This window comes from Peromyscus maniculatus, chromosome 4 (genome assembly GCF_049852395.1).
Source record: "Peromyscus maniculatus bairdii isolate BWxNUB_F1_BW_parent chromosome 4, HU_Pman_BW_mat_3.1, whole genome shotgun sequence".
NCBI lineage: Eukaryota > Metazoa > Chordata > Mammalia > Rodentia > Cricetidae > Peromyscus > Peromyscus maniculatus.
Window position 1 is genome coordinate 154,441,530 of NC_134855.1, and position 143,323 is coordinate 154,584,852.

Consider the following 143,323-nt stretch of genomic DNA (forward strand, 5'->3'; position numbering starts at 1 on the left):
ATGGATTAGTACATGTAAATATTGATTGTGACTTTGAAATGCCTCAGAAGACCTAGAGGACAAGATCCCTGACTGTTTCTGTAAAGGCATTTCCAGACCCACCCTGAATGTGGACAGATCCCATGAGCTGGAGTTGTGAATTGAATGAAAATGAAAAAAAGAAAAAAAAAGATCTAAGTGCCAGCATTCATCTCTCTTTGCTTCCTTGCTGTGGACACAATTTGACCAGCTGCCTCAAGCTCTTCTGTCACGGATTTTCCACTGTGGCAGACTGTACGCTCAGACATGAGCCATCATAAATACTTCTTCTTAATTACTTCCATCTGGCAGTGGAGAAGGTGTCTCTTCTATGCTGATGTGGCAAAACATGAGTGGGCAGGTGAGTCTTAGTGGATTGTTCTAGGTTCCTGGGAAAAAGGGGGGCTAGCTGCCCATTGATGATCCACACCCTTTTCATTCAGTCTCCATTTCACTATGATTTCTGTTGCAATCAGAGAAGACATTGTACCTTAAAATACAGAAGAAGAAGCTTAGAAGAAATATGTGTATTCATACTCCTTGCTCAGCCATCAGTGGTCTAAGACATGTCAGTGGGGCGGCACATCAGGAAACAGAGATGTGCCTGTGATGGCTGTTCTTGGTTATCAACTTGACTACATCTGGAACTAAAACCCCAAAACCGAGGGCACATTTTTATGAGGGATTTTTACTTAATTTGAAGTAGGAAGATTCACTTCTAATCTGAATCTTTGAGGTAGGAAGACACCTCTTTAATCTAGATCTTGAGTGGGAAGATACACATTTAATCCAGATCTTGAATACACCTCTAATCAGGACCTTACCTTCTCTGGAAGCCTATGTAAGGAGATGATAGAAGGAAGCTTTTGCTCTGTCTGCTTGCCCTTGACTCACTAGCCAGTCCATCCCTTCGCTGCCAGTACAGCCTTCTTCTTTGGCATTTCAGTGTGTACTGAAGACCAGCTGAGACATCCAGCCTCATGGACTGAGTAACTACTGGATTCTTGGACTTTCTGTTCACAGCCAACCATTGTTGGATTAGCTGGGCCACAGCCTGAAAGTCATTCTAATAAATCACATAAGTATACAGAGAGATTCATCCTATATGTTCTCTAGAGAACCCTGACTAATACAGATCAGGTAGATTCTCAGTCCAGGAGGGAGTTCAGTTAATGACCAAAAGCAGAACCATGAGAAGGGAACACTTAGGGATCTAGCCCTTTGTACCATTCTAATCAGATGGTAGAGTGTAAGCTGTCTAGTGATGCTGGATCTTCAAATAGATGACAGATCTTTAATGTCTTATATTTGCAGGTGTCTGTTCTGATTCCTGTATTGAGGGAAAATATGGAAAGACCCTAAACCTACCAATGTCACAAAATCTCTTAATGTCCATCCAGGACTCATTAGACTTTCTCTAAGGCCTTGCCAGCAAATATTTTACATACAGCTCTACAGATGGTAGAGAGAGAAAGAGAGAGAGAAAGAGAGGGAGGGGCTGATTCCCATGTATCAAGAAAAAAATATTCTCCTTTTAATTTTTTCTTTACAACCATTGAAAAAATATAAAAATCATTCTTTGCCAAAAGATGGGATGTGGCCCATGGGCCACAGTGTGCAGACCCTGGAACCTAACATTCTCGCCACCAGATTCTCCATCGCTCTCAGCACCACCCACCATATGCTACTATATCCCAGGAGCCTCCCGTGAGACACCTTTTCATGAATGCCATCTCTCTTCAGGAAGCTAGAGGAAGAAAGAGGTCTGCTGTGCCCTGTCAGGGCAAGCACAAGGCTGGGACCCAATTCTCCCCAAGATGAGGGCAGACAGATGCTGTGGAATAATCCTTTTGTACACTGTGAAGATTTGTCACTGTGATTGGTTTAATAAAGAAGCTGACTGGCCAATAGCTGAACAGGTAATTTGGGTGGGAGAGCCAAACTGAAAATGATGGGAAGAAGAAGGGCAGAGTTAGAGAGTCTCGAGCAGAATCAGGGAGATGCAAGATGGACATGCTGTACTGAGAAAAGGTACCAAGTCATATGGCAAAGTATAGATAAGAAATATGGGTGAATTTAAATATCAGAGTTAGCTAGTAACAAGCTGGAGCTATCAGCCAAGCATGTATCATTAATAATAAGACTCTCTTGTGGTTATTTGGGAAATGGCTGCCGGGATGGGAAAACTCCACCTACAGATTCTTGCCTATGAGTAATTCACAAGTCAACTCGCAATCTCTTGTTCTTGCTGCGGCTGTTTTTGAAACATGGTCTTGTTCTGCACCTCAAGTTGATATAAAACTTCCTATCTACCTAGGCTAGTGTCTTAGTCAGTGTTCTGTTGCTGTAAAGAAACGTCATGACCACAACAACTCTTATAAAGGAAAACGTTTAGTTGGGGCTTGCTTACAGGTTCAGTGGTTTAGTGGATTGTCCTCATGGCAGGAAGCACAGCAGCATGCAGGCAGACATGGTGCTGGAGGAGCCAAGAGTTCTACATCTGGACTGGCAGGCAGCAGGAACAGAGAGCGACACTGGGCCTGGCTTGAACCTCTGAAACCTCAAAGCCTATCCCTAGTGACACACTTCCTTCAACAAGGCCACACCTCCTAATAGTGCCACTCCCTATGGGTTTATGGGGGCCATTTTAATTCAAACCACCACAGGTGTCCTTGAGCTTGAAGATCCTCTTTCTCCTGCCTCCCGAGTGCTGGAAATTACAGATGGGTACTTTCTTAGTGTCGTCCTTGGCAGTCTTCAGCTTCTTGGTCATACCACCTATCCTGTTGTCCACACTGGCTGAAAACCTCCATGTAGCAGAAGGGCATAGCCTGGGCTTCATTCTGGTGGGCACAAAGGACTGGCAACTGATGAACTGAAGCCAAGTCCCACTGACACCAGCAGACAACTGGAGTCTGGGGTTCCCGGAAGGTATGGGTATGAGCAAGGTCCTCCTCCAGTCACAGCTTTTGGATATGAAATAGGTCGGCCTTTTTTGTCCTCCATGGATTCACCCCTGAGCCATTTACTGACTTGCTCCTGGTTTCCTGCTCAAATGGGTCACTTCAGTCTTCATGGTGGAAGCCACACTGGATGTGTAGTATGGTCCCAGCAGGTCTAAATGATATGTGGTGATTTCCCCTTTGCTGACAAAGCACTATTAGCATCATATGACACCCCATCACTCCAGGTTGAGTACGCATTGGCCCTGATAGTCCTGGTCCTAGATACCCATGAAAAGGATGCAAGAAAAGACAAAGAGCCAGCCTTTCACAGATTGACGGACCCCGAGTCAAGGCTGTGACTAGAGGAGACAGCCTTTAACAGGTTGACAGACCCAGAGTCAAGGCTGTGACTGGAGGAGGACCTTGCTCATACCCATCTGTCCTAGTTTGCTTCTGTTGCTGTGTGACAAAACATGAACCAAAAACAACTTGGGAGAGGAGAGGGTTAGCTTAGTTTACAGGTTACAGTCCATCATCGAGGGAAGCCAAGGGAATATCCTGGAGATAGGAACTGGAGCAGAGGCCATGGAGAAACAATATTTACTGGTTTGCCCCAGGCTCATGTTCAACTACCTTTTTTATACAATGCAGAATCAATCTGCCTAGGGATGGTACCACCCACAGTAGGCTGGGCCCTCCTGTAGCAATTAGTAGTCAAGAAAATGTCCCCACCAATAGGTCCACAGGACAATCTGATGAGGTTATCTTTTTCCTAGGTGTGTCAAATTGACAACCAAGATTAGCCATTGTACCACCCAAGTCTTAAGATGCTGCTGGACTAGAAAGGGTGCACACTGTCACTCCAGCAGTACTGAAATTTGGTCATTGTTGCCACATTGCTCTTGGGGAATTCAAATGATCATCATTTATGAGATTTAATCTGAGAAGGTAGTTTCTTATTGATGTTTTAAAATTAACAAGTAGCATCATTCCCTATTCGTTATTTTTATTTTGTGTGTCATTCTCAATAATTCCAAATCTAGCAAGCTGTTCCTTTAACATCATCAGAATAAGATTATAGTGTGTTATTTTAATGGAGAAGAATGCCCCCAAGCAACACTCCCAAATAGTTCACGGTGACCCCTCACTCCTTTTAACTGCAAGCTCCTCCATGAGATCCATAAAACAAGGCATGACAGAGTGTGTAATGCTGATCCCATGAAGACTGTGAGCACACTCTTAGGTCTAGCCAATAGGCCACAAAAATGCTCTTTTATGATAAGGCTAGATCCACAAGTTGGTGGAAGGCTTTACTAAAACCTGTAGAAGTCTTCTATGGGGTACCAGCTGCCTCTGAGAGAGCTAACTAAAGGTTTAGGATAGCTGCTCTCAGAAAGCTAGCCCGGGGTTTGGAGACTAGAGAAACCAAGGCAGAAAAGCCATGGACAACATACAATATGTCAACATAGAACATTCGGGGGGGGGAGGGGGCCCGGAAGGAAGGAAGACAGACCTAGGATCCACTACGTAGTTCCTGCCAGGGATGAGTGAGGGACAGACAGGATGAGACTTCATTAGAGGGTCTTGAAAAATCAACCTGTCAGGATTAGACTCTTGTTCTTTTCAAGTGGGTTTTGAATTCTTAGGATTAGGTGGGGTTTCTTTTTTAGGGGGACATAAATAATTCTATAGATGCTTTTCTCCCAATCAGATGTCCATCTTTGAAATTAACCATTTCCCCAGCTTGCCTTCTGATTAGGATCAAGCCCCACCTGGTCCTTCTGAAGTGCTATTGTGCAGGGTGTGACTCCTTAGCCACACAGAATGTAACTTTGAAATGTGATGGAGGAAAAAAATTAGCATTTCCAGTGAACTGGAAAGAATGCATCTGATTTCAAAATGCGTACTTAGAGAAAGAAAAGGGGCACCCAGATTGATTCTACCAATGCCAGGGCCATTCTGCCCAGCCAGATTGGAAATGCGTTTTTGCAAAAGGACAAGTTTATTTATGATTTTTTTTTTTAAGGAAAGAAATATGAAGATCTAGGCAGAGGGAGGGGGAAAAAAGCGCTGTGGAATTAATATGGCTTGGATTAATCAAAGTGCCTGCTTTTAAGCCGTGTGCCCCCCCAGAGGAGAGAATTAATGAGCACTCTGTGCAATGAACGTATTTTTTTCTTTCATTATCTAGGTATTTCAGAGGAACGTGCTTCTTCTGACTTGAAGTCTCCAGGTACTCCTCTTTCACTTTGCATGTATAATTACAGCCTCAAGTTGTTTGGAGAGCAAGTCTCAGGGTGGAGGAAAACTTCGGGCCCCTACCCTCATGCAAATCAAGCCCGGTCCTCACCATCCGCTGCAATTCTCATCTGACTCCTGAGTGAAGATTCCATTTTGGAATTATCCTCAGGCCAGTCTCTGTAGGCTGGTTTGGGGAAGGGGTGCTTTAATAAGAACACAGATGCCCAGCCCCCCCTCTAGGAGACTTAACTCTAGCAGGTCTGGGGTAAGGCCTGGGAACCTGTATTTTCAAAATCCATCTAGCTGATATGTTAAACCACCGTAGTTAATACATGAACAGTTACAGTGGTGATTCGTAGATTCAAGGCTGAATCCAATGTCTGGAAGGAAGCGAGCCACAGATTGTGGACTTTTCTCTCCCATATCTCAGGCTCTGCTGCAATGTAGACTTCAGCCTGTGCGTGGGCTCTGCAGAGAGGTCCTGGGTTTACCATCTTGTTCTGGGAGTCCCTAGGTATATGGCTGTGTACCCTGGGCAGAGGCCTTCTTTTCCACAGTTGTTCCAGCTTCCAGAAAATGGAGAGAAAGCCAAGGACTAGATGAATAGAATTCCCCAGACTCCAGGCTCATGGCTTTATCCCCTCTGCAGCTTACCACAATGGAAAAAGCAGGTGGACAGAAGCAGAAGGTGAACACATCCAAGAAGGCTGAAGTCATTGAAAGCTCTGGGCACAGATGTCTAGTTGGTGGAATGTCCCTGCCCAACAGCAGGCTTTGGAAGAAGAGCCTGGACATGCCCTCCACAGCAATGGCTTCAGCCATCTTTTGCCTGTCCCCTCCTGGGCTACCTCCTTCACCAAGCTCCCTTTTAAGCTGAGAGAGTAGTACTTGAGTGGAGAAAAGAGGTGCTCTGGACCTGCCTACCTTTATCCATATCCCCTGGTTTCAGGAGGCTCCAGCATTTAGGACTGGGTTCACATCTTCACTCTATAAAGAAGAAAAGAGCTGATTTGTGAAACAGGCTGAGATGGCTCCTCAGCTAATCTCTGCCCCACCCCCACTCTTTCTGAGCCCAGAAACTTTAAATTCAGGCAAATAGAAGCAGCCCTCCTTCTGGCCACCCTCCCTCCGGCTCATTTCCATTAGCACAAACAGTGCAGCTTCCAAGGCCCGGGCTTGGGTAATTATGTTCTCATCAGTTCCATTCACATTCACCTGCAACCTTCATTAGACACTGGTGTATAAAATGGTCATCTCTCTGCATACACAGCCAACTGGGCTGAACCCTCCTCCCAGCCCTCCACCCACGCCTGCTTCCTCCATGGGGACAGCTGACAACAGTTCCTTGTCCCCACTGAGTGCTGAAGGGAAGTGACTTGGAGTGGGGGAATGGCTTTGTACCCTCTGCAGACCACTCCCCCTTAGTGTCGTGTCCCTGTCTCCCCCCACCCCAACCCCACCCCACCCACCACCCACCCACCCCCCGCCCCAAGCAGGCCAGTGATCTGAGTTGACAATTGTTCTCTTATGCGGGGAGGGCAGCTGGGTAACAGCATCTTCAGGCCTGATGTCTTCCCTCAGTCACCCAGAGCTGGTCCTGATGGTAACCCTGGTCTCTGGCACTGATGGCCCAGGGAATCAGCATGCCCTCCCCAAAGCTGCTTTTGTCCGCTCACTCAATACCCTGTATTGAATGCCTACTTGGTGGCAGGCACTGGTGTAGTTAGCAGAAGTTCAGCGGGGACTCAGAGAAAAACTCCATCCTGGTAGAGTCCATCATGTAGCAAACAGGACATGGGTAATATGTAACTGTCTTTAACCAACAAGAGCTGAACTATCTCTTGGTTCAACTTGATGCATTGTAGGTAATGATAGACAATAAACCACAGCTACTCATGGAGATGGAGAAGTGGAATTTGTCAACACCTTCTTGGGGTGGAGGGGTACCCATCTAAACCCAGGAGACAGGGTCTATGATGTCCCTGAAAGTAGAGACAAAGCCACTCCCTACATGTAAGTTTGGGCCAAAAGTAAGTGCCTGGACCACAAAGACAAAGATTCACTACCATGGGCCTCTTCTAAGCTTCTTTTGCAGGTCTGTCCTCTCTAACTGGGAGCTGAGGTGCTAAAATGTGCTGCAGTTTGGATATGCCCTGGCCTTTCTCTAAGGAACATGCATTCAGAACTAGAATTTGTACAATGTGTTTTGAACTCTCCGTGGCTTCCAGCTTGCTGCATCTGCAGCCAGAGGCAGCTGAAGTTGTTTTACCTTTCCCATCATGCCTTGAAGGTGATCCTACTTGTAGAATCAGATCTGGATTGGAGACCTGTCCCCAGTGGTCCATGTCTTTGTGACCATGACTCTAAGGAGAGCCTTCTAAAAATGGTAGGGGCAACACCAGCACACCCTCTAAATCCCAGTTAGGTGGCTACATCCTTCATACAGACAATAGCAAATGGTTTGGGGTCCCATTGTTACCCAATGGGCAGGTGTAGAAGGCTCTCTGGACTCAAGTCTACTTGCATCTATCAGCACAATTGTCAAGATTATCTTCAAATCTCAAAAGGATGTACCGTTTCTGTCCTAGAAGGATCATGGAAGGATCAAGAACTGTGGCTCTCCAGAGCTGGCTTTCCTAATTTATGGTCCACAACTAAGATTCTTATTGGAGAGAAGAATCAGTAGAGGAAAATGAACAAGCAGATAGATGCCCACCAAAAAGGTCTCACAAGGAGACCATACCATAAGGATCACTTAAGAGGATGAGTTAGGTAAAAGGTGTGACTGGAGGATGCTGTCCTGGGTGACAGTGACTCTGCAAATACTCAGCTGGAGTTCTCTTTGCCCCAGTTAGGAGAAGCCATTGTGCCTGCTCTGTGGGAAACCTCTTATGTACAGAAGTGCAGGGGGTTTGGAGTCCATTTGCAGTGAGGGACTCACAAAGCGACCCACAAAGCCACCCTCTCATGTGTTAACTGGTTCTTAGACCACAGCTCTTTGGGTAGAGGACTTTGTCCCCTAACCTATCTCTGATGGTCTCTCTGACATCCCTGAGAAAGGATTTCAGACAAGTGTGGATCTAGCCCAGCCCCAGAGCTCATCAAGGCCTCCCCTCTCAGTTTCGGATACACAGCACTTAAGGCGTAATTGGCATGACAGAATGGACAATACATTCTAGAACAGAACACAAAATACACTTTAAAATGGAATAGCAAGTGAAGGTCAGTCTCGCTGTTCAGAGGTGGACATCTCGTACTTTGGGGAGGCTGTTTCCCCACATCTGATCTGTTGCTCTCGAGTCACTGAAAGCTTACCGAAAATACACATTATTTTTCTCTTTTCCGTTGATCAGTTGATTCCGAGAGTCTGAAATGATGGGACATTGAAAGCAATGTACATTTACTGGGAAAAATGGGGTGGTGAGTACAGAATTTCAGCCATTGCAGACCTAGTTAATATTTCCTTCCTCTTCTTTTGTTCTCTCTTTATTTAAATACATGATTTGAAAAGGAAATTTGACACCACCATTGTGAGTGGAAAAATCTGAGTCACTTGCTACAAATAGGGAATTCTCCATAGTAATAGTCCATAATGTGCTTATTAGCATAATAACCCTCCAGTCACCCAAGCCTCCTTTGTTTCTCATTAGAAAGCAGAGGGTTGAGGGAACAGGAGCTTTGGAATATGTTTTGGTCCCTAACTAGAGGGTATTGACACCTCAGTCTCTGGAAGACCCCCAAGGCATCACAGAGCATTAGCAAAACAAGAGCAGAAACTGATGAGCTGGGAGCTGACGCCAGGCCCAGGTTTCCCAGGAGACAAGGATGCTTGAGTTTGTGTCTCAGGAATCCATCACGCCTCTGCTATGACGTAGTTTTCATAACAAATTAGCACTGGGTGGTTTCAGCTATCTTGTTTTGTTTGGTAAGAAATTAAATTTTATAATTTTGATTTTTTTTTTTTTGAGGATTTTATTTCTGGTTCCAAACAACACATGAGGGACAGGGGAGAAGATTCAGTCAGTTCAGGGCTTGCTATGTAAGCATGAGGATCTGACTTCAGGACCACCCCCACTCAACAGCTACATTAGGAAAAAAAATCTAGATACAAGGAGGGATGTGCTGTGTAAACTCTGAAGGGGGGACAGGTGGACCTCTTGAAGCTTACTAGCTGGTCATTCTGTCTGAAATCAGTGAGCTTTGGGTAAAATGAAAGGCCCTTTCTCAAAAACTAAGATGGAGAACAATTGAGGAAGACACAGACATTGATCACCAGCCTCTACGTACATGCACACACGTGCACATGTACACCACACCCCTACACACGCACACACACAAATCAACACACCAAAGGGCAGCCATGGAGGTGCCCTTGCAGTGTCTTTCACTGGCCCTCTGCTTGGAGCCATACAAAGCACAGATAGCCACTGCATATGTGTGACTTCCTCCTCTCTTGTCACATGCCAGGAACCATGAACTCTGTTCTGTTCCTTGCTTCCACAATGCAGTAACAGGGCTGCTGTCATTATCCGATGAGTTTTAAAGTTCTATTTTTTTTTCAGGCCTGCATTGTGACTCCATTGCATGGGGGAGGAGTAGAGAGGGTTATTGAGCCCTCGGTGATGGGCACCCTCCTTGTTTCAAGGCTGTTGCTCTTACCAGCGACTCTGTGATGAATAAACCTGGGTATTCATCACCCGAGCTTCTGTGGACAGCAGCAGGGTGAATCCCAGCACTGTAATTAGCATATGCTTTAGAGGGTCGTTTAGTACCGGTTTATAATGCCCCAATCCCTACGGCTGGGGGAGCTGTGGTGAGGACGGTGAGACAGGGAAATAAAGGCTCAGAAAATTTGCTTTTTATTTTCTCCACGTCAAGAAAATGTTTCTCCTGGTCTCAGTCTGTAGAAGGGGGGAAAGATAATTCAATCTGGGCTGCACACCCCCTGACTGGGTTCTGTATGAATTATGGATTTTTAAAAAGACAGGAAGGGAGGTGAGATATTGAATTTCCCAAACTGGTTTTATCTTACTCGATTTAAAGTTCATCTTCTTGTTCTGATTTAGGCTCTGGCGTGAAAAGTGGCCGAACAGCATCTCCCCTGCTCTTCTCTCAATTAGTCGGTGTGGTAGGTGTTTGCAATCCCAGGAAACAAGGGATTTATTTTGCTGTGTTCAGGGGCCCCTTTCTGTGGTTCCTGTTGGTCCTGGCATTGTTTGTAGGGAAAAAAACAGAGACCCAGACCCAGAAATTCCAGGACCACCGAGGGGCTCCCATTTAGGTTCAGGGCTGTCTCAGAGGGCGCAGGCACAAATGGAAGATTTTTTAAAGACAGAAAAACATGGGCAGTGACTCAGAAATGCAGTGAGCAGGATCCTGAGGTGGGGGACTGTCAGCGTTATGAAGCCTTTTTTTCTAAAACACCAGGCAGGCTGGAGCCGAGGGGTCTGTACCAGCTGTGACCTTGGGCGCCCCCACAGGACATTTGCCCTTATCTGGAGACATTTTAGGTTTGTCACGACTTGCTGGAGTGGGGGTTGGAGAGTGCTATTAGCATCTAATGGGAAGAGGCCATGGATGCTGCTAAGCATCTTACAGGGCCCAGGAATGGTCTGTACAGCTAAGAATGATCTCACCCAAATGGTCAAAGGCTCTCTGGTATAGAAATCTGGCCCTAGCTCAGCTCTGAGATAAAAATCAAAATTATGCAGGAACTGATAGCTGCCTTGGTACGATGGGAATATCTACTCCACACATCCCGAGGGTAGGAGGGTGTTGTGTCTGTCCTGGGGCTGTCGCTGGCCAGATAGCTGGTACAGATGGGCCCTTACTTGGTCTCCTTGATTTCTATGCTACAAAAAGCATACGCACAACCTCAGAGGGGAAATGAGAGAGAGGGAGAGAGAGGGAGAGTGAGGGAGAGAGAGGACAATATTTCAGGATTTTTAACAATTTTCCTCTCTGAGCTCTGAGAGCTTCCCCAGGACAATGTTACTTTATATCCCTATAATATAACCTGAGAAGGACTGATCCTTTTGCCTTCCAGATGCCCATATTTTCTAGACAGCTGTTCCCAAAAGCTAGTTAGTGAGGGGGCTGGGTCAGAATCGATACGTCCTGAAGCCCCCTTTTTTTTTATTTTTACAAAATGAAAACAGCTCTTTCTTCCTGATTATAAAAATGATACATGCACATTCTCTCTTAAAAAATTCTAACTGTACAGGAAAACATGAGAATGAGACATAAAAAATCACCTCAGCTCTGATAGCAGGAGAAACAAATGTAGACATCTTGGTGCTTATCTTTCTAGGTCTTTCTGTGGCGTAGGTCTGTATATTCTCCTGAAATACAGGGTTGGCTGGGGTGGGGGGGACTTCATTCTCAGCATTGATGTTTCAGGCTGGTTGGTTCTTTGGGGTCTTGCCCATTGTAAGCTATTGAACAGTTTCCTTAACCTCTGCTCAGGAAACCAGAAATATACCTAGCCTCAACTGTGACAGCTAAAAATTGTCTCTAGATATTGCCAATTACCCCAGAGCCACAAGATTCTAAATTCCAAGGGTTTTTGTTGTTGTTGTTTTGTTGTTTTGTTTTGTTTTTTGTTTGTTTTGTTTTGTTTTAAATTCTTTTAGACAGATCTCACTAAATAGACTAGGCTGGCCTGGAACCCATAGAATGCTGTCTGCCTCTGTCTCCCAAGAATTGGGTTTAAGGATGTGTGTGCACAGGCCACCATGCCCCAGCTACCCTTTGGGTTTCAATATGGGAGATTAGGAGGCCAAGAGCTTTATGTAAATTGTCTTCCCTGAGCCTCAGTTTTAAGCCCTACAAAATGGAAAGGTGATAGGCCAATGCCTGTCCAATAGATGGCTGAGCAGTGTCCCAGGATGCTGGGAATGGGATGAGGGGTGGGGGTGGGGGTGGGGGTCCTTTGGGAAAATTTTGCATCTGGTAGATCCCTTGGATACCTAGCTTCGTGGGGCAGTGGGGGTGGGAAGGGAGGGAGCAGAAACCTCAGGGAATCTGTTGCAGCCCCTTATCCCAGGCAGGTGGGTGAGGAGTCTTGAGGTTGAGGTTTGGCTTTAATTGAATTCTTTTGAAAACAGAATGAAATCTGCCTCAACCCAGGAGGCTAAGATTCAGTGTGGGGGTGAGAGTAGAGTGGGTGGGGGTGGGGGGTTGAGTTTTCTCTTTTCTTTTCCTTTTTTTTCCATGTAAACTTTGTTGTCTTTTGAGCTTCAGGTATTTTAAAACAGGAAGGGGGGGGGGACAGATTTTCGGGACCTGTTGAGATCTGAGCAGAGCTGTTGAGATCTGAGCAGAGCCGGGGGGATGGGGAGGTGAGCAGAGCTGTTGAGATCTGAGCAGAGCCGAGCCGGGGGATAGGGGAGGGTGAATGAGTCATAGCCTGTCTTTGTTGGTTTTCACAAAGTAACCAGTGGTTTCAGCTACTGCGGGGAGGGGGAGGGGAGAAGGGGCTCTGGAAGCTGTCTTTCTAGACCCTGTCCCAGCCTGCCTCTATTCCCACACAGACTCCATTGCACCCTTGGGTGGCTCTGGGAGGCCTTCTGACCCAATACCGTTTTTTTGTATCAGGTTCCCATGGAAAGAAACCATTCCTTCCCTGGTCCCCGAGGGCAAACCTGGAGAATGACCTCAGCAGGCCACTGCTCTCACTGACCTCTGTTTCCTTGGCCATAGCATAATGATGTCAGCATCCCCCTGGTACCATGCTCCCCAGGGGCCATGAAAGGCCTGAAAGGCCTGTCTCCTACCCCTACCCCTCACTGTCCCTCTCTCCTCAGGTGCCTGGGACTCTTCAGTGTCTTCACTATGGTCAGGTCTCCTTTGTTGACTCTACCCTTCTGGGACTCTCTGACAGTACCCTGCGGACTGGGTCCCTAAATTTGCTCACAGTTGTATTGAGGCCATCTTACATGAGTACCCAGAATCCTCAGTCGATTTTTTGAAGGGAGGGGCATGTTTTCAATGCTAAAGATGTGATTTATTTTTTAGATTTTCAGCATCATGGTCTTTCATACTCACCTGGAGCACACATAACTCCACACTCATCTGGAACATGCACAACTTCACACTCACTTGGAGCATGCACAACTCTTCCTTAATTTAGGGACTGAGAGGAACATGTTCCATTAGTGGGTTTGGGAGATTCATTCGTTAAACCACCTGCCTGGTGGCCCAGTGGCTCCTCCGCTGCCAGCCAGCCAGTGTGGGAGAGAAGCCATGATTCAGCACCCCGCTCCAGTGGCTATGGCACCCGCTCCAGCCCTTCGCAGGGAACATCCTCAGCCATAATGGAGAAATTATGTGAGATGCAATTTATAGTAAAAATCAAAAGAGCATTCGTTCTAGTGAGCCACCCATGCAGAAAGGGCATTAGGCTGCTGTGAGTGGGGGACAGCTGAGCATGGCAGAATTCCAGGGTAGGGGTGATACAAGAGAGGCTACGGGGAGAGTCTGGGGACCTGACCCCTTCTTGGTGGCGTTAGGACATCAGGACATCATTCGTGTTACCTTGGAGGGCTTTCTATCTTGGAGACCACTTAGCAAGTGGACCGCACATCACATGGAACACAATGCCTGCTCTCCCTCTGAGCCTTCTACAGCTCTCAGCCACCAGGGCTCAGCCTCCTCAGCTGTGGGGCTCATTCTACTCTCTGTCACCTCCTCCGTGGTTGAAGTATTGACACCTTTCCAGGACAATTCCACCAGCCCCTGCTGAGTCTCCTGGCTTCTACTTTGGCTTCAATTAGCAGTCTACAAAGAAATTTCCAGATTGCAGACTGAGTCATGCCCCCTGACACTTGAGAAGCATGCCATGATCTCACCCCCATCCCTGGTAAAAATTCAAGCTCAGGACAAAGATGGCTCTGTGGGGAGGTCAGGGTCTTTCACAGTCTACTTCTCGCCCCTATGGCACTTGCTTTAAGAAGTTCCTTCTACTCACTCTGCAGGACTCTCAGGATACAAACGCCACAACAGGCCACGTCTACCAGTCCTTGCTGTACCTTTGGAGGCCCAGAATAGGACCAGCAATGGCTGACACATGTCTTGTGGGCTGTTTGCCCCCAGCGGAGTAGGGAATAAAGGACTCCTCACATGGGAATAGGGATGGCACTGTGGCCCCGACTTCTCTCTGCTTCCTCCAGCCTTCCTAGGACCCTGTCCTGAGGGAGCTTGCCCTTGCGAAGCCGAGGAGGGAGAAGTTACCTCACTCTATCCTCTGCCTTCCTTGAACCCTCTGGGCCTTGCTGACAGGCTGAAGGCCTCCTCCCTTTTGGCTGACCTGTGGGCACAGATGCACCCTAGGTGTGAAGGCACAGGGCACAGATGGCTCCATTCACAGGCGGGTGCCAATGTCTGCTACTCGGGCACATTTGCTCTCTCAGAGGGTGGCATCAGCCCAGAATCACCTCAAATTACAAGAACATCCTGCCTTTCAAGAAAGTGAAGAATTTCGGGGGAGTGTAGGGAGGTATTTTGGGCAAACAGGGCCTCCTCTGAGTTCCTTCTGCCAAGCGCTCTAGGTTTTCCTCAACTCGTGGAAAACACTGCCAAGGGTCAAACTCAGACCATAGCCGTCAGATGGGATGGGCTCTGCTGGGTGGGCCCAGATGACCAAGGGCGCTTCTGAACTTATAGGTCCTCCTGTTAGAGGCAACCCAAGCCTTTCCCTCAAACATCCCATAGGTAAGCAGGGAGCCTCCTGGTCCCCGTCTACCAGCCTGGTTGAGCCCAGAGCCCAGATGCAGCATGTAGCCTTCTGACTTGTCCACTGGACCTCATGGTTCCTGCACGCTGACATGTCTCCTTTATGACCCATCAGAGCCCCCATACTGCCATCTCCCCCATGGCACCACAGCCAGGCATTAGATTCTTCCTTCTTACTTGAACCACAGTTGCTTAGTAAGAGACTCTCCGGGACTCCATCGTAGGTGTGTGCACATGACGAGGCCACCAGCGATGCAGGCAGGTGCCGCACATACAAATGCCGTACGCATGCATGTGCTGCCGCGCAGCTGCTCACCCTGCTTCACCCTAAATGCTCCTGTGCTCAGTGGAGCTTTCATCTCTGCATCTCTCACTGTGGCCCGTGGGGGTTCTCACTCCTGGGGGGCCAGGCAACAGGCCTCATGGGGCCAATTTATTATTATTCTCTGTGGTGCCCATCTCATTTGGAGAGTGACACCCATTTGACTGGCCTGTCTATTCAGCTCTGGAGAGCTGGGCTGTAATTTTGCATTTGTGGAGACATATATTGTAAAGGATTCTGATGTAAAACTTTTAGATTTACAGGCACATTGGAACGATGGCCCAGAGCTCCCATGACCTTGCGGTTTCACCCCATTTTGCTAGGTGTTCAGTGGAGGACTGTGCTTCAGTACACCGTTGGCTCACTTCATTTGACTCCCCACCCTGTCCCATCCAGACCCTAAAGGACACTTGGTCCTCTCCAGACTCTGCTTTCTGGGGCTTGACTGTTTGAGGTCTTTGTAGGATGTCCCTCAAGTTGGGTTAACTGTGGAGTCCTTTGTAGGATGCTCTTCAATTTTGGTAGTCTGATGTTTGGTTTTTGGTCCTATTGGGGGTGGTGCAGTGTCTTTTCATGTTGAATCGACCCAGGGTACATGTTGTACACAAGGGATCCCCAGGAATGCCAGTCTGCTCTGCCACACTGAGGTGGATCCTTCCGGGCTCCTCCTCCACGAGGTTCAGTGCCCTTAAGTCTTTCATCAGAGACAGTCACAAGTGTCACCACCCATATTTAGCTGCTATCTGGATGGAACGGCACCACCACAAATTACTCAGTTACCTCTCTCTCTCCCTATTTACCTATTCAATGATTCGTGTGCCTTAACAGCTCATGGACAGTTTAACATAATTTTTTAAAAAACTATTATTATTACGTGTATGTGGAGGTCAAAGCACAACTTTGTGGAGTTGGTTCTCTTTCTACATGGGTTCTAGGGATGGAAGCTATGCAGGTTTGCCCCACAGTCATGTTTACCAGTGGAACCATCTCAGCAACTTTCAGACATTTGAATGTAATTGGCCCCCATAAGCCATAGGAAGAGGCACTATTAGGTGTGGCCTTGTTGCAATGGGTATTTGTTTGGAGGAAGTGTGTCACTATGGGGGCGGGCCTTGAGGTCTCATATATGCTGAAGCCACACCAGGTGTCAGTTCACTTCCTGTTGCCTGTGGGTCAAGATGTAGCTCCTTCTCCAACACCATGTCTGCCTGTGTGCCACCATGCTGATAATGGGCTAAACCTCTGGACTGTAAGCCACCCCAATTAAATGTTTTCTGTCATAAGAGTTGCTATGGTCATGATGTCTCTTCACAGCAATAGAAACCCTAAGACAGCTATAATCTTGGACTACTGAGGCCCAGCTGTGAGGTCAGTCCTAGGTCACGTTGAATCTACATACATACATACATACATACTCAAGGCTCATCTAGTCTGTCTTACCAAGAACCACCCATTTTCTCCACTGGGAGGTTGGTGTCTTTAGTTGGTAAATGGCATTTTTACCAAAATCTAGGTACTCTCATTGTTTCCAGGAGTGAATGTACACCCAGTAAGTTATTCTCTCTTCATCTGTCTCTCAAAGAAGGTAAGCATCCTCACACTCCCAGGACTCTTGCTAGGTCACAGGTCCTTAGACTCTAACTCCCAGGCAGCAGGACAGTTAGATGGAGTTGAAGAACAGTGACAGCCAGATGCGTGATGTATTTCAATTTGTTTCCTTTGAATTAATTTGCAAATAAGGTAAAAATCAGTGCAGCTAATAGATCCCATGTTCTCCCTCTGGAGTCATTTTTCCTCAATAGGATGAGGTCTAGAAAACTTCTGGTTGCCAAGACCGGGTGGTAGTGGCTACTGTTATCTAGTGAATAGAAGCCAAGAGGGCCCCCAGGACTCCAACCCAGCCTTATATGAGCAGTGGCCAGAGGAGCGGCCTAGACTACACATGACTAGGGGTAAGGACCCCAGGGGGTCTTTGAGTAGAGGGCAGCTGCCCCATGTCTTCTTTCTCCCAGAGCATCTCTCGATACATAGGGAGATTTTCACAGTTCCTGAACTGCCCTCGCCCCACTAGAGACACACCCAGGAGAGCCTCAGCTCTTTGTGAGGACAATGGTTACAGATGAGGAAGAGGGTGGGAAGACGAGGAGCAGGTGACAATGGGAAGGAAGGGGCCAGCTGCACAGGAGTGTGGGAAGGAGCAACAGCAGACAAGAGGCCTGTGGCTGCCGAGGGCCAGGTCCTCCTTCCCCTAGATGCTGGCTTCCCAAAGGGAAGAGAATCAGATTTTACACAATTCATGTGCTCTAAGTGCTAAGGGTCTGACTCTGGCTTCTGCTCACAAGACAGTTGATAAATAATCCCCCAGCTGAACTTCATAGCCATTCCACTTTTTAACACTTAACCTGCCCTATTTGTGTTTGAATCTTTAATTTCTCATCATCCACCCACCCACTCACCCATCCTCCCATCCACCTACCCACCCACCCACCCACCCATCATCCATCCATCCATCCATCCATCCATCCATCCACCCATCATCCATTCAGTTAGGTACTCATGTATTCATCCATCCATATACCCATCCATTCTGTCAGCTGCCACACACTCATCCCATCCATCCACCCATCCTTCCCTTCAAGGTTTACTCTATTTTAATGAAAGATGCTCCTGTCCTGTTGCAGTTGAGTACAATCTAATTAATGGGAACAGACATTAAGAACTAAAATCTTGCAGTCTGTGCTAGAAGCACACTGATGAAATGACCACACTCTTGCTTTTTAGCCCAGGAAGCAGAACTGGGCAGTGCGCAGAGAACAGAGGAAAACGACATCCATCAATTCTTTTACACAACTTTATTAGGCAGATACTGTGCCATATATGGGAGAGGCAGGGTATTAATTCATAATGCTGGGGGTTTGCCACCTCCCCCCCCCCCCCCCCGCCCTGAGCTCATTCTTACAGAGGTGGTTAACCAAGAAACCCTCCAGACAGGGCATGGTAGTTCATGCCTATAATACTGGTTACTTGGGAGTCTAAGGCATGAGTGTTCCAAGTTTGAGAGTCCAGTATGGGCAACTCAGTGAGACCTTGTCTCAAAATAAAATAAAAAGGGAGTTCAATGTAGATCGGTGGTAGAACATTCATGTGGACCTGGGTTCAATCATAGTCCTGTGGAAAAGGGAAAAAAAAAAGGACATAAAAGAAAAATAAATAAATCATCCATATCATGAAAGGATTAGTGTTAGGAAGCAAGAGGGGCGAGTGGTGGGAGGTTTCTCTGAAAAGGATGCAGGAGGAGGAAGAAGACTCTACACACGGTGGTACAAGCCCAGGGCAAGAAGACAGTCAGCCTAGAGCAGACAGGGAAGGGCCAGGTCTCTGGTGCCTTGGCCTCGCCATAGCATGGGCACCCACTGGGGCAGGAATAGCCTAGCAGAGGCTGCCAGAGGCCAAGCACAGCAGCAATGCCCAGAAAAACGACAAGAGTCTACTTACGGCGTGATGCTCTGCAGACACCTTCAGGAGAGCCTCCACCCAACCCTCTGAAGCGAGCACAACAGGATTGAGGGGGGGCCCTCCAGAAAGCTCCTTCCTCGTTGTCTTCTGCAGGAGACTGTGCTGTTTGTATAGGATGAAGGTCCCCTCTGGGACCCTCCCAGCTCTGCCTCTCTAACCCCACGACCCTAGGGAGTCTCTTTCTGGACAAGGTTTCAAAATGATCACTAACCCAGCAGGATCTTGGCTCTAACACAGCAGAACCTTTGGATAATCTGCTCAGCTGGCCGAGCCCCCTCCCTGCTATCTGGACTCAAAAGCCATGACTTTGACATGGGAGGATGGTGGCCTGAGCAGCAGGCTCCAGGCACTGTGACAAGACCCTCCCCATTCTCCGTGGCCTCCAGACACAGTTGTCTCTGGCACTTTCTACCTCTCCCAGCTACCTTGACAGGGAAGGGGAACTTTGAGGATGAGTTCTGTGCATCAACCAGGAACATTTTGCCGGAGTCCAGGCTGACTGTGGACAAAGGAAGCTGGTGGCCCACTCCTAAGCAGAGAGAAGGCTAGTTCCTCCCAGTCACAGAACCCAAGGGAAGAACAGCCCTCCTCTGCCAAAGGCCTGGGCCTTTTCTGCGGTGTCCCAGTGTGTCGGTGTCTCCTTCAAGCACAGCAGGAACTTCCCCGCCTATCTCAGCTGGCTGTGGTGCACAGGGAGCAGCCTGGAGACAGTGAACTGGGAATGAGCTAGCTGGTGCTCTGAAGGCCACTCTCTAAGTGCTGCTGGGAAAGGGGCAGGAGAGATCACTTGTCCTGTGGCCAGATGAGCCTATGGCCACTGTATCCAATGGGCTCGCTTACATGCAGCAGCACAAAGTGGGCCACGGTGTGGCAAGTATCTGGTACAATAAACCCTCTTGTTCTAGGTGGACTTTTAGTGGTAGCATTGCTATTATGAATTAATCAAACCATTTCCAAGAAGCCCTGTAGATTCCATGGCTCTAAGAAGGAGCCACCTGGCTGGGTCTATGTTCCAGCAAGACTCGTCTCTCTACTCAACGTATTGGGTCTGTGTAAGGTGAAAACCAGTTCCTACCTTAGGAGACAGAGCTCCCCCAGCTCTCCTGCTTAGCAAACCTTACCCTTCAGGACTGGAGGTTGTGCTCCACGTAGGGGGCTGAAGCAGAGCAGGTTTCCAGTCAGGACAGGACATGTGTGAGGTTCCATGTCACACACAGCAATGGCAAGGGTCCAAAGGCAGCACTGTGCTGCTGAAGGCTCCAGCGATGCTTAGGAGGAAAGCTTGGCATGGAGAAAAAAATGGGGTGGGAATGTCCACAACATAAACAAACAGATACACATAACCTCCTAAGGAACTTAATGTCTCTGACCTAATGGCCAAACAGCCATCAGAAGACATATTTATGGGCAATCTTTGGGCTACTGTCTGACCATGTGAGACATAAGAGCCATGATTTTGAAAATACGGGTCCTTTTCTAATGAGGGAATGCAGGTCATTAATGAAATAGGCTTGGAAGTCATCTTCCAAGACCTTTGTTCACGACCCTAAACAAGTCACCTCTCCAGAGCCCACTTCTTCTGGGCCCTCACCCAGGCAAGCACAGAGGACAGGAACTCAAGTCTAGAGATTGGATTTCTCAAGTCAGAAAAGATCAAGCCTTCCTTTTCTGCAACCCTTGGAGAAAGAGGACAGAGCCATGGTGCTCCAGCTGATCCAGCAGAGCAAGGACAAGGGACTGAAACAGAGGAACCAATGAGGTCCATCCTTGATCTCAACTACCATTATGGGTAACAAACCCACTCTAAATATCACCTTAGTCCAAGTATCATCTTGGACCTTCCTCAAAGGCCCCTCAGTTTCCAACTAGTGCCAGATGGCAGTGTTTGGAAAATTGGCTCTGGAAGTCAACCGACTTCCTAAGTTAGAAGCTAGGCTGTCCCACTTCCCAGCTGTGTGGCCCTGGGCAAATCAGAACCTCTCTTGTAGTTAAGCTTTCTCTTTAAGGTGCCATGAAAATTAAGTGAATTAAATGAATATATAGTCCCCTGAGGCCTAGGACTCCACACTGCAGACACTATAAACAGGTCAATAAGAATGAGGAGCCTCTGAATCACCAAGACTGAGCACAGAGCAGTAAGCAGGTGACACCGTGCCACACACTTCAGGAGATAGGGACCATCCGCGCTATATTCTGCCAAGAATCAAGAGTGAGCTGGGGAGAAATCTGTACAGCCAAGGAAATGGAGGAAGCCCAGGAGAGATGAGAATAGATGAACTTAGGGGCTGCTTGATCCCCACCCAAGAGTCTTCCCCAGTCTCAATCCCTTCTTCTTGTCTGCTTATGTGCTTAGAGGCAATCCCCAGAGTCCAGGACCTTCCTGAGGACTTCTGTGCTTTCTGTGCCTGGCCAGGCCCTACCCAGCTGGGGTGGAGGGAAGCCCAGGGGCAGACAGCACAGATGTTATGTTGCCATGGTAACTACCTAACTCTGGTACAGGCCAGGTTACTAAGGAGCCACAAAGAGGGAATTGGGCGGCCCTGTTGGATTATTAAGCCTATCCCAGGCCCCCATGGACGCTCACTCTCCATTTCCCTGGCCTTCCCTCTTGCAGACCCAGCCTGTGTTAATGAACAAGCCTATGCCTTCTAGACCAATGTCATAGCAAAGTCAAGGAGGGCCCGGCCAACAAGTCAGCTGCTTGGTCCCTGCCAACAAGTCAGCTGCTGGGCCCCCCGCCTAGCCCTGAGGGCCCCCTATTCCTGGGACAAGAACAGCTGCACTGCACTTCAGAAAAGGCAAAGGCTCCCTCTTCAAAATGAGTGACAGGGTTGGGTGACAGCAGGCATCTGAGAAGACCAACAGGGGGCAGTCGCCCCTCACCCATGGCCCCCCGTGGACAGGCGGATGGCAGATCCAGAAGACTAGCAGTTCTTCTATATCTTAAGTTAAATATCTGAGGATTTTGGTAAAACCTAGTATCTAAACACTAGTGAATGAGCTATTGTTATTCAGACAAAGAAAGAAAGGAAGAAAATAACGTGTGGCTAAGTATCATGTATCTAGATGAGACTAGTATTGGGAGGCAGTCTCTAACTCTACCTTACAATGGTGGGTGTTCATATTTACTACTTATCACCAGGGGTATTGTTTCATAGTCCTTTCAGAGGGCCAGGACTTGGTCTCTCTCCCTCTGAACCCACTCAGATTCTCCTTGACACCAGAACAGGGCCCGATCCATAGGCTTTTCACCCCACACTATCCCCATGAGCTCTACATGCTCCACTTCAGCCTGCTCTGTTTGCCTCCGGCCCCAGCACTGCCTCAACAGTCCTCACCTGTCCCTGGCACCTCCGGCTTACTCATTACTCACATGGCCCCTCTTCATGGTCTAGGCATTGCCCAGTCCCTAATCCTGCCCGCTCTTCTGACCATATCTAGGCATAGCAAAAGTGTCCTCCAAATCCCATCTCTCCACCCTGCTGCCAACCAAGCTGCCATTTGCCTATGACATTTAAAACCACCTGCCTGCCCTTGCCACGCAGGACCGCATACTCCCAGTTGTCGGGATACTGCTGCCTTACTTGGCCTCACATGCCTGGCTCCCAGCACACTTGCTTGCTGACCTACAGCTCAGGCCATTCAACCCTCTTCCAGTCAGGCTGCCTTAATTTGGCTCCTTCCTCCCATGGATGGTCCACACAAGCCCATTCCTGCCCCTATAAGGAGAAGTCAGGCAGGGGACTGGGGTTGTTTTGAGCGGCAGGACAAGGTGCGGGCCATCTGTGTGCCTGTGACATAGGAGCACATGCCTAGAGCATGGTGTGATGTCCGCCACAGCTGTCCCCTTCTCCTTGGCTTCCAACCCCAGTGGGCCCCATGGCCCTGCTATTAATATAATACAAAGAGGCCTAGCAGCTGGCTGGGACAAAATCTTTCCACAGGCAGTGACAACTGTCATAATATGGACTCCAAATGTCCCCGCCATACATTCTTCCAAAAAAGGCACAGCTGAATCTGTCTGATGTGTTGACCTGGTCCCGACAAAAACAGACATTGCCGAAGACTAATTTGGAGGTCTTTCAAGGGGCTCCAAATGCAAGAGGTAGCTGTAGGGAACTCCTGGGGCTTACAACTGCCTGAGGATCCAAGGTCATGTCCATCCAAGTTGAATGGCACATGCCACCAAGAGCTGGGGAAGCTGCTTGAATGCTCCCTATCAGCTCCCTGCAAGGCAGAGAAGGTGGCTTCAACTTACACAGAGAATCGAGGGGCAACAACTACAAGCTGAGAACAGGGAAAGCCACTGTTGTCCAAGACTGCCAAGAGAGCTGTGTGTTCTCCGGACCCACCCTAGAGGAAGGGCTGGCGCCAGGGAGAAAAGGGTGCCAGGCAGCAGGGAGCAGAAAGGCAGACAACAGGTGGCTACCACAGCCATACTCGGAGCTTGTTGGCCTCACCTCTACTTGGGTGTACTTAAAAACTTCCTTAACAAGCTTAAGAATGTGCACATGAAAGCAGGATTCTAGAAATACTAAGAGAGACCTGTGTACAGAGTCCTTTCCTGGGAACCTCCTGACTTATGGAAAGAAGAAAAGAGTGAAGCCCCTACCTACCCACCTGGAGCATGGGGGTGGTGTTATTCCCCAGAGAACCCAAGATGGCTCTAACTATTCCAGACCTGTGGGGACAGGCTGAATGCATGTTTTTAAACTTTAGCATTGGGGGCTCAGAGTGCTGGCTCAATAGCAGAGCATTTGCCTTGTAGGCTTGAGTCCCTGGACTCTCGCTCTGGCACCAGAGGCAAACAAGAAAAAGAAATACAATCTAATATTTAAAATACTATCCCGAGCCCCTGCCACCTGGGGACTAGGTCCAGTCAGGTGTATGTCACGCTTGCTGTGACTAGTTCCGGTCCATCATGCATGCATGATCAGCTCTCTCTCTATGAAAGGAAGCCTAGACCACAAGACCAATCAGTATTTTTAGGCAAAGATCTTCTTGGCACCTCAGACAGATGACATAAAGCGAAAGACTACCTTCTTCCACCTAAATCCCTGAGAACCCAAAGGTCCTTGAGGACAGATGTCATCCTATGTGGCTGACTAGACTGACCAGCAGCAGAGCTGGCCCTGGCACACGGCACTCTGGGAAGCAGCTCACTAGAGACCGAGGGCAAGGGCAAGCTCTTTATGATAAGGCTGCTTTGTCTGCAATGTAAACATGCACAGTGACAGCAAATGTCACATCCAAGTCCCGCAAGACGATGACTTCTGTCTGTGTATTATTGGGAGGCAAATGTCAAGGAAGGAAAATAGGTCCAAGTCATTTATCCTGGTTGCAATTCAACTTATTGGAACTGGACCCCTCCCCACTCCCCCCCCCCCCCCACTCCCCAGGGCAGACTACCTGATCACACACTCGAGTCCAGTCTGAAACCTAGAAGAAGGCTGGTGAGATGGTTCAGCCAGTATGGGTGATTACTGCTAAGCTTCACGACCTGAGCTCCATTCCCAGAATCCACAAACTGTCTGTCCTCCGACCTCTGTACATGTGCGCACCAGCATACACAAAGGAATGCTAAAAAAGGAAGTCAAAGGCTAAAAGTAAAGGAGCTGTGGGCGAGGGAAGTTACTCTCTGTTCAGTGCATCAAAAGTAACAAGACAGCATTATTTGCGATAATTACCACCACACACTCTACACTCATGTGTGTCTTAGAGTCACATGGCATTTATAAGGTAGCCCTACTTATACTGTGACTAACTCAAAAATGTCTGGGGAGAGGCAGCGGGTGGGGCTGGGGACAAGCACCTTGTTGTCTAAACTGGAAAGCATTCTTTCAATTGTGGCCATCCCCAGCTTCAAATGTCTAGATCCAGGATTAGCAGGGGAGGTCTCCTCTGGGCTTCAGTGGTGTCACAGGATGAGGCGTGCATGCTTGTTCTGAGTGCTATTAAGGGTACTCCAGGGGTCACCACCAAGGCTTGCAAACAGCCACCAAGACTAGAGGAGAGAAAATGACCACTCACCCCTCCTTCCCCAGAACACAGCCACCACTCCCCCTCCCCCTCCCTTATGTCTTCTCTCCCTTTTCCTTCACAGCGAAGCTTTGAAACACAGGTTGGTACTTTCAACGGTTCTCTATGGCTAAAGACTGATTAAACCAAGGTCACACCCCAGCCCCACAGGCAAAGAAAACAATCCCAGCCCTCTCCCACGCACAGACACTGGGCACAAAGTGACTTAAGCCTCAGCTCTGCATGGTATTGTGGAGTTATTAGATAGTACATATCATTTAGACAGCTGCATGTGTCTGGTGGAGCTTCCGGCCTGCCATGGGTTCACAGGGCAGACATCTTGAGAAAAAGCAGGTGCTCACCTTTCTTGCACCTCAACTCCACGGTTTGGGGCCCAGTTTAAGTAATAACTGGTGCTTTTAGAGCTAGATAGAGATTTTGAACAGCCAGCAGAAAAAATGTCACTAAACTACATTGGCTTTCACCTTGGCCATGTCCTTCCGGCTATCGCGTGGACTTGGCTAGGCCTGACTATCCGGGGCACAGTATGGTTCTATTTCTAGCCTCCAAGGCACTTCTAGCTCCTGCTTTCTTCAGTAAGGAGCCAATGGAATGTCAGTTCTAAAGTGATCAAGAGAGGAATGTGAAACTCTGAACTGTCCATTTGGTTGTGGACAAAAAATAGATCTGCTATCAAGAGGGTTGGCATCTGAGCCCTGGGCTCACCTTCTGTCTCCACTCCAAGACTCTTCATTTGATGCATGAAAACTTGAGACAGAGCTCAGACTAGGAAGAGAGCCTACGAGCTGGTTCTACCAGACTTGCAGCCCCGTTCTCCCCTCCCAGCTTGTGCCCTTACTTGCAAACTGAGGGGGACTAAGACGTGATCTCTGGTCCCGTCCAGCTCTAGAACTTCTGTGCAAGTCCAACAAGCTGGATGTAATGTGAAGTATCCCTTGAGGTGGCCTCCTTGACAATACATTTCTTCTACTTCCATCCAAGTGTCTTCATTGAGGGCCAGGTTCAGACATCTTTGCATCATCTGATACCTTTTCCTGTGGGGCCCAAGAGTACTTCTAAACCCACAGGCTAATGCAGAAGGATGCTCAGCATGGGGGACTTGGGGTACTACTATCACATACCAGCTGTATTCCCCATTTCTCTTGCTTAATACAGGGTTCACACAGTCAAGAGACTGTCTTTGTTACTGCAGCAGTATCACTACTTGCTATGGATTTGTTTAAATTATTTATCTTATCTGGGTTTAACATTAGTCAGCCACATGAACTAGAAATCAAAATTTCTTTTTGAATTAAAAAAAAATTCAAAATCCATTTCTTTAGATTGTCTAGTTTAGTGGAGTATGTACTGAAGGTAGTGTGCACATGTGACCTGCTAGTTCCTCACTTCTGCTGTCATGTCTCCAATTTCAGGTTTAATTTTATTAATTGGGACTTCTGTCCCTTTCTTTTGGTTAGTTTGGTTAAAGGCTTGTCAATCTTACTCATCTTTTCAAAAATCCAGCTTTGTTTCATTGATTCTTTGTATTTTCAACATTTCTGTTTAGCTGGCTTCTGCTCCAATGTAACTGTCTCTTGGCTACTCATTCTGGTTTTTACTGTTCATGTTTGTCTAAGGCCCTGATATGCATCACAGAGCTGCTCATTTAGTATTTCAAGGGTTCTTTTTAAACATTCATTCATGTATGTATGTATTTATTTATTTATTTATTTATTTATTTATTTATTTATGGGGGGGGGTGCATGCATGCACCCACGCACACATATCTATTCTATATACAGAGGTCAGAGGACAACTTGACCACGTGGGTCCTGGGATTGAAAAGCCCCTTTCTGGCCCTGCTCTTTCTTAAGGAAATGCCGAGCTGCAAATTCTCTCTTAAAACTGCTTCACTGCATGCCAGTGGTTGGGTTTGCTGTGTCTGCATTTCCACTTGCTTCTAGGAGTTTCTGGATTTCCTCTTTAGTCCTTCGTTCGCCTGTCTCGTCACCCAGAAGTGTGCTATTTGGTCTCCTGAGTTTGTGAATGTTCTATTGTTTCTCCTGCTAATCAGTAGCTTGACAACATCAGCAGACACAATGCAAGGAATTCGACTAAGTTCCTAGATTTGTTGAGGCTCTCTGTGTGTCCTCTATTTTAAATTATTTGGGGAGTGGTAAAATTCAGTTTAATTTAAAAAAAAACATTTCTTACTTATTTTTAAACTACCTTAAAACTTAAAGCAAAACAAACAAGCCCTTTCAAACTTCTAATAATCATCTTCTATTCTTCTAAAAGGGAAAAAACAAAAAACCCCCCAAAAAAACAAAATCCCAAAAGGTGGGAGGCTTGCGGAGCCCCAGTCAGGGTGAGTGCCTTCCCCAACTCAGTTTCGGTGGTGAAAGCTCCGAGTACCATCCCCACCCCCCTCCAACCGCGCTGGGCGGGCGATCTGTGGTGGAGCCGAGCCCTCCACCGCTGCCTCCAAAAGTCGGCTGAGCACACACTTGGGAGCGACCAGGGACCTCATCAACCCGACACTTGAAGTAGCAGAATATGAGGAAAATGTACAGAAATCAATATCATCCCATAAACACATTATAAACAGCCGGAAAACCTAATGAAAAACAGACAGCCCATTCACAAAGCAACATAAGTATCAAATGCCTGAGAAATCTACGTATGCCGTCTCTTCAAGCATCAAATGCCACATTTTATATTCAAATTGTATACAGAAATAAAAGCCTTAATGTGGGAAAGACTTGAATAGATGAAGAGACCAGACTCCAGGCTTAATACTAAACGCAAAGGAGAGCACAGAGCTTCCTCATCTAATTTATAGACTGAATGCAGTTCCAGGCAAAACATCACCAAGGTCATTACAGAACTTAATAAAAATGGTTTTTAAATCTGTATAGGAAAATAAACGAGTAAAACTATCAAAGAGCTAGGAAACAGTATCCGGGAAGACGGCACGGGCTCTGGCAGGTCTTAAAACTCAGCATAAAACATCGATGGTTGGGCTGTAAACCAAGTGAGGGAAGCATTGGGAAGACATACAATTTAACAAACTCAATAGGAATAAACCAGATCACAATAAAAAAAACTTCAGATCACTGATGCATCAACACTCAGAGGCAGAACTGTTTTTCCAAACCTTCCGAGCCCTGGCAAGGCTCTTTCTCCTTTCCATGCTTTCTTTTTAATAACAGATCAGAACATTTCCAAGGGACAAGATGGAGACTTCCTGGCTCTGGAGAAAAACAGTCTTTCTTAATTTTCAATTTCCCAAGGTCCATCTCAAGCTCTCCATTCCTAGAGCACTTACAGTTAAAATCACGCCGAGGCAGCTAATTAAACCCACAATGTTCTCTAATTATGCATATAGTGTGAGGGAGGGAGGCTGTGCAGGAGCGTCTACCGCCTGCTATCTGTCAGGTGGGCACCCAGTAGGTACTGTGGGGCCTTCCCATGGGACAGTGGCTCTCAGAGAACCCATGGGAGATGTTTTCATCTGGCTCCTCCTACCCATCCAGGACCCCTGGCTCTTCCTCCTTTCATCACAGATGATGGAGGGGCCAGGAGGGAAGCCATGGGCAACTCGAGGAAAGGCCTACAACTAATGAACACTTTTTTATCACGACAGTGAGGGCTGGGACCTACAATCTACACTTTAATCCCCTCGGCTGCATTGTGTGCCATGCCAAGTCTTCATGGGTCCCATTAGGAATGATGTCACCTTAACATGGAGGATCAGTAACCTGGCTCAAGATCTCAGTGTGCTGTACAGGGAAAGGTGTCCACTGGAAGGACAAAGGCAAATTAAAGGGAACCCAGAACTTCTGAGTAGTATACTGAGCCCACAGGGGCACAGAGTATAGCCCAACCACTGCATAGGGCAGGATGGGATGTCTACTGGACTACCTTTGAAAAACAAAGCCAAGTGAAAAATAATAAACAAATATCTCAGACTCCTCTTTAACTCAAAGCAAAGCTCTGTGCACGAGGCCGATTTTGCCCAGTTATCAGGACAGGCTGATTACGAGCACAGACTCATTTGCCTGAGATAATTGCCTCAATTCTCCACTTCACTCTGCACATATAGAAAGAGTCCCAATCTACTGCAGCCTCAGTGACTAGACATGTAAAATTGGTCTAATCATAGTTTGAAGAGCTTCAGCTGAAAGGATTCTACGAGCGTGAGCCTGAACCATGACACCACTAAGGGCTTTCTTTCTCCCCTCTAAGATGGAGGCTCCCTCACTCCCTCCCCCAGGTCTGAAGGGTGAGTCACTACCTCAGGCAAGAAGAAAACAACTCCCAGGCTCTGTCCGCGCTGGTGGCTGAAGCTGGGGTGGGGGCGGGGCACTCAGGACAGTCAGACAAAGGCATAGCTGGGGGCCACGGGCCTTCTGGACGGCTGTGTCCCTAGCAACCAGCAGTGTTTCCACCCCAGAGACGCGAGGCGTCGGGGGCGTCGGGGCGGCACTGGGATAGTGACTTCTCACACACTGGAGAGGAGTGGGCTAGCTAACTCTAACTCCAGGCTGGGAAGCCCGAGGGTTTGCAGCATTGAAACAGGACTCAGGAGCTCCAGGGCCAAAATCCAAACAAGGAGGCTCCTTTTCAGAAGGGCTTGTACGTGAGAGAAGGAGCTACTGGGCACCTTTCTGGCTTCTGAGTTTAGAAATCACTCATTCCACGGAAGATGGAAAGACAGAAGGAACTCTGTATGTGTGTGTGTGTGTGTGTGTGTGTGTGTGTGTGTGTGTGTGTGTGTATCTGTATAGAGTAGAGGGCAAGAAGGGGAAACTTTAAGCCTCCTCGGGGCTGGTGTGTTCAGCTGACCCCACCTTCTTCCCCACAAGAGTAGTACAGATGAGCCCAACGATGGTCAGGACAGAACCCTAAAGATGGCTATTTGCCCTGTTGTTTGCTTTTAGCTCTAGCTGGCCTTTCCCCATAAATCACAAAACCAGGATCTCGGAGTTTTCACCATTTCTACTGGTGAGAGCCAGTGAAGATCAGTGCAGGCAGAGTAATAGCAAAATAACGCCCTGGAGAGATGAACCAAATGTTCCCGAATTGTGCCTAGTCCCCTTAGAGAACAGGAGGGAGGGGCCATGTCGAATTCCCAGTGGGGGTGAGCCTTCCTGGCTGATTGCCACAGTGAGGGATGGGGAGCACTTCAAAGTCCCTCAATTCATTTCTCTCCAAATGAAAGTTTGAAAAGCTCTCCATCTCCAAAAATAGTCCTTTCCAATGATTGTCCAAAAAACATGTTCAAGAGCGATTGTACCCGCTTGCTAGGCAGAACAGAACCCAGCCTCTATCTTAAGTCTCATGTTGGAAAATGTGCTGGTGTCTGTAGGACCTCTGACAATAGCCTGTAAGCCTTTGCAGACTCATGCGACTCATCTGTTGCCCAGAGCAACAAGCACATTGCTTTGGACACGGGAGCAGGTAGAATGGAAACAATCTTCTTATGAATTTGGGGAAAAAAAAAAACCCACCCCCCAAATCTCCAAGTTGGATTAGGTTTTAAAAGACAAATGGTCAACAACAAGCAGCACTGGCCCCAGAAACTGGAAGACCTCTACCTGCGACTTCAAGGCTGGCTCTCAGCCTCCCTCCCCTGCTCATTTGCCAGGGGAGAAGTTGTTGCTCTGTGCCCACTGGTATTCTCTTGTTACTAATGGGGGCATCTCAATTGATCTGCGTGTTGCTGGGTAGCAGGGATTGTTCATCTGCATTTACTTCGATCTCCCCACAATGCCAGGAATAGCGTCTTGGTCATAGAAGTGACTCAATTCGTGATTGCTAAATAGCCAATTTCATTTGTAATTTCCGAGACAGCTCCAGGAGGGGAGGCAAAGAAGGCCAAAGCAATTAATAGATGGACCTGACTAATGTGAATGTTGTAGAGCAAAGAACCTCGGAGCCCTGCCAACGTACAGGAGCTCCAAGACAGGCCACTGGGTCCATTTGTGGTTACCTGGGTTGTCTCAAAGCTGCCACTCAAACACTCCTTTCTGTCACTGAGCTGCAGGCACCTTCAGAGTCTTCTGAAACAGAAGCAGAGTAAAAGGCTTGAGCACCCAAGCCCTCTCCTAGAGCCGCTCCCCTCCCCCAGGGGACAACATCTAAAGAAGGTTGCTGTCGACCTTCAGTTTTAGCTCTAGCAGGTTCATGAGCACCATGGAAACATCTCCAGTATGTGGTCATTTGTCCTTTGACCTAGCACAGCTTCTTAGGAAGAGCACATTCCACTTCAGAGCCCTGATTGCTAGAATATTCCTCCATGGGCTGAAGCCTGTCTGTAACACCACCCATAGGTTCTCATTCTGCCCTCTGGAGCTGTGTGAAGTGATTCTAAACGTCTTCCACAGTACAACTCTGCTCACAATACATCCAAATAAAGCCCCTGTATTATACTGTAATGAACTGGAAACGGCTTTCCTGTCCAGCTGGTCTAGGAGCCCCCTCTGGCAGAGCCCGAAGGTGATGTACGACCATACTTTATGTACCAGCAGACAGACAGAGCCCCTTGTTCCTTAGCCTGGTAACAACCGAGGTCGTTCATCACCCACTTGGTTCCTTTTGAAATTCACTCTGCAGCAAGCACTTTTTAAAGTCATGCACATAATGCATTTTAAAGAGCATTTTCTGTGCAGATCCATTTGCTCGACCTCGGCACTAAGTGCAAGATGGAACTGTCTTTCAGTGCCGTCCCGCTCCTCCTGGAGCCCGTGCTGAACACACGCTGAAAGGAATTTGTAACTATACATATGACTGGGGCTTGAAAATGCAGCATTTTGTTAAATGTCCACTGGCTGATTAAAATGCATCTTGCAAAGAAAGAGCATTGCTAATGCAGAATCCTAGTCCAAAAAATATGTATTATGTAATGCATATTTTTTAATAATGCAGGCAATCTCAGTGTATTCGTATTAGTGAATCGGCTCTGGGCTGCCATCTCCGTTACAGGCATAAAGCATCCACCTGAAAAATGAAGCACTTTCCTCCATCTACTGAAGAACTATAACCTACCTTACTGCTGACATCTGGCATCAGTTTCCATCAAATGGGCATTTACCAGCACCCACACAACCCTGATTTCTCCCTCAATGTGCCCTAAACTCAGCTTGACCAATGTCTCTGTGCACCATATGCTGCTGGCAGAGCTGTGCTAATTGAAAAAAATGAGGTAGGTACGTGGAAGTGGTCAGATCCCTCAGACACCCCCCCATCAAGCAGGGTAGAAAGGGGATCTGAGATCTCAAAACTAAGCATCTCTGAGCAGGGTCTCCCAAGCAGCATCCCAAGAGTCAACAGGGCACAGCTGGAATGGAGCCCCTTTTTGTTTATGAGCTTTGCTAAATCAAACCTGCTCTAGCAGAGCAGCCAGCCTCTTAGGGCTACACATGAACTGCTGGACCACAAGATGCAGTGTAGACACAGCCAAGAGACAGAACAAAATCCTCAACCCATCCAGAGCAGTGGCTGGGCTCTTGCTAAGCCCTTAACTGTGCATCTGGAATGCAGCCTGGTGCTGAGGGTAAGTGATCTATGGACAGCACCCGTTTAGGACACCACTGAGAAGCCCATCTCTAGAAAGGAACCCCAGGGGAGTAGGAGAGTCTGGAGAAGTGGAAGCACCTCTTCTTCCAGTTTCTTCCCATGGACTCAAAAAAAAAAAAAAAAGCCCAACCTGTGACATGTGCGTTCTGTGTAAAATAACCCTGCTGGGACTTCCTGCATCCCACGAACACAGCTCTGCTTGTCTCTGTGGGGTGGTGGTGGTGGAAGGCACTCTGCATTTAACAAACAAGGCAAGATAACCCCCCCCAACTGCCTTGCATACCCCCACCCCCAAGAGCAGCGGTCACACACAAGTGGGATCTGAGAACTTCCCACTACAGGGATCCGTGATCTATCCCCTCCCGGACCTACCGTGTTCATCAGGTTTTCCAGGGCTCAGGAGCAGGACTAGTTACCTCCGATTCCTTAGCTTTCTGAGTCCAATACCACGATCTAGTGGTCTCTGGCCGCCCCCTACCATGATGTTCTGGTTGATGCATCTGCTTTCCTCATGTAGAATTTGAGCTGCATGAAGTAACGATGATGGAAGAATGAGTTGAAGCTCTGGTTAAGGTACATTGACCCCTCAATACTCTTTCTCTAAGCCAAGACCTGCTCGGGCTCACTGCTGTCTTCAGCACCTAGAACAGAGCTCCGCCTGTGTTCGGACTCAAGTGTGTTGGTTGAACCCTCCCTCTCAGCTGAAATCCATCTATCTGTGCTCAGTGACTACCCCAAAAACCCACCCGGAGTATCGGCTCTAGGGCCTTTTCCTAGACGCCCTCAGCTTCCCATGGTCTTCCAACACACCTCACTGGAACAGAGTTCAGCATTTGTCAACCATCGCCTCGCAAACTCCGACCTCTACAGCTCCGGGGGGCCTTTCCTGAGGGAAGGCTTGTTTGTCGACCCCGTGCACTTTTTCCGGAAGCTGTTCTAATTAGTTACCCTAACAAACCCTGACAAAATGAACCACCTTTGCCGCGGCTAACCGCTATTTGAGGTTCCGATCCCTCAAACCATCAAGCCCTTAGAGAATGCCTAGTGCTGGGTCATTAATACTCATATACGGGCCCTCATTCCACTAAGTATTTGCAATTTTGCATTCTAGTTTTCAATTGTTCAAGGGCTATGTTCATGGAGAAGTTGAGGAATGGGACAAACCCCGGGAGAAATCCGCTTACCTTCCTTCTCGATCGAGTCCGCTAACCTGTAGATATCTTGCTCCGCTTCGCTCGCTGGAACTCGCTAGCATCCTCCCACCCCCCCACCCCCCCACCTCAACGCTTTGGCCAAACTGTCTCAAACAAGGTTCCCGCCTGCCACCTGCCGGCCCACTAGGGTCTGCACCATGGGCTATGCGCCACCGCGCAGCTAGCGGGGAGGCACCCCCACCTCCCTACTGCACATGCCCGGCAGAAGTCCGCGCAACTTTATAGAGCCTCACTGCCCCATCTCTCCTCAGTCTCCTCTGTCCTCTCCCAGACGAGAGGACCAGTGGAGGCACCTCTCGGAGTCTTAGACTTCAGAGTCTGAGACTTAGCGAGAGGAGCCCCAGAGGAGACAGCCCTTCTCTCTCCTTACCATCCCTCTTTTTTACTTACAGACGCAAGCTGAGGCGCGGAGCTTTAGAAAGTTCTCAGTGGTCCCGAAGGTAGGTGAATTTCTTCTTTTCGCCCCGAGGTGAGACTGGGGTCTCCGGACCCAGCTTCTCACCTCATAAGGTTCATCCTTTTCGGCTCCAGCAGTTCTTGCGCAGTGGGGCCACTCTCTGCAGAGCCAGAGGGTGAGTCGGCTTCCCGGTGAGCGCCTAGGAGAATGGATCGCAGGTCCCGGGCTCAGCAGTGGCGCCGAGCTCGCCATAATTACAACGACCTGTGCCCGCCCATAGGCCGCCGGGCTGCCACCGCGCTCCTCTGGCTCTCCTGCTCCATTGCTCTGCTCCGCGCCCTAGCCACTTCCAACGCCCGTGCCCAGCAGCGTGCTGCCCAGCGTCGGAGCTTCCTTAACGCCCACCACCGCTCCGCCGCTGCCGCCGCCGCCGCTGCGCAGGTACTCCCCGAGTCCCCTGAATCTGAGTCTGATCACGAGCACGAGGAGCCAGAGCCTCAGCTGGCCCGCCAGCCTGAGTGTCCCGGGTTGGAAGACATTGACTACGAGACCGAGTCGGAGACCGAGTCGGAGACAACCGAGTCCGAGACGACTGAGTCCGAGACTACCGAGTCCGAGACAACCGAGTCTGAGTCTGATATCGAGTCCGAGACCGAATTCGAGAGCGAGTCTGATACCGCCCCCGCAACTGAGCCTGAGACCGAACCCGAGGACGAGCGCGGCCCCCGAGGTGCCACCTTCAACCAGTCTCTCACCCAGCGTCTGCACGCTCTGAAGTTGCAGAGCGCCCACGCCTCCCCGAGTCGTGCGCAGCCCACCACTCAGGAGCTCGAGAGCGCAAGCGAGGGGGAGGAGCCCCAGCGCGAGCCCTTAGACCCCGAGGAGTCAGAGGAGGAGGACAGACAGCCCCGCCGCTGCAAGACCAGGAGGCCCGCCCGCCGCCGCCGCGACCAGTCCCCGGAATCCCCTCCCAGAAAGGGGCCCATCCCCATCCGGCGTCACTAATGGGTGACTCCGTCCAGATTCTCCTGGTTTTCATGGATAAAGGTTAGTTGTACTGACAAAACTGGGGACCCCGAGACAGTGAGGTGGGAGGAATTAGACAGGTGGGAGGCAAGGTGGGAAGGGAGCGCTGCCCACTAATCAGCCTAAAACACACCCCAGGAAAGGAGAGAGGGCTCCTCAAATTTCTCCAGGGCACCCAGGGGCGCTCGGGAGGCCAAAGGTTTGTTGGACGGCGAGGCTTTCCTGGCGCCTCGCTGGAGACAACCTGAGGTCCCCGGGCTGGCATCCGGTGCACGACACTGAATTCTGAGCGCGCCCCAGGTTTGGAGCCGCATACCTAAACGGCAAAGGTAAGTAAGTCATTTGTTTTCTACGGTTTTTTTCCCCCCTCCCTCCTAGAAAGATTAGTCTTCAGCGCTGGAGTTGGCTTTGGCTAGAGCCCACCGAGCTCGGTGCGGAGGTGCGCGCGCTAACTTGGGCAATCTGAGAGCTGGGGCACCGTAGCTACACTGTTGCAATGCGCGGAAAGTAACTAACCGCGCTGGGATTCCGTGAGAACTCTGGAGCCTATAGCTCCCGAGCAAAGTCGCACGTGCGCTCAGCCGGCGCAGGGCCTGGAAATCGGGTCCCGGTATGGCCAATTTGGGGGCTGCGGGACCCTGGAGCCAGTGCCTCCCACGCCGCGCAAGCAGTCTTGGCCAACATCGCTCACCTCTGGAGGTTTGTGGAGGCCAGAGATCGTGAAAAGGAGCGCGCGCACCTCTCCCGTGCGCCCTAGCCAACCTTCCCGCACAGATAGGCGCCTTTTGCTAGTGAGTGGTGCTTGGAGGACACAGAGTGAAAGTACAGGGATCTTTCCGGGTGCCCTTCTGGGCTAGCCGGGTTGGCAGCACAGGCAGGATCACATCAGGGTATAGCTAACCTTTTGGCGCCGCTGGTTGGGCGGATCCGGCTTGTCTGGAGAGGTACAGGGCTGTGCGCCTAGGCCCTAGAGGCAGGGAAGAAGGCATGAGAGCCATACCAAGTGGTCTTGGGCGGAAAGATAAAGTGGATCAAGGCATAGGCTGAGTAAGGGGGGCGTGGATAGCACCTGGACACCTTCCAAAGCGTCCCCAAAGATCGTGACACTTCCCGAGCTGGGAAGATGTCGGATCCTGCGCTTAGGACCGAGAGGGGGCAGGGAGGACACGCTACAGCCATTTTGGCCATCTTCAGCTCGGGTGGGGCTGTATTTGGAATCCGTAACCTGAGGGGAGATCGCCGGTGATAGTCCCCAAACGGCCGCAAGCATGTAACACACCTTGGACTCCTTTCCTTTCCAACCTTAGGCGGAAATGCCGATAAAAAGTAAAACTCACCTACTACATTTCACCCATTTGGAAACATTTTTTTTTTTTTTTTTTTAAGTGCGCGCGTCTGGTCATGCGGCGGCTTGAGTTACTTTGATGGGATGATTAGGAAAATCTGGTTAAGGAATGCGTTTTCAAGGCTTGAAATCAAAGGCGGCTGGGCTCCTGCGCTAAGAGGAGAAGGGTGCTAGAAGGAACGCATTACATAGTCTCCTTCCAGGACCTACCCTCTTCCCTGGGATGGCGTCGCAGTTCCCAGAACTTAAGTGAGGGTGGGCTGTGCGCACTGCGGCTAATTGCGTCTTTGGTCCACATAGGGGAGCAGTTTGTTAGCAGTGGGTAGAGAATGCGCGGTAGCCTGCGGAGAGGAAGTGGGGGCTTTTGGTTTGAAAGCGTTAAGTGGCCTAAGTAAAATACATCTTTCCGAGGTTAAAATTCTCGACAACATGAAACGATGATGGTGACGTTTTCTTGACGTTAGGTGCCATTTTATCTATGATGTATTAGTAGTCTGAGTTTACCAAGCAACAGGTTTCTAGTTAACAGGTGGAGATGACGCGCTTTTAAGCGTGTTTTCTCCATCGGGAAGAAGTGTTTTCATCAGTTAGGTTCTTCATTAGCTAAATTAGAATACTGCCTTTATTGCTGGATGAATACAAATTTAAAAGGGTCTTCAGTCCCCAGTGCCCCCACCTCACCTACGTTGCTCCTTTAAAAAGAAGCCCAGAGCCAGGCTTGGTGGCGCATGCCTTTTAATCACAGCACTGGGTGGGGGAGGGGTGTGTAGAGGCAGCCGGAACTCTGCCTTCAAGACCAACCAGGTCTCGAGTTCTAGGACCGACAGGGCTGTTAAAACAGAGAAACCCTGTCTTTACTTACACACACACACACACACACACACACACACACACACACACACACAGCAAAACAAAAAACAAAATAACAATGAAGTCTGATTAGTATGCCAGGCTCTCACAGGGGGCACCCAAATAGGAACGTGCATTCTGCTGTCTCTCGGTAATCTCCCACAGCAGACACGTTTGCAGCCCAGACTGCTGCCGACCAGCACAGCCAACCCCCTCCCTAGTGTTTCTCTGACTTGATGAGAGAAAGCCCAGGAGGCACACAGGAGTGTAGCACACTTGCTAAACACGCATCCCAAGCCTCTTTCTGTGAGACAGAGATTCCAAACACTCACCGGGGTTCAGCTACTTGCTTTCCTTTTCCAGGGATTTTTCTAGTAGGTTCCTAAACATTTCTAACTCCCTAGCCTCCCAAATGGCCCTTTGTCTCACACTGTTAAGCTGAGGTTAGCATTTGAATGGGCTGGCTTTCCCTTAAACAGAGGTAGAGTGGCTGAGGGAGACATGCCATGGGAAAACCAGACCCCCCCCCAGACCCCTGCCATGGGTGTGGGGGGGGCGCATCGGCAGTAAAACTAGTTAAAACTATGTGCCATAACATTTAAGATTCTTCATTAATCATTTGCTTAAAGGAAAAACTTTGCTTCTGTGAGGGGGAGGGCGCGCTGATCACTGAATTTAAGTTAATTTCTTTTATGTGGCAGAGTTCAAAGACCATGTGATGGCAAAACCCAGATTAAGTATTTTTTTTAGTTTACCAATAAAACTTATAGCTCTATTTATGAGAATTGGAAACTGAGATGCGGGATGTAAACTCTGGAACAAACCTCTAAGGTTTTCTGTTGTTCCATTTTAATGCACCTGAAGCCGAGGCTTCTTCTATATTGGAACTGTTTGCAACCTCTGACGCTTGAGCCTTCATATTAGCAGCCGTACTCAATTAACAAGAAATTTGAAACATCAATACTGGTTAAGAATAAAGTTCTTAAAAAAAAAAAAGGTATGGACCATGGTATGAGGCATGCAGAGTGGCAACCTATCACAAACACAAATCATAAAAATCAAATCCAGCAGGGCCAGAGACCAGTGATGTCATATGTCAACTCAAATATTTCTCCCCTCTAAAATAATGCCCAGAAACAAGATGGGAAACTCAAGTTACACCTTTAATCCTACCGCGGTGAGGGATGGAATGTCCTGCTGTGGCATTCATCAGCCTTGGATCCCAAACCCAGACAGCACAGCACAAAGGCAGAAGACACTGGGCTAGCCCAGACTGCCGCTATCCCACCCTGTTAACTGGCTTCAGTCTTCCCTAATGTCCCTCTGCTTCAGTTTCTTCTAAAATGCACTAGCTGAACAAAATGACCCTCGAGGAACGTAAACCAGTGACTTTAGCCCTAATGAAGTCCCAAGTCTCAAATGTTGATTAACTAAAAAACACCAGCTGTGAAGAAGTCTGTTTTGTGTTGATCTAATAAATTAGTTTTATTAAATATGCTTTTCAGTTCATGGCAAAAATATTTAAGAGGGCAGGTAGTGAATTTAGGATTGTGTTCTGGGGGGGGTGCATTCTTAAGAGCACCCATCAGTGTTGGGAGTGGTGCATTCTCTCCTTGTGTTTAGTGCCTGGAAGGAACCTCCCAGAACCTGGTACAGCACAAACCCATAGGGGGATGCTAGCTATAAAGTATGGGAGACAGTGACAGACAAGTGTAGTTTAAAAGACAACAGCCCAGAGGCTAATGTTAGGGACGGGCCAAGTCTTTCACTTACTGTTCATTATCTCCCTCCCAAGGGCTTTTCTCCAGCCATTTCTTTAGTGGTTCCTGCCTCCACAAAATTTCAGCACTACGTCATCTTTTATATGTTGCAAGGTCTGGTAATAGCTAAGTTCACACACACACACACACCACGAAGACAAATACACACATAGACACACACAAACACTCCTGCACATACACATGCCACATTTGGCTCTATTGCCTGGGGCAAACAAAGCAAACACTTCTCCCCAAAATGCAAATGAAGTGACTGGCTTACTATACTGTCACCGTTTACTTTATGTCTTGGTCCCTTTCCAGACATTTTTTAAAAACTGGTCAAATTTTACTAGTGTTTTCTCAAAATCTCCTTGATAAGGAGCCCCTCCCCCACAACCAGGAGGCAGGACAGTTCACACGGCCAGGTTGCCGGAGTAAATGACCTAGTGACTTGGATCTCCCAAGCCCAAGAGCGCCTTGTAGAGCCACCCTGTGCTCAGCCAGCACAAGCAGGACACCCTAGGGGGCTGGCAGCTCGGCACCTCTACTGCAAACGATTCTGCGTGGAGCCAGGAGGCTGTCTGCCCTGCTCCAAGTGTGGGCACAGCCTGTATGTTTTCTCCTACGGACCTATTTTTGGGTGAGCACATGACACACTGGCCAGGGGATGCAGCTGCCCCAGGGTTAATTCAAGCCATAACACGGGGTAGCTGGAGGCAGTAACTTGGCAAATTCGAGGATGACAAAAAGTGTGGTGAGATTACAGGGAGTAAAGCCCAGCTCTGAGGCATCCAGGCGGAGCTCCAGAAGAGGTGTAGAAAAGGAGGAGATTACAAGCCAGGAAATTTATGGCTATGCAAAAGTATTTTGAAAAGGTAAGGAAGAACAAGGTTGAAGACAATCAGATATGGCTGACTGCAAGTCTCTGGCAACTGACGGGGTTAAAACCAGGTGCAACAAGGAGCAGATGTCACCCCTAACAGCCTCAAATGGCCACCAATGAGGTTTCAGACAGTCAGTCACCCTGAAGTCACTGTCCCCTGACAGTCTCACAGACCTAGCATAGGAATTTCAGATTCATCTACAAAATGGAGTTTTCATACAAATGCCTCAAATTCATCAACCAGAAAAACTTAAAAGCCAGTAATCTTGTTTAACAATTTAAAACCTAAGCATTGGGTTTGACTCTAGGAAGACCAGCTTCTGAGGCTCCCACTCAGACTTGTGAGTGCAGACCCAAAGACTGATGGTCTGCCGAGGCTGGCAGGTTTCCCTTCCCCCAGCCAGAGCTGTCTGAGTGTCCTGGCTTATGTTGCTGCTCCAATTAGACTTTGTTAGGAAAATCTGCTTTGGGTAATTGAGGTTGTGTGAGAAGGTGAAATACACCATTCCCCTTAAATTCAAGTAGCATTCAGGCCCCAGAAGCCCTCAGGGTGCCTGGAATTTCCACCAAGAGTTACAGAAATCTTAAATAGCCTTTCCACTAAACCCACCTTCCGGGATCCCACCCCTGACTCCTTCCACCCCACCCCCATCCCCTACTCCTTCCACCCCACCCCCACCCCCCCTGCTAGCAGCCTTCCCCTGGCCCCTTCTCTCATTCGCCATAGGTACTTCTCCCTTAATGGCCTCTGTAGCATCCTCAGCTGTTTTGCACAAAGAAACCATGGCGCCATGTGGACACCCTATGCGGACGCAAGTAGCAGGAGCAAGACAGGCTAAGGCACAATTTGGTGACCCTTCCACAAAGAAGGCTGCTGTGACTGAACCATCGCTAACAACCCTGAGCGAGGGGCCTGAATTCTTATGAGGGCTTTTCATCCAGAGCTGATGGGCTGTATTAATAAATATCATCTCATCCCCCTAACATCGACCCTACATCAGTCCCTAGTCCAATATCTTGCCCTATCTGTTAAAGGCATCTTTCCTTTAATTAGCATTTGCCTGAAACAGTCCAGCCACACAGCCCTTTCTGCAGACAGCAGTCAGCTGCTTGCTGCTGCCTCCATCGGCCGGCCAATGCTGTGGAGGTGCTGGCAGAGGAAGGGGGACTGCAGCGGTCTTAATTGAACAGTAATTAATTGAACAGCTTCTAAGTCTTATTGCTACTCAGAGAAGCACATAGAAAACCTTTGTCACTGGGAAGCTTAGAAAAAAGTGGTCACCTGAATTTTTTTTTTAATTCCCCCCTTTGTGTGCCAGTCTCCTTTACCTGAAAACCAACGGCACAAACATGAGCTATGCAGAGAAGGCTCCCTCCATGCTGCGCCTTCCCCAAAGCCACAAACCAAAAGGAACCCTACTGCCAATGAATGGGCTTGCTTTTCCTGGCTTCTGCTCCCTTCCCTCTTGTTCACTCTACCCTCTCTTCCTCCCAAGGGGCATTTTGTACTTGGCTTTCTTTTGTGGCTACAGGGAAGCATCAAGAAAGTCGGAAGCAGCTACTTGATATCTGGATGGGCCTTGGGCTTTTGGCAGTTTAAAAAAAAAATCCTAAAATGTAAGTATAAACATACTCGCTGATCACAAACAAACACCAGGAGCCTAAGTTTTAAAAGCCTGGGGTGTCATGGAGAAGGGGGACCACACGTTTTCAGGTGTTAATGAAGCTGAGGGAGCTTCAGTTGGCAATACTTCACCAGGACATCCGATTCTCACTGGAGCGTCTGGGCCAGTGCACCGGGCAGGCCGACTTTCCTCTAGCCTAACGGAAGCATGAGCAATACTTCCCGTTCTTTTCTAATGGAGCCAACGCCGTTCCCCAGCTGACCACTCTCTCCCTACAGCCTTCCACTCTGGCACATTCCTCGTGTGAACCAGGTCAAGACCCTGAGCTTGGCTTTTGTCCTTCGCACCTATTTACCCTTCTTCGGGCACTCACGCGCTTGACTTCCTCTTCCATTGCTTCATGACTGGTGTCAGCTTGCATTCCTTGTTTTTACTCACAACTCTAAACATTTACCTCCTCCCCTATTACAAAGTCAACTGGAACAGGGAAGGTATCTGAACATCCTTTGCTAGGGAGCTGGTGATATGGTTAAGCAGACAAAGGTGCTTGATTCATGGAACCCACGTGGTGGACAGAACCAGGCCCTGCCGAGCACATGCGCGAGCGCGCACAAAAGCGTGTACATACACAAAAGGGAAGAAAAAGGATCCCTTGCTAGCATACAGTTATAATGGGAGACCATTAAAAAAGCCTCATTCCTAGTAGGGGTGAGGCCCTGGTCAGGTGGTCACCAACAACCGAAGTCTCTTCTTCCCACCCGCGTCAGGCGCACATTTCTGTATCAAGCCAGCACAATCCCCAACCCTCAAGGGCTCACGACACAGCCCAGCCCAGCGAGGTGACCCCCAGTCAGCCTGCATGCTGATCACCTCCAGCTCTTACCACTCTGGGTTCCCCAAGTCCTTTGGCCAGACCATCCAGTTATCTTTTGTGCTGCTCAGCGTCTCAAATGCCCGGCTCCCCTGCAGGGACTTCTTGAGCCACGGATACAACAGAGCCTTAGTTCCATTGATCCAACTGACTCGGACTGCTCAGTCACTACAGGAAAATGAGAGCAGGGTGGGGGGCGATTAGAATTAAGTAGAATTAAGCACTGAGCTGTTTTTCCTAGTATAAATTTACCTTTAAATTAAAGTGGTTTTTAATCAAGTGTAAGGATTCTTTCTCAGTTTTTTTTTCAACTAGGGGTGATTTTGCACCCCAGAAGATATTTGGACAAAATACGAGGACATTTTTATTATGGCTACTAAGGAGATGCTAGTGTTATCTAGTAGGTACAGACTAAGGAAGTTATTTAATATCCTGCCACGCATAGAGCATTCACCACAGCAGAGAATTACCCTAACCCAAGTCTCTAGTGCAGAGGCTGGGAAGCCAGGGTGCTGGCAGGAGCTGCTCCCCAATTTACCCCCTGGAGCCTCTGCCCCCGCTCTCTCCAAGTCTTCTTCTCACATCAAAATATCCCTTCCCTGGAGAATTTTTATCTGATTCGACGATGATCTCAAATCCTAGTAAAGGTTGATTGCCAATTTGAATTTATACTCTCTACCCTTCTCCTAAACCTTCCTTCCCAGAAACAGGAAGTAAAAATCTCCCTCAAGCCGTCCATCTTCCGTTCACATCTGCCATATTGAAATCAAACAGACAGCCTCCACACCAGCTCCTCCCTGACTCCATGTGCAGTTCCCAGTGTCCACAACCAGGTCCTAGTCTTTGACTCTTCCGCCTTTTGTGACCCATCTGACACAGGAGCTTCCAGGAAGACCGGGGGACCCCTCCTGCCTCTCTTTGTCATTGTGTCTGAGTCTCTCCTTGAGGGACTTCCGCAGTTGCAGCCCTTTGTGCGCCCCCCCCCTCCTTTGTTCCCTTCATCGGAACCAGCCTCCATGTTGATTCTGCCTTTCCCAATACCTGACTCAAATCCTCATCTGCATCGGGGCGGAAAACACACCTTTTTCCATCTAATCCATTTCCTCCTCTTCACTTCCTGCCAAAATAGCCCGGATGCTCCATGGACTCCAAAGAAAGCCCATCCATCCCCCCCCCCCCCTTTTCTCACTGCTTCTACAGGAGCAAAGGTATCCGATCGTTTACGCAACTAGGCCCCACATTTCCTTTTGTTGGACTCTTTGTTCCAGATAGGTGAAGGTGTGCCCGCCCCGCCCCGCCCCTACTGTTCATAGTCAAGACATCTTTCTATGGAGAACCATTCGAGGCGCCATTTTCTCCATTCGGTCTTCCCACCCCGCCTACTGGAGGTCTTCTCTTTCCATTTTCATGCCGCTTTGCTCCTTCGCAAGGAGATTGGCATGATCTGGATCTTTCTCCCAGTCAGAGAAGCATGACATAAGAAAGAACGTGGAACAAAGGATTCCCACAGACCCTAAGAATGTCTGAACAAAGAGAACCTGAACCCATTTTTCGATGAATGGTGCTTTGGGGTTGGGTGTGAGAGGCCTGGGGAGCACAAGAAACCCGCGTGGCGGTCTCCTTGGGTCTCCAACCCCAGCGTCTACTGACCTTCCACCTTGTGCAGGGTTCAGCATCCCTGGGAAGTGAACTCTGTCCATCTGGTCCTGCTCGTCTCTCTCTCTCCAGGGGCCTGGATCACCACCTTCAGGCCCTGGAAACGCCTCTCCACGGTGCCTCAGCGTTAGCGCGCTCTGTGAAGTGTGTTAGCCCACCGCCATCATGAGCCCAAGGGATGGTCCATGGGAGACCCCGACCTTCCCACTGGGCCTTGGCGATGGAGGGCATCGAAAAGATTAACCCTCAAGGCACTCACGGCGATCGTGGCCTTCTAGGCCTGGCCGCCATACGCCCGCCCGCCAACCGCTTCCCACCAACCCAGCAAGCACAACCTCTTTGGGCGTTCCAACGCGGCGCCCCCTTTTGGACCTCCCACCCATATCCGGTTTCCGGTACGAAGCCCCCTGCTCATTCGCCAAGAATCCGTGATTGGCGTGACCCCAGCCCAATAGCTGACCTGGCGCTGGGGTCGGAGGGGAGTGGGTTGGTGGCTGAGACCCAGTTGGACCATTCAGTGTGTGTTCAAATTGTTTCGCCATTTTGCGTGGGGGTAGTTGACCGAACTTTGGACCAAAGTTCAAAGTGTTCGGCATGAAGTGTGTCGAACCGTGTCGAACCGTGTAGCTGAGGTAACACGCCTTCGGGAGGTTGCAGGAATTTCTAGGGGTCCACTTTGTCTGCTTTCCCATACTCGGGGCGACCACGTGGATGATGTAGGCAGGAGTCTGTAGTGTGCTGAGCCTGCAGTGAGAAGAGGGACATGTTAGACTTCGGAGAATTAGAGCTTGCCGCGGTGCACCCGCGCGTGTCTTGCAATACTACATGGTGCGTGATTGCAGCAATCCACCCCGTGTACCACTCCACACTCTGTCTCTTCCCCCAGGGTCCTGCAGGCCAGACAAACACCTGCCCACTGCCTAGCTGCACTGCAACAAAAGACTATGCCTCGCGCCATGACCGCGGTGCGCGTGCCGCGTTTACAGGCTCTGATCTAAGCGGCAAAAAAAAAAAAAAAAAAAAAAAAAAAAAAAAAAAAAAAAAAAAAGAATCCAAAACAACAACAGCAAAATGAACCTGCCCCTGCCTTGAATTCTTTTGTAGACCCCATCCCTATGGCATTTTGTGTTTAATTCACTGAGCCCACCGGGTAATGCGGCTGTTTACCTCTTGCGGCTCTGAGCCCACCACGGCACTGCAAGGGGCGTGCAGCCTGTGCTTAATGCCGCTTGGGTGGACTGTTGCAATACAAAGGGCATCATCTGCTGTACGGTGCTCACACCAGAAGGAGAGAGACTGGCAGTGGGGCTGATAAGGAGTTGGAGAGGGGCTAGATGAACTGAACACTGAATCGGCAGCAGGTTCCGGAGGCCGGAAGCCGCGAGTCTCGGTGGCTGTTACTGCCGCGGCACGGTTGGCTGGTGGGTCAGTGCGAATCGGATTGTCTAGTCTTTAAGACCACTCTAAATCAGCCACGAACCACATCCCAAATCGTCTTTTACCCTTCCCCAGAAGGCAGAAGTCCGAGGCCTGCTCTAGGTAGGGGGTCTTCCGGTAAGCCCCACACCCCCTCCCCTATCTGCGCGGCCGCTGCAGCGGCATCCACAGTACCGCGTAGGGGTCTTCGCTTGATTTTTTCCGCAGTGCACCGCCGAGACCCTTATTTCTACTGCGTCACCATCCACATAAACAAAACGAGCCTTGACTGCGTCTTATTAAATCACTACTGAGAACCCCCGTCCCGAAGTGTATTGGGGAAGGGGGACGTTGAAGGGGTTTACCAGAGTATCCTCCACAAACAGCAAACAAAATAAATAAATAAATAAATAAATGAACAAAACTGCCCCGGAGCATTTAAAAAAAATTTTTTTTGTTCGCATTTGGGAGCCTCTCATCCTTCGCCACCTCGCCGCCCTTCCGGTGGGCTCGCGACCACCTGTCGCATTTGTATGCACGCGCCTCTACCCCTTCACATGTATCTTAAAGGCTCCTTTTCCCGACTTGGAGCTGAATATGGGTAATTGCCCGAGTCTGGGGTCTTCAAATAAGGAGTTTGCCGCATACTGGGGTAATCTGGGGTGATGGAGCCCTCCTGCAGTCCCTCCTCCCCTCGCGAAGAATCAGATGGGGCGGGAGGGTTTCTGCTCCTGTACTCTGACAGACCAATGCCCACGTCTTACGTCACGTGTCCCAGCAACGCGCACGGGAGCGCGCGCTCGCTCTGGCCAAGAGAAAAGCGAGCAAGAGAGACTCAGAATCAGTCCGGGAGAGGAGAGGAAGGAGGAAGGAGCTGAGCGTCCCTACGAGGCCTGCGCTCATCAGCCCCCTTACCCAAAGTCGGGAACGGCCGGCTCGGGGAGCCCGCTCCCGGAGCCGGCTCAGCACTGAGACCGGCGTCCTCTGGCGGCAGAGAAACAGTTTTGCTTACGATTTTCGAGACGAATCGGCACGCTCCTAATTGCCAAGAAGGCGGGGCTAAACTATAAAAAAGTACGAAGAAGAAAGAGAAAAGTTCTTCGCGTGACTGGCCGACCACAGCCTGAATGGGTAAGAGTGACTAGGAAGGCTCCAGACTCTTATCAGCAAGAAATGAGCTACTTCAGCCATGGTTTTGTGCTTTAGCCGCTGAGCATCCGTCCTTACAACGGTTGGAAACTGAGGCTGTAGAACTTTCCAGCCTATACTTGCATATTTTAAAAAAAAAAATTTTTTTCACCCTAGTTTGGCTGGGTGCTCCGTCTTACGGGGCCCCAAATTTATTTTGAAAAACCGCCACCGTGTTATGGGCATGCGCAACTGCCTCCACGGCAACAATATGCCAGGACAACCAAATATCCCCGCTGAAGTCGGGGAGCAGCCCGAGCAAGAACCTTTGGAGGCCCCAGGGGCAGCTGCCCCCGGTCCTGGGCCTGGCCCAGCCGAAGAAATGGAGACCGAACCGACTGACAATGAGCCCATCCCCGACGAGACTGGCGTTGAGGTCAGTGGACCCCCTGAAGTCTCCAGATCTGATGTCCAGGGCCTCAGCCAGGCCTTCGAGGAAGTCCGAGTGGGTGGAGACTACAGCCCACCTCCGGAGGAAGCCATGCCATTTGAGATCACACAGCCCAACCTCGGAGATTTCTGGCCCATTCTGGAGCAGTCTGGAACATCTGGGACCCAAGGAGGCCTCAAAACCTTCAACCCAGCGCTTTTGGAGCCCGGGACCCCCAGTGGTGCGAACCCAGGCCTGGGAACCTACAGCCCCCCACCAGAAGAAGCAATGCCATTTGAGTTCAACGAACCTGCCCAGGAAGGCGGTATCCAGTCGCCCTTGCAAGTCCCGATCCTTCCTCCAGGAGGTCCGGAAGCAGAGGTCCTCAGAGCGCTTCCCGCGGAGCCCGGGAACTTCAGATTTGCAAATGCTGGCTTCCGAGATGACTACGGCCCTCCACCTGAAGAGTCCGTGCCATTTGGGCTCGATCGAGATGAATTTGGGGGCGATAGCCCACCCCCAGAGCTCCCCCGAGTCATGCGACAAATCGGCATTGGCGGCGAGTTCCCGTCAGTCGCGGTCCCGAGTGCGCTCAGCCTCGCTCCCGGCGAGAACGCGCCTCCCCTCTGGGTCCACAGCGCCATTGACAGACCGTTCAGCGAGGCTATCAGATCTCCTCCCAACTTCGCATGCGACACCCCCCCGATGGAGATCTCCAGACCCCTGCTTGAGATTGGCAGAGCCTCCGCTGGGGTCGACGACGACACCACTGTCAATATGGACGGCCCCCCAATCGCAAGTGATGGCCCGCCCATCGAAGTCTCCGGAGCCCCAGATAAGAGCAAGCGCGCAGAGAGACCCCCAGTTGAGCGAGAAGCAGCCGAGATGGAAGGAAGCCCTACCACCGCAGCTGCGGTGGAAGGAAAAGTCCCTTCTCCGGAGAGAAGAGACGGATCCTTCACCCAGCCAGAAGCCATGGATCCCAGCCCAGTACCTGATGCCCGAGCCGTCGTCACCGAACCTGACGCAGCCACCAGCGGATCTCCTCCAGCCACAGCAACACCCGCGGATCTCCAAGCCGATCCTGAAGAACTCGGAGAAGCCCCTGCAGTCCGCGCAGATCCTGACGGAGGGGCAGCCCCAGTCGCCCCAACCACCCCTGCCGAGTCTGAAGGCGGCGGAGAGCCAGCCGCGGAGCCAGCCGTGGAGCCAGCCGTGGAGCCAGCCGTGGAGCCAGTCGTGGAGCCAGCAGGCGAGCCAGTCTCCGAGGCAGTCCCTGCCGCCAAGGCCGAGTCTGCCTCTGGGGCAGCCCCCGACATCCAGGTGGAGCCCGCAGTCGCGGCAGTCTCTGCCACCTCGGCGGAGCCTGCCGCCCGGGCAGTCCCCGTTACCCCTCCGGAGCCCGCTCCCCGGCCAATCCCCACTGCCAGAGCTCACCCAGCTGCGGGGGCAGTCCCTGGCGCCCCAGCGATGTCAGCCTCCGCTAGGGCAGCTGCCGCTAGGGCAGCCTATGCAGGTCCTCTGGTCTGGGGAGCCAGGTCACTCTCGGCTACTCCCGCGGCCCGGGCATGCCTCCCTGCCCGCGCAGCTGCCGCCGCCCGGGCAGCCTCCGCTGCCCGGGCAGTCGCTGCCGGCCACTCAATCGCTGAAGCCCGGGCCATGTCTATCCGGGGATTCCCTCCTGCCCCAAGCAGAGCCCATCTTAGACCCCCCAGCCCCGAGATCCAGGTGGCTGACCCGCCTACTCCGCGGCCTGGTCCGAGGGCGGCTGCCTGGCCCGACAAGTATGAGCGTGGCCGAAGCGGCTTCAGGTACGAGGAGGCATCGTCCGTCATCTGTGAGATCGACTCCTCTAGTGATGAGTCGGAAGAAGGGGCCAACGGCTGCTTCCAGTGGCTTCTGCGGCGAAACCGCCGCCCCGGCCAGCTCCGGCGCCACTCGGTCGGGTGCAATCCAGTCCGCAACTTCTTCATCCGAACCTTCGGAAGCTGCTTCGGTCTATCCGAGAGATCCCGTTCCCTCAGCCCCGGGAAGGTCAAGGATCCTTTCGAGGAGAGGCGCAAACAGATGCGCAAAGAAGCCATTGAGATGCGAGAGCGGATGCGCGCAGACAAGAAACGCAGCAAGGCCATCGACAAGCAACTGGAGGAGGAGAAGATGGACTACATGTGTACGCACCGCCTGCTGCTTCTAGGTAATGCGGCAGCTTCTGCCACTGGGCAGTAGGGCCGCCCCGGGCTGCCCGGGGAGGGGGTGGCAGGGCCTTCCGGTGGGGCTTGGGCCTTGACCATGGGAGGAGGGGTCCGGAAATCCTGTTAGAAGTTCCAGGGAGGGACCCCAACTCTGCCCCGGGGGAGGGGGGGGAGAGGGGATTTTTGGAGGGTTCGGGTGGCCGAAGTATATGCCCTCCAGGGAGAAAAGTGGTGCCGAGCCACACTGAGGGTCGTTACCGGCCGGAGGCCAGCGCCAGCGCCAGCGGTCGTAGGCTGGACAGGCGGGGGCGTGAGGTGAGCCAGGAACTGCTGGGGAGGGCCCTTCGGGGCTCCCCCGGCTCGATTGTTCGTGACCGCGGTGGGCTAGGGCCATCGGGGTGCGCGCCCCCGCCTCGCCTGGCACGGCTGCTTCGACTCAGACAGCTTGTTGTTAGTGTGTGTTGGTGTCCATTTTCTGTGTCCGCCTGTGCATGACATGCTCAGTGTGTCCCAGTTTCCATCCCTGGCACCTTCAATGTACCCGCCGATTGTGTATTTGTACTCTGAAATGGGCTGTCTTGTGATTTGCGCCATGGCGCGAGCAAAACTTTCCGTGTTGGCACACTCAGTGATACCTGTGCGTAGACTCTCTGCATCTAGCAGAGGGAAAAACGCGCAGGGAAAGGTGGTGGGGCATCCTGGGTAATCTGCTGGGCCGCTGGCCCGGGGGAGTGGGGCCGCAGCCGCGGGCCTCCATAACCTTTTTTCCCCTGTATGTTTCTCTCTCTTTTTCCCTTTGCGCTAAGTGTTTCCTCACTTCTCAATACGTACGTCAAACCCTCCCGCCTTAACGGTTGAAAAACCAGACACTCAGGTATCTGGGGCTTTGGGGTTATTCATAATATCTGTATTTTGTATTCTGTACACACACACACACACACACACACACACACACACACACACACACACACACACACACACACACACTGGGCCCACCTGGGGGGAGGTACAGGGGGGAAGAGGAGGGAGGGGGACACTTTAGCCCTGTTGGCAAGGCCACATTGTAAACACACGGGGTTGATTTCAAGGGGGTGGGCGTGGCTGGGTTTAAAAAATATATGAAATAATTTTCTTCTTAGCGAAGAGCCCGAGGTAAGCCAATCACTTACATTTTTACAGCCTATGGTAGGAGGGGCCTGGTTTTAAAAGGTTGGGAGTTGTGTTGGGAGTGCAATCTTGCCTTTGTATTTTAATTGCAATTAAAATAAACAAAATAAATAATTTGAGTGCATACTGAATGTGTGGACAATGCATGGGAACCTGGAAATATTACTTGTGAACTGTGTAAATGTTCGCATGTGAATCTTTTTCAAGCAGCTTTAGCTGAGGGAAAGAGGATGGAAGGTAAGATCTTCTCTAAATCAGTTTGGGGTTAAAAAAAAATAAAGATTTTAGGATGAAGATTAAACAAACGTTATGCCAGCCAGATGGGTGCCTTTGGAAGCCCTCATCTCCCCCCACTCATCTGTTCAACTCGCTACCCAGCTCTCCATGTCCCCTCCTCTCGCCAAGACCCCTCCCCTCATTCCACAGCCAGAGTCCCTCCTCCCTCCAGACTTCTCATCTCCAACCTGAGGCATTCATTCTTCTTGCCAGATTAATCAGAACAGCAATTAACAATTGGTCTGGATCTGTGGCTTAAATAAAATCTTCACGAGTGAATCTCTATGATTATTTTATTTTATTCTCTAAGACCTGTCAAGGGATCTCAGGATCAGTTTCTGAGGCTGTGCTACATTTGTCTATTAAATATTTGATAATCTGTGACCGTGTTTATTAAAGACATTGATGATGTGACTGTGATGTTGTGATGTGCCTCCCACGAATCATGATTTTAGATGGGATGGTCATTTTGTTTATGCCTACCCGGGGAAATACTGGTATCATTCAATCCAACACACAAAAAGGGGAAGTAGGTTTCAATTTCAAATGTCCCTGTTACATGAAAAGTATAGTACCTTACATGACAAAGTTCTGGTCTCATTGAAGGCTCATTTCCATACTTTAGGAAGCTGACCTGTGATTTGGGGGACCGGGGCACAAATGTCTGCAGATAGAAGGCTGTGCACTTCTGAATACAGTATGCCTTAACATCCTGGGGCCTCCGTTGCCTCGTTTGAGAAACAAAGCTTTCCTCTAGGAAATGTTCATTAAAGTGCCCTCCAGCACCAGGATGTGGGTCTTCTGTCTGGCCCCCACCCCATGCAGGGAGAAGGGATGGAAGCTTATACTATCTATTAATGCAGTTCTCTGCACCAAACCCCATGTCTGGGGCTAGCTTTTTTCAGAATAGTAGAAGCTTCCCTTGCTTCCCCTAGATTTTTTTTTTTTCTAGAGGGGATAATTAAACCAAAACAGAAGCACATTTGTTGGGGTACCTCGGTACTGCCCTGCCTGCGCTTTGTGGGTGTCAGCCATTATGTACTTTTTGGATGCAACATCATCCAGAGCTGGCCAGGCTGCTCAGCGTTGGCCTAGGCCTCGTCTGAGTCTGAACTAAGATGGCCATCGCTCCCTGCTTCGGGAGACTGCAGCAGTTCTGTGTGTCAAAGCAGGCTGCGTCCCCTCAAGGCTGGTGTCACTTTGCTAAAGTGACAAGACAGGGATTGTATCCTGGTCCCTGTTACTGATTGGGGAAGGGGAGAAATAGAAGGGAAGGATTTATTCACATTTACAAGACCTTTTACTAACTCTCTAGCTCCACCGTGTTAAATAAGGCATCCGTGCCTTGCAGCCCCTGAAAATGCAGATCAAATGACCATCCTAAAGCATGCCTCTTCACCTGTCACACGTAGGTTCATCTGTTGCTTAAAAAAAAAAAAGAAAAGAAAAAAAAAGTGCTTTTCTGTGTGCATATTTTGTTTTTATTGCCCAAACATCATATTGCTAGAATTATTTTTTAAAGATAGATAAATAGAAAAATAAAAGTAATTTAATAAAAATTCTATAATGTCTAGAGAGCTGAGTTTTTTAAAAATGTAACCTAATCACAGACTGTTTCCATGTTTCTGTTAGTTTAAAATAATTTTGTAGGTTAGACCTTTTTTCTTTCTTTTTAAAACCTCATTTAGTTATTATTCCTTGAGTTGCAACGGGGCTACTGGATGAGAAATTTTTAGTATCTCCTGCCTTTATTACAACTGTGTAGGTAAACACTATACATACTATAATCACTCTGTAGTGATACCTTATTTATATAGTGAATCACAATTAATTGTATAATAATTTATTTGGCTGCCAAGTGGTAGAATACTGCACTGCATCTCAGCATGTGAAATGCTTTTTTTTTTTTAATGCAGCCTTTTTTTTTTTTTTTTTCTAAATTCAGTATGCTTCCACTGAACTGTTTGCCGTGGGAAGGGCATAGTTTATTGCCCCCCCCCAATTTTTACTTTTTTTTTTTTTTTTTTTTTTTTTGCCTTTCTCTGCCTCCCAGTAACATACATGTTTTGCAGAGGCCCTTTAAGAAATTTCTATTTCTCTCAAAAACATTTTTTTTTCTAAATGGGTAATTTTATTTTCAACTTGCTCATACGATTTATCATGAAAAGATGGTATGAAGCATAGAGAATTGGGACCATCTCCTACCTATATGTCCCTTCCTGACTTGAAAAGGGTAGGGGAAACCTCAATGCTCTCAACATCATTAGTGGCCAGTGATGATGATGGAGACATGTTCTAATTACATTTTGCATTTTTAAAAGTATTCTGTCTAGTCATATTAATGCTTTGCAACAGTTCTGGGCAATAAAAACACTACAGCAACCCATTTCATAAGCATATCCATTCAACCCACAGGGATTAAATGTTAGGGACTTTTTTTTTCCTACCAAAGGTTGCAAGGTGAGTACGTGAAGGACTCAGGCCTCTAGTTCTGAGGTGCTATCTCTCACCAAGCCCATCAAAAGCTTCTACATGGTTTTCTCAAAACTGAGGGCATGACTATTGTGAGTACTCCATGTGATCTTCAGATCCCTTGGTTAATGACAGGTATCTAAGGGCCGCAGCTTTCTGAATCCTAACCAGGCCCTGGCAGATCACTGACTAACTGCCTACCGAGTGAGCATGAAATGGATGCTGTCCATTTAAGGGAGCCGTTGCTGTGGAGGGTTAATACCCACATTTGCTTCATCTTACCCGCCCCCCCCAAAAAAGCTAGAATGCTTTTTTTCCCCTTTCTTTTTTGTTAATAATGTAGGTTTTCCTTTATATATATCTTTTCTGAGAAAAATCTCCCAATAGTTTTCTTTAGCAGGGTTCAAGCTTATAACAACATCAACATTAGTAACAACAACAGCAATTATCATTAATTAATAATGATATTCTTATTAATCACTATTCAATATTAATAATATTGTTATTAATTAATAATAACAATGTGATGCCCTTGCTTTCATGTATACATTTCTGAATGAGCAATGCTACAGTATACAGAATTCTAGCGAAAGGATTACAGGGTCCCAAATAACTTTCTCTTCCTGGTTTTTTTTAAAGTAATCCTTATTTTTAGTTCATAGCTGAGTCCCATTTTTCCATTTATCAAGAATCTGTGCATGATTTTAAAAAGCATTTGTTTTGTTTTATGTTAATTCAGGAAAGTTGTATTAAACAAAAAACATTTTAAAGAAGATAGCCTAATTGATTAAAATTCAAAGCCCCAGTGCTAGGCCCCCCCCCCTTGTTTTTTAAAATCAATTCCCCCTCAAAATAAAATGTGCTCACCCCCTTCCTAGCAAAACTATAGCTTTTCAAATGTCTCTGTGCCTTTCAGGAGACACACAAGTAGCAAATGAAAATTCGTTTCTGAACTTTTTTTTAACCTATGACACAGGTTAAATGCATTTTCCCCCTCATAGGGTTTTAATGAAATTAAAGTTGGTATGTTTTTGTTTTGTTTTTGGGTGGCTTTTTTTTTTTCATTTTGTTTTTGCTTTTTTGAAATAAAACTCCACAGAAGGACCAAAGGGAGGAGACTTAAGAGCAGTGAGCAGTGAACTCCATTGTCCGTGGGCCTCCCAGCAGCACTCGGGATCTGGTCCTGACGCCCACCTTGGCAAGCTCTTTAGTGCACTGCATGGAATGCGGCCTTTGTTGCCGCCACATCCCTAGGCTGACCCCTGGACCCCTGACCTAGGGTCAAGCTCTCTAGAGGGAATGAGAAGAAAATGGGTCTGGTCTTTCTTTTGTAATTTCAGATGAAGACTCTTTGAGGTCTTTACGCAGCTTAAGAATACTAGTGGGTAGTCTACAAAGCTGGCTGGGGAGGGGTGGGTGAGTGTTAGTTTCCAAAGAAGAGGACTTTTTCTTAATTCCCCAAAAGAAGAGCCAGATCCTGAAGGAAGCTCTTATTGGCTGTGAGTCCAGTGTGTTTCCAGTGCCAGAGCCCTTAAATGTTGAGTTTACAACTTCTTTTCTCTCTTTCTCTATTCCAAGTGAGGTTTTATTTTTTGTATATTCTCAATGAGAGATTAACTCAAGCCTAGGCACCCTGTGCTTCCAGCTTCTACATTTCATAGTTCCCTCTTTGTACAGGATTTGCAAACACAAGTCAACTCACGCAATAGACACATGATACCTTGCCAAATTTAGCATTAAATGGTAATGTGGCAGAAGAGGAAGAAAAAGACCCGAGAGGGTCACTTTTCTCCCCCATCCTGAACAAGTGTCATCTCTCATTCCTGCTCACCCTTCCTCCCCACCCTCCTGTCATTAGCGACCTGTGTATAAATTAATTCAGTACTGTTACTTAGCACAGGGGTCAGAATGTGGTTATTTTACATGCAAAAAAAGTGTCTTTAGTTTCCCTCCCAATAACCAGATCACCGCTGAAGCAGACCAGCTGGTGGGACAGGAAGAGGACAAGACTCCCCAAAAAAGAGGTAAGGACACCTCCCTCCCATGTTAACTTTTCAATTATTGTCAAGTATCGCAGGCTTGAATGCTTTGGTCTCTGACAAGTTAGAATTATTGGAAGTGTTTTGCATGTGCCACACTGGAAGCTGTAACCAAGAAGGAACATCAGGCAAGTGATTTGTGACAGAGCAACGAATACTGAGGAAGTGTGCTTCTGTTGTACTTAGAGGTAAAATCCCAGAATGCATTGCAGAGTGATCTATTAAAGCTCAGGAGAATTCAGGAGTATTTTGACTTGAAGAGTCCTGCCCACCAAACCCAAACATTGCACCTTACTAAATTTTAATAATTCAATTTGGGACGAGGAGAGAGGTATCAAAATAATATAAATTATTATATAATTTAAACTTCGATGTCAGTCAGCGTTTCTGACACTGTCACACACTTGTTGTGTGGGGGACGGATTAAGTGCTTGAGAGTTCACTTAATGAGTCGATAACGCAAAGGAAAAAGCTCATGTACCTACCTTCTCAGGAGTGTCACGGTCGAGCTTGCTCACTGCCACTGCTGAGGGAGTGTGACTTCTGAAGATGGCATCACAACAGTCAGCTGGAGCCTCTCTCCTGACTTGCTGGCTCTGGCCTGTCCCTTCTGTCTAAAGATCTGACTACCTCTCTCCTGTTCCCTAAGCGAGCAGTTTGTCCTCTCGTCAAACTGGTCGCTAATGTGTAAACAACTATGAAGACATTCTTACAGGTAACCCACACACAGGTAAGTCCCAAACTGGATTTTCTTTAAACAAATGTCAACAGTAATGGTCACAATGACACACAAAACCCAGAGCTAGGCACTGAGATGAGTCTGGGACCCCAGAGCGGCAAAGTAAATGGGAACAAGTGTCCTGCAGCTTACCTGGTGGACATGTGGGATCTCCTAGGCACCTGAGACTCATCTCTCAGGTCTGACCCCTAGCTCCTAAGGCAGTAGAAGTCGCTTACCAGTCTCATTGGTATCAAACAAAACAGAAATGACTTCTCCTTACCCCTCAAAGGATAAAGGGTCAAGAGAGTAGCTGGCATCACTGGGGTACATAGGTGCTGAGGATCATTCAAACACATCCTTTCAAAACAGCACTATCTTCGATCTATAATGATATCTATAATTATAATCTATAGTTATATATGGTTATCCCATGTGTCCAAAGGGCTAGGACCAGAGCTCATAGGGCTCCTTCTTAGGAAAGGCAAAGCTGATTTGCAATTAGCCCCTTAAGTTGTCTGTTGTTGTTGTTACTGTTTTTAGCATGTGTGGGAAGTGTACGTCTTAACTCCTTGCATTTGCACTTTGAATGGCCCGACTGGGCCCAGTGTATTCTCAAATAGCTCATCAATGAAATCACAGGTGTCGTGCAGGGGCCTCCTGCCCACTATCCCCTCAAACAAGACTTTTTTAGTGGCTGCCTTTGGAAAAGTCCAGAGACAGTAAATATGGGTTGATATTTCAGGCGGCCACTAGATGGTGAGGGAGTATAAGCAAAAGAAGGTGGTGGGTCTGCACTGCACGTGAGAAAGGACAGGGAAGCCCGCAAGGCGGGGAGGGTCCTGCTTTACTTTCCTACTGCCCCCACCCCAAAGATGAGGCCCATAGGGGCCCCAAAAGTTTAGTCAGACCCATATTTTTTGTATTTTAAGCAGTGACTTACTCTTTTAAGCTATGCACTGAGATTTCAGGAACATTTAAAGGGGATTTGTTAACTCGGTTAACAGTTTGCCATGACAGAGGGCCCATTCTATGCACTGTAGGGTGTTTCTGAGCGTCTCTGATATCTAATATCAGACACACACACTATCACCACCACTACCACCAGCCACTACACACATTCCACACACACATCCCACTGCTACTAGCACAATACCTTACTACCACCTCCACACACACAGATGCCCCACTACTACCAACACACACACCCTACCACCACCACCACCACCACCTACAGCCACTACTACACACATTCCACACTCCATACTCCATTGCTATCAACAGAACACCTCATTACCACCTCCACACACAGATATTCCACTATTATCAACACACACACACACACACACACACACACACACACACACACACACTACTACCACCACCTCCCTACATGTAAGTATGAAAACCCAGAACTCTCCAGTCACTGCCAAATGTCACCCAAGGTTGAGAGCTGCTGCCTAGACATCCATCCCTAATCCTGGGAAAGCTAGACATATACATGGCATAACTTGTACACCTACAAACAAATTCTCTGAAGAAAAGTTCCTCCCCCCTCTACTAACCAGTCAGCAATGTGCAAACTAACTCTGGTGGCCTGCATTGTTGGATAGAAGCAATTTCCACAAATCTCCCAAGGATGACCCCTAGATGACCCTGAATAGAAGAGAAGAGGGAATTATTTCAGGCAAATAAACAAGGAATTGGTCTAGGACTCTGATAACCAATGGGCAGTCAGTATCAGAGCATGCATAGACTTTTAACCCTTAACCATCACACATAGGGTTCTTTAGGTTGCATTCATCGACGTCATATTAGTCTGTCTACCTCTGTCTGGTGCACACTAGTAAATTCTCTTATTGTAGAAGGGATGTCCGGACAACAATTGCAGTGCCTGCACCTTCTGTTACTTACAAATATTAAAAGCACCTTGAATTAGCCTGTGTATACCAGCCATAAGGATAGGGACTCCAAAGACAGCCATGTGTCCACGGGAAGGTGACCTGTCACCTTTGAGGGTAGTGTAGGAAGAGCAAAGTAACTACGCTGAGGAAGACAAAGATCTTCTAGAAAGAAAACAATGATGCCAATAGAAGAAACGGACCAAAGACATTTCCTGGTCAAACATATTGTACTTGGTCTTTGATAAAACTGTTGATATCTCTCCATCTATACTCATCTATATTCATGTCTACCCAATAGAATGAGGGTCAGTTGTCACTTTATTTGACCTGACTCACCAACGTGCACCTTGCCTCTCTCTCTTTGGCAGCTGGTGATTGAATCCAGGGTTTCATGACATGTTGTCTCTGGATTGCACTCCCAACTTAACACTTTTTTAAAAACAAAGACTTCTCCCACTTTTTTCTCCTCTTAAAGAACCTAAGATTTTCAGACCTCAAAGTCAGCTAGTTGGGAAAGGATAGGGTCATTGGTAAAAACAGATTGGTGGTTGGAGCAGTTAGATGCTGGCCGTGTAAGGTGGGAAAGTATCATTTGAAATCGAAACTTTCTGCTGACGCCTGAGTGTTCCAGGTTCTGCTAACTGAAGTGCCCCTAACCAGGAAAAACTTCTCACTGCCCAATCCTAGAAGTGACTCAGGGAAAAACCTCAGAATGTTGATTTTGAGATTTTGCCTGGGACCAAGTACAACATCTTTCCAAGGAAATGCTTAGAAGACTCAGGGCAGAACCCAAAATCCAATGCCAGATGTTAGGGGGAAATTTTTTAAAGCTGGGTAGCCAAAATCTCTGGCCTATTTATACTTTAGCAGTCATGTGACTTCATTTTCTTTCCTTTTAGCCATTAGAAGGAAAACACAATCATTTTGTTTTGTCAAACAGATATGCAAGTGAGGATTTAAGATGAACACTTAAGAGGGATCCCTCTTTCTGTGGGATTATTTGGAAAATTTCCAACAAGACTCCATGTTGTCACATTCCCCATGTTGTCTGAATGGAGAAGAGAGTCTGATAATTAGGGGGTGAGAAATGGTGGGCAGAGAAGCTCCAACTTTTGAAGAGGGTCCTGGGATGATGGAGAGAGCACTGGCTTAGGCATGGGGGGGTGGGGGGCAGTTCCTGGGACCTTGGTTGATTCTCTGGCACTTGATTTTAGGATTCCATGTACTTGCCAAGTGTTAGAAAAGCTAACAATGGAGTCTTGAAGTATCGACAAGGCTTCAAGTTGACCTGAAGTTCTGCCATGGTCAAAGAGGGACCAACTTTGATGAGTTGTTTTAAGAGGAAGGCCAGAAACTTTCCATGTCCACCTTGATGTATACAAAGTATTAACAACGGTGGGAAAGCAGGGTACAGACTAGAAAGTCATACTTACTCAGCAGACAAATCTAAAACTTGTAGTCAAGGCTCACCTCAAAACTCAAGGTAATAGGAAGCAAACACCTTCACCCCAGACTCTGGTGAGATCACGTTAAGGAGGCTCCCGGTGGGTTTCCAGGGAAGAGAAGTAAAGGCCAGCATGGCTGCCTTAGGTAGAGAAGGGAGCCCATCTCATTTGCACCCGAGGTTCACAGAGCTCAGAATCCAGGGAAGGAAATAAAACCCTAAGGAACTTAGCCTGTCTGCCCTCTTCCCATTCTCTCTCCCTCTCTTTTTATTTTCCTACTTTATTGTTCTTTCTATTTTCAGATTTTTTTTTTTTTGAAGTAGGATCTTTTGTGTAGGGGGACCATTCCTGAGCCAGAATTTATAAAATATACATTTATTTTAAAACAAAGAAAGGAGAACACCCACTATTTAGGGCTGGGAAGTAGAAAAAAGTTAACAAAGCAAAGCTGTTCAGAACTGGCTGGCAGATGGCGCTCGGCTTTTACAATTGAGAGCCTGGCTTCATAAAACTCGCGCCTGCGCCTGCGCCTGCCTCAGGCGGCACTGGGAGGCCCCCTCCCTTCACCTTCCCAGGAATGCAGCCCCGCCCCAGGCCTAGGAACATATAGTTTTTAAGGTTTTCAGTTCAGCAATTGATATCTGGGGACAAGTACCTCCACTTAGGGAGCTTTGTAGACCTCAGGCAGGTCAGAAAGATAAGAGACAATGGGGCGCAAACGGGCAGTCCTCACATTCCAGGGCTTTGATCTCTTCATTGATAGTGCAGAGCCCTTGTTCTGCCAGGAGCCAGTTCTGAGACCCCGGGCCCCTCTTTTTGTCCCTTTGGATCCCAGTTTTCTTCCTCTGGGAAAAAGGGGCAGGGGAGGTCTTTCTCATTTTAGAATTTTTAATTCTCTTAAGAAAAGTTTAAGGTAGAAGAGGTTTGTCAGTACCCCCAGGCATCACACACATGCACTTTTGAGTGTGTCCTTACCAAAATGGCAAATGGTGTAAGAAAACATCTTAGACCACCTTTTGTCCTTTAACAAATGACTAATTGTTTCTGGGTCCCCACACCTGGGAACCACTTGTGTAGCAGCAGAGTTCAGAATTTCTTCCTTTCCCATCCAGTTGAAGGCTAGGAAAGAGATACAGACATGGGCTTCTAGGAGAAATCCAAGGAGCCTCCCTGGAGGAAAGGACATTTTAGTCCCTGTGGTCCCTGGTTTCCAAGGACAGTACCTTTGCACTTACTTGGATGCTGCTGTCCTGTTGGCTCCACAGCAGCTGACGAAGGCCACATGGACTTCCCAGGCAGGGGCCACACACAGGCTTCTCCGCTAGCAACTTACCCCTTCCCCACTAAGGGCAGCCTTAGTGCTCCGTCCTGACAGCCTTCCTCCTTTATTGCTCTTCTAAAATGCAACAGTCAGAGGAACAAAATAAAAAGTATTAATTGAGGCAAACATTCCCCCTTCTCTGCTACTCAAAATTGTTTTATCAAACTTGACTATCACATTCTTCCCTCTTGCCCGGTGTTTCTTCTCTTTTCCTTTAGATTTTGAAGACTTTTCTTGATCCTTGAGCCCTGTCCCCAGGGCTTCTGATATGTGACCCTCAAGGTCGGCAGTGGGCTGTTGTTAGCACCACCCCTCCCTGAGTGTTAGAGTAGCTATGGCTGTAGGTGAGCAGCCCCCTTCTAGCACTTTCTTTGGGCCAGCAGAGTTCCTACCCACCAGAGGTCAGCAAAGAGCTCTGAATAGCTTGGTCTGCTTACAAATGTGGGAACTGGTCGAATTCTCTAGATCAAACGTAGAAAACAGCCCCACATTTCAAGGGTGCCCTTGGGTGGAGTGCCATCCTGTCTTGGGTCCCTGGGGGCTCAGTTTGAACGCCATTGGAGCCACTCTGTGCTTTGGAGGGGACATCGTTTTTTTCTGTTGTTAGTTGATGAGTTTCTTTGGCAGCACCACTCCAAACACACAAATTCTCCCCTTGTCAGGGACCGCAGCCTCCTGGAGCCCTGAGGCTCTTTTAGGGACAGAATGCCCACCTCCCCGCCCCCACGCTTGGCCTGGCCCCTTTTCTTTAGGTGTGTCCTCACCCCATCCCTTATCCTACTTCCATTTTATTTCTTATCTCTGGCTCCTCCCCCAGATGTGCAGCTAGTGTTTTCAGGGGTTTGTTTTCAGGGGTTTGGTTTGGTTTGGTGGCCCCTACCCAAGCACACAAAGAGGCCAGTTCCCACATTCTGTCATTTCTCCACAGATCCTTGACTTAATTTAGCCTTTTCACTCTGGTAGGGAAGGGGGGAAAGAACAGGGGTTCCTCTCCCCTCCTCACTTCTCTCTCTCTTTCCTGAGCATTTGAAGTCCCAGGGTCCTTGAGAACCACTTGTAAGTTAAGATCAAGTCCCTAGGCCAGTTTTTTATTGTTGGGGGTGAGACGAAAAGAAGGAGAGAGAGAGGTACAAAGGGAGAGAGAAAAATAAGCGCAGAAATGAAATAAGCAAACCAAAGGCAAGGCAAGAGATAGAAAAAAGAAAATAGAAGGGTTTTAAGTAATAATAGTTGCCCAAGCTGGGATAGAGAGCTGACTGCTGAAGGCTGGCTGGGCTTAACAGGAGGAGGAGGAGGAGGAGGAGGAGGAGGAGGAGGAGGAGGAGGAGGAGGAGGAGGAGGAGGAGGAGGAGGAGGGAAGGGGAGCTCAGGAGTGTGGCCAGACTTTAGGATCCACTTGGGAAAGCAGGGGACCAGGAGGCTCCTAGAAGAGGCAGGATGGAGCCACCGTGGTCCTCTGAGATCTGGCCATGGCTTCTCCTTCCCAACAGGCCCCATTTGCTTCTTCAAAGTTTCTTACCTGAACCAAAATGATTTTGTTTAATTTTGAAGTTAGGATTACCCCTCCCACACCCTCCCACCGCAACTTGATTTTCCAAGAGTTTCCACATGCTTTACCCACTCAGTGGTTTTGTTTTATTTTGTTTTAAGCAATCTGGCACACCACAGACCTTTTTGTCAAAAGCAGAAAAACAAAACAAAACAAACAAACAAAAAAACCCACCCTATCTTTGGGAGTCCTTTGATTTAATAATTACCCAGAACAAAGCCAGGGCAAAACTAAGGTTAAACACGAACACTTTGTACATTAAGTATACATTTCAGAAATCAAGGAAATCCTGAGAGGTTTACAGGTTGATATCCTCAAGAACTTGGCTCCAGCTAGGTCCCATATAGGCATTGTTATCTACCTTTTTCCCCCTTCCTTCCTCCCTTCCGTCCTTTCTTCCACCCCACCACCCAGCTTTGAAAAACAACTTTTATTCTCTTGGGGTACCTTTAGTTGAGAAGGAAAAGAATTCTCTCCAGTGAGGAAGAGTAAGGGGAGGAGGGGGGTGGGTTACGCCCAAGGACAGGACGAGATTGATGGTTCTGTGTTGGGGTCAGGGCACAGGCTGGGAGACACCAGAGTCAGATACAAGTCAAGAGAACACAGCTTTAGCTTCCTGGCTGCAGGGAGGAAAAGATTCTGTCAGCTGCCCCTCGGTCCTGTGCTTTATTCACTAGGTCAAGTCTAAAAAAAAAAAAAAAAATCAAAAATCCTACACAAATCCTGTCCTAGCTGGTCATGCTAGGCCCCCGTTCTTCTACATTTGGGCCTTTAGATTGAAGCAGAGTCACGTGAGGGAGGGACTCCCAGGCTAACTCTGCTGAGCTCCTTCTCACGGTTCAGATCCCCCCACCAGGAAAAGTTCTTGATCCTCCCCAACGAGTGCCAAGAGTTAGAGATGTGTTGCTAATTGATTTGAGCTGAATTTGTATTGCTTTGAGACTTAACAAAATGGCTTGGGGTGGGGGAGGGGTGCACAGTTGCTGTTCTAATAGCCCGGAGAAGGAACTCACCACAAGTAGGCGCATACAATGAGCTTTCTGTGACATTTTGGAATCACTGGAGTGGGGGGTGTCTCAGTGGTTCTTTAGGAAGGAAAGAAGGAAGGTTGGTGGGAAGCGTTGAATGGAAATTTAGCATAAAATTGACATGCCTGGTTTAGGAAGGGAGTCGCTTCAGCGTGGTTCCAAATGAAAACAGCTGTCACAAGTTAATTTTTTCACATTTTTGACCATTGGCAGAGCCCAGGTTTACTCATATGAAGATTATGTTCACCTTGGCAAAGAACATGGGAAACTATCTAGTCTGCTATACACATGAACCCATTTTCTCTCATTGATAAATTGCCCCCAAATTTCCAGTCAACTTGTATGTCAAATGCTGTTCCCTTTCTGCTCATCTAGTAGCCTTACTATGCACGCAGTAGCTGCCCACGTGTCTACCACGCCTCTCAAGAGGATGAGTCCTTCCCGGGTCGGTGAGTCTGCCTTGATTTGGGCATTTTTATTCATTCATTCATTCAATCAATCAATCATTCAATAGACATACAATGAAAGCTTGATATGTGCCCTTCCCTGTGGGGAAGTCAGTTGTCTAAGACATGGTTGCTCCCCTTAATGGCCCTGTGATTAAAAACAGACACAGGGATTGGACAATGGAGGTAATTTCTGTGAAGGCATTCTGTGAGAATAGATGCAGCTGCTCACAGATGAGGAACTCATCCAAAGAGGAGAGATAACTAAACTGTAGAGAACCAAGAAGAATTTGTCTTCTTGGGTCAAAATAAACATCTGCATCTAGACATTCACAGCACAATCAACCATTCATATTTCCATGCCGACTTGAGGCTGGGGATTTATGTGTAGGCGGTTGTGACTGAAGCGCCTGTTGTCACAGGGTAGACCTTAGTGTTGACATCTTATCCATCACAGTACCAGAAGAGGGCTTTTGGTAGGAGGTAAAGTCTAGAGAGTCACAGCCATGCTGAGGGTGTAGGCTTAGGTCCAGAATGTGCTAGGCCATGGATGGTACTAAATACTACCTTTAGCCAGCTCTCACTTTAAATTTCTGCTTGATGTGGACCAAAGTATACCTTTCAGGGCAGAAATTCTCTCAGGGAGTGGGCTCAAAATTCTTCCACTCAACCTTAAAATATTCTGTCTATGTTAAGGAGTGCTATTTAGCTGTTAGGATGGGAAAATAGTTATGATTTGCAGCCAGAGATTCTAGAGTATTTTCACACTGGTCACAACCCTCTGTCCTCTATTTTATTTAAAATTCTCCATCTTAATCCTGGCCTGTCCTCCATCTTAGTTCTGATCCGCCATTTTAGATCCTGCCTGCCCTCCATCTTAGCTGTGATCCACCATTTTAGAACATGGCCTCCATTTTAGCTCCAGCTCTCCATCTTAAAACCTGGACTTAAGGCCTCTTTTCCCTGGTCCCTAAAACAGATAGAAAGTCTATATTTAAATACTGTCATTAATTCTGTAGAATGAAAAATATCTAGAATTTGTTTTCCGCTTTCCTTTCACAAACACAGGCTAGCTACATATCTCCCTTGGAATAGTATCTCTTAATCTATAGGTCTCTAATGTTCAGCCTGGGTAGGCTACTTATATACATATATGCATTTTAAAACATATATGTATGCATACAGTTTGTTTTTATTAGAAATAAGCAAGTTTTTATGGATAACTGAACTGAAGGAATTCTTTAAAGAATTTTCTATAATAAACAAAATTCAGGTTTATAAAATTCTAAACTTTGATTTCTTTTTTTAAATCTCCATACTTCAAAGAGAACTGAAACAGGAATGCCTGGGTTTCTCATTCTGGGTGTTCAGGGATGAGCTCACAGTGAATCTGAGAGGTGGGGATTTGGCCCAGGCCTCCTTACAGACCTGCAGGTGGCTGTGTTCTGTTCAGTTAATCCCATTAGCTGCCGAAGGCTTATAAGGTTACTGTTTAGGGACATTTGCATCTTAATAAAGAGTTCTGTGAGGCCACAATGAGGAAAGAGTCACATTTTTAATAATGAAGTCCCTAGCACTCGGAAAGGACACCGAGGAGGACAGGGAGGCCAATTTCGGCCATCATTACCTGTTTACCTAACTCTCACTCTTCCCTGCTGGGGACCGCAATTGCCCAGCAGCCTCCAGTGCAGCAAACAGGTTTTCCTGTCTCCTGTGACCCCAGGAAGTGGAAACCCCTGTACCCCCATACCTCCAGGGCAGTATGGTATATTGGTAGTGTAGTTACTTTGCTTTCTTTAAACAAGAAATAGAAGGTGCAGGGCATAGAGAGAGGAACAAGAAGGGAGACTGGGCCAGGAAACAAGCCACAGAACAGCTTCATTGTTGGCATGCTTCATGACTGGCCTCCTGGCTGTGTGGTTACAGCCGGAGGACAACCTGGTGCTTAGTGGCACAGGTTGATTGCACACCTTAGCCTCGAGTCACTCAGAGCTGTGTTGACAAATAATGATTCAACTGAGGGAGGCATGGATTGCCATTCTGACTTGCCAGATACTAGCATACCCTCTAGAAAGCCGGAAGCCTGCCAATTAAGCTCCCTAGTGTCACTTAAATGGGCCTTTCTAGATGTATGATATTTAAGAAAAAGAAATTAAGCTTAATTTTGAAAGCTTCTGACATGTGAGTTTCTTTATAGTGTAAGTAGTTGAAGGCTAGGATGAATATTATGAATCCCACCCATAATGTATGTTTGAATATCTGTCAGCTTCTAGCAGCTGAGAGAGCTCAGCATCCTTCAGGGTAAGGTTCTTTTGTTGTTTTTTTGTTTTTGTTTTTTTTTTTTTGAATGTCACCTACCTGCATTGTGCCTTGCTTGAAGCTCTGTGATAGCTAATAGGACAAGAATAACATTGTCACAAGATAAGACACTATTGCAGAAAGACCCTTCAGTAGCCCAGTGTCCACAACACATAGAAATGACCCTTCCTGCAGCTGGGTGACACTCAGCTAGGAACAGGGTGATTAATTATGCGTGTAGGTTACAGCGTTATTGCAAGCCTGCAGCGGGAAGGCTGGCAACAAGAGAACACACACTCTCGCTTTCCTTCCAGCATTAAAGGCGGTTGGATTTTATCTTCCCTGATCAAACTTCTATACTTCCTTCTAAATAGCTTCCTCTTGTCCCTTAGCTAAGGCAACAGGGAGAATCGGCTTCTGAGTTGGGTAAATTGTGGGTCCTGACAATGACAGGGTGCAAAGGCAGAGGTGGCCGCAGACACGACGGCCCCCTCCCCTGCCCCCGTGAAAAATGGCCTTGCAGGCACTTTGCAGCAGACACAGTCCTGCTCAAAACATGGATTTTTTTTCCTCCCCACTCTCCCAAGGTTAGGATTTTACTTAGAAATCTCAGCTACCAGCTAAAATTGCCATCACCAAAGGGGCTGATTTCAGACAGAGAGAGGAGCACTTTAGCAAATGAGAAAAAGGGATAGAGTTGTGAGGAGACTTACTACAGCAGCAGCAAAAAAAACCAAAAAAAAAAAACAAACAAAAAAAACAAAAACAAAACAAAAAAACAGCCATTTCTCTGACAGCTCTTTAATTATGATGAAAGAACAAGATGTTTTCAGTTTTCTATAGAGAAGTCTTGTAGAAGGGGGAGGGAAGAGACCTCTGAAATGGACAGGGGCTGCTGGGGTTTGGAGAGCAGACAGCTGTCACCCCTGAGTGATAGATGCCTTTGATGGAGAGAATCTCAGCCCTTCCCTGCAGGCCATGCAACTCCAGCCAAATCTTCGCCATCTTGCTTTATTTTACTGGGAGGTTGTGAAAGGAAGCGCCCAAAGGGCAAAGCCAGGCCAGCCACCTGCTAGGTGCTGGCTTCTCTCTTTGCCTCTGTAGGGTGAGATGAGATTTGAGCCCTCAGGCTGATCCTCCTGGCTGGTGTTTCGCTTCAGTGGCCAGAAGGCTTTTCAAGTGGTCTGCCACACACCCACTGTTGAAAATTATGCTTTCTTTAAGGTCAGTGTCTAAGTCAGATGTGCCATTCCAGTAGACACAGAAGGGCCTTAGAACTGGGGGGACACAGAGGCAGCAGACCCAGGACAGGAATCCCTGTGGCAGAGGCCATGTCGTCGTAGGGCTGGGAAGGAGTCATGGACCCAGATGTTGAGCCTGTGTTCAGGTCAGGCAAGAATCAGAAAGGCCCACTGTTTCCCATCCCACCTCTGGCCTTATCTCTAACCCTCCCATGATCTTAAGCAAAGGAACATACTTGGCTTGCTCCGAGCTCCCAAAAGCACTCTGGCATGGTCCAGAAGAGAAATACAAGTGAATTCTAAACGCTTTCTTAGAGATGGTAAGAGTCTCGGCATCTGAGAATGGGGAAGTAAGAGGAAAAAGGAGCAAAACGCACACACCCAAGGTTAGCTGTGAGGTCCCTGGAGATGAAAGCAGCAGGCACACACAAGCAGACATGCAAGGTGCACTGTTTTCACCGGCTCTCCGCTCCCCCTGCTTTAGGGCTCAGCTGTGGCGTGTAACATAAAATGCAGGCTGCTTGGGAGGCAGAGAGCAGGAGACAGGGTCTGCGCTCTCCTCTCAGCTGCCTGTGTGTAATCATTACACACACAGTGTCTGCTAGGAGGGATGTCGCTTCTGAGAGGGACCCCAGCCTTGAATCTAGCGCTGATAGCTTTGCTTCATTTCCCACCTGACTCCAGGAGACACGCCGTGCAGTCACTTCCTCCAAGCAATTTATGACCCCCTCCTCAGGCCCCTGCTCCCCTCACTCAGCTGACATGCTGTTACAGACACTGATAATTTTGATGATTATTAGCCGGCAGCTGACAATGAACCAGCAAGGACTTAGGGCCTTGTGGTAGGTGAATTACGGGCATTCACAAATAAAACCACTTTGTATTCTACACTCGGAGGATGAACAGGCAGATTGCCACATCTGCAGCATCCTCTGGGAGGAGGGGGAGTCTTAGAGTGGTAAGGGGCACCTCGGGGATGCAGAACCTGTTTCACCAGACCAACTGCAGTCTCCCAGCTGAGCCAAGTCCAAGCATGGAATTGGTTCTTGACACCGTGCAGGGCCACTGCCTGCAACAGAGAATGGAACAGCAATCTCTCTGATTTTAGTGGGTCCGTGTTGGGGAAAACACTTGAAAAAAATAATAGATAGATCCTATTTTGTTTCGTTTCTTCCTTTTCTATTTGTAAAGCAATATTTGGGGAGCCAGAAGAAAGATAACAAGGACAAGATCCCAATTTATCGTTCTGCATGCTTAGATATTTCATTTTAGAATGATTATAATTTGGAGGACAAAAAAATATCCCAGATACCTCAGATATAGCAGTACCCAGCTTAGGGGGCAGAAAAAGCCTGTTAGGAGATTGGCATTTTCAGTGTCAGAATAAGGAAACTATTAGAGAATTCTGTCTCCCTTTAACAATAAGCAGGCACTTTGGAAAAAGAAACATGGAGGTTTTTTAGAAATACTGAGGTCATGAGATCCTAATGATGTCTGAGGAACTGGTCCCATTCCTCATGTCAGAACCAATGTTGGCAGATGGTTCTTCATTTACATTTTATAGACACTGGAATAAAGGAAAGCTGCTGGCCTGGTTCCAGCTGCAGCCTCACCAAACCCCGTGGACAGGACCACTGTAAAGCCGTTCCTTCTCTCATCTGTGTAGCTGGCTCAGGGGATTCTGAGTCATTTAGCAGACCCTAAACACCCAGGTTTTCCTCGCTAGAAATAATTAGCACTTGCCACTGTTCCTATAGCCTTCCATTGTCCATTCCTATCCTGTTCTGCTGGCCTTCCTGACTTGAGTTTTTGTCTTCTTGACACCAAGGCATCCATCCTATCAATCTGGTTGAAAGTTCAATTGTGAAAAATCGTCTGGCTAAGAAATCAGGCAGTCAGTTTGCCTGAATATTTGTGCTGATCAGCCACCACCTTAATTTTTAGGAAACATCCTGGTAGCCGAGGAAAGGGAGCTTACACATGAACAAGAGGTGGGATGGGAGGCCTCTTGTCTTCTCTGTGGTAGCCGTTTGAAGACTGCTGCAGAGAGGAGGTGGCGTGAGGAGGCAGCCTGGTCCTTACAGGCGGTGGGGCAGGGAGAGTGCACCCGCCAGGCTCCCAGCAGCATGAGAGTCCAGATCTGTGTAGCCTGCAGCCATCTTAGAGTGGAGAGGAGGCAAAGCTCTTGCTTTGTCTCAGGTAACAGCCAGCTTGATCCAGTCCACGAAAAAATGACAGCGAGAAGTGTTTTTATCACAAAAGAAAAATATCTATAATTTTAGTTGGGGACAAATTGACCCTCCTCCCCCATTTTTTATCTCACAGCCCTCAAAACTGAGATGAGATAATCAATTCTCTCCTTCTCTCATCTACATAGACAAATTAGCCTGGTTTATGCTGGCACCCCTCCTGTTCCATCAGTGCAGTAAAAAGCTAGGCACCCTTCTCTAGGAGGAGAAGGGTGATGGCAGTTCCCTGTGTGCAAGCACCTCAGTCCAAAGAGAGGGTGCAGGCAGCACCCCCAGACACTGCTCCCGACCCATCTTCCTCTTTTTTCCCTTCGGGGTTCAGGCCAGGCAGAGCCCTGATCTCCGTAGTCCAGCTTTGATCCTTTATTTTTATTTAACAGTCACAGCCCTTTGAACCTAAGCTTTTCGCACTTTACCACATACCAAGTTTTGAGTAGAAAAAGCGAAAAGGTCAAGAGCTGATGACTGAGATTTTTTTGTAGCCCAAGCAGAGGCCTTAGGATTCCAATAACAAGTCTTTGCAAGTCAATGCCTTCCTGAAAGCAAGCAAGTGGTAGCTGGTGGTGGCTCTCTCAGAGCTGGCAGGTACATGGACAAAGGCTAAGCAAGGCCCCACTGATAAAATCACTGTGATTTCGTTTCTTCCCGAGGTTTTCAGGCTGCTTCTAGCTAGCTTGCTTGCTTTTCTCAACCAATCTAATGTGCAGGAAAGTTTTACAAAGTTGAGGGAGTGATATTTAATGCATTTAAGAACAGAGAAAGCAGGTGAAATATGAAGGTATAGTTACAAATTATAGTATTAAGCTTGCTGAGGGATCATATTCATCTACATTTTTGTTTTTACTTTTATTCTATCTCACTGATAGAAATTTAATTGTAAAGATTATTTACAAGATGTTTTTTCAAGTATTCAAATATTTCTCAAGTATTTCTCAAGTATCTTAAGTATTTTTTCAAGGTGACAATTTCTTGAAATGACTATGTTTCAGGAACTTCCTAGTTCTCTCTGGTTTGGGGTCAGGTTGGCTTTGTAGACTTTGGTGTGCCTTTAAATTGCCAGAAGAATACAACTGAGTTTTCAATCAACCCCACTATATGTTTCAACCATCTTCACCAAAGACGGTCCAGGGCCAGAGGAGGACCTGGGTGGAAAGGGCCAGAGCAGGACCTCTGCTCGGTCTGTCTCGACTCATCAAATCTGCTCTCATCCTCTTGTGTTTACTTCAGGTTGCTCTTTAACATCCCAGCATCACCAGCACCTTCCATCTTCCCAGACTCTAGGGTTTGCTGTCCCACCTGGCCCTCTTTCTGTTGTTAAGGTCATCAGGTGACTGCTGACTTCTCACCCCAAGGCACTGGCCTCCTCTGTAGGTAAAGGGACACTTGCCCAGTCTTTGTTTTTTAGTGTTAAGGTCACTGCAGCCTAGTGGTGAAAACAGGTCTAAGTAGTCTGTTGCCGTTCACCACGGCACGGCTCGCTTTGTGCCACCTCCTTTAATAATACTGTTAGGGTGACATGTTTTCTAGAATCCTGGGCTGGCTTCAGTCACTGAAAGTGTCCCTCAGCTGAGCGTCAGGGAGCTACTTCCTCCTACCTTCCTCAACAGGGCAGGGCCATCTCTGTTCTCAGGGAAGCCCTGCTCTATTCTCCCCAAGGCTGACACTATTGTTGAAATGTTGAAGACTGAGAACACATGGTCTGTCTGCTGTGCCTTTGGCTAAAGGCTCTTTCTTGGCTGGCTGTAATGTTGGCATCAGTTAATTGAGGGGAAAATCTGAGTTAGGTCTTTCAATTTCAGGCAAGCTGGGCATGCAATGGGTACACCTGTCACTTAAGCCAGTGTTCACATTCAGCCCTAAAGGTCACAGATGTAGCATTCTTTCAGCATTAGCTAGCAATTTACTGTTCCGTAGGAAAAATAAATGATTCCACATTAGCATTGTTCACCTATTAACCTTTAGGGAATTCTTTGGGATTTGTTTGGTTGATAGAGACATATTTCCTTTTTAATTCCATCTTCTTTAAGATTTTTTTTTTTTTTTTTTTTTTTTTAAGATAGAGTCTCACTCTGTAGTTTAGGCTGGGCTTTCACTCATGGCAGTCCTCCTGCCTCCTGTACCAGCTTCCAGATTGCTGGGATTTCAGGTGTGAGCCACCACACCTCTTCAAAGGCCATTGCTTATACGGTGGAGAGGAGGGCTATGGCACAGCATTCTCTCACCGCCTTGGAGCGCCAGCAGTAGGCTTCCAGAAGGAGAGGTTCAGAACTTTCCTCTCCTTTTGCTTGTACTTTGACTGCACAGGGGACAGACATGTCTTTCAACAGTTGGGGGCTTCCATTTCTTTCTTTCCATGGAACTTTAAACCAGCCTGTCATCCTCAGAAAATTTTAATTTACCTTATCATTTTATGTAAACGTTCTCCAAAAGCAAGACACATTTTTAATGATGTACCTCCAGAAGCTAGATCTTTCAACCTGAAAGAAATTGGCCATATTTAGTTTTTAAAGCCAGTCTTCTTTGTATTCTTTGTGAAGTCAGCAACATCCTTTCAATTTAGGGGTGGAATTAGCTTAGAAGGAGTAGTAATCTGAGATGGGAGCAGAGTAAAGCAAGGGACCAACAGAAATGCTGAAGACTGAGCCAAGGCAACTTCTCCAGCACTGAGTGGCATGTAGAGACCCCTAAATGTGGCTGTGGCTACAGCTGAGGTCTATAGCTCATAAAACCCAGCCTTTCATCCAATCCCCAGGCCTCTTAGAAATAAATGCCTGGAACTTTCTGGCTGTAGACTTTTCTCCTGTTTGACACTTCCAGAGCTGGGCAGGGACCTCAGAAAGCCACAGTGCCATCTGGACTCTCTGATGTTGAGGGCAGTGCCACTGATCTCCCAGCAAGCACTGAGTTGTGAGTCCAGGCAGGAGGCAGACAGCAACTCCTGCACAGCCTCCTTCCATGAGGGCCTTCTTCACTAGAAGGCTGTGTAGTCTGGGCCCTGAGGGAAATGGGTGGAGCTAAATAGTAATTATACATTTTCCAATTTCAACATGTGTGAGCAAACACAAGAGGATGAAAAGGTGCCTACACCTCTAGATGAATTAAACATGTGGTTAGTTCTGCCACATTGATAACTTAATTTGGGGTTTCCTAACAGCAGACAATGAGAAAGCTGTGGAAAGTGAAGGACCCCTGGATCCCCATCTGAATCTCAGTTGTCCCAAAGTAGGGCTAGTCAAGTCATTGCATTATTTGAAAATACATCTTGGTCAGTCAAAACCAAAGAGGTAAATGGATACCTACAAAGTCACATTGTTGCCTAACTTATCATGGTTTTAACCTACCTAGTTCTTATGATAGTACTAATAAAGAATTGAATGCCAGGGACCAGGAGTTAAAATTCAACAGAATCTGAAAATAATTAAAACGTAAAAGTTTGAGAGAGGATATTTTTGTGTGCCATCTCAAGATCACATCTCCCATTGCACCTACCAGATTTTTTGTTTTCTCATTGTGTACTCAGATGTTGGATGTCAACTAGGAAGAAGTTGGCTGAAGAGTAGTCTGTAGCTATGTTCCTGTATCCTTCTCCATCCCCAGTGAGTTTCCATCTTCAAGGACAGTTAAACATTCTAGGTTATAGGTTCCTCCCATTACCTAAGTCCTCACGTAACTTCCCCCAAAGGAAGCAAGGGATGTTTTATGTTAGGAAAATTAAATTTCCTGCTGTGAGTGGGGGAGAACTCTGTGCCATTCTTTGACACAATCTCACTCTGCTAGGCTGCTTCACTGGTATCCCATTGATGTTGGTGTGCATTAAGTAAGTAGGGCTGACCCTCTCTTCCTTCTGGACTTTACTATTCCATGGTTCACAGTTATGCTGCTAAGATCTTTCTTAGGGATCTTTTTCCTCTTCTCTCTTGCCATCTAAATTGTATATGGAAAGACTCAATGCCCTGTTGAGAGTTAAATTTCAAAGGGAAGAGAGCTCCCATAGTCTCCTTCTGGTCCCTTTTACCTCTCAGGGAGGTAGTGAGAAGGCACTGATGATGGCCTTGGGAATTAGGCTTCTGTGGTGGAGACCATGAAGTTCCTCTTACAGGTGGCACTTGCTTATCTGTGTTGTTGATGGTCAATGAAGGCTACAAAAAGTCTCAGTTGCCTTCTTATTTTGAACTATGATTTTAAACACATAATGTCATCTCAAAACTACAGGGTCAGGAAATTGGGTCCCAACACATTAGCCAGTGCAACTCACCATTTGGTTTGAACTAGAGTGAGATTCTGTTGTAAGTTAAAGATGTGCTATTTGAGGAGTAGCTGGTGGATATTAAATAGGGAGATTTCAAAGGCTCCTGTTGTGAATCCATTTTTCAGCAGTTGACTTAGAACTTCTGAGGTGACATTTAAATATCATGTTTAATACAGAATGCACTAAAGTTCAGAGTTACTTTGCAGTTGAAATACTAACCAGTAGATATGACAAGAAAAAATAGCCATAGGTGGTCATGACATTGGATGTTTGAAAACCTTTTGGTCCTAAGTATCAAAGCTTTCTAGTGGAGATTAGCCAGGACTAGAAAATACTTTTTACAATACCTGCTTTCATCTCCAATATGGCCAAGGCTTCAAGTAACGTTTATCTACAACAACAGTTCCAGTCATCTGGCTAATAAAGTGCAGAATGTGCTTTGAAGACAGAATGCATCACTAAGTACTATTATTAAAGCCTTACAGCTAAAGTTTCTGTCTCAGTGGAAGCCTATCTATTGTTTCCTGGGCTATTAAAATAATATTATAATTGTATTTTCTCTAGACTCTTGGAAAATAGCTTACAATGACCCCAACTAATGAAAGGCCCAGGAGAACACTCTTGTCCAAAAACTCAGTTGCATCATTAAGTAATAATAATATTTAGAAGATTCTAAGCTATGGTAATTCAGTCACTTCTGAAAGCAGATGCAACATTCTTTCTCAGAAAGGAAGCTACAGCAGGGCTGAGGAACACAAACTCCCATGTATAAATATAAAGCTGGCAAGGCCACTGAATTAAACCCCAAGTTCATTCATTATGAAGGGGAGGGGGAAAAAAAGCTGTGAGGTATGGTGTCAAGCTGTGTTAGGGGACCCAGTGTTTCAGGTCAGGATGTGTTATCTCAACTTGCTGACTTTGGCATGGAGAAAATCACTTGAGCCAGGGAAGACCCTATATTTTTTTCTGCAGGATATTTTATGGTCTCACTCAGGGACTATAATGTCACTATTTTTATAATGTCCATGTGTCCCGGAATCTGATGAGGACACCTTCCACTGGAGAACCTTCTAGTGCAGAGTGTTCCAGGAATTATGCTAATTCATTTGCTTTACTTTTAAAGCATGAATTTAAGAGCTTAAAATCACAGGGCAATCTATTAAAATCAGTTGCCAACTCCCAAGTTCTACATTGTGAGAGCCAACTCTGGAAGACTTTTAAAAAACCAAGCGTATGCATAGCTTTGAGGGCTCAGGTAGTGTAGGTCGATGCTAGGCCAAAACCATAGACGGTGTCAGCTCACCATACCAATTAAATAAAATCTCTCCTTTCACTTTGTGTCAAGTGAAAACAGAAAACTGAACAGACCACAAACCAGCTTGTGTTTCAGAGCTCCTGGTGCCCGATGCTTACCTGTAAACCCTTGATTCCACCAGCTGCCATTTATTTACAGAGTAAACGCTTGATTTATGGATCCCTGGTTAGTGAAAATAGAGGCAAAACTTAACAGTTAATTTTTTTTTAACTTTTTCAAGAATGGCTAAGTTAGAAGTTGAATGGAGGAAATCCTGACCTTGTGTTACACATTTCTAGGACAATGGTCCCAATTGTGCCTTGCTACATGTTTCACTGTGTGCCATCAGACAGGTCACTCTTTTTAAAGATTGGGTGTGATATTTATCTAACAGGAGAAGGCGCAGAAACTCTTCATTATACTCACTGTATGATGTAGTTACTGTACAAGCATGGAGGTTGTACTGGTTACTGTTTACCTCTTACCTTTTAAATACAATGTATCGGCGCTTCTGCACACTGGAAGCCGGAAGGAAGAGGCTTTTGTACAACTGGAGCGGAACAGAAATTTCTGGCCAGGTCCTCTCTCTTCTAAGTCTTTAATTTCACAAATGACAGATGAATCAAATTCAACCAAGAAGTTTTTGTTGTAGAGGGAAAAGGTAGTTCCCTGTCTTCATATCAGAACTTACAGGGCTGGCTGTGGACTCAAGTTTCACTGGAGCATAACAGGAGAGCAGTTAAATCTTTTTCATCCATTCTGGTTAAGTTTAAAAAAAAAAGAAAGAAAGAAAGCATCAACCTGGTACAGTAGTTCCTTTGAGGTTTTCGTATTTTTTTTTTTTTTTGAATGTATGTTTGTGTGGACGAGAGAGGCCTTAATCAGCCGTGGATAAGACAGAACGTTTGAGGAGATAAAGTCGGAGACTGGGCAGCAAAGCCAAAAGCGAGGGCCTATTTGTTAGGTTTAGCTTCTTGCTCTTAATTCCAAGAGATCCTTGGTTGCGTTGAATCACTTTCTGTTGTACTCTTAAGTCCGTTAAAAAAAAATAATAAAAATGAAATTAGAGCGTATAATGGAAGTAGAGGTATACCAGCAGGAACCAAGACAAACAGCCTCTTGTAGCTTTGTATGTCTGAGTTGGAGTTGGGCAAACTTTTGGAAAGGAGGCCCCCACAACTCTGTTGAGTGGTCAATAGTGTTTTCCTATTTTCAAAGATAGAGCTGTCCACAACAATTAATTCGAGGCCAAACACCCCCTCTTCCCCTTGAGGACCCCGGGGTATGTAGCATTCAGAGTACAGTTTTTGTTTCATTCTCCCCAGCGTCCCCAGTTTGGCGAGCTATGTTCAAAAGTGAAAGGAGAGCAACTTTTCAAGAGAGTTTGTGGCTGCTCGGCAGACCTGGTTTGCAGGCACCTTGTCCCATTTGGGGAAGGTGCCGTGTCTTAGTCTGACCGTTGGCTCTGTCCACTCACCTGGGCACAAGGTGGTTGTGGACCAGTTATTGAATGAATGAATTAATGGCATCCAAGTAGACCCCGGTGGCAGACCCCAGCACCCGAGGAAGGTGGTTCCAAAATTAATGTCCCTGCCCTTTCATTTAGCCGGTGCTGTCTACCATGTCATAGCGTGGGGGCCAAGGAGTGGGGTGGGACACTTGTGAGTTTTGAAACAATTCTCCAAAAAGTTCGTGTTCAATAAAGTACTTTTTCCCTTGATTCTAGAGCCCCGCATGGCGCCCGAGCCAGGCCACCGCCTCTCCCACCTAGGAGGACTCCGCGCGTGCACCACCGCCATCCACCACCACCGCCATGGCTCTTCTCCTCGGCTGTCGCCTCGCCTGCACACTGCCGCCTGCTTCTTCTTGCCATGCTGGCCGTGCACATGCATAATATTGCTCATGAGGAGATCCGAACCCCCGTGTGGGGTATCGCGACTAATTAGCTCGCCGCCATCCACCTTCACGGGCACGCGCCATTGGGTGGGAGGGGTGGGCCGCCCTCCGCGTGCGCTATCTGGGAAGCTGAGGTAAGAAGGCGCATAGCATGGGTAAGCGTCGTCGTCGTCGTCGCATAGTTTTCACGCTGCCCAGGGCTACACCACTATACTGAAAATTAGGAGGCAGGTCTAGGAGGCGGGGTCGGGTGCCCACCGTCTTGGGCGCGCCCGTGCCCCCCACCACATTGCTCCCCGCGCCCCCTACCCATACTAAAGGCACCGACGCATTAGCCCTTCACCCCCGCCTGCAGCGCAGTCCATTTGGACGCGTCCTCGGTGGGCCGATTTTTCGCGCTTCCCCTTCGCTTTATAGGGGCCATTGCTTATGGGTTCGTCCTCTGAAGAGGCTGGGGCGTCATCAGGCTGGTTAGAAAAACCCGCTCCACGGTGGGGACACTCAGTCGCGTCGGCACCGCGGAGCGGGCTGCGTCAGGTGGCTGTTCCTGGCGGCGCTCGCTAGCTCCCTGCTCTCGGGCTCGGAGCTGCAGCACCGGCTGGAGCGAACCCTTGTCCCAGCGCGGGGCGGCGGCGGCGGGCAGACGGGCAGCCTTGCGTGTGAGTGCCCCACTCACATGTAAGTCGGGGAGCGCGGGGGGCTTCCCGCCTAAGTGCGAGGTGCCCGGCGCGGGCGAGAGCCACCGGGCAAGAGCCGGGACAGGGCAGGGGTGCCTGGCGCTGCTGCCCTGCCTCGCGACTCCGGGGCATCCTCCAATTCTCTCTCTTCTCTCTTTTCTCCTCTCCATTGGCGTCCCCAAGAGCTAACCCCAGGAGCGCCTAAGGGTAACGGCAAACTTGTCATTTGCACCTTTGCACTTTTCTATTTCTTGTGTGTTTTTTTTTCTTTTCTTTATTTATTTTTTTCGTTTTTGAGTTGTTGGGCATTTCTTGGTGTTTTTTGGTTTCTCGCTGTTGTTGGGTGCTTGTTGGTTTGTTCTCGCCCCTTTTTTCGTTTGCTCATCCTTTTTGACGCTAACTCTTAGGCAGCCAGCTCAACAGCCCCCTACGAAGCTCGAAGCTCGGGGAAGCCGTACTCGGTGACCCCCAGGACAGCGCAGCAGAGACCGCCACCGAGCCCCCGACACGGGGCGCACAGGAGCCGGGAACCCCGAGGCCGGGGCCAATCAGACCGCCCGGGCTAGGCGCGAGCCAAGCTCCCCGAGGTGGCCGGGTCACCATGCTGAAGATGGCCAAGAAGCTCAAAGCCCGGGCAGCCGAGAGCGAGAGGAAGGCAGCCGCGGCTGCCGCCGAAGTGGCTGCCGAAGCTGCCGTGGCGGCTGCGGCGCTGGCAGAGCCGTTCGCTTCGCAGAAGAACGGGGACCCGGAGAAGCCCCCCAAGTCCAAGTCCGTCAAGGCCCCCGCGAACGCCGGGCGAGATGTGCCGCCCGAAAAGTTGCTGACAGACAAAGAGCGCAAGAAGCTAGAGAAGAAGTTGCTGGAGCAGAGGAAAAAAGAGGAGAAGAAGAGAGAGAAAGAGAGGAAGAAGTTGGAGAAGATGATGAAGAAGAAGAAGAAGAATGTGCCAGAATCCCAGGCGCAGGCCCGAGGCCCCGAGGCCGCCGCCGCCGCCGCCGCCACCGCAGGCGAAGACGAGGGCGCCGCGGAGGGCGCCGCCGGGCTCGGAGAGGGCGCCGCCGTCGGGGGCGCGAGTAGGGCCTGGGCCCGATGGGACACTGAGTCGGGCGACGAAGATGATGCCTACTACGCGCCTCCTCGTGTTGGAGGCGTCGTGTGGCGCCCCGGGCCTGCCAAGGCTGGAGCGCTCAGCGCGCACATGCCCCTCGTGGTGTTCCTGGTGTTCTCGGTGCGCAGCCCCTCGTGGGTGCTCAACTTCCTGCTGCAGCGACGCACAGAGCAGGGCCGCGGCTGTGGCTTCGTGTTCGGGGCGACCTGCTGCTTCCGAGTGTTCCTGGGCTGCGCCTTCTTCTCCTTCCTGAGTGGCCGCACCAAGCGCAGAGGCAGAGGCCGAGGGCGCTCCCGGGCCAGGGGCACCGGGCGCCGGGGGCGCGACGAGCGGCTCATCTAGTCAGACCCCCCCACCCCCCCACCATCATCATCATCCACATCGACCACCACCACCACCACCACGACCACCAACCACCACACCACACCACCACCTTCCACCTCCACCACCATTGCTGTGTAGTGTGGATCTTTATTAGTGCTTGTGTGTGGACACATTTTCCTTTTCGGTTGCTCTGTCCTGTGCTTCGTGCTTTCCTAGCTTTTCTGCACACTCCCTGCTTTCTGGCTCTCTCAGTGTCTCTCTCTCTCTCTCCTTTTCGAAATTTTCCTAAGACCGGGCCCGCGCTCCCTCCCTTTCCGCCCACCCCGGCCCCTTGGCGGCGCCCGCCCGCCCTGCTGCAGGAGGAGGGGGATCCGGGCCGCCCGGCCCGGGGGTGGAGCGCTGGCATCGTGTGAGGGGTCGTCACCACCGCGGGGCCGCCCCCTCTCCCCCCGCCGCACGGCCAGGCCCCGGCCCCAAGCCGCGGGTGGGGCGAGGAGGCGACCCCCCTGTGCATCCCGGCCCGGGCTAGACTTGGGTGCAGGGACCCCTGCCCGGCCTCCGGGCACCGCCTCCCTGCGCCCGCGCCCGCCCTCCTAGCCGCGGCCCTCCTCCTCCTCCTCCTCTTTCCACCCCCCTCGCCGCCGTCGCCTCCGCCTCCCCCCGCTCCCCCCGCCCGCCGTGGCGCTTTTGGGTCGGGGCGTCGGGCCCGGGCCGAGGCAATAAGAGCGGCGGCGGCGGCGGCGGCGGCAGCAGCTCCCGCGGCTCCTGCTCTGCTCCGCCTCGGCCCCGGAGCGAGGAGCCGAGAGCTGCGCGCTTGCCTGAGTCCGAGCCGCCACCCTCCCCTTGTTCCCCGCTTTCCCGGCCCGCCTGAGGCCGCCCGCCCCGTCCCCGCCGCCCCGCAGCCCGGCCGCGCCCCGCCGCCGCCATGGGCTGTCTCGGTAACAGTAAGACCGAGGACCAGCGCAACGAGGAGAAGGCGCAGCGCGAGGCCAACAAAAAGATCGAGAAGCAGCTGCAGAAGGACAAGCAGGTCTACCGGGCCACGCACCGCCTGCTGCTGCTGGGTAAGGGCGGGGCGGGGGGCGCCGGCCCGGCCTGGGAGCCCCTCGGGGCACCCGCAAGGCCGCGCGCGCCGAGCCCGCCCCTCGCCCTGGCGCTCTGGCGCTCTCTCCCCGGCCCTTTGGCCCACTGGGCCCTGTGCGTGCGGGGGGCGAGGCCGTCAGGGGGACCCCTGGGCGAAATTCGGCCGGGCGGGGGCTGCAAACAGGGCGTGGGTCCCCCTCGCTCAGTCTCGTCCCCTTAGCTGTCCGCACCCCCCCCCTGGCTCCGTGTCTGCTCGAGGCCTACACGGTGCCAGGGGCCGGGGTGCGTGTCGGAAGGGGGAGGGGAGGCTCACGGGGCCCCTCTGACTGCGACAGAGTAGGGCTGGGGACAGGAAACGGGCTGGCGGGCCCAGGGAGCGGGACCCGCCTCACTGGGGAGTGCGATTTGTTGGGAGGGGGCCCAAAGAGAGGCAAGGGCAACAGGGGGGACTCGGGGGCCTCGGCCTGGGAGGCTCTGGTGAGGGAAGTGGCCGCCGGGGTGGGGGGGCGGGTGACATCAGCCCCTCGGAAAGGACAGGGCGGTAAAGGTGGTGCAGAGGGGGGAGGGGGCGCAGGCTAGTCGTGGCGCCGAAGTGGGGGGGGGTTAGGGAGGAGGGAGCGTGGCGGACTCTGGGCGCGACTCGGGGCGATTCGGGCAGGACCGACTTTGCGCGGAGCAGACGTGTCCTGGGCCAGGCCAGGCCGTGGAAGGAAGAGAAGGAGAATCAAATAAATAAAATAAGACCAAAAAATAAAAAATAAAAACACAGTACGCAAAGTGCTCAGTGAAGCCAAATGACACGTCATATTACACTGTGACCTTTTTCCCCCCCTTCTAGACTTGCAGGCTTTTTGAAAAGCAGAGAAGAGCACTAAATGGTAGCAGCTGCCCCCCCCCCCAGCTGTGCCCTGACCCGTGCAACAAACAATTAACACTCATTTTCCTGTTAGTCGGCCTCCTTGAGAGTGAAAACACGAAAGTGAAAAATAAAATAACGTAATTTTAAAAGACTCATAAATAAGACAAAACTGGAAAATGACATTTGTCTGTAAATGGCTTCTTAGTTTCGAAATGGCGTTTTTAAAATTTTTGTCCTTTTCAAGGTGGGAGGGGGGAATAAGCGCCCTGGGAAGACTTTCCTGGGTGGAACCTAATGGAAAGACATTAATTAGTTGTTTATCAAGTGGCATTTGGTTGTTTGATTTTTCTTCTCTTTTTTCACTGCGTCTTTTCCTCCCTGGCAAAAAAGAAAGGAAGGGGGGGGGTGTCCCCAAACTAAAGATTGTCTCCCTTTTTTCTTTTAAGGTGCTGGGTGGGGGGCAACAAAGGCACACACACACACACACACTCACGCAAAATTGTCAAAATGACCACTAACACATTACACAGCATTAATTAGAGTGGAAGCTTTCCACTTCTTGGTATTTGGGATATCTGAATAAATTTGTGAATTTTCTGGGAGCATGGTCACATTTCAACGAAGTAGTTTTAGTTATCAAAAATAAAATGTAGAAGGCTGTTTTCATTCGTGGTGGCGTTCGGTTTGATCTTTTTGGATGGGGGCAAGTCTTTGTTCTCGCTGGGCCAGATTTAGTAAAGCAGAAAATTATTAGCAAGTGAAAATAATTCTCTTTGGTGTTGGTGCATTTGCAATTTTAGTAATTAGAGGATATAAAAGTGGAATCTAAAACTTCTAAAGGCATAATTATGCTGTAAATATTAATATGCCACACTTTGATTTCAGAGTACACACCTGGAAAAGTCTAGAATCTTCTGTATGGTGCATTCTTGCTTATGTGATTTAACTCCAGGATGATGTTAATGACACATTAATTTTCTAACGCTTTTTTTTTGTGTCTTTACAGTGATTTCAAGTGACCCCACTTATTTGAAACTATTGTTCTGAGCCCACCCTGCCTCTTCTCAAGTCTCCTAGTCTACATGGCTGCATTGTGCCACAATTAATTAATGACCTTTGGCATAGAAATCTGTTGCCCTGGCCATTAGCAACATTTTGCATTTCTTAAAATGAAATAATTCTCCCCACAAAGGAAACCTAATTCCCCACTCCCTTTTTCTTTAGCCCATTTTAACTTTTGCCATGTAAATTAAGTAAATTACAGAACCACAAAAATCCCTCACAGTTATTTTAAGCCCAATTTTCTCTTCTCACTAACGTGGAAACTGAGGCACGGGTCTAATTCTGCTTATAAGAAAAATAGTTGTCACAATTTTTGACATTTCTAAGATTAGAATACTGAGGATCCTGACTAGTTCTCTGTGTTCCCTTCATGGAAACCTCCCTCTAGTGCCTTTTATATTTAATTTATGAGAATTTTGTTCGTTAGGATGGTGTTTGCTTTGAAATCAATGCTTCTGTGGAAACCAATTTTAACTTTTACAGATATTGATTATAGCCTTGAGGAAAGGTAAAGGGGTGGGGAGCTTTGTTATCTGGGTAACAAAACAAAACCAATATAATTAAAAAGAAAAAGATTTTTTAAAAACATCGAGATGCATTTGGGAGGAGGGGGAAACCATTCACATAGGGAATACTGGTTGCAAAAAAAATTCAGAATAGCTATCATCCCTCTAACTTGATGGAAATGGGGCGGGGGTCTATAAAATGTTACTTTTAAAAAGCAAACAAAAGGTGATTTCAAATGGAGGGGGGTGCTCAGTGGAGGGTGGCGCTCCTTTTTACTCCTTTAGTTGGGGAAAAGTCTAGAATCCTCCAGTTTAGGGGTTTCCAGGAATATTTGTGCATATAATTAAAGTCATCCTTTTTGAAAAATTCTTGACTGTTGATGTTGCATGTTGCCTGATGCTAATAAGGTCTCAAGTGCCATGTTTGATATTAAACTGTGTGTTTTTTGTGTTTTGTTTGTTTGTTTTTGCTTTTATTTTTATTTTTATTTTTGCTTTTCTCCCCCTGCTGCTGACAGATAATTGATGGTCTTCCATTTCCCTCAGCAAGTTGTATCCAGAAAAAAAGTATCTCTAGAAAGATTCCTTCTGAAGGGAAAGGGAGTGAATAAGTGAATACAATGTAGCAGTGCTTTTAGGGGTGGACTTGAAGCATGCTAGAGAGCCCCTGCTGTGGTGTTGGGAGGGCAGTGCTGCAGGGGGACGTGATGTGGGGGAGACTGCAGTGTCTAGGCATTGTCTGCCAGTCCTGAGTATTTTAACCATAAAACATTCAACAAACAGGAAATCAGGGGGCTGCTGCGTTTCTGTGTGCCTTTGACCACATTTCAATATTAAGTTCACAGTTTTGACTTACATTTTTCACTCCTCCAATGACAATTACGTCATTCCTTCATCTCCTCATGATTTTTAAAACCCAAAGAGAAAACAAAATAAAACAACAGCAAAACTTAAAGAAAAAAAAAAGAAAGAAAGAAAAGAAAAGCTATCTAAAGCCAGCAGAGCCCTTAATTCTTGCTTGTGAACTCTATGGTGAGATACTTCAGGTAGACACTAAGTTGGACATGTCTTTGTTTCTCACTGCGTCGTCACATCAAGTGAAATGGCAGTTGTGTCCCTGTGTGTCTGTTGTGTGCTGCTTTGCTGCTTCCCCAGGCCATCATCCAGGTGATGTGTGACAAGCCTCTGTCTTAACCCAAGCCCTCACTTTACTTCTCAGGTGCTGGAGAGTCTGGCAAGAGCACCATTGTGAAGCAGATGCGGATCCTGCATGTTAATGGTTTTAACGGAGAGTAAGTGTCAGATCCACGCAGGGCGCCGCCGCCGCGCAGGCGCGGCGAGTCCCTGCCCGTAGGAGTCGGCAGGACTTTTGACAGCGTGTGTATACATACTAACCTCTAGGAAGCACAGCTGCTATTTGCCACTAATTATTTTTTTCTAATTTGCATAGTAGACAGCCCAGGAAAGAGCTGATGGGTACACTCCCACCCTCTTCTCAACCTTTGGTGCAACAAATAGGAGTAACTGTAAAAGCACCGGTGTCGGCCCAAAGCGGCCCCTCGAGCTGGAAAATGGTGCCTGGTTGCAGAGGACAGTGAACAGCACTTGGCCGGGTGACAGCGTCTCTGAGGCTAGGTCCTCTGCCGCAGCCTCGCCTGCTGCAGTGCGGCTCCAATATGGCCGACAGGGCCTTGGCCACCCCTTGCCCAGCCAGAGCTGGCCAGCACAGGAGGTCCCCACCCACCACCCTTCGGGTTTCACTGGAGTAAACTGGTGTCGGCTTTTCTAGGATCAGGAAACATCATTTCAGTTACATTCTCACTTACAAGTTGGAATCCATGGCCCCACTGCCGGCAAGCTTCAAGCTTCTGCTCTCCTTGCCCCCGTAGAATTAATATGTTAGGCAAATAATCGTTTCTCTAATTAAAAAAAGGAAAATTCCTACCTAAACAATTGAAAAGAGTGTGAAAATGATGGAAAGGCAGGGAGCTAGCTACTTCTGGCCAGTCCCGGGGGCGTTTTGCCTTTGAAATGACCTTCCTGGTTTAAGACAATATGGCGATACAATACTGCAGTGAGAATAAAGATTTTTCTTAAAAAGAGAGAGACCCATACGAGGCAAATATGGGTTCCTGCTTTCCATGAAGAAGGCAAACTGAGGAAACACTCAATAAATTAAGGAATTTGCCTTTTCTGCTCGGCCTCCATTGTTCTCAGTGATGACGTGAGACAGGTTAAGCTTGCTCCCTTGGGCTCGGTTTCCACTAAACTCGAGATGAAAAGCACGTAGGCACTAGTTTGCAATTACTAGCTAGTTAACACTCGGGCACTAGTTTGCAATTCTAGCAAGTTAACACTCCCACCCCCTTTCTTCACCCCCATTCAGTTGGAAATCTGTCCACTCCAGGGAGGGGCACCTGCTTCTGTCCCCTACCACCCACCAAGTGCAGGGGAAACAAAATTGAACAGCACCGTTCAGGATGCCACAGGCTGCTCTTCATGGAAACTTCTAGAATTTGTTAGATTGACTAACCGGGTTAGAAAAAGATGACATCACCGATGCGAAGGGTTTGGGGTCATGTGCTCCTTAAATTATAGCCCTAAATTCAAAGATTATTAGTTAATATTCAGGAGGGAGGGGCTAGCTCACTAATTTTAGGATTGACGCAATGACTACTATGCACCTATAAACTATTAAGTAAGTCATTGTCACCCAAGAAACCAGTTCTGGAATTCTTAATCCTGATATGCCCTCCTCAAAAAGCCTAACCAAGGAGATTGGCACCTGTCCATCAACAAAAAGAATATGAAAACACCCCACCCCTGATGTGAGGGATTCTTCAATATGAGGCTAGTTAAGCAAACATAATCTGGCCATGAACCTCAAAATATTTCATCAAAAATATCTGGTCGTGGCTAGCATTTTAGAAGATGCAGTAGCCACTGTTTAAGTTGAATCAGATGGAAGCAATGTCATTCTTATCAAGTTTTAATACTTTACAAATTTCCCTAAAATATTATTTTTTTAAAGAACCAATTCTCCTTAAATGTTAATGCAGCTGAGGGTTCTAAACCAGAACTTCTCTTTTCTATTTTCTCTCTGAAAAGAGGAAGAGACATTCCCAGTTTGCCTTCTTTGTGGATATCCAAGATGATAAATTTAGCCTGTGAAAGTGATATTCGGGGCCTCCATGAGGGGCTGGCTTCACTATTTTGTCCTGGGCCAGCTAAGCCTCAAAGGTTCTCTCACTGTGGTATTGCATTCAATGCTGTCCCATCTTGACTAGAAATTCCTATATGGTGGTCTCAACACCACACGCTCTTCTTGGACTGAGCTATTAAATACGCTTTAACTATGGCCTGCCTGCCATTACATTTTTAAAGAGTATAGCGTAATATTAATTTGACCTTCAGAAATACAGAGGTCAGATGTAGATTTTCCTAACTCAGAGCTAACTTCCTGAAGTTTAATGCCAGAAAGAATTAACACTGGTTGAGCTAATCGATTACAAAGGTGAGTGTTAATGTCCCATACATAGCTCCCACCACTACGGAAAGGTGATTAATTTTGTACCAGGAAATCAGGAACAGGAATGTCCCATTTGTGCTTTTGTGGGCATGGAGAAGATCTGCGGCTAGCAAGGGTCAGGAGCCTTCTGAAATGCCATATTCTCAAGAGTTCAGTACAAGGCACTGCCTCGGCTCCCTGGTGCATGTGCATTTAGTGAAAGCAGAGGAAAATAATTACCCGTCCCTCCTGTCCCCAGCCTGAGTCTCTTGAGGGCCCTTCTAATGCAGCAGCGAGGAAGGTGTGGAGCACTTCCCCTACGGCCTACAGTCTCAGTAGACGTTCCCATTTAGTCAGGAAAGCGACCTAAGAAGGAACCGGGAGGATGGTGCACAGGACTGTCAGGTGGCTCTTACCTGGTTATTTAGGGATGCAGAGGCTGTGTGGGGTTTGTGTGGAACTGCAGTGCCTTGCAGATAGGTGAGCTTTCAATCTCTCTTTACAAGGGGCGGCGAAGAGGACCCGCAGGCTGCAAGGAGCAACAGCGATGGGTAGGCACATTCCAAACCAGAAAACTCTTCTAACAAACAAAACAAACATGAAGATCCTAGTGGGGAAACTGAGGACTAGACTGGGGAACAGAACAGAAATCATCTCAGGGCCATCAGCCATCTTGGTGTGCATTTGCAAATGACATGTAAACAAGTAAAGTGCAAGACAGAAAGTGTTTTGGCCCCAAGGATAACTAGATACAGCTGGGGGAGTCGGCCATCGCAGCCTCGGAGGAAAGTGTAAGATTTTGAGACTCGATGCTTTCCATATGGTCTTTATTTCCTCCGGTTCTCTATTTAAATCATCAAATTCTGTCCACTCGGTGGTCAGCCTGACCTTAAAATTTTAGTGTTCTTTGGGGAAAAAAAAATTCCTCAATTAAAAATATTCATTGCTACCTAGTTTTTTTATCTTGGGGGGAAAATATATGCCTAACGCCATGTCACTGCGGCAGGCCACCGTGACAACTATCTTGACACCTGGCCATAAAAAATCATTTAAAAATTTTTTAAATTTTAATGCAAGGCACTTTACATTAACTAATGAACAAGAGCATTTGTGACGGCACCCCACACATTGTCATTGTTTATTATTTTGCTTTCTCATCTCCACAACCATCTCATGCCTGCACACACACGCACACGCATGCCAGGCATCCATCCGGCTCCATTCGGTCACTCAGCATGCAGAACGGAGCGGCTTTTCTCATGTCAATTCATAGAACAGCTTCTAGTCTAGGACATCGAAAAGAAATGGCTTCTGAGACCGGGCACGGGGGGGGGGGTCAAAGGACACGGGGGTCGGGAACAAAGTGACTGACACGTGTTTGTTCATCTGTTTCTTTTAGAATATATTACCCCTACTAGATGATGGCCACAGTTCTCCATCTTCTTCGCTATGTCCTCTCCCAACTATCCCAATTTGCATGCTGAACTGCCCGGTCTTAGGAAACTAATAAGAATACTATTCTGTTGTCTGGGGGGAGGGGGTGGGGTCCCTACCTATTACCTAACCTTTAGATATAAGTGAAAACAGAAAGATGAAATGAAATCCTTAATTGGCAACAGTGTAGTAGAACAGCAATCAGAAAAGGCATCGATAGTTTGAGTATCTGCTGTACCAAAAGTTGGCATCTGAGGAATGTGGCAAGCCCCTACTGAGAGAGCCTACTACGTATTGTGTCGTGCTCAGCCTTTCAACCCTACTAATACCTTACCTGCACGCCTTTCCTCCTATGACTCTACTCTACAAGTAAAAATCAGTATTAACATTCCTGATAAATAAAATTCTCTGCATGTCTCAGCAATCCCTGTATCTTGAGTCTGTCTTCTGTCTCCTCTTTTGTCTGTCTTCTCCCACAAGCACAAAGATAGGGTATAGAAGTGGGGGACGGGGACCACACAGCCTTCCCCTACCACTTAACAGAAGGGAGGGGGCAGGACTTACTAAAAATGCTAACCCCACTAATCTATCTGCCTTACACTTTTCTGGGGGGGGGTGAGGATGTGTCGGGGGAGCTGCATTCTGGGGGATGGGGTGGGGGTGTGGAGAGGGGAACACCATCCTATAGAGACCTCCAGCCCCAACTTTCTAGTCAGTCGGAGCCCTGGAACTGGCACATGTAGTTTAGAGACATCTAAAGGATTTTCTCTAAATTTCACAATCAATGTTAAATTCATTAAGCAGTATTACAAAGGAGGGTAAACCTGCCAGCCCCCGTTATGACGGCTCCATCTACATAGTAATCTCTTCAATGGAGAGGTTTTGTTTTAGTACTACACACCAGAATTAGATTGTAGATTTTCTATTTTAGCTGTTTTATACTGGATACACTCCCACACCTATTCACATACGTAGATGAATACTGAACACGTTCTCAGAATATCTGTATTTTAAGACTGGAAGCTTTCCAATTATCATACTACTACTTAGAAAAAAATATCAAACTGAATGAGGAATCTTCCCTGGGGAAATGCTTCCTTCTACCTGTAGGTTGATTGGAGTAGTTAATACCCAGATAACCTCATTTTTTCTGTTGTGGCGCCTTTAAACCAGAGATTTGGGGTTCTCAGTACCAATGGCTGGAAACCCTACTTTTTTTAAAGACTGGGAGTAGATTTGTCCCAGGGCAGGATAGCGGAGGCTCACTGTGAACTCTAAATTGGAGTATTGGGGGCATCCAACACGTGCTTTTAGTCTGACACCTACATAACTGGTCTCAGAGTCTGACACCAGGGCTGGGACTGCGGCGCTCCCCCCCACCTAAGAGAACCAGCCCCTCCGAGGGGTGGAGACCCCATGCCTTTAAATACGGGGTGGCAGAAGTTTAAGAGTCTGAGGGCCCCAGGCAGCTTTAGGGTGTACACAACTCCCACATCCCAAGTGTTTGCCCCTCCCCCAAGCCTACGTGCCTCCTCCACCGTAGCCCCAGGACAACTGCAGCCCCAGGACAACCACTCCAGCCTGCAGTGGCCACGAGGCCTTAGGGCTTCCTCCTGTCTCCTTTTCCTGGTCTCCAGGTGGTGGGTTTGGAGAGAGAGGCAGCTTGCCCTCCTCCTGTGGGCGTGGGGTTCTGATCTCCTACTGTCAAGGCCATGTCAAAATCCTGGTACCTCAGCCCCTCCCTCCTGCTGATGAGAGAACATCCCCAACCCCTAAACCTTGCAGGCCCTTACCTACTGTGGAAGATCAATGTCTAGGAGCCACTTAAGAAATGAACCCCCATAAAAGTATGTAGTGAGATCATTCAGAACACAGAGCCTACTCCCCAAATGCATAAGCCTACACAGAAAGAAGAAAACCCTATTCAAATATCACCTGTTACAACTCTTTGTGAAAGAATGGGCTCTTTGGGTGTGAGCCTATTGGTGGTCTTGCACATGGCCCGCATAGCCCCACCCTGTTGGTAGTCATGTACATAACCCCTAGATCGCCACCCCTTTGGCAGCCATGCAAATGACCCCCTAAGTCCCCCCCACTCCTTTGGTAGGCATGCACATGACCCCCAGACCCCCCCCCCACTCCTTTGGTAGGCATGCACATGACCCCCCAGATCCCTCCACCCCTTTGGTAGGCATGCACATAACCCCTCAGGTCCCCCCAATCCTTTGATAGGCATGCACATGACCCCCAGATCCCACCCTTTTGGTAGGCATGCACATGACCCCCAGATCCCCCCACCCCTTTGATACGCATGCACACAACCTCCAGATCCCCCTACCCTTATGATAGGCATGCACATAACCCCTCAGGTCCCCCCACTCCTTTGATAGGTATGCACATGATCCCCCAGGTCCCCCCACCTTTTTGATAGGCATGCACACGACCCCCAGATCCCCCCACCTTTTTGATAGACATGCACACGACCCCCAGATCCCCCCACCCCTTTGGTAGGCATGCACACGACCCCCAGATCCCCCCACCCCTTTGGTAGGCATGCCCATGACTCCCAAATCCCCCCACCACTTTGGTAGGCATGCCTGTGACTCCCAGATCCCCCCACCTTCTTGATAGGCATGCACATGACCCCCAGATCCCCCACCCCTTTGATAGGCATGCACATGACCCCCTAAGTTCCCGCCCACACACTCCTTTGATAGGCATGCACATGACCCCCCAGATCCCCCCACTCCTTTGGTAGGCATGCACATGACCCCCTAAGTTCCCCCCCACACACTCCTTTGATAGGCTTGCACATGACCCCCCAGATCCCCCCACCCCTTTGGTAGGCATGCACATGACCCCTAGATCCCCCACCCCTTTGATAGGCATGCACATGACCCCCCAGATCCCCCCACCCCTTTGGTAGGCATGCACATGACCCCTAGATCCCCCACCCCTTTGATAGGCATGCACATGGCCCCCCAGATCCCCCCACCCCTTTGGTAGGCATGCACATGACCCCTAGATCCCCCACCCCTTTGATAGGCATGCACATGACCCCCTAAGTTCCCCCACACACACTCCTTTGGTAGGCATGCACATGACCCCCCAGGTCCCCCCACCCCTTTGATAGGCATGCACGTGACCCCCCAGATCCCCCCACCCCTTTGATAGGCATACACATGACCCCCCAGATCCCCACACCCTCCTTTGGTAGGCATGCACATGACCCCCCAGATCCCCCCACCCCTTTGATAGGCATGCACATGACCCCCAGACGCCCCACCCCTTTGATAGGCATGCACGTGACCCCCTAAGTCCCCCCCACTCCTTTGATAGGCATGCACATGACCCCCAGATCCCCCCACTCCTTTGGTAGGCATGCACACAACCTCCAGATCCCCCCACCCTTATGATAGGCATGCACATGAACCCTAGATCCCTCCATCCTTTGGTAGCCATGCATATGACCCCCAGGTTCCCCCAACCCTTTGATAGACATACATAGGACCCCTAGATCCCCCCACTCCTTTGGTAGGCATGTACATGACCCCCAGGTCCTCTACCCCTTTGGTAGGCATGCACATAACCCCTCAGGTCCCCCCAATCTTTGATAGTCATGCAAACGACCTCCAAATTCCACACCCCATTGGTAGACATGCCCACAACCCCCAGATCCCCCCACCCCTTTGATAGGCATGCACATGACTCCCAGACCCCCACCCCTTTGATAGGCATGTGCATGACCCCCAGATCCTCCCACCTCTTTGATAGGCATGAACATGACCCCCAGTTCCCCACTCTACAGACAGACATGCACATGACCCCCAGATTCCCCCACTCCTTTGGCAGACATGCACATGACCCAGATCTCTCCTTACTCGTGCGCATGATCTTGACCTCCAGATCCCTCCCTACTGGAAGGCATGCACATGACCCCCAGATCTCCACCTGAGGCCCACCTCCCACCCCTCCTGGCTATAGTAGCTGCTAGTCCCCCTCTTTTATCCCTGCTAATTAGTATTCTACCCTGTTCTTAGGAAGAGGGATGGTTTAACTATCTCCATCTTGTGCCTTTAATCATAAACTCAGCAAAAGCAGCTCTGTCCTACCTTTGTCACTACCACTCCCAGCCCTCTGCCTCAGTTTCCCCATTAGAAAGAAAGAGCCTGCTCCTCTCCATGTCCTGTTCTGTGCCATCAGGCCTTACACCCTTCAAGTGCTGTGCATGCTGATCCTCTAATCCCCCACTACACATACAGAAGACAAGATGAAGTCTGCTCCAAGCAAGGGGCACTTTGCTGGTACCCCTAAAGACAAGCTCATGGTTCCCTATGGCTGTGTCTGGCGTAAAGACTGTCTCCTAAGAGACACAGCAATATGAATCACTGTAACCTCCATAAATTAACACTCTGTCTGGGGGACACCACCCACCTCCCATAGCAGAGGTTGTGACCTTCACCTGTAGGGTCAGTGACTGTCACTGCATGCAGATCATCCCAGAAAGATCACATAGGCTAACCCAAGGACTGGCTAAATAAGAAGCCATGAACCGTTTAGCCAACTCCTCCCCCAACATATGTGAACCCAATCCTACCAATAATGTGGGGACCTAATCACACTGGAGGCCAGTGTGCATTAACACGGTTAAGCAAAAGTTCTGTGAGCCACAGTACCCCAAACACCGTCTCCCCGTAACACCATCTTCTCCCTGTGATAGGTTCATGGCTATTTAAATAAATGATCAATCTACAAATAAATATATGGGAATGGGAAGCCTTAACATCGATAATAAGCACTTATCACCTCTGGGTTGCATAACATACTGAATCCTAAGTCAGACGTGCACTAACCCTACCTCCACACCACCCCAATGTGTTCCAGTCAAGGGACCACTCAGGAAGCATTTAGGTGTGGTTAGACTAGCAGGTGGACCAGGTGCAACTTCTGGTACAGTTGATCAAGATCTCGATGCCACATCACTAATCTGCCCCCATTGGGCATGTCCTCAGGACACATTTGGGAAATTATAATTCCTCCAGTCTACAGATCTGAACCCACAACTCCTTGGAGAACAGAATAGTATGCTTTTTAGTTGCCATGTCTCGATGAAGGTGACACCTTGGTGGGCAGGATGCAATATGATTTTCTTTTTTCTTTTCAATTCCACTGTAGTGAGAAGGCCACCAAGGTGCAGGACATCAAAAACAACCTGAAGGAGGCCATTGAAGTATGTGCCCAGCCCCTGACTGTACCTTTTAGCAACCCCCTCTCCCCATGGTGCTGCCCCCTGACCATTTTGCTAAACCGTTTTCAGACCATCGTGGCCGCCATGAGCAACCTGGTGCCCCCTGTGGAGCTGGCCAATCCTGAGAACCAGTTCCGTGTGGACTACATTCTGAGCGTGATGAACGTGCCCAACTTTGACTTTCCACCTGTAAGCCACACCCCAACTCTGATTCCCTCCCCACCACCTGAGCGTGAGCCAGGTCCAGTGGGAAAACAAGGGAGAAGCCTGCATGTAGGCAAGACTGACCAGACACACGTTTGCCGTGTGGATTAATAAGTTAATTCCAAGCATCCCCTCAATACTAAAATAGATAAAGACATAATAGGGCTTTGTCCAGAATGGATGAGCAGGCTTCTGTCGCCTCTTCCAGACCTCAGTTTATTTGACTCACAAGCAAACTTCACACGGCTTAATTCCCCTCATACACATGAAGACACACTAAGTGTTGCACAGGGCACAAGAGTCCTAATTGTCCAGTCAGTCCAAACAAGTGTCCTAAGTCACTGGGACGCTGAGCAGAGAGATGTGCTTTCCAATGTTCCCATCCAAACATAAATCACAAAATGGAACATTACAGGAAATAAGATGTTCCTCTTCAGGCCTCTGCCTGGGAGCCTGACCCTCTTGACAAGGGTCTCTTAGCTTCCTAAAAGCTATTTTTAGAGGGTAGAACTGCCCCATGTCAAGCATGTACATTTCAACCCTTTGTGGGGAAAAAGATTTTTCAAGCCGGAAGGAGAGGCTTGTCTCCAATTAAGCTGTTCCCGCCCCCTTAGACTTCTGTGGGGGTTTATGTATTTTTAATGGCTTTTGACTACAATTTATGAGGGAAAGTAGTATAGTCAGGTAATTTTTTTAAAAATAACTGTTGATTTAAAAAAGAAGTCAAGTGGGAAACACAGCATGGATAACACAAGCCTCTGGCTCCCATGATGTGTGTCTCTAACAGAAGACAAAATGGCAGCCTACCCAGAATGCATCTGGTGCCATTGACACCTGATACTAGTGTTGGCTTATGCTTAGATAGTACATATTCTTTCTATACAAACAATTCTGGGGGGGTGGGGAAGTTTACAAATAAAATGATTTTTATTTGCCCCCACCCCCACAAAAGTAACAGAAGCAGCCACCAAAGACTATGTGTGCTCCCCAAAGACGACATTAACTGCGCTGATTTCTAATGTTGTTCAGGACTCCAGGCTCTTCCCATGCATTGATTCATGCAGGGCTCACACTTGAACTCACACGGTGAACTGTGGCCTGGGAGTTCCAGGGGCAGGGTTCCCAAACGGTATGTGTGCAATTGGTATGTGTGTGCGTGTCCTTTAACCAACAATCTTTCCCGGGTTCTCTTTCAGGAATTCTATGAGCACGCCAAGGCTCTGTGGGAGGATGAGGGAGTGCGTGCCTGCTACGAGCGCTCCAATGAGTACCAGCTGATTGATTGTGCCCAGTAGTAAGTAGCCACAGCACGCGCACACGCACACGCACACACACGACAAACAGACACAAGCATACAGAAACCAGGAGACTACAAAACCACCAGCACTCAGAAAGTTCTAGTCCTGATTCATTTGTTTTATAAAGCTCTTAATTGTATTTTATAGCACACTGATAATGTTTTATATAAACAATTAATACCTGTTAGAGCAAGACAATAATTACTTGTAGTAAAGTGGTGTTCGTGGTGAACTCAATGGTAACTCAATGGAAATGACCTCTAAGCATTCGGGGCCATACACAATATGGTCCCGTCATAAAAACACACAGATATTTTTATTTGCCAGTGCCTTATAAGGCACAAAGCACCTCTGCTTTTCAGGGAAGGGGGGTGCAGTAACCCTTTCCTAGACCAGCTTTTCCACAGGGACTTCCTTTCAGTGTTGCTACATATATAGGCATGTCGTGGTTTAATACACAAAGTTATATGTTCTTTCAAGGAACTGAAAAACAGTCCCCATGGGCCCCAGCCTCCGCTCCTCCTTCAACAAAGTTCCTGATTTTTCTCAAAAGTTTGTACTAAAAGCTGGAAGCACTAATTATAGAAACACAAAACAAATGGAAATCCTGGAATTGTTTGTGATCTGTGTTCTGGATCCAATTCAGGAGTTAAGTACAGATACAAGACGAGGAGTCTCAGCCACCCCATGGTGAATTGCAGGGGGCAGTTTCTTTAATTAACAGTAATTTAGCCAGCTTCTTTGGGGTCACACTACTTTAAAAGCTTTGTATTGTCAAAAGCAGTATAGCACACTCCTGAAACCTCTACTACGCGCACCAACTGTGCAGACTTTTAAAGAAACTTCAAGAAAAAGTTGTCTAAGATGCCTCCCCGCCCCTGAATGCACAGTGGCTGCCGGTTTCTTGTCCAGCTGCCTCCGTGTTGGAGGGGGCAGGCCCCGGGCCTCGGTTGTTTCTTAAGCTGCCAGGTCTCTGTTTGTTGAGCTGCAGTTGGGCTGGCCCAACTCCAGATGTCTTCTCACAAGATTTGGTGCTAAGGATCTATTTATAGAATTGTGGTTCTGTTGCCATGGCAACATGCTGGAGGCCAGGGTGGCTGGGGAGCTATTTCTGGGCCTGTGCTGTAATGTAAGATTGACTGGGCCAGTTAGTGTATCCCCTAAGCCAGACTAACTCGGAACTGGTAAAAAGGAAGGGGAAGGAGTTAAAAAAAAAAAAAAAAAGAAAAAAGAAAAACTTAAAGGATTTCTTTAAATAGGCCCTAGTCCCTTGAGGTTTCTCTCTTCTGGTTTAGTCTACTTTAAAACAGTTCCCAATGCCCCCCCCCCGCAAAAAAAAAAAAACCCTCCAAGCTAACGTCTACATCACTTTTCCACATTACATTATCACAATATTGCAAAAGGCAAAAGTTAATTTCCCTGTGTTTAGAGTCAAGCAACACTCACCAGATTGGGTTTTGTTTGTTTGTTTTATTTTAACTAAAAGTTTGGTGTCTAAATGTTCTATTTCACAGGCCCAATAGATAGGAAGGGAACTTTGTGTTTTCTTCCTTTTCAGGGTGCTGAGGGCAAGAAGGGCCCTTTGATGCCCAAAGCTTTTGTTGGCTGGGTTTTCATTAGTAAATGAGATTCTTCCAAAGTAGATAGGGAGGGCTGGTTCTGAGTAGCCAGAGCAGTCCGGTTTGCCCTGGAGCAGAGGCTTCTACGCCCTTAAACCTTGCTTAGGAAAGGGCTGAAATTTTAAAATTCCCTTTCACATCAAAATCAAGGGCCCGGCCACCACCGCCTTGCTGTCTGTTGTTTGTGTGCCCACCATTTGCCTTGTGGGGGACACACTTGGCACACGTGCTGACCACCATGTCCTCTTTTCTTCCAAGCTTCCTGGACAAGATTGATGTGATCAAGCAGGCCGACTACGTGCCAAGCGACCAGGTATGTGTGTGCCTCTGGCCTCAAGACTGTGGCTCCGGGTTGCTGATCCCTTTCTCGGGCAATTAGGGTGAGGATCACTGACTGACCCGCTCTTTGTTCTAGGACCTGCTTCGCTGCCGCGTCCTGACCTCTGGAATCTTTGAGACCAAGTTCCAGGTGGACAAAGTCAACTTCCAGTAAGTGAATGGTTGCCGAGTCCTACCTCTCTCTGGCTGTAGAGTGGTGGGCCCAGGGTAACCCAGTGTCCTTCCTCTTCCAGCATGTTCGATGTGGGCGGCCAGCGCGATGAACGCCGCAAGTGGATCCAGTGCTTCAATGATGTGACTGCCATCATCTTCGTGGTGGCCAGCAGCAGCTACAACATGGTCATTCGGGAGGACAACCAGACCAACCGCCTGCAGGAGGCTCTGAACCTCTTCAAGAGCATCTGGAACAACAGGTGTGTGGGGTCTCCCAGCCCGCCCCTCAGGTCTGCTGTGTGCTCTGGCCCCAGCTCTGACCCCAGCTCTCTTTCCACAGATGGCTGCGCACCATCTCTGTGATCCTCTTCCTCAACAAGCAGGACCTGCTTGCTGAGAAAGTCCTCGCTGGGAAATCGAAGATTGAGGACTACTTTCCAGAGTTCGCTCGCTACACCACTCCTGAGGATGGTACGTGCTCTGCACTGATATGGACAGGTGGTTCTTGGGCAAAGGGTGTGGCTAAGAGTCCCTACCCCCTCCATGGTGAGTGGGCGGTAAAGGGACACTTATTTACCTCATTTTCATATGCCGAGATCAAGAGTTTAGGAAATAGGCTACAATCATTCTTAACTAATTAGAATAATTAATAATATTTGTGGCTGTTTTTGCAGCGACTCCCGAGCCCGGAGAGGACCCACGCGTGACCCGGGCCAAGTACTTCATCCGAGATGAGTTTCTGGTAAGTAGGACTTATCTGCAGTCCTTCATTTCTCATGGTTATTCTCCAGTCAGTTCTGGATTTGGAGATTGAACCATCCCAGCATTCCATTTTTTTCTTTACCATCAATGACTGGTCCTCCGTGGGGGGTGAGGGGTTCCTAGAGAGGGTTGCTGACCGAGCCTCTCTTCTGCCCACAGAGAATCAGCACCGCTAGTGGAGATGGGCGCCACTATTGCTACCCTCACTTTACCTGCGCCGTGGACACTGAGAACATCCGCCGTGTCTTCAACGACTGCCGTGACATCATCCAGCGCATGCATCTCCGCCAATACGAGCTGCTCTAAGAAGGGAACACCCAAATTTAATTCAGCCTTAAGCACAATTAATTAAGAGTGAAACAATTGAAAAGCAGTTGATCACCCACCATAGGGCATGATTAACAACGCAACCTTTCCTTTTTTCCCCAGTGATTCTGAAAACCCCTCTTCCCTTCAGCTTGCTTAGATGTTCCAAATTTAGTAAGCTTAAGGCGGCCTACAGAGAAAAAGAAAAAGATATAGGCCACAAAAGTTCCCTCTCACTTTCAGTAAATAAAATAAAAGCAGCAACAAACAGAAATAAAGAAATAAATGAAATACAAAATGAAACATTGTCTTGTGCAGCATTAAAAAATCAATAAAAATAAAATGTGAGCAAAGTATGATGTCACTCTTGACTTGCGCCGATTGGGTCCCAGTGTCCACAGGTGGGATTTGGTCTATGCACCAACTGGGTGGGCCTCTAAGGTGAAGGACGGGTCCCAGGGCTATAAGTCGAGTGACACTTACCACTGTATTTTGAGGGGTGGGGCAGTGGGCCCTAATCTTTGGCACACCAAAGTTTCCACCCTTTATCTTTCCCTCAGGAGGAGATTGCTAGCTACCCTTGCTTCCCCATCTGAGGCTAACAGCCTACTCTTGTGGGAGTCGGGTGAGGTGGGGAGGGATCTACCTGTGGGGGTGGGAGATGGGAGTTATTTGGGAAATGTTTGAAAGCATTCCCAGTTCATTCCACACCAAGATGAATTGGGTGCAGATTAATTACACATGTCTAAATTAAAAATTTAGTTCTTGCCATAAAAGAGGTTGGAGGGGATGGCTATAAGAAAATGAAAAATCACATAAAAATATCCTGGGAGTGGGATTGGGTAAAATAAACAGGATTGACTAATAAGTAAAGAGTTCTGAAGAATCAATAAGCAAAACTATGGGAAAAATACATGAGTATGCAATTGCTAAAGAAGATAAAAATTACAAATACAACATAAGGTGTTATCACTCAATAAAAGAAGATATTATGATTGGGGGTGAGATGGGGGAGACTGGGGGGCCAATATCAAGCCTAATTGGGTTATGACTTGGAACTGAGACCCACTGTACCCCCTTCACCTTTGCCCTTCAGGTTCATTCCCCAAGTTTGTGCTTTCCATATAGGGAAGAGCCCAGTGTTGACCCCAGCATTAACACATCATATCTCTGAAGACCAAATGAGGCATGAGTCAAGTTAATTTTATAACCAAGACCCCCAAATATACTAGCTGTTCTATTATCCAAATTAATTAAGCCAGCCAGATTAAATTTTAGTATGGTTTACCTCAAGAATGATTGCCAAGAAGGGCAACAAAAGCAGCTCTTACCATTTCTATCTCTAGCTCTCCCCAAAGCCAGATCACATTGTCTCGACCTCATAATTAGATTATGCAGATTTAAACCCCAAACTGCCCAAGTGACCCTATAATCCAAGTAAAGATAGAGGTTTGCTATGCAAATGTCCAGGCAAGTCTACAAATTCCCATAATCCCTCAAAACTATCCAATAAATGTATAATCCAAGATGGAGGCTTGCTGTGTGAATAGTCAGAAGACCTCAAGAATTCCTATAATCTTCCAACCCCTCCGAAAGCCAAAATAAACATTCCATCCAAGGGCCTGCTATGCAAATAGTCTGAGCAACCCACAAACTCCCACAATCCCTCCAAACTAGCCAATAAATACACAATCTAAGATGGAGGCTCAATATGCAAATAGCAAGACCTCTTCAAGTTCTCATAATCTTCCAAAGACACAATAAATACAATAAACAGTCCAATGACTTGCTACCCAAATAGTCAAAAAGGCAGACCCACAAATTCCCATAATCCCTCAAATTTTATGTATATATAAACATATAATGGAGGCTTGATGTGCAAATAGCCAGAAGACACACCCACGAATTCCCACAGTTCTTCAAAACTGTCCAATAAATGCACAATCCAAGATGGAGGATTGTTAAGCAATTAGCCAGAAGACAATCCTATAAATCCCATAGTCCTCCACTAACCTCCCCCCAATAAATATACAATAGAAATAAAGATGGGGGTTGCTATGCAAATAGCCAAAAGACAGGCCCATAAATTCCCACCATTCCTCAAAACCACCCAATAAATGCACAATTTAAGATAGAGGCTTAATATGCAGATAGCTAGACACACCCACAAATACCCATAATCCTTCAAAGCTTTCCAATAAACACACAACCCAAAATGGAGGCTTGCTATGCAATTAGCCAGAAGATACTCCCATAAATTTCCATTATCCTCCACTGAGCCCCCCAAATAAACATACAATAGAAATAAAGATGGGGGTTTGCTATGCAAATAGCCAAAGAGAACCCCACAAAAATCCTACAATCTGTCAAAACTACCCAATAAATGTACAATCTAAGATGGAGGTTTAATATGCAAATAGCTAGATGACATACCCACAAATCCCCATAATCTCTCAAAGCTTTCCAATAAATATACCCTCCAAGATGGAGGCTTGGAATGCAAATAGATAGAAGATACACCTATAATTTCCCATAATCCCTACAAACTACCCAATAAATGCATAATCCAAGATAGAGAGTTGCTATGCAAATCTCCAGAAGACATGCCCTCCAAAAATTCCACAGTCCCTTAAAACTGTTCAATAATTGCACAGCTTAAGATGGAGGTTTGATTTGCAGTCAGCTAGACACATCCACAGATTCCTACAATCCCTCAAAATTATCCAGTAAACTCACAGTCTAAGATGGAGGCTGTTATGCAAGCAGCCAGAAGACACCCCCATAAATTCTCAAGATCTTCCATTGACACCTTCCATTATCATAATATTCAATCCAGTGACTTGTTATGCAAATAGCTTGATGATAGGCCTACAAATTCCCACATCTCTCAAAATTATCCAATGAACATATAACCCAAGACAGCTGTTTGATATGCAAATAGCCAAAAGATAGCTTTCTCAAGTTCCCACAATCCCTCAAAACTATCCAATAAATGCAATCTAAGTTGGAGGCTTGGTATGCAAATAGCTAGAAGACACACCCACAAAGTCCCACAATTCCTTAAAACTATCCCATAAACATAACCCTCCAAGGTGGTGGCTTACTATGCAAATAGCCAAATCAGTCTACAAATTTCCATAATCCTACCAAACTAGTCAATGAATATATAATCAAAAATGGATGCTTTCTATACAAATACCCAGAAGACCTCCCAAATCCCATTGACCCAAAGACCTTCCGCAGATCCCTAAATCAACATAATATTCAACCCAATGACTTGCTATGTAGATAGCCAAATATACCCATAAATTCTCATGATCCTCCACTGACATGCCCCATCAATATAATAAATATTCAATCCAATGATTTGCTATGCAAATAGAAGACAAACCCATAAATTCCCACAATCTCTCAAAACTATCCAATAAATATACAATCTAAGATGGAGGCTTATTGTGCAAATAATTGCCAGAGGTACCCCCCAAGTTCCCCTAGTTCTCCAAAGACTCTCAATTAACATAATAAACATTCAATACAAAGGCTTACTATGCAAACAGTCAGAGCAGTCCTCAAATTCCCACAATCCCTCACAGCCCTCAAATTCAGAAACAAAACTCATTTTCTTGTATTCACTTGAAAACACAAGACCACACAGACAACTAAGGTTGAACCCTCAGAGGCTTCCCATAGTCCCCTCCTCCACAGAAATTCTAGAGCCCTCTCTGGATGATACACATAGCTTAGCATGAACCAACTATGCTTCAGAATGAAAATTCACATTCCCAGGCCACGGCTCAGTTATGTTAAATGGTTCCCTAGAGTTCCACCTTGCTGGTCAAAGCTGGCAGAGACATCATGGTATTTTCTAGAAGAAGGTCAGCACAATGATACCAACTGTGTGTCAGCACTGTTCAGTTTGTGATTATTTGGCTATGGTTGTCATTTTATCAGAGAGTAATGGAAGGCTAGAGAGGCCCCAGGGAAGACAGCCTTCTACTGAGGGAGAAAAATCCTGCTACTTGAGCACTGCCCTACACTGCTGTCTTAGAAGATTCAGGAAGACAGGGAAAGGTCTCCTAGTGTTCTGCCACAATGCCAATTGTCAGGAGTCCAGAACATATGACTCCAAGGGGAAATCCTGTAGGGTGCCATGGGATTCCATGATCTGGTGGGAGGGTGGATCCTCTTCCCTTGGAGACTGGCCTTGGAATGCTCCTCCCTCCCTGCAGGCTCTGCACTTTGTCTCAGGGACCCCTCTTCTCACTCAGTGGTGTTCAAGTCTTGTTTACCCCACCTTAGGAGTCCACTTAAGACATTTTAAATTCCATTTCCCCTTTTGCCCTGGAACTATATTTGTTAATTTACATTTTAACAGTCTAATAAAAAATTAATAGTCATTTTCCTAATGTATAATGACTGCATCATACATGCATTTTTGTATATATCATATACTTAGACTTAACTTGGATAGGGTTATTTAAAATTCTAGAATTTTAAGAATTAAAAAAGGGTTTGGGGGTTCATTAAAATGCCTTTTTTTTTCAAGTATTTAGGCTCAATTTTAAACCTTTATTTGACTGTAAAACAACATATTTTCTGAAAGTAACAAATTGTGCCACACTTTATTCAGCTGTCTAGGCCGTGAGTTCCACATGATCTCTCAATGACCTTATGGAGACCAAAATGTAAAAGCAGATGAGAGGCCCCTCACTTCGATGGAGGACCTAGAACCCAGCAAGTTCTCCTGTTCCACTCTGGTTTAAATTTGGTCACAATTATCTGCAAAGAGAGAATGATGCCCACAGAGCTGTTCTAACATCAGGCAGTCGCTTAGGTCATTGGGATGCTTTTGGCCATTTTTCATTCAGCTTATACACAAAGTATAGGATCTGTGCAAGCAAGCCATTTTGCTTTTGTGGGGTTCCTATTCAAGCAGGAATAGGAGAGAGAGAGAGAGAGGCTCTTATTTACCAAATAAATAATCAAAACATTTACAGCTTTAGGCAAAGCCCCTGAGGAGGTAAACGTCAGGGATGATGGACAATGATAAGAAATTGGGAGTCCTCTCCATTCGATGGGAGAGTGGAGGAGGGCCTCTGAGGGAGGTCAATATATAACTATTTATTTTATTGTATGTGTAAGAGTGTTTGAGTGTGTGTGTGTGTGTACTGCACCCTCTAGAACTGGAGTTGCAGATGGTTGCGAACCACCATATGGATGCTGGGAACTGAACCTGGGTCCTCTGCAAGAGCAGCCAATGTCTCAAATTTCTGAGCACCATGCTAACCCATGGGTGAGGTTTTTAAAACCAGGAGTGTGAAGGACAAGGAAGAGCTAGCCACTCCAGCTCTGGTGCTGAGTCATTATTAATATTATTGTTGTTATTAACTATTAATGAACGCGGCTGGTATTCTTCAAGTGCTTTGCCATGGACCAGGTGCTGTCAAGGGTCTTGTAAGGGCATCTCATTTTATCTTTTAGACGCCTGGGAGGATGTTAAGCTGTGACTGATGGCAGGCCCCATCCTATTATACAAACATGAGCTTAAAAGTCAAGAGATAAAGTGTATCAACTGTGAATAATATATATGAACAATGCTTTTTTATTGAGGGCAGTGCCAGAGAGTCACTGCAAGATGTACTGTCCTGGAATCGCTGCCACCCAGGTCCCTGTTTTAGAAAAGACCTTTGTGTCTCCAGATAATTTTCCTCTCTTGAAATGTTCAGATTCTGTTTTCAGGGCTTGGCTATTGGCGGTATTGGTTAGGAATGTGTTCAACTGTGAACAAGAGAACTCTGCCTCAGAGTGTCCCTCTGAGCATGAATTCCAGAGGCAAGTGGCTCCTGGAGTTACTCCAGCAGCCAGCATGAGCAGGGCCAAGGCCGCAGCTGTTTGTCTCTCACAGTGGAGAGCAGAAGGAGCACACAAGCCGGTGAACACTCTTTCTGTCTTTCTTAGCTGCCCTTCCATGTATTCCCTTCCACGTGGAACATGTAGACCGAGATGTCCAGGTGAACTAGCTGGCTGGACACCACAATCACATGTTTGTAATGTCCTGCAGCACGCCCTTGGTGGAAAGCCTAATGCCTGCAGGTGAGAAAGCAAAGCCCACAGCTTCTCAGGCCTCAGGGGCAATTTGCATAATTTAATACAAATAATTTAGAAGCTAAGAAGAAATAATTGTCCAGGGAAAAAAAAGGAATTGACTACCCAATTTGGTCTCCCAAATTGACCTCCACAGAGACTACAATTTAAGCAGACTTAGTTAAGTTACCCAAGTAGAGGAAAAGTCATGATTAGAGCACTCCATGACAGACAGGCTCCTGGTTAGTGCTGGGGTTGGAACACAAAGGAATGTTCTGGGTGTGCATAGCCTCTGTTTATTTCTATAAATCATAGTAGCAAAGATATTCCGCTGAGAAAACTTACTGAGCTGTATGCTTATGTGTATTATATTTCAAAATTGTCTTATTCAAGCAAGATGTGCCTCACCTCAGGAAGCTGAGGCAGGAGGATTGTGAATTCCAAGCCATCCTGGGATATCAGAATGTATAGAGAATTCCAGGTTAGCCTGGCCCATGAGACTGGCCCTGGAGATCTGATAGAGAGAGAGAGAGAGAGAGAGAGAGAGAGAGAGAGAGAGAAAGGAAGGAAGGAAGGAAGGAAGGAAGGAAGAAAGAAAGAAAGAAAGAAAGAAAGAAAGAAAGAAAGAAAGAAAGAAAGAAAGAAAGAAAGAAAGAAAGAAAGAAAATAAAAGGAAGAAAAGTTTTTTAAAAAGGCACCAGGCCCATATGGTTTTACAGGAGAATTGTACTAAGCCTTGAAAGATCATATAATCCCAATGCTATTTAAATTATACCAGAATCTGGTAAAAGAAAACTTCAAGTTTAGTTTTATATAGTAAATATAACTTGTCTCTGAAGCACAGTGTCCCCTAAATAAAATTACAGATTAATCTCATTTATGAATATCAATGTAAATATCTAAAAACAAAATCAAGCAGAATCCAAAATGGTATTAAAAAATAAAACACATTGCATCCAAGTGTTATAGGAATTCAAGTTTGACCTGATATTAATAAATGCAGTAATATTTGCCAAATTTTAATGCTAATTTATATTTTATAAATCCAATAAAAATTAATATTTCCCTAAATATAATAATTATCATATATAGCACATGTAATATCACTAGATATAATATACATATACAATATATAACATAAGAATATGAAATATCCTAAAGTCAACATATTAGTTAATGAAGAACCTCCAAAGGTATTTCCACTAGTGTCAAGAACAGGGAACAAGGAAGTTGTGCCTTGCACAAATACTATTAATATTATTGTAGTGAGCAAATGATTTATGTTGGACAGATAAAACAAAGCAAGGAGAGGCTTGAGAACCCAGAAGAAAGAATTCAGACTATCTTTTCTTCTTCAGATTATTTAATTAAATCATAACTTCCCTCTCCCAAATATTCCATAGAAAATAACTATTAAGCTGAGAGGGTTAGGGCCGGGGAGACTGCTCATCAGTTAAGACCACCTGTTGCTTTTGAAGAGGACCCGAGTTCAGTTTCTTCCAACACACACATTAAGTGGGTCACCACTGCCATTAACCCCAGCCCCAAGAGATCCAACGCCCTCTTCTGGACTCCTCAGGCACAGCACTCCCCCACACCTCTCTCTGTCTCTCTCTGTCTCTCTCTCTCTGTCTCTCTCTCTCTCTCTCTCTCTCACACACACACACACAATTAAAAATTAATAAAAGGGCTGGAAAGATGACTGCGCTAAGAGCACTCACTGCCCTTGCAGAGGACCTGAGTCCAGTTCCTAATACCCACATCCTGTGGCTTACAACCTCCTTTAACTCCAGAGGATCTGATGGTCTTTGGCCAAACCCCAGGAGCACCTGCATGTATGTGGTGCCCATAAACTTACACACACACACACACACACACACACACACACACACACACACACACACGTGAGGGGGGTAGTGTTGTGGAATGAGCTGAGCCCCCTGGGAAACAGAAGGGCTGCCCATCAGTTTTTCTTGAAACTGATGGTAACTCACTCACATGGCTCTAGCCGTTGGGTCTAGAAACCCTCCAATCTGTTCTGCTTACAGAGTTCCTCAGACAACCCCCAAGCTTCTTCACAGTCAAGTTCAAGTCTGAAAACAACTGTGGCAGCCCCCAGAAGTAAGGACCGCTGAGCCAGGCGGAAGGTACCGCTCCTCCTTCTCCAAGAGGAGAGAAGGGGAAGACAGCCCAAGACATCACAATCCTCTTCCCCGGGCAGCAGGCCTCATGGGAAATGGAAAGCTGCTGATGTAGGTTTCAGGGGTGAAGTTGGTGGTGGAGTAGTAGTCAGGGTGTGGACCTCCCACACTGTGAAGGATCAGAACACGCTAATGTTTTCTCTTCTCTCTGCTCCTCCGTGCTTGCTTGGTTTACAAATCACTAGCAAACAGGATCCTTGCAAATTGTAGCGACTGGGCGTGGGATGAGGTGGCATTCTGAAGCCATTCTTCAGAATGATCTCATGTATCCGTGCTTAGAAAACATTGAAATGTCCTCGAGAGTCACACTGCAGCTGGGGACGTAGCCAGTGGTCAGGGTGAAGCTGGGATTCCATGCCTAATACTGTGCAAACTGGATGTGGTAGTTGGCTCCTGGAATCCCAAGACTCAAGAGGCAAGGGTGAGAGGACCAAGCCTCTGCTAAGTAGTAAGTCTGAGTCCATCCGAGGCTACATGAAAACCTGTTGGGAAAACAAGCCAACAACCAACAGCAAAAACAACAACAACAAAAAAAACAAATCCCAAATTGAAGTCAAAATAAACTCTTTCTTCTACCTAAAAGTAAACATGCAGAAAACCCCCACCCCACACTGGTAAGCCTGGAACCCTTCAACATCTCTTTCTTGCTTTTGTCTTTTTCTTCCCAATAATCAAGCACCCTTTGGTGGCAGGATCCAGGACATTTTTTTTTTTTTTTTTTTTGGATGGTTTATTTTCCCCCAGTTCTGGAGATCCATCTCAAGGCCTCGCATATGCTAAGCGAGTGCTCTGCCACCTTGTGCTTCCTCACGCTTCATTTTATACTATTTTTATTTGGAAACAAGATGTTTCTAAGTTGCTTAGCTGGCCTTGAACTCATTTGTAGCACGAATCTTAAAAGGTCTTATTAATAAAAATAAACCTGGAGCCAGGTACTGGAGTCAACGCTGGAAGATCAGAGAAGCAGAACAAGCCACAGCCACCTCGCCACGCCAGTTCCTCAGCTGATCCTGTTTCCTCAGACTGGAAGCCTCTGTGTCCTCATCTCCAAATGGATCCCAGCTGAACTGCTACTCACAAGCCTAAAGGCTTAACCAGCTCTAGTTCCTGGTTTTCATGCCGTATATACCTTTCTGCTTCCTGCCATCACTTCCTGGGATTAAAGGCATGAGTCACCATGCCTGGCTGTTTCCATTGTGGCTTTGAACTCACAGAGCTTTGGATGGATCTCTGCCTCCCAAGTGATAGGATTAAAGGTGTGTGTGCCACCATTTTCTGGCCTCTATGTCTATCTAGTGGCTGTTCTGTTCTCTGACCCCAGATAAGTTTATTAGATGCACAATATATTAGGGACACAATATATCACCACACTCATTCTATAGCCTAAACTGATTTTGATCAATTTCAAAGTGCCACATGAAAGGGGAGCCCTTCCTGGAGCTTTAGAGACTCAGCTCATTGAAATGGCCTGGGTTCCCAAAGCCTGAAGGGCACTCCATAGAGCAGGGTTTGGCTAATTTTATCCTAATGTCCCATCCTCACACCCCCAATTCCAAAATGAAAATGATTTTTATCAATAATACAGCAGTGGACTGGCCACTAGCACACCAATAATAAAGCCAGAAATTCAGGAAGTAGAGGCTCCCACAGGCAAATGGTAAATGCTGAGGGCCCGAGCTGGCTGTCAGTGTGTGCTGCTGCAAGAGCAGACTGGAGCGTCTTTGTCATCTCTAAGAGAATAGTCAGGATGGCTCTGTCTCTAAGGATGAGAAGCAAACACAGAGATGATAAAAATCCCCCCAAGGAGGTCGTCCCTTCATCAGTTACTGTGAATCTAAAAACCAGCGGGCAATACAGGTTAAATTCAAAGGGACAGGACAGGACAGCAAAGCCTTCATCCATAAAAGTGTATCTTATTGAAGAACCCATTGAGAAATTACCCCATATAGGAGTCTGTAATTGCTTCCAGCCACGACCATAAACATTGCCATTATCCTCCTATAGAGGGTCAAATATTCTTATATTGGTAGTCATCCATTGCTGTAAGGCTTGTGTTTTTAGTAAATAGGTATGGCAGAAGAGACGCTGTCTGAGAGGTCCTGGGGTGTGCCTGGGACGTCATTTAAATCACAGCAGAAACAGTTTGCGCAAAGATGGTCTACACGAGAGTGTTCAGATTTAATAGTCTCATGTCTCTGTGTGTGGGCAGAAAGGCTTCATCCTGACCCTGTGCACCTCACTTTATGGAGGAACACACGCAACACTGAGGACCTGGTCTTGACCCCTGCAGACAGGGTCACGGCAGACTCAAAGGGAGAGTATTGAACCTGCCACCATGGCTGTCCATGTTCACAGGTCAATAGAGAGGACTTATTTGGCAGCTTGGTCAGATCTTGGATCAAAGACTGTGGAGAGAGCTCAGTGAATAACACACTTGGGGTGTGAGGACAGGGGTTTGGATCCCTCAAGCCCACATCATGCTGAGTGTGGTGACACACATCTATGTTTGCAGTGTGCCTCGGGCGAGATAGGAGGTGGAGACAGGAGAGTCCTTGGAAGTTCATGGGCCAGGTGGCCTGGGTACACAGTGGTAAAAACAGTGGTTAAAAAAAAAAAAAAAAAAAAAAAAAAACGTGGAAGAAGCCTGGCACCCAAGGTTGTCATGTGACCCTCACATGCTTGATGTGGTATGTATGCATCTGCACCACACACACACACACACACACACACACACTGATGCACACGAGAAGTAGTAGAATGCTGAGGGAGTGTTTAGGTCCTATGCACTAATTGCTTTTCCTGGTGGTGGGAACATTACTCTGACAAAAGTAACTTACCGGGAAGAGTTTAATTTTAGCTCAAGACTACAGTCCATCATGGCGGGGAGAGCATGGCTGCAGGAGCGTGAGGCAACTGACCCACGCAGCCAGTCAAGCAGAGGGAGGTAAGGCTGATGTTCATTCTGCTCTCTTCTCTTCCTGCAGCCCAAGGCCTGGGCTCGGGATGCCCTTACCCTACTTTAGAGCAGGCCTTCTCACCCCGATTAACCTAATCAAGATCATCTCTACATTCACACCCAGGGGCTAGCCAAGAGTCCCTCAGAGGTGTGCCTGCAGGCTTGTCTCCTTGGTGACTCTGGATCCTGTGTACTTGATATCAATATTAACCATCAGTCTCTGCAAATATCTGGGCCTTTTCCGGCCCAAGGGCCCTTTACTACCTCACCCCTCAAGTCTCTCTGCCACAAGAAGCAGGCCATGAGTCTTCTGAGGGCCGAGGCAAAAAGGAGGGAGGGCTAGGGAGAGAGTAGCAATCCGGTGCCACATTACAGTTGACAGCAAGAAGGATGGTGTAACAATAATGATTCACGAAAGGATCTTGGATATTTTCATCAGGGAGGCATGATCAACGTCTGAGGACAAAGATGCACAGCCGGATTTAAATACTGAGGGAAGGAAGCTGAGTTTGGAAACATCACCCACACCAAAAATGTGCATTATTTTTATGTTTCGTTATAATTAATTGGAATTATATTAATTAGAAGTAAAGATGATATAATAAAAGAAATACCAAGCTGTCAGTTAGATGATGACTACATCAGTGGCTCTGGGGACAGGTGGAGTGGGGGAGGCTGAGGGAACAGAGGGACCCCTGTGAAGCTGAGAAAGATTCCACGATGGTGCAGTGTGGTGGTGGGCGGGCTCGCTTGCTCAGGAGGTGAGGGTGCTCGCTTCCAAGTCTGCTAACGGGGCTCAGTCCCCAGAGCCCAGGCAGCACAACGGAGAAGAACAGACTTCTTCAAGTTGTCCTCTGACCTTTACACACAGCCCGTGGCCCCTCCTCCACAAACAAACACAGAGTAGGTAAAGATATAACTTCAGTTTAAAAGGAAAGAAAGAAGGGAAAACAGAAGCAGAGGCAGTGAGATCCTGAAGAGGACTGAAGAGCTGATTTCAGATCTGTTGGGATGTAAGAAAAGATGAGGATTGACTGATGTGGGGTGGTTTGGATGTTGGCTCATTGGGTTGGCTTCTTGTGACACACTAAACTATGTGTGGCCTATGACATTCTTTGTCTAGTGTGTCCCAGACGCCAAAATGTTTGACCTGGGGCAATGGGACAGATGTTCACGCCTGTTCACAGAGGGAGTCACAGCCAGCCCAGCCGGCCTGCTCCAGGGTGTCAAGGACCCAGGATGCCTTGCATTTTTTAATATGTAGGGTGTTGCCTTTATCTTCATGGTCAATGTAGCTTAAAATTTTGCTGTTTTGTTTTTGGTGCTTTTCATTAGTTGTCTTTTTTAAAATTTATTTATTTTCATTTTATGTGCACTGGTGTTTTGCCTGTATGTATGTCTGTGTGAAGGTGTCAGATCTTGGAGTTACAGACAGTTGTTGAGCTGCCATGTGGGTGTTGGGAATTGAACCCCAGTCCTCTGGAAGACTCTCATGGAGCCCAGGTCTTGACTCACTATGTAGCCAAGGACAACCTTGAACCTCCGACCCTTGTCTCCATTTCCCCAATGCTGGAACTATGGGTGTGTTCTACCACCCCTTCCTGAGTTTTCGATTGATAACATTTTGAAGCTCCTCTTTCATTTCCTTCTTCCCTGATGTTTTCTTCTTTCTGCTCATTCTAGGTTTCCTGCATTCTCCCACATTCCTTCCAGGTGCTGTGGTGGATTCGTGCGTCCCAGGCCTTTCTCCTTTGCTGTCAGAGCCATTACCCCTGCAAACTCTGTGAGCACACAGTGGCTACACCTGTGCATCCAGCGCCCTGTGCTCCCACTTCTATCAGTCTCCAGATAATTGGTCATTATTTTTTGTCTATCGATTGTCCAGGAATATGCTGTCTGCGTCCCACACTTGTGAACTTTCTCCAATGCCGTCTGTATTGATTTCTGCTTTCATATCATTATAGCTGGAAGACATTTTTGATATGGTTCCCAATCTTCCTAAACTTCAGATTGTTTTTGTGGTCTAATGTGATCTATCTGGAGACAGTTCTGGGTGTGCTTGAGCAGGCTACCTGCAGCTGCTGTGGGGGCCCTTCTGTGCATGTCTGGAAGGTTACACTCTTTCAACATTAGTGCAAAGTGAGCTTGCAATGGATCAAGACTGATATTTGTGCTATGCTAAATGAGTTAGAACTAACAATGGTAATAATGAAGTGTGCTGTCAGCCAAATTCAGAAGGACTTTCATCATATAATTATAGAAAATGTTCAAATATCTGAAAGTGTGAAAATATTCATTAATAACATGTTGGTTAAACAGAGTATGATAATTCTTAATATAACAAAATACCACGCAGCCAGTGGCCTCTGTGCTGGGACAAAGGCATGTCTAAACGGAAATGGTGGGGTTCTGGCACCATCTTCTCTGGCATGAGGTGGGAGTTGCCGAGGGAGGGTGGCCGGAGCAAGGGAAACTGGCTTCATCGGTAGAAGCTTGAGGACCTTGGTTGCCAGTTCCAGGCATGCGTACAATGAGTTTCTGGATCCCTGGTTACATGTGACTATATGACTAATGAACTTTGAATAAGTTCCTGAAATTTCAAGTGAATCAACTCTGCACAGATTTCAGTGTTTCTGCCCCTTTCCCACCCTCACACTTCTTTGCGTGGTGGGCCTGGGAGGTGATTAGGTCACAAGGGTGGAGTCTTCATCAAGGGTATCTATGTCCTTAATGACGTGGTCCTAGAGAGCTGCCTCCTGATTCCTTCATCTGAGGACACATCAGAAAAGCACTGTCTATGACAGATCATCCCGACCAGACACCGTCCCTTGGCCATGGTCTTCCAGCCTTTGGAACTGTGAGGAATTAATTTATTTTGTTCATAATCCACCCAGTCTGAGATCTACCACCAGACTAAGACAACTATTGACTCCAGTAGAAGTTGGAAACAAAGCTGGGGTGGGTCATGGTACATGCCTTTAATTCCAGCACTCGGGAGGCAAAGGCAGGTGGATCTCTGAGTTCGAGGTCACCCTGGTCTACAGAGCAAGTTCCAGGAGAGCCAGGGCTACACAGAGAAACCCTGTCTCAAACAAAAAGAACAAAAAGCAACAGCAATAACAAGAATTTGGAAATAAGCATGAGATGTTGATGTAGAGGAATCTTAAGGTGTGGTCCCAGTTGAGGTACAAAGGTGGCCAGGTAGCATCACAAAGCTGACGTTAAAGTATGACAATCGGCACTCTGAGAATTTGCTCATTTGACCACATAGGTTGGACCTGAAGAAGACTTATTAGATGGGCAGGGGAGATGGGTCAGTGAGAAGGGTTCAATTGAAGACCTGGTTCTAATGTCAGCACCCACGCAAAAAGCCATACATGACTACATGAGCCTATAATCTCACTGATGTGGGAGGAAGAGACAGGAGGACAGCTGGGCTTATTCGCAGTCAGCCTAGCTCCAGGTTCAGTGAGAGACCCTGTCTCAAGGTAGTATGATGGAGAATGACAGAGCAGAACACCTCATGTCCCACTCTGGCCTCTATGCCCCCATAATACAGGTGTATGCCCCCGCTGTGTGTATGTGTAGGCACGCGTGCATGCACACACACACACACACACACACACACACACACACACACGGGGGGGGGGGGAGGAACAGAGAGACAGAGACAGAGACAGAGAGATTGGTAGAAATATTTTAGACTAGTGGAGAGCTAATGAGTTGTTGGTCCTTTGAGGGATTTCTCTTTACTGTGACAGTCCCAATGGGCCTGATAACCACAGCATCTCTTTATACCAAGATACTGGACACTGGGCTTTCTCCTGAAAATTTTATCTCTAGAGTAGAAGCGTGTTCTTTTAGCTGTCACTGTCCCCTAGCCACACCTGAGTATCAGTAAAATCCTCTCATGGGTCTGGAGAGATGCCTCAGTGGTTAAGAGCACTAGCTACTCGTCCAGAGGACCTGGGTTCCACTCCCTATACCCACATGGTGGCTCACCACCATCTGTAACTCCGGTACCAGGGGATTCACACTCTCTTTGACCTCTGCAGGCCCTGAACGCACATGGTACATAGACACGCATGCAGACAGACCACCTGTGTACATAAAGTAAAAAAACAAAATGTGAAGTATTTTTTAAGAGAGATTCCTTTTGCACTTCAGTGACCAGTCGCCAGTCACTTCTTCAATTTTGAATTGTCTCATTAGTACTGTGATGGTTTAAATGAAAATGGCCGCCACAGGCCCATAAGGAGTGACACTATTAGTAGGTGTGACTTAAAGGAAGTGTGTCACTGGGGCAGGTTTTGAGGCTTTCAAAAGTCCACATCGGGCCCAGTGGCTCACTGTCTCTTCCTGATGCCTGCGAATCCAGATGTAGAGCTCTCAGCTACTTCTCCAGGTCTGCCTGCACACTGCCTCCATGCTTCCCGCCATGATGACAATGGACTAAAACTCTGAACTGTAAGCGAGCCCTAGTTAAATGTTTTCCTTTACAAGGTTTGCGGTGGTCATGGTGTCTCTTCACAGCAATAGAACAGTGACTAAGACAAGTGCTTTCAGGGCATTTGAGGCTTGACTCCACGTTTGACTGATGTTCAGATCAGCATTCACTAATTCATCAAGTGTGGGAAAGTGGCCTCATCCACTTTTCTTATTCCTTTTCTTTTTATTTACTTTTAATATTTTTAAATTAAAATATAATTTCATTATTTCCTCCTTTTTTCTCCCTCTAATCCTTCTTATATCCCCCTTACTCCCTTTTGAATTCATAGCCTCTTTTTCTTTGTTATTGTGATTATATATGTGTGCATGTGCATAAATACATAAGTAACAGCTTGTTAGGTCCGTTTAATGTTGTATGGATGTATATGATTTCAGGGCTGACCATTTGGTATTGGATAACCAATCAGGTGCCTCATCCCTGTTGAAGACTATTTCTCCCTGTCTCAGCATTCCTAATGTGCCTGTACTTCTTTGTCTAGGGTTGTGGCACCTTGAGATCTCCCCCTTCCATGTTAGCGTGTCTATTGGTGTTGTTCAAGTCTTGTTTAGGCAGCCATGTTGTTGAGGTATCATGGATGAAACTGCCCTGTTGTTGTAGGAGACAGTTTCACAGTAGGTTTCCTGGTCTTCTGGCTCTTACAATATTCCCAGAACCTTAAGTGCAAGAGTTGTGTTATAAATATATCAACAGGAGCTGGGCACTTTAGACAGGTTCTAATTCTCTGCATTTTGACCAGCTGTACTTTTCTGTAATGGTCTCCATCTGTTGCAAAGGAACATTTCTTTGATGAGGGTGAGGGCTTCCCTTCCTGTGAGTATAAGGCTAAAATGCTGGTTTCATAAAGTGGTGGCAGTAGATTCTCCTCAAAGATTTACGGCTTCACTAGCCCTGATAAATTGACGAGGTTTCTTACCAGGCATGATCTTCTTGCGGACTGGACCTTCAGTTCACTTGGACGGCTGTTGGTTACTGTAATCTGAGTGCCACTATTGCACCTTGAGGTCTGGCTTGCCATGCTCATTGCTGTGGCTCATAGGCACTACAGCTGGGTAGGACTATTAGTTGCTTCCCTGCCTTGGAAGCTTGCAGAGCATCTTCTGATCCCATGAAAGCTATTTTGCAGAGAGGAGGCTTTGAGATCAGATCTAGCTTAGATCTTCTGAGTACTGTGTCTAAAGTACACAATGTCTTCAGACACAGGGTCTTACCGTCAGCCTCTGGGAGATAACCTGAGGCAACAAACAGCAACAGCCTGAATTGTTTGATAGTCTCTTAGGCTACCCCGAACAACAAATAACTGAAAAGGGTGTTTCTCATGCTGGGTGCTGGGGGTTTTGTTAGTCTGTGGCTCTTGGGAAAGAGCATTGTCTCATTCCTTCTACATGGCTGCTGAATTCTTCTGTAAGAAGCCCCTTGGCATCTGCTCTCTGCACTGGGAGTGCTTGATTCTCCCAGCACATCTACTACTTTTGCACATCTGCTCCTTTTCAAAATAATGTATTGGGGACAGCAGGATGGCTCAACAGGCTGGTGCTGGCCACCAAGCCCGATGACCTGAGTTCAAGTCCCAGGACTTATGTAGTAGAACGAGAACACTGACTCCAGCAAACTGTCTCTGATTTCAATGTATATGTCATTGTATGCTTACAGACACACACATACACACACACACACACACACACACACACACACACACACACACACACGGAATGTAATTAAAAATTAAAATAATAACAATGTATCAATCATCTTTCATCCTTTAACTGTGAACTATTGGTTTCCATTAAAATTCTGATTACCATTGTTAGTTCTAACTCATTTAGCATAGCACAAATATCAGTCTTGATCCATTGCAAGCTCACTTTGCACTAATGTTGAAAGAGTATAACCTTCCAGACATCCACAGAAGGGCCCCCACAGCAGGAAGTCTGCTCAAGCACACCCAGAACTGTCTCCAGATAGATCACATTAGACCACAAAAACAATCTGAAGTTTAGGAAGATTGGGAACCATATCAAAAATGTCTTCCAGCTATAATGATATGAAAGCAGAAATCAATACAGAAGGCATTGGAGAAAGTTCACAAGTGTGGGACGCAGACAGCATATTCCTGGACAATCGATAGACAAAAAATAATGACCAATTATCTGGAGACTGATAGAAGTGGGAGCACAGGGCGCTGGATGCACAGGTGTAGCCACTGTGTGCTCACGGAGTTTGCAGGGGTAATGGCTCTGACAGCAAAGGAGAAAGGCCTGGGATGCATGAATCCACAAGTCGTCCTCTGACCTCCATACCATGCCATGGCTTCCTCACATCTCTGACCCAACCACACAAGTAGATAAATAAATATAATAAAAACTTCTAGTTAAATTAGTGAAAAGAGGAAAGAATTCTACTGTGGCAACAAAAAGAAACACTCAAGTAAAAGATCTATACATCCATAACTATAAAACATGGATGAAAGAAATTTAAGGATACAGATGGAAGAATAGCCTGTGTTCATGCTTTGGGGAAAAAAAAGTATTTCTTAGTTATCTGTTTCTGCCCAAAGTGATGCCTATCAAAATTCCATGACCCTTGAGAGATACAAAACAATGCTAAAATTCATACAGAACATTCTCAAAGCGAAAGAACAGAATGCACAAGGCTGGAGGCATCACATGAGCTGACGTGAGGGTCAGTGATAAGGTTCTAGTCATAGAAACAGCAGAGTCCTGCTGTAAGAACAGACGTGTGAGCTGGTGGAATCACACAGAGCCCAGAAAGGAAGTCTTTCACGGTGATTAGTAGATTTTAAACAAAGATGAGAAAGTGCCCCTGAGTGGAAAGGTGTTGAGAACGGAGCTTGCTCACTGACTAGTGATTTCCACACAAGAATGAAGTTAGATCTTCATCTTCAATACGTGGGACTTGGGGAACAGATTTCCACATGAAAAGTAAAAACAACCCGCACTTCAGATCACATCTAAAGATCAACTCAACGTAGATAAAAGGGCAGAATCTGTAGAATTTGTATATGAAAATGTAGCAACACCATGACTTCAGTCTGAAGAATGAAGTTTGACATGTTCACCTAAAACCCACAAGCCAAACAAACAAAAGGACACAGAGTCCATCAGCCCAGAGGTTCCGCATAGCAGAGGAGCCAGCAGGACAAAGCTGCGGGCGGGAGAACACGTCCAACTCTCACATCTGATGAAACTCCAAGAACTCGGCCCACACCAGAAAGTATCCAGTCCAAAAATGGGCAACAGTCCTCAATAGACATCTCCCAGATGGAGATGAGCAAGTGGATACAGGAAAAATGCTCAGTGTCAGTAGTCACCAACTGTCAATCAAAACTCCGGGAGAATTGAACTTCCTGTTGGATGTTGGTCATCAGAAAGATGAAAGGTGGCAGGGAGGCGAGAGCGCGGGACAGGGCTGTCATTCTGGCAAACAGCAGGGAGCTCCTTTAAAAAGAAGGAAAAGAGGCCGGGCGGTGGTGGCGCAGACGTTTAATCCTAGCGCTCGGGAGGCAGAAGCAGGCGGATCTCTGTGAGTTCAAGGCCAGCCTGGTCTACAAAGTGAGTTCCAGGGCAGCCAGGGCTGTTACACAGAGAAACTCTGTCTCGAAAAAATGAAAAGGGGCTGGGGAGATGGCTCAGCAGTTGAGAGCAATGGCTGCTCCTCCAAGAAAACTGGATTTGGTTTCCAGCACCCGCACAGCAGTTCACAACAGTTCACAACTGTCTTTAATCTTGGGGTCCCTTGCCCTCTTCTGGCCTCCATGGGTACCAGGTGCAGACAGACATGCAGGCAAATGCAGGCAAAACAACCATATGTGTAAAATTTAAAATGTTTTAAAAAATGAAAACAGACCAAGGATGTGACCCAACTGCCAAAGGAAATGCAAATGGTTTATTAACTGGGTGTCCACATGTCCATGTGTATCTCAGCATGGCCATAAAGCCCAAGCAGGAGGGTCAGACCTAAGTGTCACTCAGCTAGTGGCTTGCAGAGAGGAAGGAGTGCTATTCACCCTTGAAGGATGGCATTCTGTTATGCGCAACAACCTGGGTGAACGGCGTAGCAGCATTTCATGTGAAATACACCAAGGACAGGCGGGCAAGTCCTAACTCACGTGTGGAATTTAAAGTTGAGCTCACAGAAACTGAGGGTAGAGGGGTGGTTTCCAGGGATTGAGAGTAGGGGGGTAGAGGAAGAAATTTTCATTTGGACCAGAAGAACAGGTTTTGGAGACCTCTTTTGCAATGCTGGACTTTGGTTAGTTACAATATTCTGCATACCTGGATGTTGCTAAGAGGGTACTTCAGAGTATACACTGCAGATAAAGGAGTGAGATGAGGCTGGGCAGATAGCTCACTGGATGAAATGCTTGTCAAGTCAGCACTAGGACTTTGGTTTAGCTCCCCATCACTCACATAAAAAGCTGCATACAGTGTGCCTGTAATCCCAGCCCTAAAGAAACACAGACAGGAGGGTCCTTGGAACTCACTGGCCAGCTAGCCTTGTGAATCAGCAAGTTCTGGGTGCAGTGAGAGACCCTGTCTCAAAAAAATCAGATGGAGAGTGCCTGAGAAAGACACCTAATGTTGACTTCTAGAATACACAGGCAGACATGCAGGCAGACAGACAGATGTAAGCATGCATGCGTGCACACACGCACACATACACATACCACAGTAGAAGAAAGGCAAAGTAATAGATGTATTAGTTAACTTGATGTGTGTTTGTATTGTGGTCTGATACAATATGTCTGTTGTATAATAGACTCATATAATCTATCTGTTTGCATTGCAGGGCCACACACCTCTCTGTGACAGTGTTACAACATGTCTGTGATTGTTATGAACTCATACAACATATGCATTAGTATTATAGAGTCATATAACATATGTCCTTGTAGTGCAGACTCTTGCTGTGTGTCTGTTCATAATTCAGACTCATACAACTTTTCTGTTTGTCTTGTGAACTCATATAAGAGGTCTGTTTGTGTTGCTGAATTATAAAACATGTCTCTTTGTATTATGGAGTAATATAGCATCGCTGTCTGTGGTTTCATACAAACTGTCTTTTTCAGTAGTGCAGATTTAAATGTGTATGTTTTAATTGTGAACTCATATAATTGCCTGTTTGTTTCAGACATATACCACATAGCTGCTTGCACTGTAGTCTCATAATCTCTGTTAGTCTTGACTAGGCATACGAAATGTCTGTGTGTATTGCAGTCTTTTAGAATATGTTTGTTTGCATTGTGGATTCATACAACATGTGTGTTTGTACTGTGGCTTCATAAAACCTGTCTGTATTGAAAGCTCATAAAGTGTTTTTGTACATTTTAGCTTCATATAACAAGACTGTATTGAAGATTTACCCTACATGTCTGTTAGTATTGTAGGATCATACAACCCTTCTGTCTATATTGTGGATTTATACAACATGTGTGTTTGTACTGCATGTTCATACAAACAGTTATATTGCAGATTCATAGACCATGTCTGTGTGTCTTGTCAATTTGTACATTTATATATTGTTGATGCATTCAGCATGTGCATTTTGTGTTGACAGCTCACACACACTCTATTGCAGATCTATAAAACTTGTATGTTTCCTTATTTTGTTGTTGTTTTGTTTTGTGTTTAGAGACAGGGTTTCTCTGTGTAGTTTTGGTTACTGTCCTAGAACTCACTCTGGAGACCAGGCTGGCCTCAAACTCCCAGAGATCTGCTTGCCTCTGCCTCCCCAGTACTGGGATTAAAGGGGTGAGCCATCATGTCTAGTGAACTTGTTTGGTTGCAGATGTATACACCATGTCTGTATTGCAGGCTCATGTATACTATCTGTATTACAGATTCATACAACAAGTTATGTTTATACATACAACATTCATATATTATAGAATGACAAAAATGCCTCTGTATTGTGGACTCAAGCAACATATGTATTTGTACTGTGGACACATTGTATGGACCCATTTTTATTATAGAATTATACAACACATCTGTATTATCAACTTACACAACATGGGTGTTTGTACTGTGATTTCATACAACATGTCTATTATATTATAGAGTCATACAACATGTCTTTTTATTGGAGACTCATACAACACATCTCTTTTTATTGTAGAATGCTGCAAAATCTGGCATGCATTATGAACTCATACAACATCTAGTTCATACTGTAGAAGATATGACATATGTGTTTGTTTTATGATCTCATAAGTATGTCTTTTTTATCTTGCCCTTTCACAACTTGTCTTTTTGTATTCCAGACTCAATAAGGTGTTGGTCGGTATTAGAGAGATTTATACAACTGTTCTCTTTATATTGCAGACTGATACAATATATGTGTTTGCTTTATGGTCTCAAACAATATGTCTGTTTGTATGGTAGGCTTAAACAACATGTGTGCTTGTATTGTGGACTCATATGACATGTCTGTTCACATAGCAAGCGTGTATAGCTTGTTTGTTTTTATTGTAGATTTGTACAGCATGTCTGTTTGTGTTGTGGATTCATGCAATGTGTCTCTCATACAACATGTTGCATTATTATAGACTTATACAACATGTCTACTTGTATGTGGACTGATACAACATGTATGCTGTAGAATATTAGTTAAAGATGTGTTGCATTCATTTATGCTGTGGAATATTTGTTTAATGATGCAAAGATGTGTTGCATTCTTTTATGTTGCATTTGTTTAACTCTGTAAAGATGTGTTACTTTGCCTGTCTAAAATACCTGATTGGTCTAATAAAGAACTGAACGGCCAATAGCAAGGCAGGAGAAAGAATAGGTGGGACTGGCAAGCAGAGAGAATATAGGAGATATCTAGAGAGGGGGTGTGGGAGGAGCGAGGAGTGAGAAAAAGAGAAGAGGAGGATGCCAGGGGTGAGCCACCCAGCCACCCAGCCACGCAGCCATACAGCCAGCCACAGAGTAAGAAGGAAAGAAAGATATATAGAATAAAGAAAATAGGGCTGGAGAGATGGCTCAGAGGTTAGGAGCATCGATTGCTCTTCCAGAGGTCCTGAGTTCAATTCCCAGCAACCACATGGTGGCTCACAACCATCTGTAATGAGATCTGGCGCCCTCCTCTGTATACATAATAATAAATAAATAAATCTTTGAAAAAAAGAATAAAGAAAATAAAAAGCCCAGAGGCAAAGTATAGTTAAAGAGAAACTGGATAAGTTAAGTTAGAAAAGCTGGCTAGAAACAAGGCAAGCTAAGGCCAGGCATTCATGAATAAGAGTAAGTCTGCATGTATTTATTTGGGAGCTGGGTCGCAGGCTCTCAAAGAGTTAAAAAAATGTGTGGTTGTATTGTGGCCTCATATAACATGTCTGTTTATAGACTTTATTACTTATAGACTTTATCCATCATGGAATTATACAACATGTTTCTTTTAAAGATTCATACATGTCTACTTGTGTTGCAGAATGATTAAAAAAAAAAGTCTACTTCTACCATGGACTCATATCTTACATTTGTCTGTACAGAGACACGTAGTAAATATGTTTGTACAATAGATTCATACAACATCTCTGTTTTGTGGACTCATATAACATGTATTTTGCATTGTGAACTCATATATGTTTGTTTGTATTATAGAAACACTTAGTGCTTGTGCTTATATTGTGATCAAACATGTCTGTATTTATACTCATTCAACATGTGCAGTTTAAAAGTTCTTTTTATTTAAAATTTTTATACAAGATTATTGATTATATATTTTTTCTTCTTCCATCTCCTCCCAGATCCTTCCTAATTTGCTACCCACCCAATTTCATGTTCTCTACTCCCCTTGTCTCTCTCTGTCTCCCTTTTCCTGCCTTGAAATCAGGAACAACAAATAAAACTAAAATAAAAATCAAAGCACACAAACTAAAAAAGAAAATCAATAATATAAAATTAATAAAACAAAAAGCACACACACACACACACACACACACACACACACACACACACACAGTCTGTTTTGTGTTGGCCAACTACTCCTGGGCATGGGCCTTCCCTGGAGTGTGACACTCCACTGAAGAAAACCACTTTTTTCTTTCCCAAAAGATACCAATTGCAAATAGCTTCTTGGTTAGGGGTGGGACTTTGTGTCCACTTCCTCTTCTCTGTTATGAGATTTTGTCTGGTTTAAACCTGTGCAGATCTTGTGTGTGTTGCCACAGTCTCTGGGAGTTCATAAGTGTATCAGTCCTGTTGTGTCTAGAAGATGAAGTTTATTTGGAATCATCTACCACCTCTGGCTCTTACAATCTTTCTTCCTCCTCTTCCACATAGGTGTCTGAGCCTTGAGGGGAGGGGTTGAGTGCTCCAAAGTCTCTTACTCTCTTGTCCAGTTGTGGATCTCTTTGATAATTCTCATCTATTGCAAGAACAAGCTTCTCCGATGAGGGCTTGAGTGATACATTGATCACTCTATGGTTATATCAGTGTGGTGGTTTGGATGTAATTGACCCCTATAAGTTCATAAGGAGTAACAATATAAGAGGTTCAGCCTTGTTGAAGTGTATCTCAGTTTACTTCCTGCTGCCTGCAGATCAAGATGTAGGACTCTCATCTCCTTCTCCAGCACCACATCTGCCTGCATGCTGCCATGCTTCCTGCCATGATGATAGTGGACTGAACTGTAAGCCAACCCCAGTTAAATTAAAACTTCTCCTTTATAAAAGTTGCCATGGCCATGGTGTCTCTTCACAGCAATAGAAACCCTGACTAAGACATGCAGGATGTCATTAGAAGTCATCTTATTGCTGTGCTCCTTTAGCAGAATAATAGCTTTAAGTTTTCCCTTAGGCCCATGACCTGTGTAGTCTCAGGTTATTGGCTGCTTTAGTAATGTCAGGGATGGGCTCCACCTCATGGAACGGGCCTTTTAAAAAGTGGTTGGTTGCCGGGTGATTGGTGGCGCATGCCTTTAATCCTAGCACTCGGGAGGCAGAGGCAGGCGGATCTCTGTGAGTTGGAGGTCAGCCTGAGCTACAGCATGAGTTCCAGGACAGGCACAAAGCTATACAGAGAAACCCTGTCTTTAACCCCCCCCCCCAAAAAAAAGTGGTTGGCTCCTCCCATAACATGTGTGTCACTGTTGCCCTGGCGGATCTTGCAGACAGGTCACTGTTGTAGGTCACAGGGTCTGTAGTTGGGAGATATCGATGACTATTTTATTCTCCAATAGTGTGCAAAGTACCTACCAGTACCATGAACATTAGTCAGTAGGGGTGAAGCTTCTAGTTGGTCAGCTTGATTTTTTCCATGTTTGGTGTTATAAGTAACTCTTGTCTTCAGCATAGTGCCTTATCATCAGGTTTCAGAGTAACTAATAGATTTGGCAATAACCTGTGTCTTGGGGGGCATGGTAGATGGAACCCTTTTGGCCAACAACTCAACAAGATATATCCCCCTCCAACATGTGTGTTTGTATGGTGCATTCATACAACGTATCTTTTCATATTGCAGACTCATACAATGTGTCTGTTTGTATACCAGACTCATAGAACCTTTGTGTTAGTGCTATCAACTCATAGAACATGTGTGTTTATATTTTGGGTTCATACAATAAATCTGTTTATAATATAGAGTCATACAACAAATCTGTTTGTGTGTAGACTTATACAATATGCCCCTTTAATTTCAGGCTCATACAACATGTCTCTTTTATTATGGATCCATATAATGTATCTGTTTTCATTACAGACTCATGACATGTCTGTTTGCATTACACACACACACACACACACACACACACACACGTACACACCATATTTGTTTGTATTGCACACATATACAAAATATATCTGTATGTATTGTGGTCTCATAGAACATATCTGTTTGTTTTGTGGATTCATACAGCATGTATGTTTTTACTGTGGCCTCTAAAAACCTTTCTATTTGCATTGCAAGCTCATAGAACACAAGTATTTATATTGTAGACTCATATAACCTGTCTGTATTGAAGGCTCATGTAAACTGTCCTGTGGCCTCACACAACACATCTGTTTGTATTGCAGATTCATACACTATGTCTCTTCATATTGCAGTCTCCTATAACCTCTGCTTATATCACAGAGTCATTTAACATGTGTGTTTATATTTAGACTTATAGCAGCCTCTGCTTCTACTGCAGGCTCATACAAACTGTTTTACTGTAGACTGCCAGAACATGTCTGTTTGTGTTGTTGACTTATATAACACTTCTGCTTGTATTGTAGACTCACATCAGATGTGTGCCTGTACTGTGGTCTCATACAAATAAATCTGTTTTTATTGTGGACTCACATAACATGTCTCTTTGTATTGCAGGCTCATGAGACCTGGCTGTATAGTGTATACCCACATAACTTGTCTATTTGTATTACAGACTGTTACAGCATGTCTGTGGTTATTGTGGGCTCATACATCTTACCCATTAGTATTAGAGGCTCATACAACATACCTATATTTCAAGGTTATACAATGTATGCACTTGTATTTGGGATACATATAACACGAATGCCTGTGCTATGGACTCATATGATGTCTCTGTTTATATTCCAGATTCATTTAGTAGGTATGTTTGTAAGGCCCATAAAATCTGTCTGTTTGTACTGCAGACTTACACAACTTGTGTGTTTGTATTGTGGACGCATACACATGCGAGTTTGTATCACAGACTGACACCAATGTCTGTGTGAATTGCAAGCTCATACAACAATTCTGTTTGTATGTTGGACTCATACAACCTGTTTGTATTCATTCTACATGTCTGTTTCAGTTGTGGAGTCATACAACATGTGTGTTTGCATTGTGAGCTCATATAATATATTTATTTGTATTGTAGACACATAGCATTTGTGTTTTTTATTGTGGACTCATATTACATGTATGTTTTTATTGCAGAATAATATGTGTTTTTGCATTATAGGATTACACAACATGTCTGTTTTGTGGACTCCCGCAATATATCTATTTGTATTGTGAACTTATGCAACATGTGTTTGCATTGTAAACTAATACATATCACATTGTGCATTTATACAACATGTCTGTTGATATTGCTGGCTCATACAAACTGTAATGCAGATTCATACAGCATGTCTGTTCACATTGTGGACTCATATAACCTGTCTGTCTGCACTGTCAGTTACTGCAACATGTGTGTTTCTATTCTGGCCTCAAATATCTGTTTGTATTGCTGACTCATAGAACATATAAGTCTGTATTAAGGTTTATACAGCCTGTTTTTATTTTATTGCAGGCTTCTACAACATGTCTGTATGGCAGGCTCATGTAACATATCTGTTTATATTGCATGCTCATACAGACTGTAGTGCAGATTCATAGAACATGCCTGTTTGTATTGTGGACTCATACAACAGATGAGTTTGAATTGTCAACTTATACAACATGCCTGTTTGTATTGTGTAGTAATACAACACATGTTTTTGTAGTTTGGGTTCATGCATCATGTTTATATCATAGACTCACACACTATGTTTGTTTTTATTGTGTATACATACAATATATATGCTTGTATTGTGGTCTCTCTCATATAGTCTATTTGTACTGCAGATATATACAGCATGTCTGGATTGTGGAGTCATACAACATATATTTTATACATATGACTTGTTTGTTTCTATTGCAGAGTGATACTGTGAACAAATATGGCATGCATTTTATTTTGGAGAATATGCGTGTGTGTTTGTAGAATGGACACATGCAACATGCTTGTTTTTACAACAGACTCATAAAGACATGTCTGTTTATATTGTGGACTTACACAATATCCGTTTGTACTGCAGACTCAGACAAATTGTGATGCAGACTCCCAGGGCATCTCAGGTGATACTGTAGGCTCACACAACCTTTCTGTTTGGGTTGTGAACTCATACAACATGTCATTCTGAATTAAAGACTCATGGGACATTTCTGCTTCTCCTTCAGGCTCATATAGCATGTCTATCTGTATTGTGTATCTGCTTCTATTGCAGACTCTTATGTCATACATATTTGTATGGCAGATTTGTGTAGCATGTCTTTTTGTTTTGCAGACTCATAGACTTGTCTGTTGTTATTTCAGACTCATGTAACCTGTCTGTGACTATTGTGAACTCATACATGTCTGTTCGTATGCAGACTCATACAGCATAGTTGTGTTCCTACCCATATGTCCTGTGTTTGTGCATCAGAATCATTCAACCTGTATGTTGTTGTAGTCACATAACACCTGTCTCTGTTGCATATCTATTTGTGTTGTAGTCTCATACAACATATATTTTTTTATTTAAAGTCAGTCTATTTGTGTTTCAGACTCATGTAACATATCTATTTTTATTATTAAATCGTACATTTATATTTGAATTGTGAACTCTTACAACATGTGTGTTCACACTGTCAACTCATATGACATGTGTGCTTATATAGTAGACACACACAGCATTTGGGTTTGTTTTGTGAACTGATCAAACATGTCTCTTTGTATTTATACTCAAGAAACAACCTGCAAAAAAAAACCCCACACCTGTATTGTAGGTTCATATGGCATGTGTGTTTATAATGTTAATTCATACAACATGTCTGTTTGTATTGTGTACTTACACAACATGTCTGTTTTTATTATAGAATCATACAACATGAAATTTTGTATTCTAGACTCCTACAACATTTCTGCATCTACTGTATGCTCATACTCTCTGTTGGTTTGTACTATATATAAAATGTTTATGTGTATTGTGGACTCATATGTAGATGGATTTTTCTTTGGGTCGCCAGCTCACAAATAATGACACAGAGACTTATTATTAATTATGAAAGCTTGACCTTAGCTTAGGCTTGTTCCTAACTAGTTGTTGTAGCACAAATCCTAATTGGTCTTAATAATAAAAACCTGGAGCCAGATAACGGGGTAAATGCTGAAAGATCAGCAAAGGAGCAGCCACTAGAGACTTCTTACCTCTACCGAATCCTCAGCCTGAAAAGGTTGAGCTCCTCTCTCCACCTGCCTTATCACTTCCTATTCCTTCCGCCTTATCACTTCCTGTTTCTTCCTCCCTGTGCTGAGGTTAAAGGTGCTGAGGTTAAAGGTGTGTGCCACCACTGCCTGGCCTCTATGGTTGACTAGTGGCTTGCTCTGCCCTCTGATCTCCAGGCAAGCTTTGTTAGAGCACAAACAAAATATCACCACAAGTTCTTATAACTTAAATTAACTCATATTTTTAAACCTACGTTCTGTCTTGTGGCTCGATACCTCATTTCTCTACACTTCCCATCCTGCTTCCTCTGAGCTGGCTGGCGACTCTGTCTTCCCTCTCCCAAGAGATCTCTCTCTATCCAGAAGACCCCTATCTTTCCTGCCTAGCTATTGACTGCTCAGTTTTTCATTACACCAATCACAGCAACACATCTTCACATAATGCACAAATATCCCATAACACTCATACGTGTCATTTTGTACTGCTGACTCATATAATACATATATCTGTATTGTTGCCTCACACAATGTTTCCAATTTTAATGCAAAGTCATGGGATATATGCACTTGTATGGCAGGCTCATACAACACGCATGTTTGTATTATGGATTTGTACAACACATGTTTTTCTATTTTGTATTTTGGACTCACACTACACAACTGTTTGTATTGAAGACTCCTACAACATGTATGTCTCTTTTTATTTAGGAGCCGAACAACGTGTCTGTAGCTAGAGTTTTCCTGCCTTGCCCACAGTCAGGACAAATCTTTGTCACCCACCAGTCCCACAGCCCCTCAGACCCAACCAAGTAAACACAGAGACTTATATTGCTTACAAACTGTATGGCCGTGGCAGGCTTCTTGCTAACTGTTCTTATAGCTTAAATTAATCCATTCCCACAAATCTATATCCTGCCACGGAGCTCGTGGCTTACCGGCATCTTTTCATGCTGCTTGTCAGGGTGGTGGCTGGCAGTGAGTCCTTCTGCATTCCTGTTCTTTATTTCTTCTCTCTGTTAGTCCCGCCTATACTTCCTACCTAGCCATGGCCAATCAAGTTTTATTTATTGACCAATCAGAGCAACTTGATATACAGACCATCCCTCAGCACAGCCAAGTGCAGACCATCTCAGACACCTGCACTCAGGCTCATGGTCCTAATCATCCTCTATGTGGACCTGCTGGGTAAAGCCACGAGGAACCCAAGAACGGGCTCCTACAGGACATACAGAACATCCCAAAGCATGTGTCTGTATTTTATACTCATACAACCTGACTGTATTGAAGACTTACATAACATGTTTGTTTGTATGGCAGATTCATATATCTGCTTCTATTGTGTACCTTCACAACATGTCTGTTTGTGTGCAGACTCATATAACATGGCTGCGTGTATTGTGGACTCATACAACATGTGTGCCTGCATCGTGAATTCATATGACATGTGTGTTTGTATTGTAGATATATAGAACATTCCCGTCGGTATGTGGAGTTATACAATATGTCTGTTTATATTACAGATTTATACACCCTGCCTGTTTTCAGCCTCACACAAACTGTATGACAAACTGACACAACATGTCTTTTCTATTGTGAGCTCATACACATGTCCATTGCATTATATTCTCAGATATCACATCTATTTGTATGCAGATTCATATAAGACGTCTGATTATTGCAAAATCATCCAACCTATTTGCATGCCAGGCTAATACAACATGTGTCTGTGTATTATGTACTCATTTAATATGTTACCTTGTATTATGAACTCATATGACATGTAGTCTGTTTTGTAGATATATACAATATGTATGTTTTTATTGCAGGTTAACACAACGTGTCTGTTTATATTGAAAGCTCATATAAACTGTGTGTAATGTATTTTATACGACGTGTTTATCATAGAGTCATAGAACAAATATATTTGTATTGTAGACTCATATAACGTATATTTCAAGTTCTGCTTTCTGCTTGTATTGCATATTTATGTAACATGTCTGTGTTATGTATGAACTTACACTACATATTTGTAATGTAGACTCGTAAATCATGTCTGTTTGTATTGCAGACTCATACATCATGTCCACCTGTATTGCAGACTTCCTCAAGGTGTCTCACTGTGTTGAAGACTCACAAACATGACCATTCATCTAGAGGACTTACACACGTCTCCATTTGTTTTGAGGACACATTCAATGTATCTTGTGTTTCAGTCTCACACAACATGTCCATTATAATGCATCTATTTGTGATGCAGAATCATGCACCATGTCTGTTTGTATTGCAGAATCATACATGCATTATTTATATTCTAGACTCACATACCATTTTGGTTTGTAATGCAAACCAACTTATACAACATGTATGACTGCATTGTAGACTGACACATCTCTATATTTCAGACTCAAGAAAATTTTTCTCCCATGTTTTTATTCCAAAGGTTTGTTTTGTGTGTATGTATGTATTTTCCTCAATTTTACTTTAGTTCTTTGAGAACGTCATTCAATGTGTTTTGATTGTATTCATACCAACTCCTCCAAGAGATCTACATGCTTTTCTTTACCCATCTAACTTTGTACACACACACACACACACACACACACCACCACCACCACCACCACCACTACCAACAACAACAACAACAACAAGTCACAACTTCCAATTTGTGCTTCTCATATTTTCTTGGATGTGTGGCCTTCTAGAGTGTGGTTGAACTCAGTGGCCACAGCCTTAGAAAACTGACTCTCCCTCTTCCAGCAGCTATTGAATGCCAACCGCTTTCCAGCTATGGGTGGATGCTGTGCCCACTTCTGCTCTCCATGCTAGTATTTTGTCTGACTTGTATTGTGGAATATTATTTTAACCAGGCAAAGATGTGTTACATTTGCTTATGATACGGAATATTACTTTAACTATGTGAAGGTGTAATACATTTGTTTCTGCTGCCTTTGTTAATGATGTAAAGATGTGTTACATTTCTTTAAGCTGCAATTGTTTAATGAGGTAAGGATGTGTGTTTAATTATGTAAGGATGTGTTGCCTGCCTAAGGCACCTGATTGGTCTAATAAAAAGCTGAACAGCCAATAGCTAGGCAGGAGAGGGATAGGTGAGGCTGGCAGGCAGAGAGAATAAGTAAGAGGAAAAAAATCTAGGCTAGAGGGAGAACGAGAGAATGAGGGGAGAAGAGAGGGACACCCCAGGGCCAGCCAGGCAGCTGCTAGCCAGACAGACAGAGCAGGACACACAGAAGGAAAGAAAAGTAAAATGCCCTGAAGCAGAACGTAGATAAAGAAGAAGATGTTATGTTGAAGGAGCTAGCAAGAAATGAGCCTATGCTAAGGCCGAGCAGTCATAAAGAATAAGTCTCTGTGTCATGATCTGAGAGCTGGTTGGTGGCACAAAAGAAAAAGCCTGGTACAGGCTTGAGCTCATGTGGGCCTTGTGTTGTCACAACCATGTGAGTTCTTATGTGCAGCTGCTCAGCTGCTTCTGGGGAGCTCTCCTTGTGGTCCTTCACTGCCTCTAACTTCATAATCTTTCAGCTCCATCTTCCATGGTATCCCTGAGTCTATGGAGGAAGGAATTTGATAGAGGTGTCCCATCCAGGGCTGAGCATTCTGCAGTCTCTGTACTTTGAATAATTGTGGGTCTCTATTAATAGCCATCTATTGCAAAAAACAAAAAACAAAAACAAAAACAACAACAACAACAAAAAACTTCCCTGATACTGAGAGATGCGCTAACCTATGGGTTTAGCAATACATTATTAGGAGTTAGTTTAATATTGTGTCCATTCAGCAGAATAACAGCAGTAGGTTCTCTACTATCACTCATGACCCAATCACAGGTTCTGGTCTTCAATTATCATGCCAGGTGTTGGTTATATCGTGTGGAGGAGGCCTTAAATCTAATCAGAAAGCGGCTATTCAGTGACGTGCCTGCTGCTGTTGCAGCAGTAGGCACGTCTTGCCAGGCCAGTCACTACTGTAGCTTGCAGAGTGCACAGCTGAGCAAGACTGATGGTTACTTTTCTCCCCAGGTAGTGTGTACAACCCCTTTCAGCAGTATGAGAGCTAGTCAGTCAGGATGAAGTTTCCAGGTCAGTACCAGTCTCCATGTTCAAGTACATGGTATCTTCAGCAATAGGGTCTTACCTTCACATTCTAGAGGGGAGCCAAGAGCATGGACAATAGCCTATAATGTTTGGGTCTGTGGGACCTCACTTGCCAATAATTTGAAAAGAGGTAATCTATTTTGGGCATTGTACTTTTGATTTGGTAGGTTATGGTTCCTATTGGGTGCACTGCTGCCCCATTATAAGGTAACTGCATTCAAATTCTTTTTTATATCGCGCGCGCGCGCGCGTGTGTGTGTGTGTGTGTGTGTGTGTGTGTGTGTGTTTTAGGAAGATTCTGAAGTAGCATGTTTCTGTACGGCACTTTCAAGAGATCCCTCCCTCCCTCCTTTCTTCCTTTCTCTGTAGTAGTTATCACTCCTTGTATTCCCTCCTCTGTCCTGCCTCCTCTGTCCTGCCTCCACTCTATTTAACCCTTCCTGTTCCATTATTCCTCTTTACATTTCCCTTCACAGCAATCCCCACCCCTTTCTAATTTCCTGACACATATCTGCAGGTTCAAAGCTAACATCTAAAACAGATGAGGGAAAACATGCAATATTTGTCTCTCTGAGTCTGTGTTGCCTCACTCAGAAAGATTGTTTCCATCTCCATTCATTTATCTATGGACTTGGTATTTTTTTAAAATAATATTGTGTAAATGTACCAGGTTTTCCTTAACCATTTATCAGTTGAGGGACATCTAGACTGTTTCCACTCACTGGCTATTGTGAGAACAGTGGCAATGAACATGGACGAGCAAATATCTCTACAGTAGGATATAGACTTCTTCAGGCATATGCCCCAAAGCGGTATAGCTGGATCATGTGGTGGATTTATTTCTAGCTTTTTGAAGTTCCTCCACACTGATTTCCATCAGTAGGCATCCCCACCAGCTGTGAATTCCCCACATTCACACCAGCATTTGTTGTTTGTTTTTGTTTTTGTTTTTGCCATCCTGACTGAGGTAAGATAAAATCTCCAAGTAGTTTTAATTTGCAATTTTCTGAAGGCTAATTATGTTGAACACTTAGAAAATGATGTTTCTCAGCCATTTGAATTTCATCTTTTGAAGATTCTCTGTTTGGTTCCACACCCCATTTTTAAATTGGGCTGTTTGTTCTTTTGATGCTTAGTTTGAAAACACTAACCTTCTGTCAGATGTATAGCCGATAAGGATTTTTCCCGTTCCCTAGACTGACTCTTTTCTCAATGATGGTACCCTTTGCTGCACGGAAGCGGTGGTCCTCCCTGACGTCTGGCTGTGGTCCTCCCTGACGTCTGCCTCTCATCATCTCTCTGCCCTTTCTTGCCTGATGTTCTCTGAGACTTTTGTGTCAAATCTACCACTTGAGGCTGGGGACCCCGCAGTCACTTATTCTCTGCATTTGACCAGTTGTGGAACTCTGAAGTAACCTCTGTGTCCTGCAAAAAGAAGCTTCTTTGATGAGGGGCAGGAGCTACATTTCCCTGTGTACCTAAGGACAGGTAGAGGACACATCTGGAAGCTGAGTGAGGAAAGTGGCAGTGGGAGGTTCTCCTCCAGCATCTGTGGGCTCTCCAGCCATAGGTGGTTGGCTGGGTTTGTACCAGGTATGAGTTTCCTCTTACTGAGTGGGCCTTATGTCTAATTAGATGGCTCTTACTTAAGCCCAAGGTAAACCAGACACTACTGTACCCTTGGGGATGTCTTGCCAGGTTGGTCATTGCTGTGGTCCGTAGGTTTTATGGATGGATGGATGGAACTCGATCCCTTCCCTCCCTTGGCTATTTGCAGTCTTACATTGAAGTCTTTTTTAACAGCCATTCTGGATTTTTATTTTTATTTTTTTGTTAATTGATAATCTTATACACACTCATACAGCATGCTTATGTATGTTGCAGACTCATACATGTCTGCCTGTTATGGAGACTCCAACAACATGTGTGTTCATATTGCACACTAACATAGCATTCTGTTTGTGCTGTAGACTCCTACAACATGTGTTTATGTTCCAGTCTCGTACAGCATGTATTATTTGTATTATGGACTCATAGAATGTGCCTTTTTAATGAAGACTCATATGACGTGTATGTTTCTGTTGCAGATTTAGACAACATGTGTTTTTATAATGCAGACTCATAGTGCATGTGTGTTTGCGATTAGATCTCATATAACATTTCTCTTTGTACTCTGGACTCACACAACAAGGTTATTTTCATTGCACACACACACACACGTCTTGTTTGTGTTGTGTACTCACTTGTCTGGTTTTGTCGCAGCTCACACCACAGGTCCCCTTGTGTTTCAGATGCATGCAGCAGGTTTATTTTTTGTTTTCCATTTTTGTACAGAAGATTTCTTAAGTTTAATTTAAAATTTTTTGAAATAAATTTGATGAGAACTGTATTTGTGTCATTTTGTCCCTCCCTTCCCTTCCTAACTTCTCTCATGCCCCCTAACTTGCTCTCAAATTCACATCCTCTTCTTTATTATTGACACACACACAACCCACTAAGTCCATTTTGCAATGCTTGTATGTACATTTATTTTTCATTTAAATTTTTTTTTTGTCTTTTCAACACAGGGTTTCTCTGTGTAGCTTTGGCTGTCCTGGATCTCCTTTGTAAACCAGGCTGGCCTCAAACTCACAGAGATCTGCCTGCCTCTGCCTCCCAAGTGCTGGTACTAAAGGCGTGTGCCACCACCACCCAGCTAAATATAAATTTTAAGAAAGAATTTCTTACAAGAGTTCTATATTTACATTAGTCCCTCCCTCCCCTCTCCCACCTACAACTCCTTCCACGACTCCCCCAACACCTTTGATTTCTTTCTTCCTTTTTTTTTTCAGTTTTTCTGAAACTGGGCACACTATGTAGCCCTGGCTTGTCCTGCAATTCAGTGTGTAGACCAGGCTGGCATCAAACTCATAGAAACCCACCTGCCTTTGACTCCCATGTGCTGGAATTAAAGGTGTGCACCTCTGTGCCCAGCTCCCTTTGATTTCTTTATCTCTTCTTCTAGGATTGCTATTGTACTATTCTGATACTGATTATTGTTAGTCCCTGAGCCTTCGGCACAGAGGTTGCTTTGTAGATCTACCATGAGGGTGGAGACCCCACAGTCACCTGTCCATGACCATCCCTCAGTCATTTGTCCTTTGCATTTTGACCAGTTGTGGATCTCAGTTTGCTGCAAAAAGAGAATTCTTTGATGATGGATGTGAGCTACACTTATCTGTAGGTAATGCTTACATCTTCTTCGAGCAGTTTCAGGAGTTTGGGTATCATTGAGTTGATTTCCTTGGTGATAGATACGTGTCTAATTTCATTCTTCTAGATGTGGACACCCAGTTTTCCCAGCACCACTTGTTGAAGATGCTTTGCTCTCTTTCCTCCAGTGTGTATTTCTGGCATCTTTGTCAAATATCAAATGTCTGTAATTCTGTACTCTCATGATTGGCTGTACATGTCTGTTCTTGTGCCAGTAACAGGATATTTTTATTACTATAGTTTGTCATGTATCTTGAAATCTGAGCAGTAATCCCTCATGCAGCACTTGTTGGTCAGGATTGCTATGTGGAGTCTTTTGCACTTCTGTATGCATTTTAGGGGGTTTTAATATTTATGTGAAGAGTGTCATGGAGACTTTGATTTGGATTGCTTTGAATCCATAAATTGCTTTTGGCAGGATGGTCATTTTCACAATATTAATTCTACCAGCCTGTGAATGTGGGAGGTCTTTCCATCTTCTGCGCCTTCCTTGTTTAAAGTTTTTACTGAGGAGGTCTTTAACCTCCTTGGTTAGACTTATCCCTAATTTTGTTTGTTTTGTTGTTGTTTGGGGGCTATTATGAATGGGAATGTTCCCCAGATCTCTTTCTCAGTGTCTTTGTTACTGGTGTATGATAAGTGGTTTTGAATCCCTGATAGTGGTTTTCTCCACCAATGCAGTAAGCCAGATCAAGCTGAATTAAAATTCCAGGTTTAATGAGCAAAGCACCCCCAGGTGACTCTCAAGCCCCCCAAAGTGAGGTGGGGGAGGGAAGAAGAGAAATCGCAGGGCAGGTCTAGGGACCGGAGCTTAAATACCTTATAGGAGCCATCTAGGACAGCTCCCTGGAAGCTGGCTTTCTCAGGGGGGCAGGGTTTGGAGGGGGAGGAGAGGGGCTGAGGCAGAGCTTCTACCTGAACACCCCAACCTTCTTGGATATATGAGTGCTGGTTCAAGTCTGGCTACTTCCTGCTGGCATGCACCGACGATGTGGGGAGGAGTTGGGAGTCAGTGGGCTCATGCTGGGTGGAAGGTGTGGGTGAAGAAGCTTTCAGTTAACTGCCATCCCGGAGACCTTGGGGGGATCTGTTTCTTGAGGAAGCTGAAAAGACAAGTTGCTAGGAGAAGAGATATTGTTATCACCGGCCCTAGAAATGGGACTAGCCATGGGGACAGTGGAGATGGCTAGTAAGAATGGGACGGAGATGTGCCCTGGTTGTACTGACAAAGATGAGTGAGGAAGGCAGAAGAGCAGACAGGCCCTTCATTGGGATGAAACTGGAGGGTGGAGGGTCCCAGTTACTGGACAGACCATGTATCCTGGATAGGTGCCTGCTTGAGCCTGGAGAGATGGTACCATCATTGATGTCCCAGGAGCTTGGGGGGATGGCATGTCAAATTGGGGGGATGATGCATTCCAGGAGTACCTGAGCCATCACAGTATATAGAACAGCTATTCATTTTTGTAAGTTGATTTTGTACCCTGTTACTTTGCTGGAACTGTTCATCATTTCTAGAAATTTTCTGGTGTGATTTTTGGGATCTCTTGTGTGTAACAGTGTATTGTCTGTACACGGGGATAATTTAACTTTTTCCTGTTAATGTCCCTTTGATTCCTTCTCCTGGCCGTTGTTCTAGCCAGGCTTTCAAGACTGCACTAAACGGAGCAAGCGCAGTGGACAGCTCTGTCCCGTTCATGACGTTAGTGGGGCTGCTTTGAGTTCTTTTCTCAGGATGCTGTTGGCTGCGGGTTTGTCGTGTGCAGCCTTTCTTATGTTGAGGATGTCCTCACCAGTCCTATGCCCTTTAGGGCTTTTATCATGAAGGGGTATTGGATTTTGTCAAAGGCCTTTTCTGCATCTACTGAGATGATAAGCTTTGGGTTTTATGTCCTTTTATAAGATTTATTACATTTATCAACTTAAGTACGTTGACCCATCCCTGCATCTCTAGGAGGAAGCCATTTAATCATGGCAGATGATTTTTTTTTACATATTCCTTTATTCAGTTTGCAAGTACATTTTTAAAGAATTTTTCCATCTGTCCTCATTGGGGATATTGGCCTATCATTTTCTTGCTGTTGTATCTTTACCTCGCTTTGATATTAGAGTAATATTGAATTAGTAGAAGGAATTTAGGAGTGTTCCTTCTGTTCCTTTTTCTTTAAAAATATAATTTGAGAATATTAATTGTAGTTCTTCTTTGAAAGTCTGGTAGAATTCTGCGGTGAACCAGTCTGGGTCTGGTTGATTGTTTTAGTTTTGTTTCATAATGGGTTTTATTACAATTTTAGCCTCCTCATTTGCTATGGGTCTGTTTAAGTTATTGACGTCTTCTTGGTTTAATATGGGTGGTTCAGATGTATGAAGAACTTAATGGAGTACGGTTTTAAAGTGGTCCCTTACTGCACTCTGAATTTCTTAGGTGTTTGTTGAAATGTTCCCCTGTTCATCATTAATTTTTACTAATTTGGGTTTCCTCTTTCTTCCTTTTGGTTAATTTTGGTAAGGGTCTGTCAATCTTGTTGAACTCCTCAAAGATTCACTGATTCCTTGTGTTGTCTTGTCTACTCATTTCTCTGAAACAGATCACATACTAGGACACAAAACAAATCCCAACAAATACAGACCAACTAAAATGACTATACATATTCTATCTTGAAATAATCTTGAAATTAACAACAAAAGAATCTCTAGAAATTCATAGCTATTAAAAACACACTACTGGATGGTTAATGGGCCAAAGAAGAAATCTGATTTAAAAAATCAGAAAGAGTACCAATAAATTACTTAATGATGTAACTCAAGAGTTTAGAAAACCCAAAACAAGTCAAGCTCAAATCCAGTAGATCTGAAGAAATAATAAAAATTGAGGCAGAAATTAATGAAACACAAATACAGTTTGCCTGTTTGTGTCTTATTTTTGGTGCAGACTCAAAAACCATGTATGCTTGTGTTGAAGACTTCCACAACAGGTCTACTGGTATTGTAGACTCGTGTAACAAGTCTGTTTACATTATAGACTCATGGAGCAGATACATTCACATGGCAGGCTCAACCAACATGTCTGCGTATTGAAGACAATCACACATGTCTTTTTGCTTGGTAGAATCCTACAATGTATCTGTCAGTATTGCAGATCCATACAACATGTCTTTATTGATGACTCATACAGCACATGTGTTTACATTACAGACTCATATAACACATCTGCTTGTACTGCAGACTCATCAACACTGTCTGTCTGTGCTGTAGAGCTACACAACACGATTTCGTGTTACAGTCTCATACACTAGGTCTTACTGGTATTGTAGACTCATGAAATATGTACAACTGTGTAGCATGAATCTTAAAAGTTCTTATTAATAAAATCAAACCTGAGGCGAGTTATTGGGGTCCATGCTGGTAGATCAGAGAGACAGAACAAGCCAAGCTATCTCACCTCGCCGGATCCTCAGCTGGTCTTGTCTCCTCAGACTGGAGGACTCTGAGTCCTCATCTGGAATGGGTCTCAGCTGAATTACTGCTCAAAAGCCTGAATGCTTAACCAGCCAAAATCTTAACCAGCCAAATTCTTCTAGTTTCTGGTCCTCACGCCTTATATATCTTTCTGCTTTCTACCACCACTCCCTCGGATTAAAGGCTAGCTTTCTGGGATTAAAGGCATGTGTCACCATGCTTGGCTATTTCCAATGTGGCCTTGAACTCAGAGAGATCCAGAGGGATTTCTATCTCTGGAATGCTAGGATTAAAGGTGTGAGTGCCACCATTTTCTAGCCTTTGTATTTAGTGGCTGTCTGTTCTCTGACCCCAGATACATTTATTAGAGTATACGATATTTTGGGGAACACAATATCACCACACAACTGTGTGGCTCATTGGTGCAACATGTCTGTATTTTATTTTATTTTCTAGTTTTAAACTTTATTTTAAAACACTTGTAAATAAAAATGAGTCTTCCCCTTTCCCAGAAGGTATCAGTTGCAAACAGCTTCTTGGTTGGGTTGGACTTATATCCACTCCCCTTCTCTTTGCTGGGATCTTGTCTGGTTTGAACCTGTGCGGGCCTTGTGGGCGCTGCCACAGTCTCTGGGAGTTCATGTGTGCATCAGTCCAGTCCCGCTGTGTCTGGAAGACGCATGCTTCCTTGGAATCATCCACCACCTCTGGCTCTCACAATCTTTCTATTCTGGTTCCTCTTCCACATAATCTCTAATTTGAAGGGAGGTGTTTGATAAATTAGGGCTGGGTGCTCCAAAATCTCTTCCTCTCCGCACATTGTCCAGTTGTGGGTCTGTGGATTAATTACCATCTGCTATAAGGAGCTTTTCTGAGGAGGGCTGAGCAAAGCACTGATCTACGGTTACAGTCATATGTCATTAACCGTCATTATATTGCTATGTTCATTTAGCAAAATGATAGTAGGTTTTCCTGTGGCCCATGACCTGTCTAGTCTTAGGTTTTGACCACTTTAGCAGTGTCAGGTGTGGGTTCCATGTCATGGAGTGGGCCTTAAGTCCAATCAAAAAGTTGTTAGTTATTCTCAAAATATTTGAACCATGCCTGTACCAGTATATCTTGCAGGAAAATCAGTTTTCTCCATGGAGTGACACTGAGTATTTTAACCACACTGCAGAGAAGCCCCCATGCCCAGGAGTAGCTGGCCAGCACAAATGGATGCCATGTTTTTTATATATTTTTGTTTTGGTCTGGTTGGCATTTTCTATCTTATTGGGTTTTTTGTTGTTGTTGTTGTATGTTTTTCTTTTCCTTTTTGTTTGTTTGTTTGTTAGAGAGAGAGAAAAAGAATATGAAGTTGGTGTGTAGGAACCCTGGGAGGATCTGGGAGGAGATGGGGAAGGGCAAGGAATATACTCAAAATACACTGCATGAAAACATTTTAAACACACACACAAACACACACAAAGAGCTACTATTTTAAGAAAATGAATAGGGAAATTTTGTTTGTATTTTTTTGTAAAAAGTTTAATTGTTTGTAATGGGGTCCAAAAAATAGACTCCAACATGTCTGTTTGCATTGCAGACACATGTTACAGACCTGTTTCGATTTTAGAGTCATGCACCATGTGTGTTTGTAAAGTGTAGCCTCAAACATGTCCATTCATGTTGCAGACTCTTAGAGCACATTTTATTTTGAAGACGTATATGACTCGTTTATTTTTATTGTAGGTGCACACAATATGTCTGCTTGTATTCAGATACATATAATTTGTCTGTATTACAGGCACATGCAACATATCTGTTTGTACTGTGGACTCATGCAACTCATTGGTGTTTTAAACATACACAAGTCTGTTTGTACTGTGAATTCATACAACATATGTTTGTATTACAAATACATACAACATGTCTGTTTGTAATGTGAATTCATGCAACATGTCTGTTTGTGTTATGAACTCATAGAACATGATTGTGTTGTAAAATAACACAATGTGTCTTATTTTTGCTAGCAACTCATAGAATATGTCACTTTTTAGTGCAGATTCATAAAATGTGTATTTGTATTATGGACACATAGAACATGTCTGTATGTGTCACACTCTTACAACATATCTGTTGGTATTGTAGAATCACACATGTCTGTGTTGTAAACTATGCAACATATGTTATTTGTGATACAGGCTCATTCAACAAATCTGTGTGCACTTTCAACTCATATAACATGTCTCTTTTGTAGACTCACACATGTTTGGTTGTATTGTAGACTCATACAATGTGGCTTCTTTGTATTGTAGACACATACAACATGTCTCATCATATTGCAGACCCATGCAGCATGTCTTTTTGTAGTGCAGATTCAGATGGCATGTATATTTTGTTTAGATGCAAATAACATGTCTCATGCATATCACAGAAACACACATCCTTGTATTATAGACACATACAAAATGTCTTACTTGCATTTTAGACTCATACAACATATGTTTATATGGAAGACTCAGAACAAGTGTATTTGTATTGCCCACACACACAACATGGCTATTGGTTTTGGAGATTCATACAACATGCTTATCTGTTTTGCACACATACAACATAGCTTCTTGTGTTGCAGAATCATGTGGCATATTTATTTATATTTCAGGCTCCTACAATATGTCTTTATATATGTAAAATCATATAATATGGCTTTTTGCATTGTAATGTGACATTTCTGTTTACCTTATAGACTCAGATAACTTGTATATTTTCACTACAGACTCAGACAACATGTTGTGTTGCAACTGTACACATGTACTCATATAACATGTCTGATTTACTGTAGACTCATTCAACATGCTTCTTTGTGTCTGTTTGTATCGCAAACTCATTCAACACATCTGTTTACACTGTACATGCATACAACATGTCCTCTTGTTTTGCAGAATCATACAGCATACTTGCCTATTCTGTAGACTCATACAACATGTCTTGTGTTTCATGATTATAAAACATGTCTGTTTATATTGTAGACATAAACATCTACTGGTTTTGTATAGTCATGCATGTCTTGTTTGTCATGTTTCTTTCATTTCCACATTAGTCTGAAATTTATGCATATGTTAAGCACTTTGGACCTTTGTAAGTGACAATATTCTGCACTATTGATGTCCCATTTTTAACCCACTTAACAACTGAATGAACATAAAAACGTTAAACACATTTCCACAACCCAGGAATTCCCTGTTGTTTCTGCTCCATGGCCATCACATGCAATGCTGTTATGAAGTTCATGAACATGTTTTTACGAAGACATGTGTGTTCCCCGAAGAGGAATTCCTGGGTTGTGGAAATGTGTTTAACGTTTTTATTTTTGTTTATTTTGTGTTTTCATGTGTATGGGTGTTGGCCTGCATGTATGTTTGTGCACCACCTTCATATATGTTTGCGTGCCTACTGTTTGTGGAGGCCGAGGAGGGATTTAGGAAATGTAGTTACAGATTGCTATGAGCTGCCGTGTGGGTTCTGGCAATGGAACCTGATTCTCTGGAAGAGCAGCCAGCGCTCTTAACTGCTGAGCTCTCTCTCCAGCCCTATGTTTAACTTTTTCAGGGACTGGCACAGTGGCTGCTGGGAGGATATTCCCTGCAGCAGCGAAGCCCAGGGTTCCAGTTTTTCCACATTCTCTAAATACTTGCTGTCTCTTTACTGTAGCCATTTGTGTGGATAAAGTGGTGTTTCATTGAAGTCTTCATTTGTATTTCCATAGTGACCGATGATGTTAAACATCTTTCCAAGTTTTCCTGTGTTTTCTGCCATGGTGTGTGTGTGTGTGTGTGTGTGTGTGTGTGTGTGTGTGTGTGTGTGTGTGTGTGTGTGTGTTCGCATGTGTGAAGTGAAGACAAATCTTTTCATCGCTTTATCTTTTTGTGGAGATGGGGACTAAATAGAATCTTGCACATGCTAGGAAAGCTCTCTGCCTACCACTGAGTGGCACACTTAATCCCTAAGTGCCTAGATTTTTTTAACTTTGCTTTGCTTTTTAAATGTAGCCCAGGCCGGCTCAAGCTCCCTATGTACCTAAGGATGATCTTGAACTCCTGATTTTCCTGTCCCTGTCTCCCAAGTGCTGGGGTTTCAGGGGTACACCACCACCTGGTTAGTGTGGTGCTGGTTAGAGTCATCTGGGCAAAGGGACCCACAACTGAGGCATGGCGGTCATCTGATTGGCCTGTAGGCATGTCTGGAGAGCATTTTCTTGATTAGTGATGGATGTGGGGAGCACTCAGTTCACTGTGGATGATCCCACCCACAGGCAAGATGGTCTTATGCTGTGAAAAAAAACAGACCGAGCAGTTCACGGGGAACAAGCCAGGAAGCAGCGTTACTCCATGGCTTCTGCTTCAGTTCCTGCCTCCAGGTTCCAACCTTGAACTCCTTTCCTGGCTTCCCTCAGTGATGAGTGTAAAGTAGAATGAAATAAATCCTTTCCTCCCAAGCTGGTTTTGGTCAGTGTTTCATCCCAGCACCAGAGAAGCTAACCAGGACCTGGGGACTGAACCCTGGGCCTTGTACATGCTAAACAAGCTACCCACCAACTGAGCTACAGTCCCAGACTTTTTGTTTCTGTTTACTCTTGTTTTATTAGTGTAGATTGGTGTTACAAATAACAGGATTCATTACGACATTTACATAAATACATGCAGTGTACTTTCATTGTCTCCGCCCCAGCCCCTTTCTGTCCTGCTTCCTTCTCCCACTGGTACCCCGCTCACTGCAAACATAACCTGTTTGACTTCATGCCTTTCCAGCTCCAGCTGCTCTTCCCGAGAATCAGGGGTCTTTTGTAGTCTGAGAACTGTCTGTTCAATTCAGTTTCCCATTTATTTGTTCTTTGTTGTTATTTTTCTTGACTCTGTAGACATTCTGAGCAACAGACCCTAGACCCATCCCCCGTGGCAGAGATCTTCCCTTTCTGGCTGTCTCTTTACCTTGTGGAAGTTTCTAGTTTGATAAGATCCCATTCATCAGTCTTGCTCCTCCCCCCCCCCCCCAGCTATTCCGGAAGTTGTCTCCTGTCCCTGTATCCTGAAGTGCCCCCTTGCTCTCTTTTAGTTCTCTCAAGTTTCAGGTCTTATATTCAGTTCTTTTATCCATTTTTATTTAAATTTTGTACAAAGTAAGAGATGGGGATCTAGTCTCACTGGTTTCCACAGCACCATTTGTTGAAGAGTCTGTCTTTCTCCAGTGTGTTCTTTTTAGTGCCTTTGCCAGGCATCAGCTGACTGCAGCTGCGTGGGCTTGTTTCTGGAGCCTATGTCACTCCCTTGGTCAATGTGTCTGTTTTCACGCTCTTGCCAAGCTGGTTTTGTACTAAGGCTCTGTACTGTAATTTGATTATAATATCATCAGGATACTCCCAGGCATTAAGATACTCCCAGCTTTTTTCTCTTTGCCGAGTATTGCATTGGCTACTTGGCGGTTCTTTAGTCGTTCAACATGACTATGAGTGTTTTTTTTCCATTTCTATAGATAATGTCATTGGAATTTTATTGGGATTGCATTGATTATTTGGATTGCTCTTGATAATATAGCCATTTTAACAATATTAATTCCCACAAATGTGGAGGGTTTTCCAACTGCTAGTATTCTCTTCAATTTCTCTTGTCAGCTTTTTACGGCTTTGTATGTGAAGGTCTTCACATCCTTGATTAGGTTTCATCCTATTTTCTGAAGCTGTTTCAAATGGGATTTCTTTCTCAGCATGTTCACAGTCAGTTTCTGGAAAAGCTAATGTTGTGTGTCGGCTTGTATCCTGCTACTTTGCTGAACATGCTTATCACATCTCCAAGTTTTCTGGTGCTATCTTTGGTGAGTTCTAAGTATGGAATGATAATGTTCTGAAATAAGAATAATCTGACTCGCCCCTTATTTGTCTCCCTCAAGTCTTTCTCTTGCCTTACTGCTTTGGCAAAGGACACAAACTGTACTGAGAACACATGGAATGAGTAGACAGCCTTGTCTCATTCCTGATGTTAGAGAAAACGCTTTTTATTTTTCCTTACTTGGTATAATGTTAGCAACAGGTTTGCTAGACACGGCCTTTGTTGTGTTGAGTTACGTTTTCTCTGTTTCTGGTGTCCTCAGGGCTTTTTATCGTATAGAGGTGTTGAATTGTGTAAAAGGCTTCTCCCATGTCTACTGTGTGATTGTGATGACTGTGCTTGATTCAGTTTATACAACGTGTTTTCTGTTTGTGGAACTACACTTTCATCTTTGGAACCAAACTGATTTTGATTATGATGCATGATTTTATATTTTACTGTGTTGTTGAATTCTGCTTGTAATTACTTGATTGAGAAACTGTGTCTGTGTTCATTGTGGAAACTGACTTCTTAGTTTTCTTTGATCATGTCCTTATCCAGTTTGGGTAGAATATTGTAGCTAGCTTCATAGCATGATTTCCCTTTCTACTTCCAAACTAGTTTGAGCAGTTTTTATTTAAAGTTCTGGTAGAACTCAATGATTAATTTGTCCAGAAG

At 46.1% G+C, this 143,323-nt stretch overlaps 5 protein-coding genes across 31 annotated transcripts; 4 read left to right on the top strand and 1 right to left on the bottom strand.

The window, feature by feature from the left end:
- Positions 1-18,095: 18,095 nt before the first annotated feature.
- Positions 18,096-76,991, bottom strand: LOC107401124 (uncharacterized). 23 transcript variants are annotated; one of them, XR_013050977.1, is made up of 10 exons: positions 75,347-76,991; positions 47,284-71,795; positions 44,460-44,743; positions 43,994-44,136; positions 42,356-42,511; positions 33,978-34,183; positions 32,746-32,898; positions 30,788-30,857; positions 19,850-20,055; positions 18,096-18,426 (listed from the first exon to the last, which is right to left on the bottom strand). XR_013050977.1 is itself a non-coding variant. In XM_076571315.1 (9 exons), exons 1-6 carry the CDS (start codon positions 44,511-44,513, stop codon positions 30,848-30,850), a joined length of 597 nt encoding a protein of 198 aa, XP_076427430.1. In that variant the 5' UTR covers positions 44,514-44,596; the 3' UTR covers positions 18,096-18,426; positions 19,850-20,055; positions 24,184-24,354; positions 30,788-30,847. The 23 variants fall into 23 exon arrangements, 13 of the variants coding, with proteins under 13 accessions (XP_076427430.1, XP_076427425.1, XP_076427434.1 ...); XR_013050978.1 differs by having other exon boundaries at positions 47,284-60,582; positions 75,347-76,861; XM_076571315.1 differs by lacking the exons at positions 42,356-42,511; positions 47,284-71,795; positions 75,347-76,991 and adding exons at positions 24,184-24,354; positions 32,504-32,578 and having other exon boundaries at positions 32,790-32,898; positions 44,460-44,596.
- LOC102922141 (neuroendocrine secretory protein 55) lies at positions 34,192-34,989 on the top strand. The gene has a single exon (XM_076571308.1). It carries the CDS (start codon positions 34,192-34,194, stop codon positions 34,987-34,989), a length of 798 nt encoding a protein of 265 aa, XP_076427423.1.
- Positions 34,900-97,600, top strand: LOC102922446 (guanine nucleotide-binding protein G(s) subunit alpha). 5 transcript variants are annotated; one of them, XM_042276915.2, is made up of 12 exons: positions 34,900-35,031; positions 83,596-83,668; positions 86,391-86,435; positions 92,494-92,548; positions 92,636-92,755; positions 93,967-94,064; positions 95,946-96,000; positions 96,103-96,176; positions 96,260-96,439; positions 96,520-96,650; positions 96,854-96,921; positions 97,101-97,600. In XM_042276915.2, exons 1-12 carry the CDS (start codon positions 34,989-34,991, stop codon positions 97,245-97,247), a joined length of 1,089 nt encoding a protein of 362 aa, XP_042132849.2. In that variant the 5' UTR covers positions 34,900-34,988; the 3' UTR covers positions 97,248-97,600. The 5 variants fall into 5 exon arrangements, with proteins under 5 accessions (XP_042132849.2, XP_076427421.1, XP_015850455.1 ...); XM_015994969.3 differs by lacking the exon at positions 34,900-35,031 and adding an exon at positions 79,543-79,930; XM_076571306.1 differs by lacking the exon at positions 86,391-86,435.
- On the top strand, positions 45,827-50,887 carry LOC143266684 (guanine nucleotide-binding protein G(s) subunit alpha isoforms XLas-like). The gene is made up of 2 exons (XM_015994967.3): positions 45,827-49,167; positions 49,386-50,887. The coding sequence occupies exons 1-2, from the start codon at positions 46,782-46,784 to the stop codon at positions 49,658-49,660; spliced, it is 2,661 nt and encodes an 886-aa protein (XP_015850453.1). The 5' UTR covers positions 45,827-46,781; the 3' UTR covers positions 49,661-50,887.
- Positions 77,293-79,405, top strand: LOC143273088 (uncharacterized). The gene is made up of 3 exons (XM_076571307.1): positions 77,293-77,435; positions 77,618-77,641; positions 77,842-79,405. Exon 3 carries the CDS (start codon positions 78,036-78,038, stop codon positions 78,882-78,884), a length of 849 nt encoding a protein of 282 aa, XP_076427422.1. The 5' UTR covers positions 77,293-77,435; positions 77,618-77,641; positions 77,842-78,035; the 3' UTR covers positions 78,885-79,405.
- Positions 97,601-143,323: the final 45,723 nt, after the last annotated feature.

Coding starts and splice junctions, on each gene's coding strand:
- LOC102922446 (XM_015994969.3), top strand. CDS start 79,792: ATGGGCTGTCTCGGTAACAGTAAGACCGAGGACCAGCGCAACGAGGAG. Junction 96,001..96,102: donor ACTACGTGCCAAGCGACCAG/GTATGTGTGTGC, acceptor TCTTTGTTCTAG/GACCTGCTTCGCTGCCGCGT. Junction 96,651..96,853: donor CTACACCACTCCTGAGGATG/GTACGTGCTCTG, acceptor CTGTTTTTGCAG/CGACTCCCGAGCCCGGAGAG.
- LOC143266684 (XM_015994967.3), top strand. CDS start 46,782: ATGGGCATGCGCAACTGCCTCCACGGCAACAATATGCCAGGACAACCA. Junction 49,168..49,385: donor GCACCGCCTGCTGCTTCTAG/GTAATGCGGCAG, acceptor TATGCCCTCCAG/GGAGAAAAGTGGTGCCGAGC.
- LOC107401124 (XM_076571312.1), bottom strand. CDS start 44,513: ATGGTCCAACTGGGTCTCAGCCACCAACCCACTCCCCTCCGACCCCAG. Junction 44,137..44,459: donor CCCTCCGACCCCAGCGCCAG/GTCAGCTATTGG, acceptor CACACTTCACAG/AGCGCGCTAACGCTGAGGCA. Junction 30,858..32,503: donor ACAGAACGCACATGTCACAG/GTTGGGCTTTTT, acceptor CTTCTGTTTCAG/AAGACTCTGAAGGTGCCTGC.
- LOC143273088 (XM_076571307.1), top strand. CDS start 78,036: ATGCTGAAGATGGCCAAGAAGCTCAAAGCCCGGGCAGCCGAGAGCGAG.
- LOC102922141 (XM_076571308.1), top strand. CDS start 34,192: ATGGATCGCAGGTCCCGGGCTCAGCAGTGGCGCCGAGCTCGCCATAAT.